The sequence below is a fragment of the Puma concolor genome, chromosome C1 (genome assembly GCF_028749965.1).
Source record: "Puma concolor isolate L17-30 chromosome C1, mPumCon1.1.hap2, whole genome shotgun sequence".
Taxonomy (NCBI): domain Eukaryota; kingdom Metazoa; phylum Chordata; class Mammalia; order Carnivora; family Felidae; genus Puma; species Puma concolor.
The window spans coordinates 211,028,008-211,172,186 of NC_141674.1; the positions used below are offsets into that span (position 1 = coordinate 211,028,008).

Sequence of the window (144,179 nt, forward strand, 5' to 3'; positions counted from 1 at the left end):
TTATCACCCTTTACATATAATTTCTGAAATTATTTACACATTGTTATTGCACAGTGAGTATATTTCCATATTCATAAAAATAAGCTACAAACATAATTAAGGTATCTCAAATGGTCTAAGGAAAATATTAAAACACATAATTTAAAATCCTGAAATACAGGGGCGCCTGGGTGGCGCAGTCGGTTAAGCGTCCGACTTCAGCCAGGTCACGATCTCGCGGTCCGTGAGTTTGAGCCCCACGTCAGGCTCTGGGCTGATGGCTCAGAGCCTGGAGCCTGTTTCCGATTCTGTGTCTCCCTCTCTCTCTGCCCCTCCCCCGTTCATGCTCTGTCTCTCTCTGTCCCAAAAATAAATAAACGTTGAAAAAATAAATAAATAAATAAAATAAAATCCTGAAATACAATATGAGGAAAAGCAAACAAACAAACAAAAAAAACAAAAATGAAAACATGAGATAAACTTAAACCCAAAATGATTCTCTTAAAAAAAATATGTTTGAGAGAGAGAGACCATGTGCGAGCAGGGTAGAGGGGGAGACAGAGAGACAGAGAGACAGAAAGAGAGACAGAGAGAGGGAATCTCAAGAAGGCTCTGTGCTCAGTGCAGAGCCTGACACAGGTCTTGATCCCACGACCCTGGGACCATGACCTGAGCCAAAATCAAGAGTCAGACACTCAACCGAATTGAGCCACCCAGGTGCCCCATCTAGAACAAAAACCTTTTCTAAGCTTAGTTTAAACCCTGTGTTTTCTTCATGCCCAGATCCTTTTTTTTTTTTTTAATTTCAGTTCATCTGAGGAAACTATATATTAATATGGACTTTCACGGCCATATGAAAACAATTGCTCTGCATCTGTGTTCTGAGGGTGCTACCATCCCACCCAGCCAACCAAAACTCTCCTTCTTTTTTTATTTTTTTTATTTTTTTTTATTTTTGGGACAGAGAGAGACAGAGCATGAACGGGGGAGGGGCAGAGAGAGAGGGAGACACAGAATCGGAAACAGGCTCCAGGCTCTGAGCCATCAGCCCAGAGCCCGACGCGGGGCTCAAACTCATGGACCGCGAGATCGTGACCTGGCTGAAGTCGGACGCTTAACCGACTGCGCCACCCAGGCGCCCCAAAACTCTCCTTCTAAAGTCACTTCTGTGTTTTGTTGTTGGCTGGTACTAAAAAATAAGCCTGAGAGTAAAGGCATGATTTTTAAATTATGAAAGTTAAAGTTTCATTTTATTTGCCATTTCTGGGCTGTCATCAGATGCTACTTACAAACTTCAGAGAACCATACCCTTCACCAGATAATACCATGCTCACAAAAAGGAGTGACCTTGCTGGGGTCGCTGAACCTACATAGGATATATGTAACCTCAGCAAAGGGCTGGACCCCATCATATTCTGGCCACTCCCTCAGCTTCTCTTGTCCTCTATTATAGTATTCCAGAAAATGAGTAAGAGTTGAGCATTTGTCAATCTGATTTAATGAATCAGATGTTTGGCCAAAAGATATATGTCTGTGCCTGTCCGGGTCAGTTACTAGTTGAGCAACTCTTGATCTCAGGGTTGTGAGTCCCAGCCCCACATTGACTACAGGGATTACTTAAGCATATATGATATATATGGCTTATATATATGGCTTACATATATATATATATGTAATATATACATAGGCTTATATATATATATATATATATATATATATATATATATATCATGTATGTTTAAGTAATCCCTGTATTCAAAGTGTGTGTGTGTGTGTGTGTGTGTGTGTGTGTGTACCTATTTATCTATCTACCTACTTAATTAGGAGAAAAAGAGAAAAGGGAAGAAAAGGACATAGTGGAAGAACAAACCAAGAAGGCAGGGACCGGGAAGTAAACCTAAAACTTCTGAGTTGCTGTCTCTAAAATGAGATGAATCTTGCGTCACAGGGCTGGAAAGCAGACTTTTTTAGATTAAATAGAAAATATCAAAATACTCCTTGCTTTTGTTAATTTTTCACTAGGAGACATTTTTGATATTCTTTGAACTTTGAGGACCCTACTTTAATGATTTTGGATGTCAAAAGAACTGATTCCCATTTGAGCACAGAGGTATGTGCGTATAGGGAGGGGTGCATGTAATTATTTGTGGGTTTTCTCCTCCATCGGTTACCTCACAGGAAAGCTTCTAAAAAGCCCCACAGTTTTTAGCAGGCCAAAGTATCTTCTTTGAGGACCAAAATTATTCATACCTGTGGGCTTGGAATAAGAAGTAAGTTTATTTTTTTCATGTCTCAATCAAGTTTACAGACCATTCTTGTTCTGAGGAACCACAATGAGGATGGCACTCCCTAGAGATGTGCAGGGCACAACCTGAACAGCCTTCCACAGAGCCCTTCTGCATACCCTCTTCCTTCATTAAAACATCCAAATTTGAATTTCGTGTTGTCAGACTTTACCACCGAGCTCCCCTCCCCATGGCAGCCATTCCCTTCATTTCTGTATGCTTCAGGTCCCGGAGCTACTGGGGTTTTTTTTTTTCCCTTGGAATTTTCCTATATCTCAATAGATGATTCTTCCAACATTCTGACTTCTGAGATTCTTGAGTCCGTGCATTCTAATGATAATGTTCTTCAACTTATCTCAGCCATTTACTTACCGTGCTCATATACCAGGGCAGCGATTCCCAAAGTTCAGCCTCACTATCATCAGAGAACTTGCTAGAAGTAAAATTTTCAGACCTCATATTGACCTAGTGAATCAGGAAACCTGGAGCAAGGCCCAGCAATTCCTGTTTAATAAGCTCTCCATACTTGCTCAAATTTGACCTCACTATTACCAAAAAATACAACACCTTGATAATCCAATTCCAAGAATCCCACACTGTTTTTTGTTTGTTTGTCAGAGAAGCAGTGTATGTGAGTGGGGGAGGTGCGGAGGGAGACAGATTCTTAAGCAGGCTCTACATTCAGCACCTGACATGGGGCTTGATCCCATGACCCTGGAATCATGGCTTGAGCCAAAATCAAGAGTTGGACACAATTGAATGAGCCACCCATGTACCCCCCAAGAATCTCAACACTTTGACCTCAATTTACCTATAGTGTCTTTGCTCTAACAGCTCTTTGACCCTCCTACAACTTCATCTCTTCCTTGAACGTGTCTTGAACACACTGTATATTTCACATCACCTATTGATATTGTTGTCATTTTACTCGTTTGGCAAAAAGAAAAAAAATGACCCTGGTTAAGACCAAACTTCAACCCATTTCTGGTCTGTATCATAAAATCCACTGGCATTTGGGTGGCTCAGTCAGTTAAGCATCTGACTTCAGGTCAGGTCATGATCTCACATGAGTTCAAGCCCCACAGCATCTCTCTGCTGTGAGCACAGAGCCTGCTTCGGATCTTCTGTCCCCTTCTCTCTCTGCCCCTCCCCAGCATATTCTCTCTCTCTATCTCTCTCTCTCTCTCTCTCTCTTTCTAAAAAATAAATAAACATTTTTTTTTAAAAAAGAAGATCGAATATATGGCTAAAGAAAACCTAGTATTTCTTTAAATTTGTTGCTACTGTTTTCAGGGAGACCTTCCTGCCAGAAGGCAATCTCTGTGGATTTCCCAGTTCTGTCCATCTTCCCACCTCTGGGTGACTGTAATGAAATTTCACACTTCTTCCTCAGTCTTCACTCTTCCCTGATGACTTTGCTTCGCTTCCTGTGTTACTGAGAACAGCAACAACCAGAACAGAACTTCCATCACCACTCACCTGCCAGCTTCAGCACCCTTACCCACTGTCTTCCCTCCAGTTTCCCCAGATTGTGTGCACTTCTAGGTAAAAATCAACACCTTCCACTTGTGTATCAGATTTCATCCGCCTGCCTCCTCACCGATGTTGCTGTAATAACTATCCACTCTTTTCTGCTTCACCGGCTTCCCTCTCTCTAGTCAGTCGTTCCAGGTACATAAAACATGGTGTTATTCCACCTGTACTAAACAACCACAACACTCAACCAAAGTGTTTCGGTAACGGTCATCACTGACGTTTGTCTTCCACTTGCTTAACCTGTCAGCCGTGCTTGACTGAACTTTTCTCCCCCACCAGCCCTTCCTTCCCCTGGCTCTCCCCATGTTCCTGCCCCCTGGCTAATCTCTCCTTCTCTGTCTCCAGTCTCACCTTCCTGCCTACTCTACATGGGTACTACTCACTTCCCAGTCCTGACTCCAATCGTCTTCTTCTTCACTCCGCTCTTTGATGATTCCAGCAGCCTCAAGGCTTTAAATACCTTCTCTCCTATAAACTCTTATTTTCTATCTGTGGCCCGGACCATTAGCAAAATCCATGTTGACATATTCAATGGCATACTCACCTACTCCACGCAGTAGGACCAAAATTGACCTTTACTCCCTTAAGTTTCACCAGAAGTGGTTTGAAAGGATATATGGCAAAACCAGACATCAGTCGAATGCAGTGGGAAAAAACAAACAAACAAAAAACCTTTGCTTGTTAAGGGCGGGATAAGAATTTTTAAAAGGATGAAACAAACTGGTAACAGGAGGAATAATAACTGTAATAAGTAACACTGATTCAGCACCTACTATGTGCCAGGCAATGTCCTAAGTATGTTGTCCATATTAACTCACTTAATCCTTCACCAACTCTAAGAGACAAATACAATTTTATGACCCAAATCGCCCATGAAAACAATTGAAGAAGAGATGTGTTAAGTGATTTGACCAATGTATCCAGCTGAGAGGTAAGGGAGCTGGGATTTGAACCCTCGGAATGTGATTCTATAGCTCATGCTTTTATCTGCTTAACTATATTGCTTCTCAATGATAATAGGCTATAAAGACTCTCTTTTTAATTTAGAAAATGTTAACCCACTAATAAGCAAAATAGAAAAAGCTAGTGGAGGAAGTCAAGAGAAAACAGTAAAGCAAAATCTCAGAAAAGGTGAGAAAGGAACTCATGTAATTTTAATCTTGGAAGAGAAAAAAACACATTTTTAGCTAAAATAAGGAAAGGCATGTTGGAACGAAGATCAGGGAAAGTGTAGCTGCTCACATTCAAGTTTAAGTGGAGAAATCGTTGGCGGACTAATAGACACAAGGGTTGGAAATTTAAGAGTGTGAAAAGCACTTGAAATGTCTCCTGTGAAAAATCCACCAAGGTCCCCAAAGGGCCAAATCAGAGGACCAGCTAAGAGCCCAGCTGGGGCCAGGTGGCATGGATTTATAATGGACCCAAACAATTATCCTATTCTCACTCCTGAAAACAAGCCAATTACAAATCAATTAACTATTCATTAAGAAAATTGCTCTAGTGACTCATTAATCAATTTCAGCTATTATAATTCAAAAGTTACAAACCATATCCCTTCATAAAAGATTCAGTAGGTCTGACCTATTGCTAATTCAGACTGGCCTTCTCCTCAGACTGCCCAAATCTTCAGTGGTTTTCTCTCCTTACTGTATTTCATCCATTCTAAGACACAGAATTGTTTCCGATATTATCATCTCAGAAATCATGTTATGTCTTACACTTGCTGATAATATTGGGAGCATTTTCCCCTGGTGGTGCATAAAATAATTACGCATCTTACAATCTATGACATATTAGGTTTAATGAACAACATTATTTACTTGGCCTTCAATTACCATGAACACTTCTAAGACAAGAAAAGGCTAGAAACAACCTCAACACTACTTAAGATTTCTATGGCTTTTTATCCTACCTAACACATTTCCACAATGCACTGTTTTATACCCATGCCAAACCTATGCGATACGCGCTTATTATCACTTGTTTTCACAGACCAGGAATCAGGAGTGTAGAGAAATCAACTCCCTTGCACAAAGGTCACTAGCTCAGGGAGTCAGGAGGCAAATGCACATCTTCAGACTCCGGCCCTGCTTCTTCTACAGCCCTACCATGATTACCTCTAGGATTATGCTCTGGATAAGAGTCCTACTGTCCTACACTGTAACCAGGGTCTAAACCGTTCAACTCTGGTTATAGCTAACAACCTCTCACTCATTAGAAAAGGCATATGCTCTGAGAAACTTACCCAGTATCACTCTGTACTTGTGAACAATAACAGGCAGAGAAACTGGCTATGAAATCACTTCCTATCCTTTGTTGAGTTCTTTTAATTTCACAGGCCACAGTCATCAAAATTCCAGGGTCTTCATGCTGATAGACAGAAGCCTACTTGGATGTAAGGAAAGAAATTAAAAAAAAAAAAAAAAAAAAAAAAAAAAAAAGAGCATGCAACAAAGTGCTTTGCAGAATCAGGGCAATGCTTTGAGCTGATGAAATAAATAAAGATAGCCAACGTCATTATGCAGCCAGTGGAAAAATAACTCTCAACTCCAGATTTATTTGAAGGCTACCAGAAAGCATGAAACAACACGAAACTGACACAAAAGTCTGTTACTGACAGAGAACTCAATTAAATATGTCAATTGGCCAATAAGACTATAATAGTCAACCCTTCTTTTCAGCATCACAAGATGCTGTTTACCTTACATTACCCACAAAATAGGCTGCTTGCACATGATGGTGAGCTACCCTCAGATTACCAGGCACCCAAGCCAATTTGGATGTTCATGCAAACACAACAGTCAAACTTCTAAATTACCAGTCTGGCTGAAGAACCAGATTTATTTTGAGAGTTTGGTGACTAAAATAAATAGACTTCAAGCCTGAGGGTGGGCAGGATCTAGTTGGGTTGAGGGCCAGATTGCAGGCAAAGGCAGGGAAAAGGCCAGAGGGGGATACTAGAGAGAGAATAGTAAATGAATCAACTCTGTCACACGGAGACTTAGCCAAGTGCTATTGTAGACTCATGCTATGAGACAGTAAAATGCACTGCCAAGGGGTAGTAAGTAAAACAGAGTGGCACTGAGGCAGGAATAGATTCAACGATGGACAGAATATGGGAATTTAGCCAAACAAGGTTGGGGGCAGGGAGGGTGGTCTAGTAAATAATTAATGTGGGAACAAAGGGCCAAGAGTTTGGAAAAAAAAGGTAAGACTGCATTATTACTTTTTTCTTTAAAACAAAACGAATTCCAGATGAATCAGAAATCAAAATGCAAAAACAATGAAACCATAAGAATACTAAAAAGCATGTTTTTATAATCTTGGAAAAAAAGACTTTCCTAACAATTGCAAAAATTGAAAACAAATAAACATCCATAAAGGAAAATATCAGTGCATTTGACTCCATGAAACTGTGATGGTCTAAGTTCTACATTGCAAAATATTTCCACAACCGGACTGAGGGATCAATGACAACCTGGAAAACAAAAAACAAAAAAACAAAAACCAAACAAAACAAAAATATTTTCAAGTCTACGCCCCTAAAATTTTAAATATCTACTTTTCTAAGTTCTTGCAAATCAATATTTTAAAAACATAGAAACCAATAGACTTTAAAAAGCCACTTACAAAAGAAAAACAAAAACAAATGACTCTGCATGAGGGATCTTATTTGGGTGATGAAATGTTCTAAAACTGATTTACAGTGATGGTTGCACAACTTGGTAAATTGACTAAAAGAGAAAAAAAAGAACATCACTGAATTGTAACTTGAGATGGGTGAATTATATGATATGTTAAATGTGCCTTATTAAAGTTATTAATAAAATGGCCAGTAAACATTAAAATAGATGTTCTTCCTTGTTAATATTCAGAGAATGCTAATAAAAATGTCAATTTTTCCTACAATTTTTCCTCCTACAATGATCTCCTCCCTAAACTTCCACAAGATCATATTGTCCTGATTTTCCTCCTTCTCTCTGTCTCTTTTGTTCACTCCTGTTGCTAGAGGTGGCCATTCCTTAGGGTTCTCTGCTGAACTTCTTGCCCATTTTACTACATTCCCTTCCTAAGAATTAACCCTTGTAACTGGCCCTTGTGCCAACAAAGCCATGTAACAACAATGTAAATTAACATGACACACCTCTTTTCTAAGCTTGGGAATCACGTATCTGACTTTCTGCTTGGTGTCTCCACTTGGTTGAATGATGAACATATCAAATCTGACTCATAGCTCTCTTCCTCAAGCACTCCCTTCTCCCATATGTGTTTTTCCACCCTCCCACTTGCTCATGCCAAAACTCGAAGATTCATCCGTAGTGCCTTTCTTGTCCTTACTTCTCTTTGCCAGTTCAACCCCTGTTCTATAGAATCGGTCTCAAAAATGTCTTTTGACTCCATTCACTTCTTAGCAACCCTACAGTTTCCCTAGAGTTCAAACTATCATCATCTCGCACTGAACAATACCAAGAACACCTAACTGGTTTCCTGCTCCTACACTTTTCTGTCTTTAATCTATTCTTCCCAAACTACCAGCATCATTTTTTTTTAAATGAAAATAAGCTTCTTGTGTTGGACACTGAGAAGCAACCCTCAGATTCTGTTTCAATGAGAGACTTGGTGTCCAGAAAGTGAGACTGATATCAATCTCTTTAGGGTGGCCAAGGCAGTAAAGAATTGCCTTGCCCCAGATCACACCCCACCCTGGGGAAGCCCATATCCAATAATGGTTCAGTGTGGAAATATAAATGCCCAAATATCTCAGCATCACTGAGACCACTCTGGACGACCACTGCTTGCTTTGAGCAAGGCAAACCCCAAGTCACCTTCTCCCTCTACCCAATTCTTGTTTTATCCCTTCTCCAACAGATGCTAATCCCAAGACCACTCCTTAATAAGCCTCCTTCCCTCTCAATTCTGTCTCAGGTTACAATCTTTGAATGCAATCTGCACCAGTCTTTTGCTTCCCTGCTAGAAACCCCACAATCGCATGTTGGGGGTTCTACTGATCCAAATTCCTCTCTTGCCACTCTCCTGCTCTAGTTTTGCTGAATCTCTGTCTTCAAATGCGCCAAATTTCTACAGGCATTTTTGCAGACCCCTCAGGATTTTTTCACTGGTGGATTCAAAATACAGTGTCATCATGTTAATGGCATCCAAACTACTCGAAACTAGGAGATACAGATCATTCATAGATATTACATTTCATCATTTTATGAGCTTCTTACAGGCATGGCTCTCTTAGAAAACCACATTATCTAGCACCTAGCACAGAGCTTTGCTCACAGAAGATGCCCAATAAATTAAATGTGTATGGAAGTGAATTATGTGTGTTGGCAACAAATTCTAAATTACAGGACCAAGCCACTATCAATGAAGGAATCTTGAAACATCTTTCTACTACAGCTAAAGCCAAATTCCAGTGGAGAAAAAGGATGGAGATACAGGAGACAATTGATATATAAAATGTATAACTGTCTTATAAAGTTGGGATGAGAAATTCTCTCAAGGCAAACTAAAGCACAGTCTCGGCAATGACTCATACCCAAGGTATTTATGGAAGTAGCAAGAAGTATATCGGGCTATCTTTTCTCAACTCCTGATTATCACATCACAAAAACTCCCTTTCAGGAAAAGTATCTTCTTGATTAACTCATGCTTGATTAATTCTATTCCATTAAGTCTTTGCTCTTCTCTCATTGAATCTTTGTACAAGTTGATCCAAAGCAAAGAATTACTTTATTCTCCCAGGGCGCCTGGGTGGCTCAGTTGGTTAAGTATGTGACTCTTGATTTCAACACAGGTCATGATCTAATGGTTCCTGGGATTGATCCCAGAGTCAGGTTCTGTGTTGGCAGTAAGGAGTCTGCTTGGGATTTTCTCTCTTCCTCTCTCTATGCCCCTCCCTCTTTAGGGCTTGCTCTCTCTCGCAAAAAAAAAAAAAAAAAAAAAAAAAAAAATATATATATATATATATATTTTTTTTTTAACCTGATTCATAACATAGTGCATCCCTTCTCTCCAATTCCAAGACCCTTTATTTAATGACATTTTTCTTTCCTTTCAGGATCCCTTTCAACAAACTCTTATTGACTTGGCTTATATTTAAGTGCTTATATTTAAATGGCTTATATTTAAATGAGATAAACCATACATTCTTGAAGGTAACAACTGTGGCCCCTTTGAAAAGAACTTTCTTCATAGAAGGCATTATAAAAGTAAGTACAGTTAACCCTTGAACAATGTGGGAGTTAGCAAGTTACTAGCACTAACTCCCTACACAATAAAAAAATCCACATATAACCTTGACTCCCCAAAACTTTCACTACTAATAGTCCATAGTTGACCACAAACTCTACTAAGAACATAAACAGTCAATTAGCACATACTTTGTATGCTATATGTATTATATATTGCATTCTTATAATAAAGTAAGTTTGAGAAAGAAAATGTTAAAACAATCATAAGAAAAAATACATTTAACAGTGCTGTACTGTATTTATCAGAAAAAAAACTGTGCATAAATGGACCCCACAGTTCAAACCTGTGTCATTCAAGGGTCAAATATACAATGATATAAATAACTGAAAAGGTCCAGAAAAATAATCTATTTGCATTCAAAAGATCTCCAGTAGAAGGCAACCAAGATTTAACTGGTGGGATAATGTCTCCTTAATCATGAATGACATGTTTGTTTGGGGTTTTAAAATTGATAGATAAACAGATTGCTTATAGTTTAAAAATCATTCTAAAATAGTTCTTAAAAGATGTGAGGAACCTGGACAGACCGCAGGTAATAGAAGTTGCTAGAAGAAAAGGAATAACAAATCGCCCCTAAACAAGCCAGAAACTTAATTATCACCTTTACTGAAATCCAAACACCCGGGTTCTTGTTTCAAGGAGACCTACTCGCAGAATATTTTCATGACTAACCTTATGTTTGCAACTAAAGATTAAAAACCAAATATTATTTGACAAGTTTTTATATGACGACATACAGAGTGGCTGGAGCCTGGCTGTTGACTCAGACGTTTCTGCCAACCTCCTTTGCCTGCCAAAATATAGCTTCAATAAGCACACATAAATTTTATTTTTAATAAATAACCACAAAACGGTTTCATAAACAGACTAAACTGTGGATAATTGTAGCTTACAATGACTATGTGTTACAGTTTCAGTAAATAGAAGTTACACAGTCTGAAGCTGGCACACCCTATCTCCATCTTATGGATTGATGGCAAAGTGGCTCATGTTGGAACAGCCCAGTGATTTTCTTGGTAAGAGGCCTACATCCTAACTACTTAGGCTCCTGCCGTCTTGCAGTAGCCGTCCTGTTTGTCTCTGCAGACATTAGGTTTTAGAGTCCTGGGAATTTAAAAGGATAGCTGAGTTCTCCACTTGGTGTCCCAAAAGGGTCTTTGTGGTAAGAAAAGTTCTTTATGCCCTGAACCAACATGTAGACACCTAGGATGGTTTAAAATGAATAAATAAAGGGCATCTGGGGGAAATAAATACTGATGTGATGAGAAGGAACCAGTGAGAAGAAACTGTTCTTTCTAACTAACTTTTCTTGGAATTTACGTGTTCCTTCTAGTCAAAGGATCTTTTTTGGAAGAGTGCATTGACTTTTTCTCTGCTGGCACCTTTTTTTTTTTTTTTTTCCTAAGTAAATCAACTTAGTCCTTAAGGAAAAAAAGTAGCTTATTGAAAGCTTAATTAATGCTATTTTTTTTCTCCTTAAGAAATCAGCTTTATTTTTAAGCTTCCTTGACCACACGTGTGCTTTGATGAACTTCCTGCCCCCTCATGGAAAAGAATTCCACATTGCTAACACTTGCAGCTCTGAGTCTCCAAATTCTTCACTTCATGTTGACCCCAGGACACACAGAGGGAGAAAAGTCAAAGTGGGAGGGGCAAAGAAGAGGGGGAGGGGTTTTGGGGTGTTTTTAACAGTTTGAGCTTCCTTTTGAAGATGAGGTAAGTTTTATCTCTAGTAGAAACAGGCCCTTGATAGAAAAAAGAAGTGATGATTGATCAAACAGTGTTCAGAATTCCAGGCATGCCAAGATATTGTTAGCTTAAATGGTCGAGATGACCCAAAGACCCTGCACCATTTGAAAATAAATAAGATAACTCTGGTAACACGTTCCACATTCCTATTGTACTCTATAATCTTACATGTTTTACATTCTACCTGTGGTGACCTTTTACTCATTTCTCGGCTCACAGTTGGACTTAGCCACAATTTACTGAGGACTTCCTTACTGGATGTATGACACTGGGTCCTAGGAAGGACGGGGCAGAAGCATCAGAGAGGAAATAGAGCAAGATGGTGGCATTGAGAACACAGAATACAGCAAAGCTATGGATTAAGTGCCATATGAGCTCAGGGAGAGAATGACTCATGCTGCCTGAGGTTGATCTCCATCAGGAGGAATGCCTTGTGGTGTTTTGTGACCTATGAAACATTGGCAGCCTGCATTGCCGCCTCACAATTCTGTGACGCTCTTCGACACTGCCAAGGTTAGATTTCTGGTCTGAACCTCAGCCCTCCTCCTGTCTGCATCCTTTAAAACCCTACACAACCCCCAGTGACATTTCTCTAAGCAAATGCTCACTCGATTCCAGTTAACCAGTTTTTCTATTCCTCACTCCAAATTAAATTGAAGTGTCTGTCTATATTTCTTGTTAAGCAGTCACGTGTGGAAAGCTATGGAGGATACTGAAATGCAGGGCCACCCTTTTCCTGCAAAAAGCTTAGAAGCCAGTGGGAGTTAGACATGTAAAAATTTAATTGGAAAAAATGTAGTAACAGAGGTGCAAATAAAAGGTGGTGAGTACTTAAAGCAGTGGCAAGTTTCAGTGTGATGGGATCACAAAAGTTTTCACAAAGGTTCTGGCATGTAAACTGAACTAAGAGGCAAGGACACCTTTCATGGAGCTCCAAGGAGCAGTGTGAGCAAAGGACTAACAACACATGGGTAGGTGGCTGAGAGTGTCACCGGAGCATAATCTACATAGAGGAATTGATTAAGGGCTGCTGATCTGGGCCAGGTTTGATCCAAATGAAGAAAAATAAAATGTTACTCTATGGGTAATGGGGAGCATTTGAAGTTTTCTTAGGAAAATAACAATGGCTTACACTGACATCTGATTTAGAATGGTGACTCTCAAAGGGAAGCAGTGAGAAAGACTTACTGAAGAGATTCAAGTCAAAAGCTAAAATGGATTCATGTGCATGACCCAGTTACAGTGGGGGTAGAAGACTGTAAGATAACAGGCCCTGTAGAAGGTGAAATCAATGGACAAGGCTTCTCTGTCACATCTCAACTTCCCTGCCACCCTTCCTTTTCAACAATCAAATAAGTGACCAAAGAAATCAGATTTTAATTGAATAAAATGGTCTCTATCAAGAATAGTGTTGTCCAATAGAAACATCTGCAATAATGGATATTGATCACTAGAAATGTGGCCACTGTGACTCTATGATTGGATCTTTAAATTTTACTTAATATTAATTAATTATAATTTACGTAGCCCTGTGTGGCAAATGCCGCCACATTGAACAGTGCAGCTCTAGAGAATAAAATTTTACTGACTGAGTCAAGACATTCAAAACATTTGTGAAAAATTTACATTATTTTTCTACCAATTATCAGACTACAGTGGCTTGGCTGGATTTTGAAGATGATAACTGTCTACTATCAAAAGCCCCATGTTGTGGGGATGGGCTAAATGGGTGATGGGCGTTAAGGGGGGCACTTGTTGGGATGAGCACTGGGTGTTATATGTAAGTGACTAATCACTAAACTACTCCTGAAATTAAAAAAAAAAAAAAAGAAGAAGAAGAAGAATGTAGTACATTCTCATGTGATTTAAATTTGTATTTAAATGAAATCATGCTGACATATCATTCTGCAATTATCTCTCTCATGAAATAGGTTTTTAGGAAATACTCATGGCAATTTAAATAGATTGATGGATATATAATCTAATCATTTTGTTTGCTATAACTGCATTCCGTTGTTTGAGTATTTCAAATTATATTTAACCTATCCCCATACTTAACATTAAAACCATGTCCCTTAAATTCCACGTATGAGTGAAATCATATGGTATTTGTCTTTAAGAAACAAAACAGATGAACATACAGGAAGGGCGGGGCGGGGGGAGGGGGAAGCAAACCATAAGAGACTCTTAATGATAGAGAACAAACCAAGGATTGACGGAGGGGCAGGAGGGTGGCCTAAATGGGTGTTGGGATGAGCACTGGTTATCATATGTAAGTGATAAATCACTAAATTCTACTCCTGAAACCAATATTACACTATACGCTAACTAGCTAGAATTTAAATAAAAACTAAAAAAAAAAAAAAAAAAACCCACACTAATAGATAAGATGCTGTGCTTCTATTTAGCTCAAGCATAATAAAATTTCCAAAACATTTTCACTTCCAAAAGGGATTCCTTTGAGTTATTCAGAAGTATTATCTAATCTCTAGGTCTGCTTTGATAGCCTGTCAATGGTGGATAACATCATGGAAGTCAGGAAGAGTTTGACTAATTCTTCCCGACTTCACAGAGAGAAGGATCTGTCTCCTGACTATACATTTTCCAACGAAAGTTGCCCGATGAGTCATTGCCCCATTGTTAGCTACAGCACAGCAGGACGACCATGGTGTGTAGTTAAGTGTTTTTGTAAGTTGATTTGTGGTCTTCACTTTCTGGATCATAGAAATGATTTTGTTCAGTATTTTTTCCTCTGTGGGTTTGGAGTCAAGAATTATGATCAGTTCCTGAGACTTTCACTTTGAGTTTTCCATGCAGTTATTTCAAGAACATCCTTTTGCAATTTTCTTGGAAACTGATTCCTTGTTACATGAATTCAGATACGCTATATGTCATGCCTACCAGTCAGCTATCAGGACACATGACCATTTTAATCACTCCTTAGAATCTCTTCTGAGACACTGTAGCAGACTAAATAAAACCAGAATTAGATGACTTTTCACTTGCCAATAATCTCTGTGACAAAATATAAAAGAGAATCATTACCAAAAATTAATAATAGGAAGATTTTGGAATATTTTATTTATACATTGGTATTTCCTTTGGACTAAATGTCTGGAAGATAGCTGTAATAATGTGAATCTCTGGTAACATTTACTAACAGGACAGATGGCCTTGAAATGATAATGAAAGAAATAGATGTGCCTAAAGCCACAAAGATGAGCGTTATTTACACTGGATCACAACCAAGGAGGTGAGGAAATCAATTTAGTCCATTAGAACCAAATTTAAAAATGAATAGAAGAGAAGAAGAGAAGAGAGAGAAGAAAGAGAAGAGAAGAGAAGACAGAGAAGAGAAGAGAAGAGAAGAGAAGAGAAGAGAAGAGAAGAGAAGAGAAGAGAAAGAAGAGAAGAGAAGTAGAATAGATCAGTGTATATCACACATAGTGGGGGAGGGAAATGCTATCTCATAAAACTCTGTCAACTGTGTGTATGTTCTGAGTTGTGATGAAAATAGGTATTTTTATAAAGCATTACTGTATGCAAAGCTTGAAAGCCAGGTGACAGGGTTGGTTTTCCTGGCTGAATATATTGTTCCATGTGACAAATATTTATCAAGCATTTATCCTCTGCTTGATATTGGATTCGGTTATGGGAACAGAAAGCTGAATACACGGTTACTTCCCTCAAATAATTTACCGTCTAATGTATACACACAAATCATTACAATAAAATAAATACTACAATAGATTTATGAAGAGGTACCTTGGGGACATTTCTGCATGTGACAGCAAGCAGACAGAAGGCATGGGGAAGTCTTCACAGCATGGCATTTTATTTGCCCTTGAAAAATAGGTGACTTGGAAAAACACAGAGAAGGGCATTCCAAGAAGACAGACTGTCTTACTTAAAGGTTGAAATGCAAAATCTATTGTATCTCCTGTCTGGACGGGGTACTCGAATTTCATTGCATCTCTTGGTCATTTACAGGCCTTCAAACGCAGAGAAGTAGTGCAAGCTGAGACATTCTATTTTAGTTACTTTTGACTTGCTAATAATAAAACTATCACTTAAGAGGGAAGTTTTTCACAAGGAAACGTTCTTCTCAAATGGATCAAAAACTATACTTCCCAGGCAAGAAAACAAAAGTGATTTGCTTAATAACCAGATTTAGAGAGTCATAGAGAGCTCAAACTTCTTTCTCTTGGTGGCTTGAACAAAACAAATATTTATTAAAAAAATAAAATAGTACTGGGGCACCTGGGTAGCTCTGTCGGTTACGCGTCCGACTTCAGCTCAGGTCATGGTCTCATGGTTCATGGGTTCGAGCCCCACATCGGGCTCTGTGCTAACAGCTCACAGTCTGGAGCCTGCTTTGGATTCTGTGTCTCCCTCTCTCTCTGCCCCTCCCCTGCTTGTGCTTTCTCTCTCTCTCTCTCTCTCTCTCTCTCAAAAATAAACATTAAAAATTTAAAAAAAGAAAAGAAAATAGTACGTAATCAAAAAATGAAGCAAATTAGGTCATGCTTTTGCATAGTTATAACTCTTATAGGATATACATCATTTAATTTAATTTCACACTTATAAAATTTACATTATTTTGGGTATTGGGTAGAAATTGAGGTCCAGAACCAGGCATGTGTGTCATGAACAATCACAAAAGGGTTTTGGAGCCAATTTAGACAGCATGTGTGTGCTTTATAAGCATGAAATTATAGAGAGCTGTGGGCACTAACTTCAAAATAAAACTTTTCATTAATTTTTTTCTTCATATCATTTACACTTGAGTGTGAATATATTTGCTATTTATTTCGAATTTATTTCCTCCTCCTTTCTTTTTTCCGTGATATCTTACAGAGAGCTTTTCAAATGGCATTCCAATTCACAGGCACCAAATGATGCAGCAGAGGCCAGGAAAACTTTACATGTTAATCAGGATAATTGCTAGAAAAGATTATCAATAAATTGTATCAGACGACGTAAATCATCTTAATCATTCTAAATGTCGTGTATGGGTGTATGTATTTTTCTTAGTATGAAAAAGAACCTTCCAAATAATCTCAAAAATGAAAATGAGTCTTGTGTTTTTAAATTTTTTAACATCACACAGTAATTATTTTATTATGTACATCATAATTAGAATCTACATTTATATTTAGTATGAGACACACATTTGGAATGAGTTTTTTCCAACTGATCAGTGTAGGCTATTTCGGTGGGTGGAAAGTCTTTAGCTCTTTAAAATCACTTTCTTCTCAAGCCACGATAACATTTTAATGAAAATCATTCTGCTTTAAAATGAATGGGAGAAATAAACCATTTTTCTGGATCAGAATCATGACGATGATAGGAATAGTTACCGTTTTGTCGGTGAAGCATAGTTGGCACACAGTTTTCCATTAGTCTCAGGTGTACAACCTAGTGACTGGACAACTTTGTACATTAAGCTCTGCTCACCACAGTGTTGCTCTCATCTGTCACCATACCATACTATCATAGTTTCATTGACTATGTGCCCCGTGCTGCACCTTTCATCCCTGTGACTTATTCCTGTTATAACTGGAAGTCTGTACCTTCCCTTCCATTCCCCTTCACGCATTTAGCGCATGCCCCCACCCTTCTGGCAACCATCCATATTCATGGGTCTGTTTCTGCTTTGTTCATTTGCTTCATTTTTTTAGATACCACACATGAGTGATACCAGATGATATTTGTCTTCTGATGTCTCGCTCATTTCACTTAGCATGATACCTTCTTGGTCCATCCATGTTACCTACCACACATGGCAAGATCTCATTCTTTTTTATGGCTTAGTGATATTCGTGTGTGTGTGTGTGTGTGTGTGTGTGTGTGCGTGTGTGTTTATACCACAGCTTCTTCATCCATTAATCTATCAGTGGACTCCTGGGTTGCTTCCATATCTTGGCTACTATAAATAATGCTGCAATAAACATATCTTTTTTTCAAATCAGTGTTTTCATTTTCTTCGGGTGAATACCCAATAGTGGAATTGCTGGATCATATGATATTCTTATTTTATTTTTACTTTTTTAGGAACCTCCATACTCTTTTCCACAGTAGCTGCATCCAATTACACTGCACAAGGGTTCCATTTTCTCCGCATCTTCACTAACACTTGTTATATCTTATCTTTTCGAGGAACGTTGTACAAGAGATTTGGTGACTTCTGTGGGAATGACCATTGTAAAGGCTTTAACATGGCCTTGAGGTTATAATTTAGTCTCCAAAAAATGGTTCTTGTATAATGACTGATTTGACATGAGAATATAAATAATAAGATTTCCAAGTTTTATCATAGCATAGTTTTAACATAGAAATTAAACCTTCCTGCTCAGGTACCTATTACATCTTTCAGGGCTTGGAAGGAAGCAGCACAGTAATTATAATTGCAGCCTCTACCTAAGACTTAAAAGTCGAACAAACCCGAAAGAATCATAACTTTTTAAAGCAGTTCTTAAGGGTTTTCCAGAATAGGAAAAGTGATTATGAGTTAGCTTGTGTTTGGGGTTGGTTTTCATCCTGCGGGAATGAATATCAGACTGAAAATGTATACCTATATCTTGGAGTGGAAGCTTCTGTTCCTTTCCCCAGCTGCCTGAATGCTGTCATGTCAGATTTTTCAAATTCTTCTCTACCTTGGAAGAATCAAATATTTCCAGGAGCACCAAGATGGGTGCCTTTCTTTTCAGCAAGACTTCAATTGTCTACCTGTTTACACAGAAGAGGCTCTGTAATTTAATCCCCACCACAAATGACAAGCATTATGATTAAATCAGGCACTGGTTTAACAAGGTACACCTAATAAGCACTTCTCTTCATCAGATCTTGCACAAACAACATTCTTTCATTGTGCAACATGTAAAATAACTCTACTTTTCCTGTTGCAGACTCTGACACCAGGCTCAACGTGCTATCCCACGACAGACTTCTCACTGGAAAGCAGAAGAGACACTGCTCCATCCAAGAGACCATGACCTCAGTTCGTGTAGCCTATACGAAAGCAGGAAAGGAGACATATTTTCCACTGCTTGTACTCATTGTGGGTTTTTGGTGTACCACATGCCTGAGGACATGTCTTTCAAAGCACATGGCAAAAAGAATGTGCCTCAGAGAACACAACTTTTTCCAAACTCAATTGGTTTCCCCAATTTTTTAATTTCCTCCCCCTCATACTCTTATTTAAACAGGCACATGCACACTTACACACACACACACACACACACACACACACACACACACACACAATTTAAAAAGAGCAAAGGTGGGGTGCCTGGGTGGCTCAATCGGTTGAGCATCCGACTTCAGCTTAGGTCATGATGTCATGATTCACGGGTTCGTGTCCCGTGTCAGGCTCTGTGCTGACAGCTCAGAGCCTGGAGCCTGCTTCCGATTCTGTCTCCCTGTCTCTCTGCCCCTCCCCCATTCACGCCCTGTCTCTCTCTGTCTCTCAAAAATGAATAAAAACATTAAAAAAAAAAAAGTTCAAGAAAGCAAAGGAAAACCAGAAAATTCTTGTGGAAACCAAAGAAAGGAAGACAAACCTTTAAAAAGAGAAAGAGAAATACATTTTAAAAGGGTACACAACCCAGAATAAGAAAGAAATCTAGAGGAGAGGAAAACAAAATATTTCAGCTCTGAAAAAAAGGGAAATATTTCAAAGGACCAAAAGAACACCCGGAAGAATTGCAGCTCATATGTGGATTTATGAACCAGCATTTCCTTTGGAGACCAGAGGTAGAGCATGTGGGTCAGCTTCTCCTACCTCCGGTCAGTGTCTTGGCTGTTTCTGTGTTTTTGTCACTATATCCCACATTTTCCTTCCTTTCTTCTCCTTCCTTCCCTCCCCTCCCCCTTCTTCTTCTTCTTCTTCTTCTTCTTCTTCTTCTTCTTCTTCTTCTTCCTCTTCTTCTTCTTCTTCTTCTTCTTCTTCTTCATCTTCTTCTTCTTCTTCCTCATCTTTCCTTCTCAGAATGTGAGTACAAGGTGGCCCTTCCATAAATCACTATGACACTTCTGGGTTAGGGAACTGTGGAAGAATAATGTCAAGAGTGCTAAGCCATCAAGCAGCATTCAACTTAGGCAGAGCTGTTGTTTAGGAGGGAAAGTAAGTGAGCCTAGACTCCAGAATCATGGAGCTAACGTCCTCAGAACTCCCTGAAGTGTGTATTTCCCATGTGGGGACAACTCACAGTTAAAGAACAAATTGATAGGGCGCCTGGGTGGCGCAGTCGGTTGAGCGTCCGACTTCAGCCAGGTCATGATCTCGCGGTCCGTGAGTTCGAGCCCCGCGTCGGGCTCTGGGCTGATGGCTCGGAGCCTGGAGCCTGTTTCCAATTCTGTGTCTCCCTCTCTCTCTGCCCCTCCCCCGTTCATGCTCTGTCTCTCTCTGTCCCAAAAATAAACGTTCAAAAAAAAAGAAAATTAAAAAAAAAAAAGAACAAACAACAAACTGATAGAGTCAGTGTCACAAAAACACGATAAGGGCTTCAAGTTTGTTGCTTACTTTAGAGAGCTTATTTTGATGTATTCCTTCCACCCATTTCAGGTTTGGAGACAGGACAAGCAGTCTTCTTCCAGGGTCCTTTCAAATCCTGCCTTCCACAGCAAATGTCACAACTGCACCCACCCCAGATTGTATTATGCATGCAAGCAACAGTTTGTGTATAACTACATTTCTCTCCAAGAGTTGTTTTGCTGTCATTTCTAGAAAAGAAAAGAGTTATGTATAAAGATATGATGAAGATCTCCAAAATGCATATGTATATTAGAAAACAGAAACCGGGGTGCCTGAATGGCTCAGTCAGTTAAGCATCTGGCTCTTGGTTTTGGCTCAGGTCGTGATCTCATGGTTCCTGTTGGAGCCCCAGGTTGGGCTTTGCACAGACAGCTTGGAGCTTGCTTGGGATTCTCTCTCTCCCACTCTCTCTGCCCTTCCCCTGATCATGCTCTCTCTCTCTCTCTCTCTCTCTCTCTCTCTCTCTCTCTCCCAAAATAAATAAACTTTAAAAAAGAGAAACCAGAAAAAGAAATATAGGTATAGATATATAGATCAATGGTATATAGATAGTAGATAGATTGATAGGTAGATGACAGAAGATAGATTTTTTTTTTTTTTTGAGGGAGAGAGAGAGATAGAGAGAGCAAGCAGAGGAGGGGCAGAGGGAGAGGGAGAGAGAGAATCACAAGAAGGCCCCATTCCTAACACAGAGCCTGATGCAGGGCTTGATCTCACAACCACGAGATCATGACCTGAGTGGAAATCAATTGCTTAACCGACTGAGCCATCCAGCATTCCTAGGTCTCATTCTTAACTTGTTTCCCCATCTCACCTGTGACTGTTTTTGTGTGCATGTATCTTTTCACATAAAGGCAATATTCATGGCTTTCCACCAAAAAGTTACACATAATAGTATGAGCCTGGGTGGCTTGGCGGCTGAAGCATCTGACTTTGGCTCAGGTCATAATCTCCCTTTGCGAGTTCGACCTCTGCAAGGAACTCTCTGCTGTAAGTGCAGAGCCTGCTTCAGATGCTCTGGCCCCCTCTCTCGCTTTCCCTCCCCCACTTGTGCATGCATTCTCTGTGTCTCTTGGGAAAAAAAAATAATAAACATTTATTCTTAACAGTGACATATAATAAATTACCTGAAGATTATCATGAGTTTTCAATCATTATATCTATGATCCATCTTTTGGCCCGGTCATCCAGAACCACACCTAGGTAGTCACTTATCCAAGGGAAGCAAATACATCCACAGGTTTAGACCTTAATCACAACTTCATTTGTGTGGGGTCCCGAACTCCCAGAGATTACGTGCACTGACATGAAATCTGTTATCCCTTCCTCAAATCCCAACAGTCCCTCCTCTGACCTAGTTATCAGAATAGCCACACTTCAAAGATGATGTGATGCTGATGTTAATGGAGGTGTTGGTGATGATGGTGGTGATAAGGATTGTAGACAACAACTATTGAGAGTTTCTATTTGCCAGGTATTTCTCAGTGTTTATCTTGTCTGATCTTTGTAACAACTCCTAAGGTGGGACCCATCCCCACTTAACAGGTGAGGAAACTGAAGCACGGAAGTATTAGGCAAATATCCTACTCAAGGTCACACACTAGTAAATGACAGAGCCTTAGCTTGAAGCCAGACAGTCCATCTCCAGAATTCGTGCCACTAACCCCTACTTTCTCCTGCCTCCCATGATGTCCATGCAGGTGCTAAACCACTGAGAGTCTGGGCCAGCCTACAAGATGCTCGAGCCAGGCACAGTGAGGGTGGGTGTGCAAGTGCCTAAGTGTGCATATGTGTTCAGCTGACTTCATTTGGGCAAATTTAGAGCCAATTGCTACACAATTGATTGGACTCTGAAATAATCCAAAAATATAAGGGGCCAAAACAAGCAAACTGTTTCACAGTCTGGCTATTCCCTCCTTACAGACAAAGTCAGAATCTCTGTGAGCAAGGCCAGTCTATGGCAATGTGGAGACCACAGGCACCTCCTGGCTATATTTTAACCACCCTCCCAACCAATAGATCCACAACACACACTATCACTGACATCCATTTGTGTTCTGATACTCCATCTAAGACCTTAAATAAAATGTAAATACAATATACAAACCCAAGATTACAGAAGGAACTAAAGTTAGGCAAAAATATTTTGATATTAAAGACTTCTAGGAAGATCCAAGGTTCACAGTACCCCAACTCCCTCCACTGCTGCCATAGACACATGCACATACACACACATATACATACACATACCCTCTAATGAGCCGCTCAAATGGCAGGCAAAAGCAGTCAGAGAGCAGTTGGCAAAATTAGAATGAAATGCTTCAAATGAGCATAAAAATAAGAGGGGAAAATCTTTGATTCTATTCTGTAACCATTCATTCAGTAAATATTTTTGAGTATCAAGTCTTATGGATACTAGCTGAGGAGATACCAGTCTAGTGCAAGAGATAGACATACACACAAATGACAGAGCAGAGAAAATTTACCATTGTTTAAAGTCGGCCATTTTGTGAATGGTCTTGCATACCTACGTGCATGTAAGTTTTTGAATAGTTTCGAAATGAAGTCTATCTCATACAGGGATTAGCTGTTGTTTGAGGGTTCCACATATGTCTCTTCCCCTTAGTGGGTGGCCAACTATTAAATATGGCTAGTCAAGTATCAATGAATCTTGGCTCTGCATTTATTTTTTTTTTTACCTAATGTTTTGGCTCACATCCTGAATTTCAGACATCCGTAACCTGACTTCACACATGCTTCCAGATAACTTCAATTAATGTATCCTGGCATGCTATGAAAGGATTGTGTTATAATATGTATAAGAACCGTCCTTTCGCAAAAGAATCTTAAATTGTTTGTGGTGATAAGAGAGGTATGCAAACAGCTTTATCACAAAATACTGCAAGTTAATCTGAATGCTAAAGAGGCAAACAGGTTACATTCAGTGGAAAATTTCAGAAAGATCAGTTTTCTTTCAATTTAATGTAAAATCTTTAAGACAACGGTGTGAAAAAGGGAGGGGGGATAAAAACCTAATTCATTACAGTTCATAAGTCATTAACAAGATAATACTCAATGTCCCTCATGTCTGAAGACTTCAATATATGTTTGTGTTTAATAACTTGAAGTAGCTGAGGGGCTTAACCAGAAACTTTCGTTGTTTATGGATTTGTCATCAGTAACACCCACATTCATGAGTCTCCTGGGGAAGAGCTTTAGCATCAGGTGTGATTTGATTCAGGGGCTCAAAAAAACATGAGAATCAAAATTTTTCCTATTGTGTTGGGGACTTCTGATAAAACTAGGTTCTTCTAGGGACTTCTGATAAAACTAGATTCATATTCTTCCATGTTTGATCTAGCAGAGAAGAGAAAATGTTTCTTTCCAGGAACTCCTAACATCCCTTGGATTCACTCCTTTCCATCTTGGAAACCATCACTGTGGCCAAGCATGGGTCACAGACTCCACCCCTGGCATCAGATACGCCAGCCTACCTGAGTCAGAGGGACAGAGACTGGAAAAAAGATAACCAGCAAAGAGAAGGGAGAGGCATCTGATGCTGGGTATTTCAAACAAATATCCTCATTCAGAGTATTCATTCTTCTGAATGAATGTTCATGAATTTCACATTCCAATCATATGTGAAACAGCACATATCATATATGAGGAATATAGGACAATAAAAATATAATTGTGGATTTTGATCTAAAGCTTCTATATAAGATTTGATTCTTAAATCTATGCTTGTCTCTCAATGAGTGGTTCTACAGTCTGTTGATTCCCTGTTCTTCTCTGATACAAACTCCAGATCTTTAACCCTTCCTCCTGAAGCCAAGTGTGCTGTCTGGTCTCGTTCGTAGGGCTCCCCTTCCATTGATGTGAGAGAGCTTTTGAAGAGAAAATAAGTGTTGACTCTTCAACCAAACATGTGTTGAAAATGGAGAGAAAAGGCATCCCTTGAACTTATCTACACACTGAAACTAAATCAGAAAAATACATGCAAAATCAGGAAAGAACCAGACTAGACCCCGGGTGGCTTGTCCATCAATGTTGCTCTGTTCCCAAGACTTTCTACTCAATGGCGGGAAATGCATAATAGCTTTGAGAACACTGTTTAGTACCAGGAGTGGGGAGAAGGAGGAAAGATCATAAATGAATATTAATTTTTCACCCCACAGCAGATCACATTTTCAGCTAGTGTGATGGTAGTAAGCCATAACCAGCACTCTGCAACCACAACTTTTAGACACAAACACCCTCTGAAACATGCACACCTCTCCTCATCATCTGTCTTTTCATATAATTATCATTATACATTTAGAACAAGTTTGTGTAAGCTTCTTAATTTGGTTTGCTTCAACTTCTCTTTGGAATTAAGTGGAGTTATATATGAAACATAGCTTATTGTTAGGAAAACACCAGGTCCTTAATAAATGTTTTATTGGTTGAATTCATAATAATGGCTAATGGGGTACATGTTGCCCCACTGGAGTGGGACACATCATAATTTTAACAAGGCCCTGTAGGAGCCCTGGAGACAATGTCATGACTCAAAGGAATGACTAATACTAGGAATTCCAGACATCAAGGTAGATGCCAAGGGGAGAATTGTCTTAGCTTGTGTTTGACTTGGGAACTTCCTGATTCCACTATTTTGCCAACAAGTAGAATGGGTTTCATCTACATTAAATCTACTGATACCAAAGTAACAACCCTGGAAATAAGTCTTGTCAAATCCACTAGCCTCATCCAAATTAGATCGGTTTCCTGGCAAAACTATTTCACTCACAAAAAATGATATGTAAGAACTCATGTGTGATTCAGAGGTTTTAAAAGAATCTTAATACATGCCTGAGGAAATTATGCATTTATACGATGAGAGGTCTGACATTCAAATATAAATGCCCAGCACTCCACCTTGTACAGCTCGGGGGGAGGGGGTTCCCATTCATGTTGTACTTCATGTGCACGGTAAGCCCTGAAGGTGTACAATGCAATGACCCAGTATATATGTCATTTGCTTAAAATGCATTGTGTGTATGTATATATGTACATATGCACATATCTATACCTACAAACACAGACACATGCACACACACACACACACACACACACATCAAATTAGATTTAGTCTTTCAGAAACTTTCAGAAACTCCTTCACCCAACAGATAGTATGTTAGTTTGGAATTTCCCAATGCATTTATAAGATGGACACTATCCCAAGCCATTCACATCCCCTTGCTATCTTTTGAATTTTGACAAGCTGTAAATTATGACAGAATTTTCCAGGCACGCATGCCTTGCCCATAATTCTAGGTAATCTGTTTGGTTTCTTTCTTCCTATAAAATACATAATACTAAGTTGTGTGCTCACATGTGTGTGAGACACAGAAAGACTCAAAACCATGGAAATCACCAAAGAAAGTTCTCCGTAAACCTAGAGAACAAGTGTCTAACCATACCAGGAACTGGTTACGTGAGCCCATACAGGTCACTTCCACTTCTGAGTCGTACTGTAATTTTTCAGTTGCATATTTAATTTAAAAAGGTTGAAAGTTATTAGTTTGTGATGGTAGTTTCAGAAATACACAGTTTCAGAAATACTCAGGGGATTCAACAGCAAAAACATGTTAAATACTGCTGTCAGGACATACAAAAGTCTCAAGCTTAAAAGAAAATCGGGAATTCTGACATCTGACAGATGGTGTAATATTTTCTCTTGGTTGAAGTTAAGGTGAATTAATTGTAATAAAACTACCCAATTCTAAAAACGAAAACCAAGCTGGACTATAACTGGAATAACACTTAGCTAATCTATCCAAGTTGGATTTCAACCAAGTTTCCAGGGTAGAAAAGACTTATGACTGGTCACTAGTTTCCAGTACAAGTTTCAGTTTTCAAAATATTTCCTTTGAAAGAAAAAATGAAAAGGGCAGAATACCAATTTTGAACTTTAAAGAATAAAACCTTTGCTGCATATATTCCTGGAATCCTGCTTAATGCTGTCTCTCTTTTTCGCCTTACCTTCACATTTCTATAAAAAGGGACATTGTCCAATTAACACGCACGGGTCCATCCTCATTTGCCATCCTGGAGAAATGAAGACTGAGGATCTGTAGCAACATAGCCTTTCACATACTTAGTCCTTACCACTGAAGAAATCCATTTATTCATCCTTTATTTCCTCCTCTAAAGATTTTTCTATAAAATGTATATTCACCCTCTCTGTTGATTTATATCTATGGGAAATCAATGTCTTTCTTAATGTTCCAGAGAGGTAAAGAAATAACCCATTCCCAGTGGCAACAAGATTATACCCATAGAGATAATTTGCCTGTGAAATATTACCCAGCCGTCTTTTAACTTGGTACCATTACTCTGCTCTGTGGTGCATTCTGTCTTTTCTGATTAGATAGTGTTTGCAAGTAAAATAGTTCCCCCGTAAACCAGATAAGGAAGTGGTCTGGCCACTGGGCAGGACGCAGACAGCTAGAGGTATCTCACATAGTTGTGTCAAATTCAACTCCTTCCTTTTCCTCTGAAACATTATTTTGGAGATGAGCCAGTTGATGTTTAACACCAATTAACCAGGATCCTCCTTACTGTTCTTAATACCTCAGAGGTCATTGCATGGGGGACGTGATGCCTAAAAGGATGCACCTCAGATAACCTTGATAGATGGGGAACAACACTGACACCCAACATGATAAGGGACATATCCAGACATATCCAACCATCAGACCAGTGTCAGACCAATAACTGGTCTTCTAAATTTCAGGCCAGTCCAAGTGGCGTAAGTCTGACTGAATTAAGTCTCAGTATTCTTGGTCTTCAAATTATCCAGTAACATAATGACATGTAAATAATTTTATAATGGTTTTGTCTCTCTTTTTGCTCTGTATACAGGATAAAATTCCATTTCAGAGGATGGTATTGTCAAACATCAATAGCTTGTCAGGAAAAAGGGAAGAGTTTTTCCCCTCTGCCCTGGGAATATCACCCCCTGCAAATATACACATAGGGCGGGGGTTCCCATTCCATGGAGCAAGTGGGATGAGTCCTTCATCTCTACAAAGTGCATTTTACTCCAGAAATTGTTCTCAGTAGAGACATTCTGGGGAGGAGGCAGTACATTCTGCATGGCTCTTCTGTGGGGAGGACAGGGGAAAACTTCAGAGGTGCTCACTCCAAGAATGAGCTCACCTAAAAGCTATTTTGTGGCCATGCCATTCCTGTGAACTAGATAGTCTTGGTGCACACGTTCCTGCCACGGCCCTTCTGCCCTTTTGCCATGCCCTTCACTGTCTCCCAAAAGGAAGATACCCAAGAGGAAGTTCCTGCTTCTCTCCCCACCACCCCTTCTGTCTTCCCAAGTAAAGAAGAAGATGGTGAGGGCCTCTCTTGGGGGTTCGGGTGCGGGGAGTTAATGAGCAATACTCCTTGCTCATGGATCTCTCCTCTCTGGAAACAACCTGCCCTTGAAGCAAACACTTCTTTTTTTTCCTTCTCTTTGTTCACCTGTCTTGCAGGAAGGCTTCCTCCCACAAATGTTCAACCTGTGGCAGGGTAGGTAGATACGGCATTGAGTCCTGGCCACATCCTCCTTATATCCATAAATAAAACTCATTTCTCTCTCCTGAACACCAGAGACAATTTCAGAATTGGCTCAGAGTCTGGTCAGGAGAAACATGGAGATGAGATCTACTGTCCCTTTAGAGGCTTCTCTGAGGCGAAGAGTGACAGATCCCATAGAAAATCTACATCAAGTAGGAACTTTAACAAAAGGCACTGACCCAAGGCCAAACTCTTGGTCTTACTTGCCTTGGGCCAAGACTAAGTGGACATTTCATCAAATTTCAGCAGGGAAGACACACAAGTGCTATTGGCCCGCCTCTAGTTAATCCATACATAGATCAGTGGAAGAAGTAAAAATGTTGACGGTTACTTGGAGAGAAGCCAGGAGGGAGTATGATAGAGTAGGGGAGGAAGCAGGCTCAGGGCCATGTAACGCGGTGGACAGGGCCCAGAGCTAGACATCTACACCTGGGTTCTAATCCCAGTGTTGCCTCCTACAAGCACCATGCCCTTATGACGTTCTCTCTGAGGTACTTTTCTGCAGGTGGAATAGTCATTTCTGGAGAGGTTGTTTTTAAGAAAATCTATGGAAACCCCTTAGAAAGAGTGAAGAACAATAAGAATTGAAAGGACTATATGTGAAACAAACTGGGAAACCATTAAAAGAGCTAGATAACTGAACATAGTAGTACATTGATGCTTAAACAACACGGGCTTGAATTGCATGGTGCCACTTATTCATGGATTTTTTTTCAGTAAATACAGTACAGTGGTGTGAATGTATTTTCTCTTATAATTTTCTTAAGAACTTTTTTCTTTTTTCTAACTTACTCTATCGTAATACGGTATATAATACACGTAACATTCGAATTACATGTCCATCGACTATTTATGTGATCACTAAGGCTTCTGGTCAATAGTAGGCTGTTACTAGTTATGTTTGGTGGGACCAATAGTTATATGTGGATTTCCAACTGCGCAGGAGGTCAGTGCCCCCACACCTGTGTTGTTCAAGGGTAACTGTTATTTTCAGGCTGGTGGGTCTGAGATGAAGAAACTGACCCTGATTCGATAGGTATGGGGAAGGAAGAGAATTCTTTTAGGGCAGGACCAAAACAGAGAGGGAAAGCAGCAAGAGACCTAATTTCAGCTTAGGGCCACCACTGGCCTTTAAATCTTTTGCTTGCAAACTATGAAATGATGCCCTTGCCCCAGGCAGACAAGCTTCATGCCATGCTGCACAGTGCAGTGACGTGCACAGGGTTTGTATTTCAGCCCGCATTTGTCCTCTTCACCAGGGATCCTATGCACTGCGCAGCTTCCCCACCCGCACGTGCCAGCTCCCGCTTCTGTGTGAACTTGGGCACCCAGGTTTCTCTGCTTTCTGGTTTCTGCCCTTGGAAAGCTGGAATTATAGTCATGCTTGCCACTCTTACCTGGTTTTAAAGATTATGTGATGTACATAGAAGCACTGAGGGAAGCATACACAATGACAGACATTATTACAGAGCAGCCTAACCCATGTCTCTCTAGCAGGCCAGTAGGGAGGAGAGAGACTGAAAGGCACAGTTGGTCATGATTAAGCCTGAGGACACACTGCGTTTGGTACAAAGAGGAACAGTGGGGGGTCAGGAGACACGTGCCTCACTAGCCATGAGGAATGCCATGGCTTTCCTCTGTTATGCTTCTGTCTGGGGAGAGATCACCATTTGTAGTCATGGGTTGTACAATTACCCAGAGGCTATGGTGATGTTTTTGCATCCTTAATCAATCTAATAATCAGAACCCGAGCCCATGTGCCTATCACCTACGTGTTAAATACCTTCCCTCACATCTATCCACTTACCCTCCCGCTCACGAGTCTTGAATGCCTTAATTTCTTTTCTCACACATTCCTGTAATTTATTCATCTCAAGATGCACTTCTGTCTCATTCAATCACTTAAACAGACCTTTGGTGCCTTTTTAATTGATTCTTCTTGGGTTTTAATTTGCATCTTTGACTTTGCTATCCTGATTTCTTTGACTATCCCTCTCTCTGCATGACATATGTTTATGCTTTAGCAGGTTTCCAATATTCTGGAAGACTTCAGAGGCCAAGGTTGAAAAAAAAAATGCTATTTTAAATAGAATCTTATTTGATTGGCCAGGCAACTGAGCAAAACCAAGGTTAAACACTCCACCTTTGGGAAGCAGACAGCCAGGGTCACCCTTTAATGGCCAGCTGCCCAAAGCCAACTTGGCAAGCTCCTAGGCTGACAGAAGATGGCCAGAAAGGGGAAAGAGGTTCACGGATCAGAAAAGGTTAAGGTTTCCTGTGAGGAGTTTCCATTTGATTTTGCCTCTATATGATTTAGGGACCTACTGTGTGCTTCCCCTGCATTTGGATTCCTTTTTGTTTAGGGTGGGGTGTTGGAACAGGGAAAACACACTAATGAATTAATAAACTGGTTTGTTTGGGAAAGCAGGGAATAGATGAGCAGTTCTGCAGCAATGTATTCTACATTACCCCTTGGGGACAAGATTTGTGTTTTTAATTCCGTATAGCTTAAGTGCAAGTAGAATTGCATAAGGGTTCCTATAAATTAATTCCATCCATGTAAGGTCCATATGATAGGAAGAAGGGGAGGGAGGCAAGGTGCTGTGATCCTGACTTCATGAGCCCATATGGCAGATAATCCAATAAGGTCATCCCAATTCCCCACCTGGGGCTCTAACCCTGGGCTTGGGTTACATGAGTGATTGGATTTTTATTGGGATCCTGCCACTGACCTGACACAATCCTACTATGTTTATTTTCTTATTGATATAATGGGATCCATAAGATGAAAATGATTCCCAAGTGGTATTATGCAAAGGAGTTAATATTTTTAAGCACCCAGAAACTCTACCATATGACAGAGAAGTACTGAAAATTATGATGCCACATGCATTTTTTTATGTTCTTCAAGGGAAAAAAATTATTACTTAAGTTTTAATCACAAGCATAGAATCATTAAACTTGCAATGAGGATGTATAATTTCTGCCAAAACACACACACGCACACACACACACACACACACAAGAAAATATTCTATTCTAAATCTTTCATTTGTTTTAATGAGCTTCAGAACCAAGTATTGGCACCCAATTTTTAAATATGCATCCATTTTCTTATTGCTATATTTAAACACTCCATCATAAAATGTGGTCAATTTACTTCAAATGTACAATGGTTTTTAATCAACCAAGACCTTATTATAATGAATATGCTGCCTTCATGTTTTCTCTTGGATCAATTAAAAGACCTACATTCTGAGCATACATATGTAGTATTATGAGGAATATCGATACTTCCTTTATGATTTTGTGAAATCTCAATCACTTGTGGGTATTGAAAGAGTGAATGTAAACTGTACCCCATCTTTCAGTAGATTTATATATTTTTATACTTTTGGCCTTAGATATAAAATTCTCATCCATGATTCTGGGAACTCCGATTGACTGACTGCCCCCCCCTCCCCCCCCCCCCCCCCCCCCCCCCCCCCCCCCCCCCCCGCCTCAACACGACTAAATGGCTATTTCAGTTGCTCTGTGATTGTTCCTGAATTCACCATTGTGTTTAAATTTGCGGTAGACTGGGCCAGAGCTAAGAAGCCTGGATCTGCATATTCAAGAGACAACACTTTATGGAGACTTAAAAAAAAAAAAAGGCAGCTAAGGGAAGTCAAAAGTCAGAGACCCAAGCACAGGGCCGTCCTTCGTTCATTGAGCAACTGAGTGGTACGACCTCTAGCCACTCACCATAGAGTGTGTCCGGGAGCATGACTGCATCCACCTAGAAGAGGAATCTTTCTTAAACACATGAAACCTTCTAAATCCACATTTAGAAGGAGGTAGCCAGGTTCCAGTCCTGAATCCTAGGGCCCATGAGGAGAACTTAAGTCTAGGGTGTTGGCTCCAGGAGGAGTATTTCAAAGGCACACCAAGAGTACTGCTCCAAAGGGTGCTGGTCACTGCTGGGCCCAGAGCCTGAATGACAAAATTAGAAAGAAAAGGAAAGATGGAGAGTGCTGAGAGCAGTACTTCTTGATGGTACAGAAATAGAAGCAATGATAAAAAATACAGGCATATTCTGGGAGCTTCTGAATGAAGCTCACACACAAAGGAGACACCAAAAGATACGTGAGAGAAGAATCTACATGCCAGAAAATCTTGGTAGTCCAGCCCCAGTGAACAAACACCTATTCTCCCAAAGTCCTCTCCTTCTGCTGACTGTCATCAAACACTCCAGATAATGTGAAAATGAAGGAGACTCGGAGATCAAAGACCAGGACTAAAAGGTCTCTTATACAAAGTAAAAGAGAGAGATATGTACTTGCAGGGCTGTGTAAGAGTCATGGTTCAGCATCATAATGGAATCAGTCTCTGAGCTGCTGGCCTGAAGCACTTTCAAATTCCCTTTCTTACAGGCAAGATTAACTCCATAATTAAGTAGCCAAACAGAGACTATAAGAGTGTGGAAGGGGCAGAGGCTGCTGACATAGAGGATGTGCTCTGTTCCAGTGGTTCAAGCATATAGAGTCAGGAAGCCAATTTCCCATTGTTGAGAAGAAAATATTGACAAGGAAGGGAAGATGGAAGGAGCTATTAACGAACTACAAATGAGAAAACCCTTAATTAAGAATAATAACAGGGCACCTAGGTGGCTCGGTCAGTTAAGCATTTGACTCTTGGCTTCCACTCAGGTCATGATCTCCCTGTTCATGAGATCCAGCCCCACAGCGGGCTCTGAGCTGGCAGCACAGACCCTGCTTGGGATTCTCTCTCTCCCTTTCTCTCTGCCCCTCCCTCCCTCACATGTATGCATGCATGCTCTCCCTCTCAAGGTAAATAAACAAACATTTAGAAAAAAGAAGAATAATGAGATTCAGAACATCTTTGGACAAAATCTAGCATACAAATAGCTGCAGGCAATTCTGTAGGGATAAAGAATTAAAGTAGAAACTATTACTCATTAGAAAATCAACATTCACCAGATATTTTTATACTCTGATGTTCAACTTTTGCATGCCCATAGATTTATATAATGGTGAAATATGACAGTATATATGACAAGATATAAGATATCATAAATCATAGTCAGACATCTAATTCCCTTATATTCCGACTTGAAATACTCCATCTTTCTCAACAACAGTGTGATCTGATATGGTTCTACACTCTATGTTGTAGGTGGAATTGTGTCTCCAAAAAAAAAAAAATTGTTGGAGTTCTAACCCTCAGAGCCTCTGATGACCCTATTTGAGGAGATGGATCTTTGCCAGTGATCAACTTAAGATGAGATCATTACAATAAGCTCTAATCCAATATGACTGGTGTCATTATAAGGAGAACTTTAGACACAAAGACACACACAAAGGAGAATGCCACATAATGATGAAAGCAGAGATGGAGTTCAGGGAGATGTATCTACAAGGAGTGTCAGAGATTTCCAGCAAACTATCAGCACTAGAAGAGAGACACAAGGCATATTCTTCTCACAGCCCTTGGAGGAAACAACCCCACCAACACCTTGATCTCAGACTTCAAGGCTCCTGAACTGTGAGACAATAAATTTCTATTGCTTAAGCTACCCAGTAGGTGGTTTTGGTTACAATAGCCTTAGGAAGCTAATACATTGTGGTTCCCTTTACTACCATATCCTCAGACTTCTAATTTTATAGTTATCCAAGATTTCTGGACTGGTACAAGAATGCTCATATATGTCCATATAGCCCAAATCAGTAACAGCAGTAATGTCCACCAACAGTAGAATAGACAAGTAGATGTTAATATATCCACGCTATGGGATGCTAAACAACAATAGGAATAAACAAACCACCGCTATTTGCAACAACAAGGAAGAATCTCACAAGTAGAACATTGAGCCAAAGAAACCAGATACCAAGATATACACAATGTATGATTCTGTTTGGATGCAATTCAGAAATAGGCAAAACTAATCTTTGGTGGTAAACGTCAGGAATTTTAACCTTTTGTGAAAGCTGGTCATTGAATGGACAGAGGCCAAAGGGCTGCTTCTTAGTCCCTAGAAGCGTTCTCTTTCTTGACCCAGGTAGTAATCACATGGAAATGTGCACTTTGAAAATTCATTGAGCCACTTACTTATGAAATACTTATTTTTCTGAATATATTATGTAGTTCAATTTTTTTATTTTATTCAGTTTTTAATTCCAATATAGTTAACATACAGTGTTATATTAGTTTCAGCTGTGCAATATAGTGACTCAACAACTCTATACATTACTCAGTGCTCATCATGGTAAATGTACTCTTAATCCCCATCACCAATCTATCCACCTCCCCTCTGGTCAGCCTCTGTTTTCTTCCTGTAGTTAAGAGTCTGTTTTTGGTTTGTCTCTTTTTTTCCATTTGTTCATTTGTTTTGTTTCTTAAATTCTACATATGAGTGAAATATATGACATTTGTCTTTCTCTGATTTATTTTGCTTAGCATCATGCTCTCTAGCTCTATCCATATAGTTGCTAATGGCAAGATTTCATTCTTTTTGTGGCTGAATAATATTTCATTGTATATGTATTATATATACCACATCTTCTTTATCCATTCATGTATCAATGGACACTTGGGCTGCTTCCATAATTTGGCTACTGTAAATAATGCTGCAATAAACATAAGGGCAAATATATTCTTTCAGATTAGTGTTTTCATATTTTTGGGTAAATACTCCGTAGTGTGATAACTGGATCATAGGATAGTTCTATTTTTAATTTTTCAAGGAAACTCCATACTGTTTTCCACAGTGGCTGCAACAGTTTGTATTCCTACCAACAGTGCAAGAGGGTTCCTTTTTTTCTTCACATTCTCACCGACACTTGTTGTTTGTTGTGTTTTTGATATTAGCTATTCTGACAGGTGTGAGATGATACCTCATTGTAGTTTTGCTTTGCATTTCCCTGATGAGTGATATTGAGCATCTTTTCACATGTCTGTTGGCCATGTGTATTTCTTGTTTGAAGAAACGTCTGTTCATGTTTTTCTGCCCATATTCTGATCAGTTTGTTTGGTTTTTTGGTATTGAACTGTTTATATATTTATATAGTTTGGATACCACCCCTTTATCAGATACATCATCTGCAAATACCTTCTCCCATTCAATAGGTTGTCTTTTAGTTTTGTTGATTGTTTCCTTTGCTGTGAAGAAGCTTTTTATTTTGAGATAGTCCCAGTAGTTTATTTTTGCTTTGATTTCCTTTGCTTTGCCTCAGGAGACATGTCTAGAAAAATGTTGCTACAGCCAATGTCAGAGAAATTACTGCCTGTGCTCTCTTCTAGGATTTTTATGGTTTTGGGTCTCACATTTAGGTCTTTAACCCATTTGGAGTTTATTTTGGTGTATGGTGTAAGACAGTGGTCCAGTTTTCTTTCGAAAAAATTATATAACCTCTCTAAACTTCAGTGGTTACACTTTGCTTAGAAGTTATTATTTAGCACTTGGAAACATTATCATATGTTTTACATTTAATGTGCTCATAAGCTTACCTTTTTTAGCATTTTATAATTTCCCCTGAGAGCAAATACCATATTATGCATTTTTGTATCTCTAGCACTGTATAATACCCAAAGAAGTACTCATAAGCATTCCTTGATAATAACATAATCAGAAATAGACAAGCATAGATTGACACGAGAGTACCATTAACACACCTACGCATAGAAGAATATACTTGTGGATATGTGACACATCCTAAACCATACACTGGACTGTCTTCTAAAGACTAAGAGAAAGAAAAGAATATTCATTGAGTATTTACTATGTTCCATTCAACAGCCTAAGATGTAACATACCTTACCTCAATGTATGCTCTCAACAACCCTTTGAATTTGACCCTGTCCTTACTGATGAGGAAATTGAAGTTCAAAACCTTTTAATTAACTTGCTCAATATAATATAACAACCAACACTCAAAATCAGAAGGGTGCTGTGCAATAACTGGAAGGTGGAAAAAGATAGTATAATTTTCCCCTTTTTCTAAATTCTCCACTAGATAGAGTTTCAGGGTTCTGATTCTGTCTTCTGATTCTCTCTTCTGTCAAGTTTCAGATTCTGTATTCCTAAAAATTGATCCTAGAGCAAAGGGCACAAACACTGGATTCATTCCAGGATTGACATTCTTCCTTTTTTACTACCTCAACTCCCAAGGTTAACCTCGTTCCTTCAGCATTCTCCTCGATTCTGTAAACAAGCCCATGGCTTTCCAGTAAATTCCTCCTCTGCTTATGTCAGCAAAACTTGGCCCTGCTGTTGCAGACCGAGTACCCTCGCCGAATCATCAAGAAACATCTCAGAGTGACAAGAACAAGACCCAGAGCAGACCTGTGACTTGCTAACATTCCTCCACACAGAATGGGCACAAGTATCAGGCCCCTCACTAGCGCTCATTTCTCCACTCCATCTTCTTGCCAAGTGAGAGCCTTTTGTTACTGAGTTGTTGAAACATAGCTGTGGTTGTGTAAAGAGTCCCCTTTACAACACCTCAGTTTTTTTCAGGCTTTTCTTCAGCTGCAGTGGACTTTGCCAAGTACCATGATCAATTGCCCAACAGGCTCCAAGTGCAACGTCTACAGCATTTTGGCAATCACTGGTGGCTTTGCATTGTTCTTTGTTTTGTGTGCCATTTCTCCCATGTGTTTGTTTGTCCCTTGTTCTTTATAGTCCTCATGCCTCTCAGCATAAGGTTAGCACTCTGAGATTGATCTGAAACCACAAATATAAGATAATTGCCTCCTGTTATACAATACTTTAATTTCAGTAGTGGCCCAGCTAAGGAGAAGGGACCCCTTGTTTATGATTAGTGTGAAGTTAACGTGTTCTCTAACCCTTTCTGCAATCCTTTCAAGAATCATCCATTCCATAAGGACATAAACAGAAGGAGTTCTACCTGGTTTTCATGAATGCCAGCTATTACGTATCTTGAGTAACTCCATTCAACATTCCAAAGCCACCCTAAAAGGTCCCTCTCCAAAACTACAGTAAACACGTTCAGCTCTCTAACCGAACTTTGTCCCTATTGTTAGCTCTAAGGCTTAATAATCTGGAGGTTAAAATGAGGCTAAAGTTTAGTTGCACCCAGTTAGAAAATCCATTTATAATTGTAGTTTTGAACTGTATACCAAAACTTATATCACTGAATAGTACCCAAGAAGCATTCTAACATTCTGTTTTATGTGCTTGGAATCTCTCAAACTCTATCAGAGACTCAAAAATGAGCATGCAGCCACCCAAGGGTTTGAATAACAAAGTTGGAAAAGGACAGCCAAAAACAATAAATTGGCCTCCATGGTCTGAGCCAGACTCAGCCATGTATAACTACTGAGCTGGAATAAATAAGACCTCTGTTGAAAATGGTAATGAGAATACCTAAAAAAAAAAAAAAAAAAAAAAAAAAAAAAACCCTCAAAGAATAAAGTCAAGAAAAATTATAAAACTTGGTTCTAAAATTTCTAAAATACATTATTTCTAAAACATCAAAGCATCAGTTTAATAAATGGTTTCTGGACCCACATGCAACAAATTAAATGCCGATGTAAATAAGAAAACCATCATTTTGATGCAGCCTGAGAGCTCTGGACATTGAGACAGAACATCTCCATAGAAAAGTGCTTTCTGAAAATTTCCCCAGACGCACCATAAAAGCAAATGAACTGGGAACATGAGCCCACTGGTAGGCAGGGGAACACGGCAAAAATAGCTCATCTCAAGCATTAAATGTCTTTAGGTTTTGTCTTTCTCTTAAAACATCATGGTAGTTTTGCATTAAATATTAATATAGATCTGTGTAAAAATTTTAATGACTTAATTTAATTATCTTTGGGAAATTTTTGAAATTTAATCTCTGTTAAGCTTTGCCTAAAGTCAATATATAGACCAGATAGGTCATGTTGATCCTGAGGGTTCTTGAATTCTGCACACCACCACTTAATCATAGGGACACAAAAAGCCCAGGTTAATAAGCATAGTTTTAGAAGAATTCATATATTTCCCCATTTTTTGGCAAGCAGCTACTAACTGATTACATGAATATAACATTAGGAAGCATACTAAGATATGCATATTCCTAAAGGATTAGTTAAGGAATTGATTTGGCTGCTGTAATGGAAAGACCCAAAATAATAATGACTTAAATAAGATATGTATTTCTTTCTCCTGTAAAGTCTTGGCTAATGTGTTGGCCCATGTTGGAAGCCAGGCTCCATCTGTCTTGCCATTCTGCAATCCTCAACATGGTTCAAAGTCCCTCTTCTAGTGTTTGCCCTCGTGTTCACACCCATCTCTGGAAATTGCACACATCATTTCCATTCACATTGCAAACGCCCAGGATTTAGTCACATGGCCACACCTAGTTGCAAGGGAGAATAGTATTTAACAAGATAGTCTTATACTCACTGAAAGCAGAAAGAAAGAGAGAGGAAGAGAGAGAAGAGAAAAGGACACAAAAGAGAGACGAAAAGGAAAAAAAACTACAACTAAATCAGGAGGAGGAAGTGGATATTAGAGAATAACCAACAAGTGCTGTCACACTCAACTAGTGGTATCAGTATGACAAGACCACTTGTTCTATTGAACAACAGAATAAAAGAATAACAGAAATCATCTAGATATAGTGACTAAATAGGCATAGGTGTTGACTAATATTCTATAGTTATCAAGCAATTAGAAATTTAATTTAGGGGCACCTGGGTGGCTCAGATGGTTAAAGGTCTGACTCTCGGTTTCGGCTCAGGTCATGATCTCATGGTTCATGAGTCTGAGCTTTAAGTCGAGCCCCGTGATGACAGTGCAGAGCCTGCTTGGAATCCTCTCCCCCTCCCTGCCCCTCCCCTGTGTGCTCTCTCTCTCTCTCTCTCTCTCTCTCTCTCTCTCCATTTCTAGAGATAGATCTCTATCTCTATCTCTTCCAAAAATAAATAAACTAAAAAAAAAAAAAAACTAAAAGAAATTTAATTTAATAAAACCAAGCTCAAATAAATTTTTAAAAATGAATATTCAATAATTGAGATCAATAAGCAAAAGATGACACATAAACATTCTAACCCAAGTGATATTATCAGTGGACCTTTGAAAACTTTAAACTATGGGCACTGGAAGGAAATATCTTCATGAAAAGAAAGAAAATGTACTAACAACTTGTTGATTTTTGGAAGAGTCACAAAAGACAATTGAACTTTATGGGAGTACTTTGCTAAGGTAAAAGTTAGTATTAAAAAATAAAACCTGGGTTGGCAAGACAGTGCAGGTCAGGGGTCATGGGAAGCCGACTGCCAGATGGAGTTCAGCATGAGAAGGCTGAAGGAGTGCCCTTGTAGAAAGGAAAGGAAAGAAGAGAAATTGAGCAGTGGGAAAAGTTGAGCAGTAATGCAGTCCCAGCTAAGGCCTCAGCCAATGTCATAGAAAGCTTTGATTGTGGGTTGGCCTATCAGAATTGTCCCAACTTGGATTCAGAATGACAAGCCCTTTATGCCACCCCATTGATTAGTCGTTGAATGTCAACTGTTTCTGGAAGAAGATATGACTTGGTAGAGAAAGTTTTCTTCAGCTGAAGTAAATCCTAAAGGAGACTAACATGTGATGGCTATCTTCTAGAAGCCTTTCCAGCCCCTGGGGAAATAAGTCTCTCAAATGTTGCAAGTTTGTTTTCTCAAGAAGACTTCAAAACATAGATTAGCATAAAGGATGTTTAGGGAGTGTTCTTGAACACTTGTTAAAAGGAGAGGGGAAAAAATGCAAGAGCTGTGATACACCCCAGCAAAGAACTCAGCAAACCTTGTCGGAAGCTCTCAAGCTTTTAATGGACCTTCAGATTGGCTGTCTGCTGAGGAGAAGGGATAGAGTCTTTATCTCCTATATTGATCAGTCACTGGTTGTGGGCCGTCCAGAAGGGGATATGACCTTGGGTGAGGCATATTTCTTCGGCCAAGGCAATTTCCAAAGTGGAATGACAGCTAAAGAGTATTGTCTGGCAGTATTCCCAGCAGCTGGGGAAATAGATCCTTCAACCCAGAAAGGATCTGGGTGCATATCACAGTGTCTACCATGCAAGACACACTTAATATTTTCATTTCACAGCCAAAGAAAAACTTAAAAATAAATCATTTTTTATATGAAGAACAGATTCAATGATTTTGTCCATATGAAACTGAAGGCACTTGTTACCTTGCTTTTTTCTCCAAAGAATATTTGGCAATATTCACATAAATTAAATGTGGGACTGATATATGACTCTACTGTATAAATATTTCTATTTCTTTCACTCCTCCATTCTATTCTTGCCAGCACATGCCTGCCCTTATTTTCCTGCAAACAACAAATCTATCAGCCCTTAGTTCCCTCACTACCCTCCCTTAGACCCTCTTCCCCACGTCTTAGAAAATAAAAAGTGACCACTTTAAAGGTAAAGAAGTCTCTGCCTGTCTCCTGTCTTCTTGTACCTCACACATTCTTTCCTTTCCCAGGAAAGCTCCTTTCCCCTGATGAAATCTCTCTATTTTGCATATTTCACACATTTACCCATTCTGAAAATGTCTTTCTTGACTCTTCTGTTTTCCCTAACTACAGCCATACTTCTCTCCTTTTCCCTACCAAATTTCTTAAACTAGCAACATACAATCATGGGCTTGTTTCTAAAACACCAGTCTACTCCCCAGGCCCTGAAATCCTATTTTACTTCTCTGCACATTTTTCTACCTACATGTACTCCATCCCCACAAAAGCCTAAATCACTCTTTTCTGGGTGAATTAAAGATTGTTTTTTCCACAATCCTCACACTTGACCTTCAAGTTACACCCATTTTTTTTTCAGACTGTGCGTGACACTGACACTGTTGTTGTTGTTTTTCCTGAGTCTCACTTCTCATTTCTAGTTTTTTTCCCCCAGTCACTAACCAGGGAAATGATCCAAAGCTGCTTCTGACCCTTTATCTAAAGCACCGTTATATATCATTTCTTGGTATTTTAATCATTGCTTCTGTGCTGGTGATGCAGATCTGCATCTCCATTCTGTTTCCTTGAGCAATTCTAGTCTGGATCTCCATCTATCTCATGGAATTTGTATTTGCACAATCAAGCTTTGCCCCCAAATCAACATAATCAAAACCAAATTCATCATCCATTAAAAAAGAGTCTTCTACCTTAGCCTCTTTGGCACTTACATTCTCCTGGTTGGTCCAGGCAAAAAAAAAAAAAAAAAAAAAAAAAAAAAAAAAAAAAAATTTGAAGACATCTAAGAACACAAGGTATGAAGGAGAAGAAAGCCACAACCATAACCCTAATATTGTCACTTCCTGAATAGCAGATATAGTCTTTCGGCCTCTACTCCCTCCCTGTTCCAATTCATCCTATATGTTGTGTCTGCATTTAAATAAATGTCAACATTTTGTCTCCCTTTTCAAAACTTTCATCCTAATTGTCTAAAATACAGGATCAAACTCATGAGTCTGGTCCTCACGACCATCCTGAAATTAGTCCCACCTTTCATGGTCAATCTCATCACACTCAAGCTTTCTGCCCTGTACCCACTCCCCACTTAAAATCTTTCCTTGGGGTGCATGGGTGGCTCAGTCAGTGAAGCATCTGACTCTTGATTTTGGCTCAAGTCATGATCTCAGGGTTGTGGGATTGAGCCCTGTGTTGGGCTCTGCCCTGACAGCAGGGAGCCTGCTTGGGATTCTCTTTCTCCTTCGCTCTCTGCCCCTCCCCTCCATTCTCTCTATCTCTCTCAAAAATAAATAGACATTTTTTTAACTAAAAAAAATCTTTCCTCATACTGTTTTCCTGAGAGGAAATGACCTCCACCATTCATTGATTTTATTTAAACCTACTCTTCTCAGGATTCATATTAGGATTAAACTATAAGGCATACTCAATCTCTTCCAGCCCACTGCAATATTGTTCTTTCTTTATTTTTATACCAAATCTCCACCATCCACTACAATAGCTTGTCACGCTCTGATCTGTGGAACATATAATTATACCATGTGCATATATCTTGTCATTTATGTTGTAAGGTCCTTTTAATGCTTCAGCAACAGTATTATAGATCCAAGACAAATTCAATGCATACTTTCTGAATTAAGATTAATGGTCATTCTATGTGCTAATATTACAAGAACAATGTCATGGAATTCAGAATTTCCTATCCAGATTTCAAAAAAGACAAAAGTAGAAATAATCCACACCTGTGTATTATTAAACGGTAAAATGTAAACGGTAAATTAAACGGTAAAGAGTAAATTAAACGGTAAAGAGTAAAAATGATTAGGTCTTATAAATACAATTATTTACAAAAATTATAATTATTTTCTTATTATTGTGCTATTTTCTTTTCTTTTTTTTCAAAATGAGGCAAAATTGTAATTAAGTAGCTGAAACACTGATGATTAGAAGTGCTCTCTTGTTTTTTCTCAATTAAAACTCACCTACCTTTCAATTATTCTCAATGCCAAATAAACTGCTTATGTAGATATATATCATTTCTCTGAACAGATTCTAGTTTTTTCAAACATGAAGTTTGTTAAAGAAGACCACACAAATGGGTAGGAAAGAAAACATTTTGTCAGCCTTATGCTCGGACACTTACACTAAAATATTTTTGCCAAGAAGAAATAGACTAAACATACATCAAGCCAAATGGAGATGCTTACTTTAGTGACTAGAGGTACTTCTTATGATTTAAGACATTAGAACATAATTTGAGAATGTTTGGAAAGAGCGTGCAATTGCTTTATGTTTCTGACAATCACTCTCCAAAAACCTGAGCACATCCAAAAGGTGTACAAACACATATGTGTGGTTAATACTATTATTTTAAGTTATATTTTAGTTTTTTAAACTAATGACAAAATTTCTAAGGACAGTTATTTTTTAGTGCTTTTTTTTGAATTAACTCGTTTTATTTTTTATTTTTTTTAATTGACATCCAAATTAGTTAGCATCTAGTGCAACAATGATTTCAGGAGTGGATTCCTTAGTGCCCCTTACCTATTTAGCCCATCCCCCCTTCCCACAGCCCCTCCTGTAACCTTCAGTTTGTTCTCCATATTTATGAGTCTTCTGTTTTGTCCCCCTCCCTGTTTTTACATTATTTTTGTTTCCCTTCCCTTACGTTCATCTGTTTGGTCTCTTAAAGTCCTCATAGGAGTGAAGTCATATGGTTTCTGTCTTTCTTTGACTGACTAACTTCACTTAGCATAATACCCTCCAGTTCCATCCACGTAGTTGTAAACGGCAAGATTTCATTCTTTTTGATTGCTGAGTAATACTCTATTGTATATATATACCACATCTTCTTGATCCATTCGTCCATCCATGAACATTTGGGCTCTTTCCAGACTTTGGCCATTGTTGATAGTGTTGCTATAAACATGGGGGTGCATGTGTCCCTTCGAAACAGGACACCTGTATCCCTTGGATAAATGCCTAGTAGTGCAATTGCTGGGTCATAGGGTAGTTCTATTTTTAATTTTTTGAGGAACCTCCATACTGTTTTCTAGAGTGGCTGCACCAGCTTGCATTCCCACCAACAATGCAAAAGAGATCCTCTTTCTTTGCATCCTCACCAGCATCTGTTGTTGCCAGAGTTGTTAATGTTAGCCATTCTGACAGGTGTGAAGTGGTATCTCATTGTGGTTTTGATCTGTATTTCCCTGATGACGAGTGATGTTGAGTGCTGTTCTGTTTGGTGTTTTACTTTTTTAATAAAATACAAAGTTAATTGTGAGTGTTTTCCTTGGTCATCTCTGCTTAGCATTTCCCAATATCAAAGTTCAGGTACAAAAAAGTGGGTTTTTTTGTCCACACAGTATTGCCAATTTTCCTTTACCTATATTAGAATTTTTCAACAGAACTAGTTTCTACTAAACACTATCATTTCTTTTGAGACAAGAATGCTTTTTTGGAGAAGACATAGGCGTGGGTGAGGACACTAGTAACCCTTATTCATTTATTTGATACAGATTTTTGAGCACTTTCTATGTGCAAGTTTCTACGCTAGTTACTGGAAATACTGCAGTGAAAGAGACACAGTCCTCATCCTCATCAAATTTGCAATAAGAGGAGTAGGGGGACATTAAATACATGATAATTTAATCATAATTGTGGTAAGTTTTACAAAGAAGAAAAATAACTAGGTAACTGGGAGACCCTGTAGAGTTAGCCCCTCCTTCTCCAACCATGGTTGTCCTATTCTTTCTACCTATGTTTTATTTCTGTCAGAGATTTTATTTAAACTACTTGTAATTAACCAAATCCAGAAGGTCTCTTGTGAATGACTCAGCATGACTCTGCAAACTTTTCAAAGAGATCAGAGTACAAGATTTTGAAACACAACCAACATGTTTTGACCAAGCGTAACCTATGAGATGTCACCGGGGTAAGTTAAATATAAACAGGTATCTTTAGGAGTAACCATACAACAGACAGGTTCAAAATGATGAGTGGCAAGCAGTCCCCATCATAACCTCCCCCAGCCACTCATTAAATACAAACAAACACTCACCAAAAAAGGCACACATTGACAACTCTCAGAAAAACTGTGATTAATCATCATCCTAAAAGCAGAATCCAGACGGAATTGGCAGTGATTATAGAAGAGTTGGATCTGGACTGTGAAACATATATGGAGGCTCAAACACATGGTATGGGAAGTGAATAAAGTCTATTTGACAGAGAGGCTCTGCACCTCTTACAGCACCGCTGCCCAGATGGAGATATGCACAGTCCCAACCCAGCAGAGAACAGGCAGATGGCAGTAAGATCCCTGGGTCCCACTCTAAGAGGCCAACATTGACTTCCAGGCACGCTCAGTGCTGGCAGCAGGCAGAACTAACACTATGCATGCGCAAGGAGGAATCAGATCTTGAAGCAGTACTGAGAATAGTATGTTTCATTTTATATTTAACATTATTATCAAAAACAGTGGGGTAGAGAAGACACTAACACAGTCAAGTTGCACCAAAACTCTAAATGAAAGGCTTCTAGGGGACGCCTGGGTAGCTCACTTGGTTAAGCATCCCACTCTTGGTTTCTGCTGAGGTCATGATCTCATGGTTTGTGAGTTCAAGCCCCACCTGGGGCTCTGTGCTGGCAGTGTGGTGCCTGTTTAAGATTCTCTTTCTCCATCCCTCTCTCTGCTCCCCCTGCTCTCTCTCTCTCTCTCTCTCTCTCTCTCTCGCTCAAAATAAATAAACTTTTTAAAAAAGGCTTCTAAAAATGAGGTTTTGTACAAAACAGCATGCACCTCATCTGAAAATCTGAGAAAGATATTAGACCTCTACAATGAGGACAAGTAACTTGTCCTTTCTACTGAAAAGCATCCTGCATGGTAAAAGTATGAGATAAAAGACCAATGGAAAAGAAAAGTATGGAACTGCTATAACAGAATAGCATCTGAAACTCATGACTATAGGAGTTTATGAGAGTTTAACTTATAAACTTATATAAGGGTTTAACTCTTATTATAAGAGTTATAAGGATCTATCTAATACTGAAACATTAGACATATTTCTACCCTTATGAGATGATTTATGGAAGGGCCAGCTAACGCAATTAGCCGTGTAATGAAATAAGGCGTAGAAGATTTGAAAGGAAGAAACAAAATTCTCATTTTATGCAATAGAAACAACACAAATAACAAATAAAACAAAAGTGATTACTGAATATATTAGTAATCACCATTTAAAAAATATAATAGACAAAATATCTTCTAAATACAAAGATTTGAATATGTTAAATAAATGGAAACACAGTATTAAAGGTCCATATTTAACAAAAAAATACTTTAGATCTTAACCCACGGACTCACAATATCTTTATACTCCTATCAAAAATGGGTTTTCCTGCATGGAAAGTTTCAATATTCTAAGGATGTCAATTCTCTTCCAATTAGACTATAAAGATACTCCAAATAAAACTCGGGAATTTTTAGTTGTAGGTGTAGGGGTGGAGAACGGGGAACTTAACAACATGATCTCAAACTCACCTGGAAGAATGAGAGCACAGGTATATAGACAAAATTAGAAAACCAAGAGTAATGAACAAGCTCTTCTCAGTTAATCGAATATATTACAAAATTACATTAATTAGATTCTTTCCAGTAAAAAGGATGGAAAGCACACAGACGATTTTTTTTGGTGGATAATGAGTACAGGCATACTAAACATTGAAAGAGCACAAAACCCAAGCTGCATCTCCTCTGATCCCAAGACTGCCTAGAATGGGAAGAGCAGAGGATGTGCAGGAACAGAGCACAGCCCGGGCTCATGTAATCTACCTTCTCAAACAGCGCACAACATTATCTGTTCCCAAATGGATGAGTCCCAGGATCAATCTGGCCCCATCCTAGGTGAATTTTCCCTTTGGGCAGAGTTTCATGCTCAACTATGCCAGTGGTCTTTGGCCTCCTACATCCCCATCCCATGGTTACCTTTGACTGGGCTGGATAAGCCGAAGTTCAAGAAGCGATGGCTACCTTAGCAAAGTTCGTTTCACCTGATGTATATATCAAGTTTATGAAGAAAGAAGCACTGTTGTCATATAATAAATAGTACATGATGTAGTAAGTTGTATTCTCTCCCAGAATACCTTATGCCACAATAAATTCTAGACAATGGCGGATTTAAATGTCACAGGTGAAACTATCAACTTTTTAAAAGTATAATTGTAACCATTCTTAAAATATCTCCAAAATCAGAAATACTAACAAAAAGGACTGGGAAATTTGAGTAAATAAACATTCTTAGCTGGGAGGGAGGGATGAACAGGCACAGCACAGAGGGTCTTTAAGGCAGTGTAACTACTCTGTATGAAATTACATTGATGAATATATGGCATTATATGTTTGTCAAAATGCACAGAATATAAAACAGCACGAGTGAACCTTAATGTAAACTATGGGCTTTGGGTGATAATGATGCTATGATGTACCACTGTTGCATGGAACGTCAATAGTGGGGGTAGTTTGTGTGTGAGAAGGGTGGGGTAAGTATATGGGCAATTTTTGTACTTTCTGCTCTATTTTGCTATGAATCTAAAACTACTCTAAAGAATCAAGTCTATTAATTTAAAACAAAACAGCCAAAAATTTTCTCTATGGAGAAATACAAACATAAACAACATTTTTTTAAATAAACAATTAAGGTGGGGCGCCTGGGTGGCACAGTCGGTTAAGCGTCCGACTTCAGCCAGGTCACGATCTCGCGGTCCGTGAGTTCGAGCCCCGCGTCGGGCTCTGGGCTGATGGCTCAGAGCCTGGAGCCTGTTTCCGATTCTGTGTCTCCCTCTCTCTCTGCCCCTCCCCCGTTCATGCTCTGTCTCTCTCTGTCCCAAAAATAAATAAACGTGGAAAAAAAAATTTTTTTTAAATAAATAAACAATTAAGGGGAAAATACTTGCCATATGCATAATAAGAAAATGGTTAATCGTCTTAATATACAAATTGTGCTCAATGAAAGAAAATCTGAAAATACACTATATTAATTTCCTAGAGCTTCTATAAGGAATTATTATAAATTAGTGGCTTAAAACAACAGACATTCATTGCCTCACAGTGCTGGAGGCCAGAAGTCCAAAATCAAGGTGTCACAGTATACACGAAAGGCTGTAGGGAAAAATCCTTCATTTCCACCCTCAGCTTCCTTCTGGTGGCCGAGGAGTCTCTTGGTTTGTGGCTACAACACTCCAAACTTTGCCTCCATCTCCAGCTGGTCCTCTCCAGGTCTGTGTCATCTCATATCCCTTGTAAGGATATTTGTCATTAGATTTAGGTCCCACCCAGATAACCCAGGATGCTCTCATCTTAAGATCCTTAGTTATAGCTGCAAAAACCCTTGCAGTGTAAATGCCTGACATTATAAGCTTTTGATTGCCAAGGCAATCATTTTTGAGAAATCCATTCTATGGAAATATTAAATCTGTTTATTAACAGATTGGCAGCTGTATGACACAGCTACCAGCAAAAAAAAAAAAAAAAAACCAAAAAACAAACATACAAAAAAAAAAAAAAAAGCCAGATAAGGAACCAAGCTCCCTAGACGGATGAAGTTACCCTTTCAAAAAACCCAGGACAATCTAGTTAATTGGTAGTTTGGGTGACCCTGCCACCACTCTCCCACACCCTAATTCCTGCTCTTAGTGTTCAAATTAGCCAATGATGAGTGACCTCTTAAAACCTCAGACCCCCACCCTTGGATCCTAATAAAGGCAGAGCCCCAGGTTCTCCCTCTCTTTCTTTGTCTCTCTCCCCCTCATTTCTGTGCCTTCATGTCATGTACCCTTCAAGACTTATGAGTCTTCAAGACTTATGAGTAATAAATCTTGTTCCTCAATGTTTCCTGATGGCTTTTTGCTGGAATGCATCCTGTGATCATAAGAAGAATTACAAGGGCTGGTCTACTCACAAATTGACCCTGGTGGGGAAGTGTCCGTGGTGCTTGCTACTTGTACCACTGCCTAGGCAGGAGCCTCAAAGCATTCTAGTCAAGAGCATCACCGTCCGTGGGCTGGAATGGGCAAAACAACTCTTTCTCTAAATAATTTCACATTCATAGTTCCAGGGGTTAAAACGTGGACATGTATTTTGGGAGCCACCATTCATTCTTCTACATACACTAATAAAAAAAATAGGCAAAACATATGAAAAGGAAATTCCCACATTAAGAAATATAAACCCTTTTAAAAGTCATCAAGCTCAGTAAAAAAAAAATAAATTTAAATATAAATGATACTGAAATATGTTGTGCTCTCAGATGTATGATGAAATAAAAGAACAAACTCTATGTGGCTAAATTCCAAAGTTTATCTTGGAATACCTGGAAAATTGATCCTCTAAGAAGTTATTTCCTCCCCACAAGCCTCAAGTAGTGAGTGCCAGAATAATAATACACATAGTTTGAATTTCCAATCTTGATTTAGTAACAACTAAGTAATATGATTGTACACCCTATGTCTCACTTTCAGGATTTTTTCCTAAAAAACCAACAAAAGGAAAATTGCTCTACATATTGCTTTTCCCATTAAATTTCTATCTCAGAAGTTAGATGGAAACTTGGATACATCTTTAAATATATGAAATAAGCTTACCCTTAACTGTTCTCTTATAAAACAAAGGGTCGTTTTGAAACCACATAACAATTCCCTAATTTAATGGTTTTGCCAGATCATAAATTTTGCCTGAATATGCCTCATGTTGGGAGTTAAGAATATACGCTGGTACAACCACCTCAGATAATAATATACACTAACCCTGGACATACACATATTCTATTACCTTAATCTCCACTAAGCATATATTAAACAAAATTGTGTTTGTATCAGCATTATGTATGATAGCCAGACAGTGGAAACAATACCCATCAAACAGTAGTATAAGCAAATAAATGGGGGCCCATTCATACAATAGAATATTCTACAGCAATGAAAATAAACAAACTACTAGTTCACAGAACAACATGGATGAATCTCACAAAATAAAGTTGGGTGGATTGGGGCGCCTTGGTGGCTCAGTCGGTTGAGCGTCCAACTTCAGCTCAGGTCACGATCTCGCGGTCGGTGAGTTCGAACCCCGCGTCAGGCTCTGGGCTGATGGCTCAGAGCCTGGAGCCTGCTTCCGATTCTGTGTCTCCCTCTCTCTCTGCCCCTCCCCCGTTCATGCTCTGTCTCTCTCTGTCTCAAAAATAAATAAATGTTAAAAAAAAGAATTTTTTTAAAAAAAATAAAGTTGGGTGGAAAAAATCTAGAAACAAAAGGTATATACTATATGTTTCCATTTATATAAAGTTCACAATCAATTAAAACTAACATGAGAGAAGTCAAGATAGCAGCTGCTGTCATGGTGACTAATGCCCTGGAAAAGGTACATGGACACCTGACAGTTTGCTGGAAATGCTATTTCTTTGTTGGGGCAGTAGTTACATGGAAGTGTTTACTTTGTGAAAATTTATTGAGCTATATGCTTATGATTTATGTATTTTTCTGTACGTAATATATTTGTTACAATTCTGAACCACTATTTCTTCTTAGCCTCTTTTCCTTGCACAGCCAACAATTTGACGAATGTCCTAAGGGAAAAATCAGCAGAGAATATGTTTCCTTTTTCTCTGAGATCTTGACCCATCAAATCTCAGTGTGAGGATGAATCTGATACAGCAGTTAAAGGCAGTGGCAGAAATCATGTAGGTCTGTTTGCTTGCTAGTTTAGGATTCAATGAGATAACACCCATCAAATACTTAGCACAGAGCCAGGGATACAAATAGTGCTAAATTAGGTTGACTGTATAATTTATCATCCAAAACAGGACAATTCTGAGAGTCAGAGACTGCTATTAATAAATACACTGGACTACAAACATGCATTAAGATTTCTCAGAGACAAACTGAAAATTACAGTCAATGTAAAGCTAAATAAATTATGACATGTACAATTAGTGTACTTGAGCTGTCCTTGCTATTAGCAAATACATTAATAGGCTATGGTTTTTAAATTGTAAAAGTGAGGAAGTAATGCATTTGAGTGAAGCAACTATAGGTCAGCTACAAAACATTTATCTCTGTAAACAATGTACAACTGCTCTTGTACTCAAAAAAGGAAGGCTCTGAAGAAGGAACACCATCAAACTTCACCCCACTTTGGGAGGAAACTCTGATGCTGACATTTTTCCTAGCTCTGTAGACTGTGCCGGAGAACTGAATTCAGATGACCAGAAATCAAAGCACCCTCATCTTTTCGGGAGAACATAATCTTTATCACTTACTGTATTTCTTCATATTCAGTATCTTCATGTTTAATTTTATTTTTTTTATTTATAAGTTGGAAGCCCAGTAATCCCAGTAGCATGGTTTATACAAGCGTATTGTTATAAATTCCATTGCATATTACAGAGAAATGTCTGGAATCTCATTAGCTGTGATTTAGCACATTTAACACAAATTTTCATGTTTACGCCTAACTGCAATGGCATCTTTTATTGCTGACACCAAGATCCCCTGGGTGGGCCTCAAAAGTCGATGACACTGGGTGGCCACGTATGGCAAAACAGCAAAAGACTGGGAAGTACGACAGAGACAAGTTTGGGTCCCACATGTTGTGTTCGTTTCCTGCATAAATATTGGCTATACTTGGGCTTCCCTTCCCTGATGTGTATAAACATGGTTTTTCCCTAGCATTTGAAGATGACATCATAACCCAACAACAGAAAAAAATCTTTTTTTCCCCCAAATTAAGAAAGAGGTTTCCGATGTTCCATACCACTCTTTCCTCAGTTTACTGTTCATGTATAAAGTAGCTCTTTCTATAAGAAATTATTTTATGAAATCAGATGTAGAGATAATTGGACCAGGTCATTGTTGTTCAGTGTTCTTTCTCGAGCCCTTCTGATATCTGGTTGCCAAAGACATTCTATTATAGAGTCAACCCAAATACATAATTTCATTTTTCAAATTTCACCAAGCTCTATATTCCCACATTCAACTTCTGAAACAAGTTTTGTGTGAAAAATACCTTGTTTACTTCTCAGACTGGAAGCTCCTTGAGGGGAAAATGTGTAACAACTCTTCTTTCCTAGTCGTGAGCACGCGACTTACTCCTGTCAGCACACATTTATTGAATGAAGGAATGAATGGACAAGGAATCAGCAGCCCAGACCAATGGCCAGCCCGGGTCACAGGTTAGCTCTCTCTGCACACAGCAATCACGGCAGTGAGTCTCATCCTGGGTCCTCTTTGACAGATCAACTTTCCAAAGTTGGACAAAAGGCCAGCTAGGAGGAGATGGTGGCCTAAAATTATGTAACTGGTTCCTCCTCCTCCACACCTGTTTCTGGAGTAAACCACTAAAGCATAGCACATTCTCGCAGAGTCCAGGCATGAAGTGTGGGCATGTAGAGGTTGTGGTATTAGGGTACAGTCTAGGGGCCAGCAGGTAGGGAGAAGGGCCATCTCATCTGGGAGCCCACTAGAAATAGCATACGTGCGTGAGCCTGTTTTCACATAAGAGAACCCCTTTATGCTAGAGGACTGGACTTAACTTACACTGTAGTCAAATGTGCAACAAAAAGACATGGTACTTAATTTCCCTAAAACTGAGAAATATCATGTGACCTATCATCCCATCATCATTCATGGCACCCTATCTGCTGGGTAGTAAGGGAGGAAACTATACCTCAGTTCCGAAGATTCACTTAGTTTGAAACAATAGTTTAAACAGCTCCTTGAGGGACACCTGGGTGGCTCTCAGCCGGTTAAGCATCCGACTTCAGCTCAGATCATGATCTCCCCGGTTCATGGCTTGGAGCCCTGCATGGGGCTCTGTGTTGATGGCTCGGAGCCTGGAGCCTGTTTAGGATTCTATATATCTCTCTCTCTCTGCCCCTCCCCGTTCACACTCTGTCTCTGTCTCTCAAAAATAAATAAATTCTAAAAAAAATTTTTTTAATAAAAATAAGTAAATAAATAAATAAATAGTCTCTTGAGTTCAATGCTCAGTTTTCTGGGTCCTCTTCCCTAAGTTGGCTTCTGGCTTCATGAAGTCGAGGCATGGCCATCAGATGGAGTCCTTAAATCCACATGGTACCCTTGTGTCCCCTGGACCTTGTAGCTGAATGGCTGGTCCCAGCGGCTCCCACCCAACACCTGCTGCTCTGAACCGGCCTCACCCTTGGGCATCTGTCTGTCGCGAGAACCTGTGATGGGAGCACTCAGAGCCTGATCCCTCCAGGTCCATCATAGCTCAGTCATGAACTCTGGCTAATTGGACTTCACCACCCCGTCCGTCATGCCAACACTTCTGTAATTCTCTATGTCTTCTGCCAGCCTTGACCCTTCAGTCTCATCACAGAGAGCCTCCCGGTCCCACCTTTATAAACGGGTCTGGACCAACCGCCTTTTTATCGATCAACCAAGGTCTTCGTGTTTCTAAATAAGAAGATCCTTCGCCTGCCCCGCTGAAGTCAGCATGACTTGTGTTACTTTCTCTGTCCTATAGTTCATGTTTTGACATAAAGACGAAAACATGTTACATCCACCAGCTGCATTCCTCCCAGCTTTCTGTTTTTTTTTTTTTTTTTTTTTCCTGTTCTAACATCAGTGCTCCAGGAACAAGCTTTTTAAATTCCATTCTAACCTTTGAGTTTCTAATAATAATCGCAGGGTATTTTTTTCAACCCAAGATTAGTTATCTGGTGTGTGATAAGGACTTCCACTCTTCTTGATGCTTTCATGAATTCACGAGATTAACCCTTGTACGGCTCCTTCTTCATCCTTCAAAGTACTTCAAAATAAGATGAGAAGGCATAGATGTAGGGCAGTGCAACTCGTGCTGCCTACTCATGATCATACTAAATAAAATATCATACACAAGTGTCGTGAGGCCCAGTGGAAACGTTACCCGCCTTTGCAGTTCAAAGTGTTGGCTGAAAAAAAATATACAGATAAAGGGAAACAAAGCATTTCTTCCACCAGTGCAGAAAAAAAATCTGTATGATGTATTCTCCATTTTAAGGTAGAAACTAACTGGAATTTAAAACCTCCCTCTGTCTCTCAAAATAATAAATAAGCTTTAAAAGGGGGGGGGGGTGCGCCTGGGTGGCTCAGTCAGTTAAGCGTCTGACTCTTAGTTTCAGGTCAGGTCATGATCTCACAGTTTGTGAGACTGAACCCAGTGTCGGGCTCTGTGCTAGCAATGCAGAGCCTGCTTGGGATTCTCTCTCTTTCTCTGCTCTCTGTCCCTCCCCCACTCCGTCTCTCAAAATAAATAAGCTTTAAAAAAATAAAATCTCCCTTTCTAATAATCAAAGATCTATGATACCAGATGTGACCACAACATGCCTTCTTGGATGAATATCAGACACAAGGGCCCTGAAGACATACTCACTGTAAATCTAAGATAAATCATCTGCATCTCCACTCAGATACCAGCCACCACACTCAAAGCAAGGAGCCAGGCCTCTCTAGGTGGTATTTTGGTCACCAAAATGCCAGTGTCCTGTGTTATTTTTGAGACTTCCAGGTCCATCTTCCTGTGGAGATTTTGGAGGAAATGAGGTAGGAGATCAAAATATCATCTTGGGGTTTTTTTTAATGTTTTCATTTATTTTTGAGAGAATGAGAGAGAGAGAGAGAGAGAGAGAGAGAGAGAGAGAATGAACAGGGGAGGGGCAGAGAGAAAGGAAGACACAGAATCCAAAGCAGGCTCCAGGCTCCGAGCCATCAGCACAGAACCCTAGGTGGGGCTCCAACTCGTAAACCACGAGATCATGATCTGAACTGAAATCAGACACTTACCCAGGGGCTCCTACAATGTCATCTTTTTATTTTTAATTTTTTTACTTATTTTTGAGACAGAGAGAGACAGAGCATGAGCAGGGGAGGGGCAGAGACAGAGGAAGACACAGGATCTGAAGCAGTCTCCAGGCTCTGAGCTGTCAGCGCAGAGCCTGATGTGGGGCTTGAACTCACGGAGTATGAGATCATGACCTGAGCCAAAGTTGGATGCTTAACCAACTGAGCCACCCAGGCGCCCCCTACAATATCATCTTTAATGATAGCTCAGCTAAGGATAAGACAGCAATCTGACTCAGAGCCTAAACAACTTCCTCCTCCTTACTTCTTGTAATAAATAACCCAGTGGCCACAGGCAAATCAGCCATCAGAGGACAAGAGCTTTGCACTGACAAGAGCCCCACTTGAAGGAGAAAGGAGCGGGGAGAATTTCTGGACTGTGTAGTTCCAAAGTAGCTGACAGACATCCATACCTGTGCAAGGGTCCTGGGGTTGCAATAACAAAGTACTACCAATTGGGTGGTTTAAAACATTCTCTCACAATTCTGGAGGCTAGAAGTCTGAAATCGAGGTGTGGGCAGGGCCATGCTCCCTCCTAAGCCTCTTAAGGAGGACCGTTCCTTCTCTCTTCCACCTGCGGGTAGCCCAGCTGTTCCTTGGTTTATAGCGGCATAACTACAAACTCTGCCTCCCCCTTCACCTTCACATTTTCCCTGTCTCTCTGTGTCATTCACTTATAAGGCTGGCAGTCGTATTGGATTAGGGCCCACACTAACAACCTCATCTTAACTCGATTACGTCTGCACAGACCATATTTCCAAATAAGGTGGTACTCACAGGTACTGGGGGATTTGGACTTTATTTTTTGGAAGATATATTTCAACCCGTAACAATGCCCATAAGCTGCAGCACATTTATTCCACCTCATGGAGAAGTCTGGATAAAGGAATCTCAAAATTTTGCCTTCCAATAAGTCAGAGAAAGTGTGTTTTCCATGGGGAGGGTCCAGTGAGGGCCAAATGAAGAGCAAAAGCTTTCAAAAAAGACACTTTCTTATTTTATGGACAAGAGTCAAAGGGAGTGAGATTAGAAAAGAAACACAGTTTGGGGCACCTGGGTGTCTCTGTGGGCTAAGCATCCGACTCTTAATTTTGGCTCAGGTCATGATCTCACAGTTCATAAATCCAAGTCTCCTGTCGGGCTCTTCACTGGCAGTGCAGAGCCTGCTTGGGATTCTCTCTCTCCCTCTCTCTCTGCCCCCTCTCTCTTTCAAAAGTAAATAAATAGGGGCGCCTGGGTGGCGCAGTCGGTTAAGCGTCCGGCTTCAGCCAGGTCACGATCTCACGGTCCGTGAGTTGGAGCCCCGCGTCAGGCTCTGGGCTGATGGCTCGGAGCCTGGAGCCTATTTCCGATTCTGTGTCTCCCTCTCTCTCTGTCCCTCCCCCGTTCATGCTCTGTCTCTCTCTGTCCCAAAAATAAATAAAAAAACGTTGAAAAAAAAAGTAAATAAATAGACATTAAAAAGAAAAGAAAAGAAATAGTTTCGTAAACAAAGAGGGACTAGCAGGGACTGCTTTAGCAGCACCTATATGCTAATCTAACACTTTATGTGTTAATCTAACTAGGGATATAAGTTATTTAATATGCTAAGCTAAATTTGCATGTTTCCATCATTTATAAAATTAGGTTGATCTGAAGGAAATAGCTGACTTACGGTTAAATATTAAGCACGTGAAAAGCAGAAAATACTATCAAAGGCAGGAAAAATCAAAACATGTAAATTCAAACAAGTGGCTGTTGTTTTCGTCTAACAATAATTGGCAAAAAAAAAAAAAAAAAAAAAGAAAGAAAAAAAAGGAGAAACCTCCCAGTGTTCATGATTAGCAAGGATATAGATAAAAAGGCCTTCCTGTACACCACTGGTGAGAATGGAAATTACAACCCTATGGACCGTAATTTGGTAGTAAATATCATGTACTTTCCATAGGACTTTCCAAAGACTTTCCATAGGACTCAGATATTCTTTTTTCTAGGCAATTATCTTAAGGAGAGTCTAGCGCATGTGTACCAACTTTCAGTTATAAGAATTTTCATCACATTACTGTTTCTCAACAGTCATGAACTAAATAAATGCTTACAAGAAAATAATCATACAGCCACATGACAAACTCCTATCGGTGTCATTTTTAAAAATGATTCTGTAGAACAAGGATCAGAAGGCTATAGCCCATGGCTAAATCTGGCCCACTGTTGTTTGTTTTGTAAGGAAAATACTATCAGAGCACAATCGCGCACACTCACTGATGCGTTCTGGATCGCTGATTTCTCCGGGGTAAGTAGTTGGGACAGGCTTGCCCACAAATCATAAAATATTTACCCTCTGGCCCTTTGTAGGAAAAGTTCACTCGCTGATCCCTGCCCTAGAAAATGGCCGATGATAGGGAAGAAATTGTCAATTATATTTATAAAAAGGAATATTACAAAATAATGTGCTTGCTAAGAGTCTATGGTTTTAAATGTACTTATTTAAAGATTTATGTATATATGTGTATGTAAGTCAGTACACCAAAAAATTAATAGTCATTATCTCAGGGAAATAACATTTTGAGTGTATTTTTTCTTTCTTTCTTTCTTTCTTTCTTTCTTTCTTTCTTTCTTTCTTTCTTTAACTTTCTATCTTTGGGGCACCTGGGTGGCTCAGTTGGTTAAGCATCCGACTTCGGTTCAGATCATGATCTCACGGTTGGTGGGTTGGAACCCCACATCGGGCTCTGTGTTGACAACTCAGACCTTGGAACCTGCTTTGGATTCTGCCTCTCTCTCTCTCTCTCAAAAATAAATATTAAAAACATTTTTGTAATACATTTTCTATCTTTTCCAAAATGTCTGCAGTGAAAAAGTGTGTATGTATATAAACATATGCCTAAAGTAAATACTGCTAATTCAGAACTGAATTAACTTTGAGTCAGTTGTTTAACTTCCCTGAGCTTCAGTATTGGCCACTGTTACTAATGGTGTGTTCTATAGTCTTGTGAGCAGTAGCTAAGAGATAATATATGTAAACTGCATGTGAGTGCCTGGAACTTTTTATCCACCAACAGAGTATCAGTGGAAACTACTGTCAAAGCCGGGTTATGCACTGGAAACATCTGTAAACTCAACTCCAGAAAAAGTATAAAGAAATAGCCACGTCTAGTAGAGTAACATTAAAGTTCACAGTAGTTTTTTACGTTTTTACTTTTAGCAACTGGTCTGACTAAAGGCACACTGGGGTGGGGTTGGGGGGCACTTTCTGCAGGAAAAGAGCTGTGCCTAATTTTGGTGAAAACTGTTAGGTATTGTATTTAGACATGTGTCCTATAACGCTTACAACACAGATATCAAATAGCCAGTTTGGCTCAATGATTATAAGAATCCTAAACTCATAATTCACCTGCTTTTCAAGATTAACTACAACCACATCAAGACATCTTTGAAACCAAGGGACAGAATCACCTTCGTGAGAAAGCAGCCGTTTTTGACTTGTGTGCAAGTCAGGCCCCATGTCAACACCATAAAAAAGTGAGGTCTGAGATGTTATTTCAAACTTCTTCAGTTGCTTTCTCTCCCATATTTAGAGTGATAAACTTTGTTTTGTCTGTTTTGAGACTTCATTTATCTCCTGGAAAATATAATATTTCATTAAACCAGTATGTGTCCAGAGTTTCTTTTCACTTCTTTTTAAATGTCCTCCCAGTATCAACTTGCCCAGAAGCCTCTCCAGATAAGGAAGCAGAGGATATCTGAAAATAATACAAAACCAGACCAAATTCTTATAGACCAGAAAAACTAGGAATGCGTAAATTGGATAAATTGTGTGTCCTTGTCACACACAGTTAAAAGGACTGCAGTGCCAGCTGTCTTTACATCAAAGAAGATATTTTGATCTCTGCAGGGAGCTAGCTGTATAATTATTTAACATTTCCTCAACTCTTTCAACCACCATTCGTTGTAGGTAACATCCCGTGTTCCTTCCAGAAAAAAAAAAAAATCAATCAAGTCAATTTTGTTTTCTGATTTATTTGTTAAAACTTACGTTAACGCTCTGTTGTGGGAGGGGGGATGGGCCAAATGGGTAAGGGGCACTAAGGAATCTACTCCTGAAATCATTGTTGCACTAGATGCTAACTAATTTGGATGTAAATTTTAAAAAATAAAAAAATAAAACAAGCTAGAAAAAAAAGAATAATTACTTTTATTGACATCCAAGTTCTGCTGTGGCCAGTTACAGTGTAATGTTGATCTTCTCAGAAATAATTTTGCAATATAATAAAAAAAAATAGAGCTTAAAAAAAACTTACATTAATGCTCAAATATACAATATTCAAAACCATTTTCAATCCATCATTCAATCAATAGCAATTAACACGAAAATGAAAAACATCCCAACCGAGTAGGAATACAAACAGGACAGTGGTGTCTATTATTTAGACCAAAGCTGATTCTGCAGGAAGTCAAAACATCAAGTTGATTTAATTAAAGAAAAGAGAAACTCAGTCAATCCAGATGTCTGGCATCATAAAAACCAAACACAGGGATGATTGATTGAGTCTTTGACGTGATTCACCAGATGTTTTAGCCTCTTGGAGACAGACTAAAAGGAAAGGATTCGGATGAGTTTCAAATTCCTTCCTTTCTCCCTGGGTACTCAGTGTGAATCTTCCTTCCTTCCACTCTGGTTACCTAATCCCTGTGCCCTATGGTAACATTATCTCATATTTGCTTTTGGACCAAATCTTGGGATATCTTGATCAAGTAACAAATTGAGAGCTAAGTGGTAACGTATAAACAATTTCATTTCCGCTCCCCCTAAACATATGACTTCATGCAGCCTTTTTTTTTTTTTTTTTGGCTGGAAAGACTCTAGCACATGCAGGATCCCAGAAGCAGAGTGGTTAGAAGCACTTTAGATGCCCATACACATAAAATCTGACAAGAACAGCCAAAATGATAGATCCAGGGGAAATATTCTTGCACGGTATTATTAGCTTGATTGCTCTGCGTGAACATTCCGTGTTCAGATTGCTTATAATCAGCTTTCCCCATATTAAGGTACTAATGAGTTGATGGTGAGGTAAGCTTTTTCTCAAAGGACAGAAATTAGAGACTGACAAATACCAACACAAAGAGAGGAAAAAAGAAGCGGGTTCCTTCACAGCATCACGGGGATCTGCAGGTTTGCTGAATTCTGAGTTAGGACAATGCTACTCACTTTTTAAAGCGAACTGATTGGTAAAAATCATCCTAGGGGTAGGCAAAAGAGAATCTATCCTATGTGTTACGACTTAAAAGAAACTAAATAGGTGATTTTGTTATATCTTCATCTTTGGCCTGAATGTCCCAGCCTTGAGAATAAGGTCACAATACCTTTCATTTTTTTACATCTGGGTACAGCTTCACGTGTATTAGCTCAGTTGGTTGGCTCAACAGTTTTAGAGATGCATCATTATACCCATCTTTACTCAAAAGGCTAAAGGGTTTTCCTGAGGACATAGTGTGCAGTGATAGAGGACCCACATATTCTAACCCCTAGCCTTAGTACCACAGTTGCCTCTGAGAATGAGTTGAAAAGAAATATTGAGACCGCTGGGTCCAAAACGACATCAGGTAAACTACACTCCAGAGAACTTTATTCATTGGCTTAGTCTGTCGATACCTTGGGCTTCAGTGAAGGAAGGAAACAGGACAAACCTACTTGGGGGCCCAAAAACTGTCATGTAATTTCATGTATTTGAAGACGGTCTTCACAAAGCCAAGTGTACCATTCACTAACTCAAATATTCTGGAAAACAAAGTTTTAAAGACTTCTCTCCCAAAGAGCAATATAACTAAGGGAAAAGTCAAAGGTGTCTCTTCTCTTTCTGAATTTCTAAAAGTCGTATTATCTAGCTATGTCTCCATGTTCCAGTATAACTTCTATTCTTAGAGGCCATGCCATCTGAAGATATCTTTTGGTGCCCAAAATCGTATTACAAAGAGTGGCAACAATGTAGGAGGCATCAGTATGCGGGCTGCAGGCTCCGGGTTGCCTGAGAATGTTCCAGATCCAACCATTGACTTCATCCGCTTCCTCTGTCAACACCTTTCTTAACCTCTGTATCCTCAGCTGACACCAAACGTCTCAGCTTCTTCAGCCACAACCAACCAATCTCAATAGTCACCACCATCACTGAAGCTTGGAGGGAAAAAAAATTCTCCTTCTAATGAACACCTTTATTTACTCAGCATCATTCTTTTTTTACCAGTGGTTGCTCTTTCACTTGCTGGGCTGTTAGTGATCTGCTTCAGTTCACTTCCCTGGCATAAGGCTGAGCACACGGAAGGCTGAGCACATAGTAGGGCTGGGCAAGCAGAAGACGATGTCTCTCAAGTAAAGCAACTGGTTATCACAATAGTTTTGATCCAAAGTGGGCCAATGAGGATCGGTCCAAGGGCTTTGGCTGGCATTATCAGAGAGGACAATTTCCCTTTGCTCTGGTATTAAGACCTATAAGGATAACACAGCACCACATGGAAAACCTGCCTGAAGAAAAATCAACACAGAAGGAAGCAGAGCAGAAGGTAGAACAAGAGACATCGTCTGATCTCCCAGCCCAGCTATCCCTGGGAGACACTGATACCAGCTTTGACTCTTCACTCTTCAGTTACATGAGACCACAAACTCCTTTTTTCCTTTTTTTCTTTTTTTTCTGTTTTCTGTTTGTTTTTTTGTGAAAGTTACTATGCCTTGGGTTTCAGATGCTTATAACCAAGAGTTCTGTTCAACACACTCCTCAACCCAAACTTTAAATATTCCATGCACTAGATTTTTCTGAATTCTTTATAGTGTGGTCACTATTTTGGAATCACAGGACTCTTAATTGACTCTCAGATCTCTCACTATAAAGTACTGGCCAATGTTCCAGATGTTATGTTCTTTTTGGTTTTTTTATATATTTATTTATTTTTGATAGAGAGAGATGGAGAACGCGTGGGGGAGCGGCAGAGAGAGAAGGAGACACAGAATCGGAAGCGGGCTCTAGGCTCCGAGCCGTCAGAACAGAGCCCAATGCGGGGCTCAAACTCACAAACCCCGAGATCATAACCTGAGCCACAGTCAGACGCTCAATCGACTGAGCCACCCAGGCATCCCCAGATGTTATGTTCTGAATCCGCCATCACTTCTGATCCAAGGCCATGCTTCCCACAGGCTGCTTCCAGCCAGTGATTGAGTGCAGCAGGAATAGTGAGCAAGCCATGAGATGTGGGGCAGCTCTGAAGAGGGTCATTGGCTGGAAGACTCCTCATAAGTCTTTTCAAAATGTTCTTATAACTGCACACCATCCAAGATTCCTTCACCCAACCTTTTTTTTTTTTTATTTTGCTCTCTCTAATACAAGCGCGTGTATCACGGTCTAAGAGCTGTCTCAGGATATGTCAGTTTCCTTCCCGTTTTCCTTCATAGGTGTTTTGCCAAGAATTCTGAAGGGTCTGAGATTTGCTTACCTTGCTTGCAAGCTAGCAAGTTGGCCTGCCACCATTTCATGGATGCTGGCAGAAGACAAGAGACTCTTGGATGAAAAATAAAGGAGAGTGCCTTGCTCACAGCAGCATTTGCTCCAGTTATTCAAACCCCAAATCCCACAGGATGACATTAAGAAGGCCAAGGTGGCATCCCTCATATGGAGGATTGTGTTGGGGTTTTGTTTTTGAGAAGTTTGTTTTTTTAATATAAGAGGTTGCCCAATCTTAGAAAATTTGAATTTCTTATAATGACTCTTAAGTCTTCCTGAACTGTACCTTGAAGGGAGACAGTATTTTTAATACACTAGACAGTAAACATTCTGTTCTGTGCTCTGTACTATCTCTGATTCCAAGGCTGTTTACTCTACAAATACCCTTGAAAAGATAGTCTACAACAAGGGCAGTCACGAGCTGTACAGAAAAGCAAGCGATCCATGAGTCTCTCATTTCATCCAAAAAGTTTCTTCTACATCTAATCTTACCTTGGCCTCAACTTCTAAGAAACTCAGGCTAGCAGAAATGGTGTTACTACTATTTAGATTGCATAAACTTTAAGAGTAAAAATAATGCTTTGCCTCTGTTTTTGGCCTCCATAGCACTTAACAGGGCGCTTGGAAGATATATGCTGATAAACTGAACCATGGAATTAAGGTTAATATTCTAACTAATGAACAGAAGACTTGCACTTTAAAAAATGGCAAGGCATTCCTAAAGCAGGATATAAATTCTCTCTTTCTTTGTCCGTATGGGTTGAACTATTGCTGTATACTGATATGTTTAGCCATTTCTTTGTTTCTGCCTGATCTAACTTCCCAAGGTGATGACTGTCACGTATAAGCTTGGCTCATTCAGTCCCAAGCCAAGAAAAATCTTTACAAATACCCTAACTACTGGAAAATAGTTTAAGCTAAGAGCTCTTATCTCATGACCACTCACTATATAATCAAGGCTGTGTGTCTCAAAATGTACCCATAAGATTTTAATATATAGAGGTGACTGAGTGAGACGCCAATGGCATTGAGAGAATTTTACTGTTGACATTTCCCAAGAAGGAACATGCTACATCATGCAAGGGAACATAAGGAAGCAGAAGTAAAGAGAGGAAAATTCAGATCAGAGACTTTAGTGGCTTTCACGGGAAAGACAAGGCAGGACAGACTAAACAGCTTAGGATTGGCTGGTTTGAATAATTCCAGGGAACCTTGGGGCATAGAAGCTATCCAGTTGCCAGGTACACGGCCCTGAGTTCATGTAGAGAAGGAGAATATTGGTTTGGTGTGAGACAGTTTGATAAAGGAGATAGAGGGTGTGGGCTCCAGATTGGTTAGTTTACATATGAAAAATGTGTGTTCCAGAAGAGCTTTTTTTTATCTCTAAAACATAAGTATGTCTCAGTCCGGTTTTCCTAACACCAATTGTTGGAGACACTACCTTTTTTCCATTGGATATTCTTTCTTGATTTGTCAAAGATGAGTTGACCGTATAGTTGTGGGTCCATTTCTGGGTTTTCCATTCTATTCCATTGACCTTTGTGTTTGTTTTCATGCCAGGACTATACTGTCTCAGTGACTACAGCTTTGCTATGTAGCTTGAAATCCAGAATTGTGATGCTTCCAAATTTGTTTTTCTTTTTTAGGATTGTTTGGCTATTTCGGGTCTTTTGTGGTTCCATAAAAATTTTAGGAGTGTTTGCTCTAGCTCTGGCAAGAATGCTGATGGTACTTTAAGAGTGATTCCATTAAATGTGTAGATTGCTTTGGGTAGTATAGACATTTTAACAATGTTTGTTCTTCCAGTCCATAAGCATGGAATGTTTTTCCATTCCTTTGTGTCCTCTTCAATATTTTTCATAAGTCTTCTATTTCAGAGTACAGATCTTTTCCCTCTTTAGTGAGGTTCATTCCTAGGTATCCTATTGTGTTTGGTGCAGTTGTAAATGAGATTGATTCCTTGATTTCTTTTTCTGCTGCTTCCATGGTGACATACAAAGGAATAAAACTGCACCATTTTCTTACACCATACACAAAAGTAAATTCAAAATGGATGAAAGACTTAAATGTGAGACAGGAAACAATCAAAATCCTAGAAAGAACACAAACAGCAACCTCTTTGACCTTGGCCAGAGCAACTTCTACTAGACACATCACTGAAGGCAAGGGAAACAAAAGGAAACGTGAACTATTGGCACTTCATCAAGATGACAAGTTTCTGCACACTGAAGGAAACAATCAACAAAACTAAAAGGCAGCCTAAGGAATGGGAAAAGACATTTGAAAATGACATATCTGATAAAGGGTTAGTGTCCAAAATCTATACAGAACTTATCAAACTCAACAGCCTAAAAAACAAATAACCCAGTTAAGAAATGGGCAGAAGACATGAATAGACACTTTTCCAAAGAATGCATCCATATGGCTAGCAAACACATGAAAAGATGTTCAACATCACTCATCATCAGGGAAATACAAATCAAAACCATGATGAGATACCATCTCACGCCTGTCAGAATGGCTAAAATTCACAACACAAGAAACAACACATGTTGGTGAGGATGCAGAGAAGGGGGAACACTTTTGCACCATTGGTGGGAATAAAAATGCTGCAGCTACTCTGGAAACCAGTATGGAGTTTCTTCAAGAAAAATAGAACTACCCTATGATCCAGCAATTTCACTATTAGGTATTTACCCAGGGGATGCAAAAATGCAGATTCAAAGGGGTACATGCACGCTGATGTTTCTAGCAGCATTATCAACAATAGCCAAACTATGGAGAGAGCTCAAATGTCCATTTGCTGATGAATGGATAAAGAAGATGTGGTATCTATATACACCTGAATATTACTCAGCCACCAAAAAAAAAAAAAAGAAATCCTACCATTCTCAATGACATGGATGGAGCTAGAATGTATTATGAATTGGAATAAGTCAAACAGAAAAAGACAAATATCATACGATTTCACTGATATGTGGAATTTAAAAAACAAAACAGATGAACATATGAGAATGGAGAAAGGAAAGAGAAGAAAGGGAAACAAACCATCAGAGACTCATAATGATACAGAACACACTGAGGGTTGATGGAGGGAGGTGGGTGGGAGATGGGCTAGATTGGTGATGGGTATTAAGGAGAAAACTTGTGATGAGCACTGGATGCTGTATATGAGTGATGAATCACTGAATTCTAATCCTGAAACCAGTACTGCACTGTATATTACCTAATTAAAATATAAATAAAATAAAATAATAAAAATAAAACAATGAAACCTAGGTAACCTTGGGAGGGGCTGACTCTCCACTCAGTGAGACCACAAATGCCAGACCTTCAAGGGTACAAAGAACAAAAAAATATAGTTAATACAACTGGTGTTGTGACAAATGGATGCCAAAATGACCAACTCAGAGTGTAAGAAAAGAGAACGTGGTGTCTCCCTATCTGTCTGAAGCACAGACAGCTCCTGGTTCTCACCGCTAGCTAACAAGCCCACCCTGAAGCAGTCTAGTCATTGAGTGATGAAAAGGGGGCTGTTTGTTTGTTAAGTTATTCCAACTTGTCTTTATCCAGAGGTAAAATTGGTTTCTGGTCTCCTTCCAGTCACCTTGACTTTACCCTCACCTTCCTGGTTGTCTGCTCAGCAGGCATCAGTGCCCATGGAGAAGGCCTATGTGAATTCAGTTGGACTTTTGGGCAGAAGCTGGGGGAAAAAGCCATGTATTCCATCACAGCTGGTTTTTCTAGTCTTCCTCCATATCTGCCTTACCTTGATTTTGTTCCCTACTCATCAGCAGGCAAAACCAACATGTTGTATCCTCTTAATTTAAAACAGACACAGCTTGATCATTCTATTTATGACCAAAATAAAGGTTGTCATTTGAAATGATAAAGAATAGCTCGGGGGGGGGGGGGCACCCAGGTGGCCCAGTTGGGTAAGCATCCAACTTGGGCTCAAGTCATGATCTCACAGACCGTGAGTTCGAGCCCCGCATCAGGCCCTGTGCCAACAGCTCAAAGCCTGGAGCCTGCTTCGGATCCTGTGTCTCCTTCTCTCTCTGCCCCACCCCTGCTCGCACTGTGTCTCCTTCTGTCTCAGAAATAAAATTAAAATACTAAAAAAAAAAAATTTTAATGAAAAAAAGAATAGCTAGGCATGGCTTTTTACAAATAAGTATATTTAGTCGATATATAATGAGCCCATGCATTTATTGTAATGGATAAGCCATCTATTATGAATTAGTAGTGAATTTCCACCGAGTTAAAAATAAAACTCAACTTCACAGGGGCTTTTTGTGGAGTTTTTGATGCCATTGGATGGGAGACTCCATACCGAACATTTATTTCTCTGTAATCTGCTTGAAAACTGCAAAAAATGAAACCTATCAATGCCTTCAAAACTTCTAAGACTCTAGCCACGGACTAATACAAAGTAATAATAACTCATTAAAAATTCAAGCTTTCAAAATGAAATCTAAATTGGCATTGCAAAAGCACAGGAGAATTAAAATCAATGCTTGAATTCTGTGGGCTTCTGTTAGCTTTATGCCATTCCGGGTGTCGATCTTTAAACACACCCCAAAAATGTAGCAACATGGTAAGGTAGTACGTAGTAAAATTGACTGGACAAGGAATGGATTTCTACAAAGGAAAGAAACTATGGGACAAACTGTTTTGTTCCTAAATTCTCTGTGAGCTCCATTGCCCTACGGATAAAGCTTCTCCATAATTACTTTTTCTAGGCCAAAGTACTACTGTTTGCCAATGCCTAATGAGCTCCCACTTTCGCTTATGGGAGTCAATGATCCACAGGGTGCACAGAGAAATCTTTTATCAATTAGGTATAAAAGATCATCTTCCCATCTTGACTTGTATCCGCCCTAGATGGAAACCACTTTTGCCAAGCCCCGTAGTTCATCAAGACATACTATTTATATGTTTCACAACCACACTCAATTCTAACTCAATTTCCTAAGACAAAGTACTGTTGTAAGTGGAATTCAGGAAAACAAGGTAGTTGCAGCCTGCAGTAGATTCTACAGGGGAAAATAAATCCTGTGATCTGTTGCCGTGTTAATGTTAAAGAACATCAAGTCTAGGGGAAAATATACACTGCGTCTAGCTGGCATCCATAGCTGCCTCACATGATAAAATAGGAGCCGAAGTAAATATCCTTTATTTCATTTGTGTGGATGGAATTTTGGCTTAACTACATAGAGCCTTTTAACTTCTGGCCAATTATCAACAGAAGCACGTAGATATAAGTACAGTAAAAATTAGCATCACACACTTTCACATAAATGGAAATATTGCCAAACTTGCCAGAATATGACAGTTATGCAGTATTTCAAAATTGCATTGTATGTGCCCCTGTTTGCTGAGCTTGATTTCCGAAGTGACAAAGTGCTTTCAAACTAGCAATTCTTTTTTCCCCTCACTAATTGGCGTCTACAATAACAGACTCCCCTTCCTTTATGGAGATGATGCCACAGATTTGCCATCTTCTGGGCCGGAGTAGGTAGATGGTGAAGTAGCCTGTCACTCTCAGGAGTACATTTGCACTTGTCCCTGCCTAATTTCTGCTTGTCCTCTAACATGTGAACATCAGCACACATCTTTAGACAGTTGGCTGGGAACGGGGTGTAGGCGGTGGCCACGGCTCTCTTCTCAGGATCACCCTCAATCTTGACCTTGAAAAAGCCGACTGGAGAAAAGTTATCCACAAGTTATCATGCTGCGGAACTAGAGTGGTCAGCCGTTTGCTGGGACACTGCCGTCTCACACGGGCAATTCAGAACACAACATTTCCATATATCTCCTGCTTTCCATCATGTTCATTAAAAAAAAAAAAAGGTTATGTACACTGAGGACCAAAGTTGCCCTGACTTGTAAGAGGTTTTAAGTCTTCTTGGACTTGGGAGAACTTCAATTACCCATTTAGACACCTTATATTATATTCAAGAATATTGGAGCAGCTATGAAAAGATAGCAGGGAAGAGAAAACACCATGTGATCCTGAAATAATCAATTCATATGTGACTGCCAAAGGTGTGTTATGAAGATATATATAAATATATCTGTGTCCCCAGATATTGAACTTTAGAAAATAAATGCGAAAATAACTACCTTTGCATCCTTCCTGAAATAGAGTCATGCAAAGGGCTTCTAAAACTATCATGACTGCAGGGCAATACATCTATTACATCTAAAATCGGTACCCTTAGATATTGAGTATAAAAATATCCTTTTATACTCAGGATTTTGTGTGTATTAGTTTCCAGAAATGCTTTTAATTGTAGAAAGTACATTACAAGAGGGAGAAACACTCTGGCTATTTTTGCGAAGAAACGCTCAGCGGCTACATTTACTTCTATGTACGTATACCTTCAAATCATAAACATCACTATGTAAATGTTGTTTTATGATTGCAGTGTAACCATGGAGTTTGTTCTTTTGTGTAGTGGGAGCCACTAGTAGTAGAAAAATAAAAGCTAATAGACTAAACATAAAAAGAGACATTGATCGTTAAGAAAAACGTAAGTACTGTAAAATATAAGATTTCACAGCAATGAAATGCTGACTCCTTGGACAGGGATAAAGGACGCTTCTCCAGGGAAACATCAAATACGAAAACATTTTTGAAAATGTCCTGGAAAAAGCTATTTTCAATGAAAATTCTAAAATCTGCCTTAGGGCAGATATAGATTTTGCGGAGCCTTTAAAAAAAAGAATGCAGGGGCGCCTGGGTGGCGCAGTCGGTTAAGCGTCCGACTTCAGCCAGGTCACGATCTCGCGGTCCGTGAGTTCGAGCCCCGCGTCGGGCTCTGGGTGGATGGCTCGGAGCCTGGAGCCTGTTTCCGATTCTGTGTCTCCCTCTCTTTCTGCCCCTCCCCCGTTCATGCTCTGTCTCTCTCTGTCCCAAAAATAAATAAACGTTGAAAAAAAAATTTTTTTTAATAAAAAAAAGAATGCAAAATACAAAAGTAAATATGAAAGTGAATATTTATTTACAATGGGAGAATAAATACAAGAAATCACAAAGTCTTCACAGTTGACAGCACAAAATCTGGAAAAATAACATTTCTTTTAATTAAACACCTTTTAATAATTAAACATATTTATAAGTCTTTTTCCTATATTTTTGCCTGCATATTAGTTGATGACTCCTTCATATGAAAACTACGTTGTCATATTTCCCATAGAGAGGAGGAAAACAAATGCACTTTGCTCTGGCATGGTTGGCTGAAATCTATTTCTTATTATTGGCAGTTTATAAAACTTCTTTTCAGATTTATGGCTTATTTTCTGTAATATCATGTAAATATCAGACTTGTCACATTTGGGAAACCTCTCTCAAACTTGTCCTGTATATGCTACTTGTCACACTAATAACTATATACCCTCCCTTGTCAAATTGTTGCAGACAGGAGGGAGGGAGCCATAAAATATAACAATATTTCCCCATTCCACTTTGCCTCACACCAAAACCATTCTGTTTATCTCAATAAACACCAAAAAATTGCCAAGAGAAAAATGGCATTTGTTTCAGGTTAATATTCTTTCAAGGATTCTGATACACCGTGCCAGTGATCAAGCTAATAACAAATAAATACATTTCTAAAAAACTCGGGGCGCCTGGGTGGCGCAGTCGGTTGAGTGTCCGACTTCAACCAGGTCACGATCTCGCGGTCCGTGAGTTCGAGCCCCGCGTCGGGCTCTGGGTGGATGGCTCAGAGCCTGGAGCCTGTTTCCGATTCTGTGTCTCCCTCTCTCTCTGCCCCTCCCCCGTTCATGCTCTGTCTCTCTCTGTCCCAAAAATAAATAAACGTTGAAAAAAAAAAATGAAAAAAAAAATTGATAATGGTATCTTTTTCTTTCTATTCTTCATATTTCATTCTCTTGAATGACCTATTGAATACATTGTCTTATGTCAATTTTTAAATCAATAAAATGATCTACCTGTGTAATAAAGGCATCAAGAAGTTACCAATGTTTGGAAGCTGAAAAATCTTAACATTGGAAAGTAAAAAATGATCATGCATTTTAATGGGAATGCGTGGCAAATCTTTGAATAAAATGGCATGCGGGCTGACAAATTTAAACGAGGAGCAGCTGAAAAGTAAGGAGGAGGTTAACAAATTTCTAACATTAAAATTAACCCAGTTAACATCTCATAACATTGTAAGAATATGTCCCATTTTATTTTCTGGTGAGGCAATCATAACCGATCTGAAAGCAAATATAATGTATTAAATATGATTATAATGATAAAAGTTATTACAGTACTTACATTGTTTCATAAATGACCGGACCACCTCCTATTATCTTGTAATGTTTGCAAAAGATGTCATTATTTTGTTGCACTTAGTAGTTTAAAATCTGAAGATTTCTTTTTGCCGGCTAATTCAGGTCAAATCACACAGCCATGCATTCTCATCCAAAATTCAGAGATCTTTAACCTCCTGTGGGTAAGAGTCATGGCAGATAAATATTTATAGAAGTCCACAGCAAAGCTTCTGTTTGTTAGAAAAATCTCCAAGAATGACATGACCTCAGAATTTTCTGGAATCATGTTCCTGTTGTGATCTATAGGGTTCAGAGGCCCTTGCCTTGTTTAAATATAAAGCCCTAGGGAAGACCATTAAAAATTGTGTCCATTTTTCATGTTTGACATTCACTTTGTTTTGGAACCACTATTTTTTTACATTTTTTATCATATTTCTTAATCTTATAAGCTAAAAGGTTAAGTAGGAGGATAGTATGTTACGGGATATAAATATCAAAATGATCAAGACTGACAATTTTCGTGACATCTAAAAAGTTGAATTTCTATCTTAGAACCCCTCGGTTCCTCTCAGCCTCTACTTCCTTCTTTCCACACATCCATACACACTCTTACCTCTCTCCATTTCGCTTTGAAGAAAAACCACGTTCTCCTTGTTTAAAGCTCACTCAAGACTTATCAATGGACCCCCACTCTCCTGACCTTAATGGACATAGCTCCATAATTCAGCCTTTCTCTGCTTCATTTTCAACTCCTCCTTCTCTACTAGCTTCTTTTCATTCATTACTCAAAGTGTTCCAATGCCTCCCATTTCAAGCACTTGCCCTTTATCCTGTGTCTATTTCCTTTCCTCTCTCATTCCTTCAAGGACCAAGCATCAGGAAGATGTCATCTTTGGTTGTCTTCCCTTGTAACTTGTCCTTCATTCTCAGCACACTCCTATGAGGCTTCACCCATGCCACTAGCAGCTCTTGTAAGCATCACAAAGTCTTCCACGTCACAAGACCCAGGGACAACTCTGAGGCTTTATCTTATTTAAGTTCTCCATAGCATGTCCTGGCCACTTCATTCTTCTTCTTGAAGTTCCTCCCTTGATGCCTTGATTCTCCCTCCATGATTTGCTGACCATTCCTTCATGGGCTCCTCTGCTCTTCTTCTCATAGTGGGATGCCCACATTTCTGTCTGCAACCCTCTCCTTCTCTCATTTGCCATCCTCTCCTGGCCACCTCATTCATCTTTATGATGTCAGCTCTTGACTATATACTGATGGCTTTCAGAGGTCTCCATCCTAGACTTCTCCTGGATAGATAGCTATGCTTCCTCTTTCACAACAGATGCCATACTTGTAGCTATTGTGTCAAGCCTCCTTTTCTCACTAACAGTGACAAGGACCTGTTGTTCATTGCTGAATCCCCAGCACCCAGCCGAGGGTGGACATCACCATGAGAAGTGTAACATCCACTCATTTTCTTAAGCTCAACACTTGAGAGCAAATATCTGATTCTTCCCTCTCTTACCTTCCACAAGGGAGGACTCAACGAGTTCAGCTGATCCCAATTTCTTCAATATCTCTTGAATCTGAATCTGCCCTTTCCTTTATTGTCATAGAATCTTAACCTCATCCAGTTAACTTGACTGGATATTTCCATCCATCCTCTGTTCCCTTCTATCTCCCCATAAATATCCTACAGCTCTTTATAAAATGTAAATCAGGCCACATTATTTTCCTGCTAAAAGTTTTTCAGTGATTTCCCAACAGGTTAAAAGGCTTAGTCTTTAGAATATGTCTGTATATTTGTGAATATGCATGTGTATGTATGTGTTTGTGTATGTGCATGTGTGTGTATGTATATATGAATGGGTGTGTGAGCATGGCAGCCTTCCTGACTTGGCCCCTGCCTCCTTGTCCATCCTCATTCTTACTGCTCTCCCCACCCTTCCAGTTTTCCTCCAGCAAGACCAGATGACTTAAAGTTCCCCAACTAAGGTCAATACACTGGAGTGTCAATATGATGGAATGTATCTATCTAACAGGTTTGTCATAATCCAGTTCAGATGTCCCACTTTTTGAAGGTCTTCCCTGACCCTTCCCTCCTACATGGGGCCCCACTTCTTAATATTTACTTTCCCCATTGCCTTGATGACTCTGGACTCTATGGGGTATTTCAGCATCAGTCCCAGCCATTAGACCATTGTGTCTTCCAAGAAATCTCAGTAACTATTTCTTAATAAACTTCATTTGTTAAAGCAGTTTTAGGTTCATGGCAAAATTGAGCAGAAAATAGAGTTCCCATATATCCACTAACTCCCACTCTCGCATCCAAACCCATAGCTTCCTGTATCATCAACATCCTCACCACAAAAGTACCTTTGTTACAATCAGTGAACCTACACGGACACATCATTATCACCCAAAGACCACAGTTTACATTAGAGTTCACTCTTGGTGTTGTACATTTTATGGATTTAAGCAAATATATAATGATGTCATATACCATTACAGTGTCGTACAGGGTAATTTCTCTGCCCTAAAAATCCTCTCTGTTTTTCTATTCATCCCTCCCCGTTAACTCTTAGCAGCTATCACTAATCATTTTACCATCTCCAGAGTTTTGCCTTTTGCAGAATGTCTTACACGTGGAATCCTACAACATGCACCTTTTTCATATCAGCTTCTTTCTTTTAGTAGTACACACTTAAGTTTCCTTCGCGGAATCAGTGGCTTTTTAATCTTTGATTTTCCGGGACCTAAGACAGTTCTGCTCACAGAACAGATACCAAAGAAGTCTTAGTTGCATTAAATCTATTAATTTGTTTTGATTGAATAATTATTTGCATCCTCCCTTGAAGATACATTCTTCTATCATTTTCGGACTTCTATCTCTTGTTCTAAAAGAAGAGAAAATCACAAAAAAATAACTTAAAAAATCCACCTGATTTTGTCTGTTTTAAGCTTTTATGCATAATTTAAAAAGACAATGAGTAGTATTTTCTATGTGCAATACTAAGATTTACCAATGCACATTTATACTTTTCTTTGAATTAGAACAATATGTGTTCATTAACAACTGAATTTGGGGGCTCCTGGGTGGCTGAGTTGGTTGAGCATCTGACTCTTGATTTTGGCTCGGGTCATGATTTCATGACTCATGGAATAGAGTCCTGCACCGGGCTCTGCACTAAAAGTGTGGAAACTGCTTGGGATTCTCTCTCTCCCTCTCTCTCTCTGCCCCTTGTATGCTTATGTTCTCTCTCTCCTCTCTCTCTCTCTCTCACACACACACACGCACAATAAATAAGCTTTTTTAAAAAAGCAATTAAATTTTTTGTTTCCTTCAAACTATACCTCCAACTGCATTTACCTCCCTCTCTCTGACCATTTTTCCTTGGTCATCTTTTCCATTCAGAAACAAAGATACTCTTAAGGCTGTATTGGCATTGTCATTTCCAACTAAGTTTTTATCTACGGCAATTATCTTGCAATTCTTGAGTGAATTTTCTGAATTCATTTCAATGGCAACACACAAATTACCATCCCACTTTGTGTCAAAAGTGAGAGTATACACAGGGATTCTTGGCTAATACCGGTTATGGACACTGGTGATTTGTATGGCCATAATTCATTGTCATGTGAATCATCTCAGTTGTCTAAAAACATACTCACGGATGCATCATTTCTCAAATGTTGGTGTATATCAGAATCACTGAAGGTGTTCGTTAAGGTTAACATTCCCCAGGCACACTCCGTAGACGTCCCTGAAAACCAACAACATGCATATTTAATGAGCGTCCCAGGTGATTCTGATGCAGATGCTACGGGAATCTGCTTTCAAAAAAGGAAGTGTGGAACACCATATAAAAATGCTTGCAAGCAGGTGGCTACTAGCTACAAGAAACCTCTCAGTGAAAGTAATAAGACTGATCATCTGTTAAATTTAATGCTCTATTCTAAATGAAAATTACAGGAGCAAACCTAATTGATTTCTATGTGTTAATTAACGGGGGAGGAATAACCAAAATGTCTCTAGTACCACAATCTGGGGGATGGTTTGTACTTAAAGAGAAAATGGCTGTTTTATTAGTATGGTTCTATTCTTGGGTGAGGAAAATTTTTCAAGTCTGGGACTTGAGAAAATTGCTTCCTGTAAAAGGAGGTTGGAAATCTTAAGAAATTTGTTCAAATCTGCAAAGTTCTCGTATGTCATTTTTCCCATCAGACTAGAAATATATTGCTAGTAAACATATTGCTTATTTTGCTAGAAAACCAGCAATGCATTTAAATCTCTCCATAGGTACCTGACAATTTTATGTGGCTGGGACTAATGAGCTGGAAGTCAAATAACAAAGCCATTTTTGCTACCTTCTTTGCCAACTTCGTTCCCTTTTCTTGTCACAAACTTGGGCTCATATAAATGACTTATCCTTTCTATCTCATGCTCTTTTACAAATTATTTGAGCTAGTGAGATCATCTTAATGGGCTTAATCTCTACTCTTATTAAACAGATAGATAATAACAAAATCATGTCCTGGATTAAGAGAAAATAATTGGCAATTTTTTAGCTCATGATGGAAATACTTAAAGCATATTGTGACTTCTTAATGGCAGCACATCATTAACAAGGTTCTTAGTAATAAGGACCAGAGACAAATGCTCTTAAGGCTTTCTGAAAGTATGGTTATGTTTACCTCTTTTCTTGAGTATAAACATGCTAGTAGACTGTTTGAAAATGTGTAATAGTGAGAAGCCAAGAAATAAAAAAGGTGCCAAGACAGAGTAAAGAAGCAGGGACTAACTTTAGAGTTGGACAAATATGTAAGAAGGTGAATGTATTGAACATTGATCTGGTAAGTAGAGAAATTTCATTTCAAAGGCAGCTAGAAATTTAAAATAAGCTTCTGACTACAAGGAACATCGGGAATATTTCTAGCAGATGGCCTTCAGACACCTGTGCAGTGATTGGAAACACTGCTATTTTTTTAAGCAGGTGCCAACCATTAATACTGCAGGGTCAATATCAATACCCTTCCTGCAGAAAGCACCTTTGCAGGTCCTCTCTCTAAACTTCTGAATGTAACAAAAGAAAAAAAATACATGGAGATGGGAATACAATGCATCATTTGTTTTCCAAGTCCATGGTCACTAAGGAAAGTATTTCGGAAGGAGGTGCAAGACAAGGAAAAAATAGCAATTCTAGAAGAATTTATGAGAAAATTTTTACCTTTTAGTGATGTCTAATTCATTGCCAGCTACCTCTCCACCTCTGCCTACACTGGGCCTCAAGTTGAACAAGTCCCCACAGGGGACCACAACTCTTATCAAATCGGTCTCCACAGAAACATCTGGTCACCTCTGGTCTTCATATAGTTGAGCAGCCAATTGTTAATGGTCATCTAACCTGTGTAAGAAACTGTGCCAGCCCTGTTCAGATTTCAAAAGCGTTCAAGAATAATTCGTACCCCTGTGAAACTTAGATGTTCTGGTGGAGATCGAAGAAAAGTGTGCAAAGTCCCACCTCATAAAAATCAAGCTCTAGGTTGGTTATTAGTAGGGAGGCCTCACATTTGTTTAAGAGAAGCTAAGAGAAAGTTGCTCTGAGAAGGAGGGATTAATGTTAGTTACAGGGAACAGGAAAGATTCAGACGGACAGAAGAGAATGATCTGAAAGGAGACACCTGTTTGAGTAAAGCAGGAAACAGAAAAATGTAGTAAAGTAGTGAGTAGATTTCCAGCCAGTAGGGTAGGGGGCTGGGGAAGAGAATGCAAAAAGAAAGAGAGAAAGAAAAGACTGCTATCTTAAAAAGTATTTAAATACATTGAGAATCCATCTTCAAAATCAGGTTTAGGAATTTGGACGTAAGGAAAGAATGTGGAAAGAACAATTGTGGAGCATTTGTGATGTCCCAGGGATTGAGCCAGAGGCTGTGTGAAAAAAAAAACAAAAAAACAAAAACAAAAACAAAACAAGCAAACAAATAAATAAATTTAAAAATTAAAAATTAAAATAAATTGTAAGGTTAAGCATCAACACAGAATGACAATATAAGAATTATTCCTGAAAAATTTTAGGTTGACATGTCATTTGGGGGAAGTTTGGAGAACGAAGAAAGTGATTGCAGGGACACTGAACCCAAAAGTCATTTCAGAAATAAAAGATCTTTCACCTCTTTGGTTAGATTTATTCCTAAGTATTTTATGTTTTTTTCTGCAACTGGATGGACTAAATGGGTAAGGGGCACTAAGGAATCTACTCCTGAAATCATTGTTGCACTATATGCTAACTAATTTGAATGTAAATTTTAAAAAATAAAAAATAAAATTAAAATTCAAAAAAAGAGAAAAGAAAAATGAACCTCTAAAAGCACAAAAAAAAAAAAAAAAAAAAAGAAGAAGAAAAAGAAGATCTTGCTCCAAATGGTGGCAGTGAGCAGAGGAAAACAGAGAGGAACATTTGCTCATGTTGTTATGACTCCGCCACTTTCATCCAGTAGATATTTTCACATTGTGTTTACCTGGAGGATATTCTGAGTATACATATAATCAGAATATAGAGCAACTGAAGGATTTTTGAAGGGAAAGCATTCTCCAGAGTATAATTCCTTAAACCACCTTAATTCCTTCATCAATTGTGTAAACAGAGAAGAGAAACTACTCCTAATTGTTCCATTTTGATTCTTATTTCACTGAAATTATCGTAATCAAAATAAATTATTTTTCTCCAGACAAAGTTTCAAAGCAATAATTGATTTATCAGTCACTTATTTTTTTTTTGGTATATTTGTTTGGATTTTTTTGTTTTGTTTTCAATAACAAATTTTACCCTTTCAGATCCATTATTGTGAGTTTTCTTTTTTGGCCAGTAATCCTATCCAGTCTAACTTACCCAGGTCACATTTCTAAGGATCAAAAAATTGTGTCAAAAATATTTGATTTTTCCACCAATTTGTTAGACCTATCAAGTTTTGGATTTGCCTTTTTAGCAATGGCTTGTTTTACTTTCCATTAATTACCCCATTGAGAATATTCATTATGAAATCTAAGAATAGACTGATAGCTTATATTATTTGTCAGGTAATAAATACAAAATTTTTGATGAAAAAATTTCTTAGCTATTCCAGCATTGCCAAATTGTGAAAATCCCTTAAAATCTCAAAAATCTTATTTCAAAAATGTCCATGAGTACTTTTTCTCTCAAATGGCATGCTCTTGGTTCAGTGTTCTTGATCTTTTACAGATTAGGCAAAAACAATTGAATCTAAATGGTATGTTTAAAATAGAAGGATCAAAACATTACTTTCCAATGCGAAAAACACTGAAACTCAGGGCTAAGTTGGGGTAACTATCTGGTGGGATTGGGAATGGGAAAAATGAATAAAAAATGAGCTCATGAGGGCACCTGGGTGGCTCAGTAGGTTAAGCTCTGACTTCGGTTCAGGTCATGATCTCACAGTTCATGGGTTGGAGCCCTGCGTTGGGCTCTGCGCTGACAGCTCAGAGCCTGGATCCTGCTTCAGATTCTGTGTCTCCCTCTCTCTCTCTCTCTCTGCCCCCTCCCCTGCTCACACTCTGTCTCTTTCTCAAAAATAATAAAAATAAACATTAAAAACAAATGAGCTCATGACTTTGAGATCGGGTGACATGTAGACTATTAATGGCACTAAAGAAATTGGGAATTCTTTATGATAAAATCTTGAATGGCTTGAACAATACAACCATGGTATTTGTTTCAACATTATATTCTTCATGTTGGAAGGACACCTTAGAAGTACTGAGCTGGAATACAGGTGAGCACTCAAGGTTCAAAATAACATGAGAGTTACAGAGCCAGAGTTGACACACAGAGAATTATTAGTGTATGACCCAAGAAAGGGGGTGTAGTGAGAGAATGTAACAAAGGATGAGCAGAGAGAACTTGAGAGTCTAAGGAGAGAAATGAAAGTTAGAAGGACAAAGAAGGAAGCATTGTCAAGAAACATGGCAGGAGAGCTGGGAAACGTGTCATGATGGAACGCAAGGAAGAAGAAAATCTCAAACGGAGAAGACTGAGCAACAATAAAGAATATGGACACCATCCTTTTATTCATTAACAGCAGTGAACCATAGCTATGACCTGGGCATTTTGAAAGGTGCTGAGGAAAGACAGTTTCTGCCCTCAAAGAATCCAGAGCACAGACAATTCAATACAGGATATCGTTGTACAGGAACACAGAGAAAAGTTAAGGATTATCTAATAATTTATGTAAAAATCCACGAACTATAAAATGTTATACATGTTAGGTATTTTAATTATTACTAACAATAAAAGTTGAGAAGAACCTTCTGGATTTCGAGTCAAGGAGTCCATCACTGGCATTCAAATAATAACATTTCAGTTGAGTGGTATTTCCTTCTATGCCTGTTCAGCTTTTAGTAACTCACAGAAAATCTGTAATTTTATAAGTATAAATTAAATTTTGGACTGAAGCCAGTGCTTCCTGAATTGCAATATGCCAAAAGAACAAAAGAACTGTTCTCTTAATGTTTGTCTATATTGATGATCTTCATCCTAAAGACTAAGAACCATGTTATACAGTCATGAGACCAACTAAGTGTTTGATCCCAGAATCATTGATTTTCACATAGCTTCCAAATTTAGAAGTTCTGCCCCTGGTGACATTGTAGCCCTTTAATATTCTTTCTCAGGGAAATGCTACAGAACGCTAATGATCACTAATTGGAAGAAACAGTAAGAGCTCTAGTGAACCGTTTCTCAAAGGAAAGTATCTAATGAGTACATTTATAAAAATAGACTTGAGTGTTTATGTAAAGTAGCTGTTTTGCATTTTTGTAAAACGAACTTTACATTAATATGTTGGCATGCTATGCTAGATAATTTTTGATAAATTCGATTTTGAGCTTTGGTGAAAAATATGCAGGATTCAGTTTGAGACAGTCGTTCTTGGCCAATTAGGACGGGAAGAGGAAGAGGTGGGAGAGTGAGCAGAGCAGTGCGTGGAGAGCTAGCAAAATAGAAGGCTTAATAAGAAGGATCATAGCTGAAGAAAGGAGTATAGTGCAGATCAGTAGCACACTAGGTCACACAAGCTAGGCTAATGGTTCTGAGAAAGCAGGAGAGACTCAAGCAGGAACATCCTGGTACCAAGGAGAGTTCCAAGTCACGTTTTTTCTCCCTATGATTGGAAGCTTTCATCTTGGGCACCCGGTGCTTTCTTTTCTAGCATCATTCTAAATGAGAATTTCTCAGCCAAAAATAAAGTACTTACCAATTCAGTCTCAAACTCCTAGAACTATTCCACCTCTTCTATAAAGAGCTCTTCATTGAGTCCTTTCCACTAAAATGCCCATTTGAAGTTCCTCCCAATGTCCACAGAGTTGCAAGGATGGACCTTGAACTCCCCATGGGCAGCAATCTCATTCACAGTGATTGAACACCCTTGGAGACCAGGATGGGGTCTCCTGTAATATGGTATGCTATTTTCAAACTTGATCATTTTTTCATCGATATTGGTCTATTTATGAATCATCTTAAACATCATGAAATCTATTGTATTTTTTCATTTGTTTTATGGCTTTTGTGCTATCTTTGCATCTGGGTCTTCTTAATATAATCCAAGAAAGTGCCTTAAACATGCCTTTGCCTTTCCTTTTGTGTGTGGTCCAGGGCTTTGCACATAGTAGATATTTTACCAATATCTATAGATTTCATTTTAAATCACTAAATACCTAACAGAAGTCTATGACCCAACGATAAGGCATGTGGGCAGTCTAGCCTCCAGAAGCTGGAAAGGGGCAATGAAAGTCATTCTCCCTCAGAACATTCAGAGGGAGCAACCTTGGTTTTAGATCAGTGAAAACCATTTCAACCTTCTGAAATCCAAAACTGGAAGATAATAGATTTGTGTGGTTTCGAGCCACAAATATTTGTGGTAGTTTGTTATAGCAACAATAGGAAACTAATACACTTTCCTTCGCTTCCTGAAAAATTGTGTCCTTGAGCTACTTTTCTCAAGAAGAAAGTAGAAATGAAGGCAGTTTTAACGTACTGTGTCAATCTATTAGTATGCCCCTAACAGTTGTTGTTGAACAAAGGAACAAATGAATGAGAAGCTTCCTGCTTATGAGGTAGCCTGTTCCATTCTTCTGATTGATAGAAATTTCACCCTTTCATTAAGTCGAAGTCAGGTTGTAATTCCTGGCTGACTGACTGACTAGAGGGGTAAATTCCAAAGTATCTTCACTGTAATTAAAAGCTGTGTATTCGTTTCATTAATATCTACCAGGGTTACAAGTAAAAGAAAACCACAGGGTTTGTTGAGGACCATCTCACAATAAGTGAGCTAGGTTGGGAATCAGAGAACACAGAGACTTCTGTTGGGGAGGTTAGTGATTTAAAATAAAATTTATAAGTATTGGTAGAATGTCTACTATGTGCAAAGCCCTGGACCACACACAAAAGAAAAAGCAAATGCACTTTTTTTTTGTTCTACGAAGGCAAATTTGGATAGCCGGGGGTAGGAAAGGTATGGATGAAATGAATCAAGGCAAAGCAAGCACAATGATACACTCAGGGGTTCTGAATGGATCAATCACTTCTCAACACACAATGACTGGACACATGCCAATTGCTGACCAAAAAGGAAGGAAAGGAAGCTAAAATGGAAAATAAGGCTGTAAAGGACTAGACTTGTAGGCAAAAGAGTAAACAGAGAGGTAACACATTGAAAATAATGTTTCAGTGTTTTGGAGACAGCATGTTATATCTGGAAAAGAAGAGAGGAGCTGAGGAGTTCTTAACAGCCTGAAATAACATGGTGCTGAGGGCCTGAACAAGAGTGAAATAATAGATAGGCAAGACACTTTGGGCAGGTGAATGAGACAGAGTAGAAGGAGACATTGGATATGGAGCTCAGTGAAAGAAGAAGGTTTTCTTAACATTAAATTCAGGCATTTGGGGGACTCCTGGGTGGCTCAGTCGGTTGGGCGGGCGACTTCGGCTCACGTCATGATCTCACAGTCCGTGAGTTCGAGCCCCACGTTGGGCTCTGTGCTGACAGCTCAGAGCCTGGAGCCAGCTTCGGATTCTGTGTCTCCCTCTATCTCTGCCCCTCCCCTGCTCATGCTTTGCCTCTCTCTGTCTCAAAAATAAATAAAAACATTAAAAAAAATTTTTTTAATTCAGGCATTTGGACTGACCTGTGGTAACACATGAGAACAGGTGTGATTTAAAGTGTCAGAATAGGGGGCGCCTGGGTGGCTCAGTCGGTTAAGCGCCCAACTCTTGGTTTCACCTCAGGTCATGATCACCTCAGGTCATGATCTCATGGTTTGTGAGTTCGAGCCCTGCATTGAGCTCTCAAAAATAAATAAATAAATAAATAAATAAATAAGCATTAAAAAAAATAAAGGTAAAAAAAGGGTCAGAATGGCATCAAATGGAAAGGTATTGGCTGCAAACGAAGACGTGAGACTAGAACCAAGTCAAAGCAGCGGGGGTGGCGGGTGCCTAGTGGGTATGTCAATAATTTAGGAATCAAAACTCCAAATACGTTCAGGGCTCAGGTTGGCCAATTACAGGAGAGATGGGAGCTGAAGGCACTAGCGGGTGGAGGCGACCACCAGACTCTTCGAGGAGGGCTGTCACGTGGAAATCAAGCCCAGTGTTCACAGGTCTTCCAGCTTTTGAGGAAAGGCCAGAAAGTGAGGTACTTATGTGAACTATCAGCATCTGCTTTTTCATCTTAGCCACCAATTAAACTTTTCGAACACAGGGTGAGTCCAACGAAACCTGGCCATAGGCCAGACGTGGCTTAAGAGCAGGCCGGTTCCAACCTTGAGGAAGAAAAGGTGTCAGCGGAGACAGAGGAAAGAGCCAAGCTGCCAGTGGAGTGCCGGCATGGGACGTGGGAGCTGCTGGGTCCCTCACGGTGGCACCTCACCCACCCGCTGGGAGTGAGGCCAGGCTGCGTGGCTTTGGAGACTGGGGAGTTTTACCAGCTATTGTGCGCTCCCGAAATTCACATGTTGAATCTCAGACCCCAGAACCTTGGAATGTGACTATATTTGGAGATAGCACCTTTAAAGAGGTAAGTTCAATAACCTCATTAGGGTGGGCCCTGATCCAATCTGACTGGTGTTCTTAAAAGAAGAAGAGATTTGATTACAGAAGAAAGACCGCATGAGGACACAGCAAGAAGGCAGCCATCTACAAGCCAAAGAGAGAGGCCACGGTAGAAACCAAAGCAAACCTGCCGGCACCTTGATCTTGGACTTCCAGCCTCCAGAACCGTGAGAAAATAAATTTCCGTTGTTTAATGTTTAATACCCAGACTGTGGTATTCTGTTAGGGCAGCCTTAGCTCACTAACATAGGGATTAGCAACCAACCTCCTCCTGGCTTTTAATGAACTGAGGATTTCCTCTGCACAGGTAGATAAGGAGGGAGTAGATATTATAAAGGGGATATGAAAGGTATAGCCAATTCATTCACGAATCTTGATGATCAAAGGAAAAACAGAAACAGCATGTCAACAAGTACCTCTGTTCACTAACCCACTCACATACATATCTCATTTCTATAGCCCATGAAAACAAACCCAAGCTTGCCTATCTGCTGAAGCAGCCTCTCAGGGAGAGATCCGGCCCTCCCTGCTTCCTGAATACTGCTTTGTTGGCCTTGAGCTTGTTCCAACTGCCTCGTTCTCTTCCTTCTCTGTTTTCAGTACCTCCTGGATTCGGCGCTCCTACGAACTCTTCTCCTGGCATTTGGCCCTCAGTTGTCCTACCCTGATTTCCCAGGACTGCCAACTCCCCTTATCTTGGGTGAGGACATCTTGGCAAGTCTCTGGATCCAGCCCCAAAGCCAGTTCTTGGTTAAACCAGTCCAGGTAACCTTCCCCCAAATAAAGTGGGAAGGTTCAGAAACCTGGGGGGGAGCCTTCAAAGGAAGAGGGTGAGTGTGTGTGCGTGTGTGTGTGTTGGAGGTGCATATGTAGCATCACTAGGAACTCCAGGTATGTTTGAAGACTCATCTTTAGAGGACAAGCTGAATCTGAGCAGGGAATAGGCCAGGGGAGACCAAGGTCAACACTCTTGACCTTAATGAACCCCCTTGTTGAAAGAAAACAAGATGGAAGGCTTAGCTCTGCCTCTTCAGGGCTCAAGCTTCCCAATGGAGTCCAATGTGATTTACTATGAGTAAGCTGATATTCAGAGGGTCGGGACCTAACTGGAGTCTCACAGGAGAACTGGACAGAGGGTCTGCATGCTCTACAGGGATGTGTCCAAGTCTAGACTGGGCAAGGAATTCAGCACAGCCAGAGGGAGGCAGGGAAGATCTCTACTAAGCAGGGTCAAAGGTCAGGTTATCCAAAAGTCTATGACAACTGGCAATTAACAACTGTGCTTTAGCGTCTGTGATGAAAGGCCAAAAATGTTTCCATTCCTGCCCTGGCCCCTTCTCCCTACACCCCCTGGGTCATGCTTTATCAAAGCTTCAAATCCTATTGCCTTTATTACGTTAGAAAACAATCACAAGTGCATTTACTAAGCACCCCCAAGTAAGCACACGACTAAAAAAGAATTGCAAAAGAAGATCTTTATTAGGATATGAATACTTTCCCTTTAAACTTCGAAGTTATCCTAAATATAGCTTTCCTTACTGCCTGCATTTCAAATTCCAAATTATACGTCTTCGGTCCACTTAAAAAGAGAAGTATTCTACTCTGAATCAGAGCAAGTAAACAGCAGAGCAAAGCAGCTTGGAGACTCCTAAGTCCAGCTTCAGGAGAAGTTTTAAAACTTTCCTATTTTAATACAACACAGCTGGAACTGGGGATCTCAAAAGTCAATTTTCAGCTTTATTGCTCAGCAAGTTACAATTATATAGATAACCACGTATTACGTAGCCATTTGGTAAATATCGTGATCTCTGCTATGTTTTACTTCTGCCCTATCTTCTACAAGGGCACCGAGCTCTAATAAACCCAGAACACGGACTTACTATTGTTAAATAATTAAATTAGAAAATGCCATTTGCCTTTTTAAGGCACTCTTTTTTCAAGATGTTTTTAAAATAATACATGTGTCAAAACTATTGAAACTGCAAGAAACCTCACGGCACACAGCTTTTGAGGAACTATGTCTACTATAGAAAATAAGGTAATGCACTTAAAAGATTAAAGTAGTAAGATCACCATGACAGCTTACACTTGTCCGGGCTCTCCACTTTCCTTCCTTAAATCCGATCATCTGCCTTTGTAAAAAGAACCATAAAATAACATCCGTGTCTGAGTATCAGTGAGAAGATTTATCCATTCCTTGGGCATAATCCCCACTCTTCCAATTGAGTTAGCATCTGGCAAACGGGCTGGAGGGATTTGGTGCAAGGACACATCCCCAGGCAAGGTTTCTTGATTCTCAATTGCTATGACCCCCAAATGACTCAGGGTCACCGCTCCATCCCTCACAGCGAGGGTCCCAGGGTCAGGCGCGCGCGTGGTCCCATCTCCAAAGCAAACGCGAGTATTTTTTTTTTTTTTTGTATTTATTCCTGCATTTCATTTATCCCCACCAAGCAAATAGCAAGTCTATTGCCCAAAGGCTCTTTGTTCTATTCAGGGTAAGAAAAACTTTTCTGAAATTTTAAAGACATTTTTCCGTGCCCTCTAAGAAATGGGCCATTGCAGAGAAGGATGCCTGTTTGTACCTCTGTCTGTCTGTTTCGATCTCAATGTGTTTAATCAGTACAACATGTTAGAACTTCTGTTAGACCTAGTTCTAATCTAAACATAGCTATTTAGAAAACTTGCACATGGGCAGCAAAGCAAGAACAGGTTTGTCAAAGTACAGGGTGTGGAAAGGATTTCTGCTCCCGGTGGGGCTTTGGGCCCAACAACATCAGCACATTTCTTGCCCAGCAAACCTCCCCTCACCCTTTATTGAGAGCAAAGATTTGGATGAGTTAGGTCGGTTCCCACAGGTACAGTCACTTGTCTTGTCTAGAACCTCAAAAGCAAAACTATCTGTGATGTAAACATTTTTCAGACAAGGCAGGTCTGCATTTTTTTTTTTTAACTCAGGAGTCATGCTTTTTTTTTTTTTTTTTTAACTCAGAAGCCTTAACTCAGTAAGGCTTCTCACTGTGTTTGATGCTTTATGACATGCACCCTCAAGAGCAAAACCTCTTTTCTTTTGAAAAGGCTGATGATGATATTCACAAGAGGTGTGGTTTCTGAACGTGCGCCTTTTGCAGTTGAAATGTTTTTCCTTTTCTTTTCCATCACAACACGTCCAGGGCCCAAACTGAAACAAAAGAAAGACTCCTGCAAATCTTCCTTGCAAAAGCTCACGGGGGCCCAAAAGCTCCCAGTGTTTTAAATACTTCCATATAGTTAAAAATCCATTTAATTTTGTTTTGGTCTACTTGTTAATAGATTACTAACACTAGTCAGAAACTAGTTTCCTGGAACCTCCTAATATTTGATGATTCTAGGAATTTTTTTTTCTGATTTTTATCACTCTTCTTGGAAGCTGTAAAGAAAAAACATCCTTGTGGTGTTCAAGACGCATTGGTCTCTTAGGTACAGAATTTGTCCGCTGAAACCAAGCAGAAATACACAGGAGTTGTTTATTTGGAGGCAATTTCATCTAGAAATTACGAGAATGGGCTTAGGAAATCATCAGACCTAAGGCCTTTGTCATTTTTGCATAAACTTGGATCTAAACCACAGTTGTCCCATTTGGAAAATAGTAATCAAAACTAGTGCCTGATTCTTATTGTCATTGGGAGGGTTTGTTAAGATAATCCACAGAAATAAAGCACTTAGCTCAGTGCCTGTCACACAGTACACTTTGTCGATAATTTTAGCTCATCGTTATTAGCAACCAAAACTCCAGACAGTTACCATGTGGGTTGTTTTTATAATTATCCCATATCTGGGAGGTTTACTTTCATAAAACTGATATAAAAAGGATGCTAATAACAATGGCACGTTACTCAGACACCAAATTAAAATCCTCAAGCAGGGAGACTTAAGGCATGCACGAAAACAACAAAAACAAACAAAAAAAAACATTGTAGAATAATTGTAAACAGCTGGAGAGATTGATTTCAAAGTAAGCAGTATGTTAATGGTGACACTGGACAAAAAACTATTATTCAGAAGAAATGAGATAATGTGCAAAAAAAAAAAAAAGCTTGGTAAAAAAACACATCTCAAAATATGCTTTATGAGTTACTTACAAACCATGGTTACATGCCTGGTTTTCTCCAAAAGTGAAATGTTCAATTACTGACATGCAGTACATGGTCAAGGACCTGGCCACTAAAACCATAGAGGTTTTGTAAGAATGAGATGTGGCATTATAGCACAGACGTAAGAATGGTCTTTTTAAACGCGCTCTAGCACATTCTATATCCTGGAAGAAAGCACAAAAGAACAAAGGGCAGGCCGAGGGGCCAAAATTAAAACTTAGGAAATCCAAACCGGTACAATAGCATTCCCCCATCGCTTCAAAACTGTGGTCATCTGTTAAATACCTCAATCCGCCTAATTTTCCCGCTAGGATGAAGCAGAGCCGGCTGTTTGATTCCACAGTCATGTTCAACGTGGACGTATGAGACCATGGAGAATTGCTTCCATACCATGAACACCACAGAGGCGGTTGGAACAAATTTATTCCTTCACTGCTGTAGCTGGGGACAGATTGACAGAGCAAACAGGAATGTCAGAAATGGAACAGATCTGAATAACGATTTCGTCCCAGACCTCCTTGGCTCTTCTCTCTTCCCCTCACTTTTTTAAAAATTGTTTTTAATGTTTATTTATTTTTGAGGGGGGTGGGGAGGGAGGGGCAGAGAGAGAAGAAGACAGAGAAGCCCAAGCAATCAGGGCGCTGTCAGCACAAAGCCCAGCATGGGCTCAAACCCACGAACCGCAAGATCATGACCTGAGCTGAAGTCAGACACTCAACTGAATGAGCCACCCAGACACCCCTCTTCCTACTCACTCTTTCGGGACAAAACCTTTTATACAGGAAAGCATAGCCTTGGAATCATCGGTGTGACCAAAGTGAGGGTAAAAACAATGTCTACTTTCAGGAACCCCTAAAAGGAAACATTGTCACCACCCTCCTAGATCCTAAGAAAAATTGAAGTCCAGGTAATAGAAAAGTGACAGGATTAGAACTACCTTGGGGAGCCTGAGTGGCTCAGTTGGTTAAGGATACAGCTTTTGATATCTGCTCAGGTCATGATCTCTCACAGTTCATGAGATTGAGCCACATGTCGGGCTCTGTGCTGACCACAGGAACCCTGCTTGGGATTCTCTCTCTCTCTCTCTGTCTCTGCCCCTCCTCCCCTGCTCGCTCGCTCTCTCTCAAAATAAATAAACGAAACTTAAAATAAAAAAAAGAGCTATCTTTAATTGCACAGCCCATTATTGCTATAATAAGTGCGGAATTATCTAACTATAATTTGTTTTTATTTTTAAACGGCCGCTTTTCTTTAAAGTTACACTTTGTTCAACGAGGAATGCAAGTTCATTAAGCAAAATCTTGTAAACCAGAGAAATATAGAAAGAAATCACCACTATATAAATACAATGTAATATTAGTCAGCCGTAAAAAAGAATGAATGAAGTCTTAACATTTGCGACCACATGGATGGACCTCCAGGGTATTCTGCTAAGTGAAATCAGTCAGACAGAGAAAAGCAAATACTATGTGCTCTTATTTATATATGAAATCTAAAAACGTAATGCAATAAAACAAAACAAAAACAAAAAACAAGCTCATAGATTCAGAGAACATTTTGGTTGTCAGAAGTCAGGGAGTAGGGGAGAGAAATGGATGAAAAGGGTCAAAGGCATAAACTTCCAGTTATAAAATAAATAAGTCATGAAGATGTAATCTCCAGTATGATGAGTACAGTAAATAATACTGTATTGAAGATTTAGAAGTTGCTAAGAAAGGAAATCTTAAAGTGCTCATCACACTAAAAAAAAAAAAATGTTACACAACACACAGAAAATTTTTGTACTGTGTAGGGTGATGAAAGTTAACTAGATTTATTGTGGTGATCACTTTGCAATGATTACAAATATCCAATCACCACACTGTATACCTGAAATTTATTTAATGCTGTGTGTCAATTATACTTCAAAGGAAGATAAAATTTTAATTAAAATTTTAAAAAAGAGAGAAGATATTTACAAATAACATATCAGATAAAGGGTTAGTGTCCAAAACCAGTAAAGAATTTACCAAACTCAACACCCAAAAAACAAATAATCCAGTGAAGAAATGGGCAAAAGACATGAATAGACACTTCTCCAAAGAAGACATCCAGGGGGCCAACCGACACATGAAAAAATGCTCAACTTCACTCATCATCAGGGAAATACAAATCAAAACCACAACAAGATGTCACCTCACACCTGTCAGAATGGCTAACATTAACAACTCCGGCAACAACAGATGTTGGCGAGGATGCAGAGAAAGAGGATCTCTTTTGCACTGTTGGTGGCAATGCAAGCTGGTGCAGCCACTCTGGAAAACAGTATGGAGTTTCCTCAAAAAACTAAAAATAGAACTACCCTCCGACCCAGCAGTTGCACTACTAGGTATTTATCCAGGGGATACAATTTGTGCTATTTCGATGGGACACATGCACCCCCCTGTTGATAGCAGCACTATCAACAATAGCCAAAGTATGGAAAGAGCCCAAATGTCCATTGATGGATGAATGGATCAAGAAGATGTGGTATATACATACAATGGAGTATTACTTGGCAATCAAAAAGAATGAAATCTTGCTATTTGCAACTACGTGGATGGAACTGGAGGGTATTATGCTAAGTGAAACTAGTCAGTCAGAGAAAGACAAAAATCATATGACTTCACTCCTATGAGGACTTTAAGAGACCAAACAGATGAACATAAGGGAAGGGAAACAAAAATAATATAAAAACAGGGAGGGGGACAAAACAGAAGAGACTCATAAATATGGAGAACAAACTGAGGGTTACGGGAGGGGTTGTGGGAGGGGGGGATGGGCTAAATGGGGGAGAGGCACTAAGGAATCCACTCCTGAAATCATTGTTACACTATATGCTAACTAATTTGGATGTAATTTATAAAAAAAAAAAAAAATTTTAATAAAAAATAAATAAATAGATAAAAAGAAACCAGTGCAAAGAAAACACAAATATATTTGTATGTATTCCCTGTTTCACTATCACTGTACATATATATTTCTGAGATCGGTGGTAAATTTCATCTAAAAAATAAAATGAGCTTTCTCAGATGAACTTGTGGCTAGTTCTATTCCCATAACAATGAGCCACAATTTATAGTGAAAGAATTTGCTTGTAGCCTACCCCCCAGATAACATTGCAGACAGAGGCAACAATTCCTTCAAATTCTTGTAGCTTTATTAATGTGGCCAGTTTAAACACATTTGCTGGAATGACAGTTTGCCCCAGGACTTGAGAAGTAAATTGTATTTGTGCCCAACTCTTGTGCCACTGGGTCCTGGAGCAGTCACCTTATAACTTGGCTTAACTCTTCTCAACTTTCATACATTAAAGGATCATTTTCTTTTTCAGAAAAAAAAAAATCAGATGGATGGCATATTTTCAGTGTATGTGTAAATGTCTTTTTTTTTTATATATTAACAGATATGTTAAAACTTGGCTAAATGGTCATGTAACAACTTTTTCCTTCAAATTCTGAAGACATAGCTCTATTATATCCAAGGAAAAGTCTGGTTAAGACCAGTATAGCTTTGTTCTTTTGTTTTTCACCTATTTTTTTCTGCACGAATGCTTATAGTCTCTTTTTTTTTCTGTCCCTGTAATTCAAATGTTACAAAGCTCTCCCTTCATTTAATTTACTTTGAACACAGTGAGCCCTTTTGATCTGTGCTTGTTCACTCCTTTTCAACTCAGGAAACTTTTATTTAATTATATCTTTGAATAATTGCTTCTGTTCTACTTGTTATTTACTTTTCTCCTAGAACACCTATAATTCTCAGGTTGGCTCTCCATTCTGTATCCTTTATGCATATCGTTTTCTGTCATTGTTCCCAACCCTTGTCTTTTCCTCTATATCCTGGTACAATTTCTCTCTCTTCTTTGTTCTGATTGTTTAGAACACCTCTTCTATTCTTTGCTGCTTTAATTCTGTTAGTGAATCTTTATTTTTTCTGCAATATATTTCTAATTTACCCAACAATTTCATCTAATATGGATTCCTGTTCCTATTTTGTGGTGCCCATGTCTTTTTGTTTTTTAATCTCATAGATGATGCCAGTTTTCTACATTTTTTTTCTTATTCCTATAGTAAATCTTTTTCAGGGGTGTGCTCTTCCTTTGTGTCTTCCGAATGATGTTCCATTTCTCTTGCTCTAATATGTGTGTGTGTGTGTGTGTGTGTGTGTGTGTGTATCTTGTGTTATATATACATTATATATATCTTGTGTTATAAATATATATATATCTTGTGTTATATATATTATATATATGTCTTGTGTTATAAATATATATATATCTTGTGTTATATATATTATATATATATCTTGTGTTATAAATATATTATATATATATCTTGTGTTCTATATATCTTATACATATCTTGTGTTATAAATATATATATAACACAAGATATATGTGTGTACATATATAGTTTTTATATACAGTTTATATATAGTATATATTTTATATATAGCTTTTATATAAATATATATTTATATATAAATATGTAGAAACTATATATAGATATATAGAGATAGATATATAAAATTAGGCTTATATAAACATAAGTGTGTGTGTGTGTGTGTGTGTGTGTGTGTGTGTGTGTGTTTCTGTTTAAATAAGAGATCTGTCCAGACCCAGCATCCAAAAGGCAGGATGTATGCATTACCTTTGGATCTGCTCTTTGCCCAGTTGGGTTCTGGTCAAATTTCTCTCTCCTTTCTCAGATCTCCATGTGGATGGCAGATGGATGCATACAGAGCTCCTAGGAGAATTTCCCTTCACTAGCACGCATAACTCTAATGAATGAGAAGGGATCTCCTCAAGCCCATTGTTTGGCTCTCTGGCTTTGAACAAAGGTAAGTAAGAAAATGCAATACACCCCGGATGCCCTCTGTGTCTGCTTGCATCTACCATTATCCCCTCCACCCCTCCCCTGCCTCATCCCCCTTCTCCCTTTCAGTGAGTCGCTTTCTGGGAGTGTCAGTCTGGAAGTAGAAAGAGAAGAAGGACTGGGGTGCCCTGTGACACCCGGGAAGCTGTCGTATTTTCCGGTCGATAAAGACTTTAGTTCTACGTTACTGGCAGAGGGTGGAAAATGGTTAAAAGGTGTCATGTCCACTTTCAGGACCACTGAATGTATTGTTCAGATTCATTCCACCAGTCAACAAAGCTTAGTTGTGACTGTTCGAGCTGCTGGCCGTAGGCAAATGGTTTGGTTTGACGTTTGGGTCCCAGTATAAATTATTACCTTTTTCTGTAAAACAGTTTGTGTGGGAGGGGGTGGCACTAACCAGATGTTATTCTTAAGTTGGAAGTTCTGAAGTGGATACTAAGGAAGGGGTTTTCCTCTACCCTCATTACGTTATTATTGGTGACAAAGTAGACGTGGCAATATATTAGCCAGAGCCATGAGATACTTGCGTTCCTTTTCTGACAGTGTTATGCAGAAGGATGAAAGTTCAGACACCTGAGCTCTTCTAGCAGCACATGGAGCTGCAGTGAATAAGATGAGGCTTCAGGGCACCTGCGTGGCTCAGTCGGTCGGGCATCGGACTTCGGCTCAGGTCATGATCTCACAGTCCGTGAGTTCGAGCCCCGCGTCAGGCTCTGTGCTGACAGATCAAAGCCTGGAACCTGCCTCAGATTCTGTGTCTCCTTCTCTCCCTTCTCTCTCCCTTGCTCATGCTCTGTCTCTCAAAAATAAATAAACATTAAAAAAAAATTTTTTTTTTTAAAAAAGGATGTGGCTTCTACAACAGTCTGAAGCAACTCAGTATGACTATGTTGGAAGGAGCAGAGGGATCTCAGGGACAGTTCTCACACAAGCCCAGGGTGATACAGATTCTTTTCAGAAGAAAATTAAAAAAAAAAAAAAAGCAACTCTTTTTTTAAATTTCTAAGATGAATCTTTAAAAACCAGTCTCTAAGATTAAAAAAAAAAAAACAGAAATTAAGATAAAAAAATTCAACCTAATACTACAAAATAAAACATTGACTTGGGAAGCAAGATCATGTAACTTGGAAATTACATTAAATAAGGACCAACTGACATTGAATGTCTAGTTTATGACTGGCTATGACAGTTAACAATTCCCTTTAGGAAAGACTCTAGGATTCTTCAGTTCTGTGTGTATATTAAAGTAAATAGGTCAGTTAGGAAGAATGGTTGCTAGAGTTTATGCCTTATGATTTAGCAAGTTTATACAACTGCTAAGTACGAGCCGTAATATGATTTTCGATAGTCCAAGAAGGTATCTCTAGATGAAAGAAAGGCCCCAACCATTTCAAATAGGCACTGAAACATTGGGAAAGGAGCTAGTTTCTGTGGAAATTGAAACTGGAGGTGAACACACACTCACGGACATGCCCACACACACGGAGGTCCCTCTCCAAGTGACGCTTTGGTCCTAGAGACCCTCCCACCTAGGCAGCTTTGGATTTGGCTTCCTTGCCTCATTTAATTTTTATTTCCAGTATAAGCAAAGCTAAGCATAAGCTGTAATTAAGAGAATATTCAGGAACTGAGGAGACAAGATAAAAATTGAAAATTAATTAAGATTAAGTGAAATTAGTTTCACTTAATAGACATACACACTAGCCTAGCGACAGTGAGCTTATTAGTTCTATTGACGTGAATTCATAAGAGCTTAAAAGGTCTATATTAAGATTCTGTCTTTGAAAATGTTTTTCATTATCAATCCGACTGCTTGATGAAACATCATATGGGAAACTCATGCTCTTATTGACTTAAGAGTCTTCCAACACCCTTGTCATCTCCCCACAGGCAAAATGGAGTGGTCCCACAGCAAGGTGAACCACCACACATGCGTAAAATGCCACAATAAACACTGAGTCATCCACCTGTTCATTCCCAAGGACATGGGACAATTTCTAAATGGTTAAAGTATAAGGTCCTTGTGAAACTTTTAAACTTTAATGACTCAGGCTTCAAATGTAATAAGAACAAGCTGTAATCTTCCTCATACTGAACGATCGATTCTTTTCTCAAGGCTGAAATGCATGCATATTCTGTAGGGCATTCGAGTACAGTGTCCATTTTCATCTAAAATAAGCACTTTTGTTCTTTACAAGATGTGGAATAAAAAATCTGTGTGTGCACCAGAGTGCTGTAATCATCCCATAGTCTAATAAATTGGTTTTTAAGTGTCTGTTCACTATTCATGTTCAAAAATGTGTGGAAATTCTATGAAGACTTCACATTCATTGACACACACAAAAGCAAGAATATCTTCCAGAAATAAAGAAACAAATTTTAAAAACAACAACAAAGAAGCAGCCTCCTTTCTTTATAAATCAGTTCCTTCAAAAGGAGAAGCAGGTTTGTCAGCTTATATTTCAACTGTAAGTCATTTTTTACAGTGATTTCAACTATCAATCACTTTTCTTTATGTCTAGTCCATAGCAGGTGTCTAAAAAGCAATCTTTTGATGAGCGATATTGTGTTTTGAGCACCCACTTGATTTTGAAACATTTGGAATTAACATTAGACAAGAGTTTCTCAACAGCAGCGTATTCACATTTTGAGCTGGATAGTTCTTGGGTGTCCGGAGTTGACCTTTGAATTGTAGGATATTTAGCAGCAAGCCTGGTCTCTGCTCATGGATGCCTGTAGAATTCTCCTTACACCCATTTCTGATCACCAAAAATACCTACAGTCGTGGTCAAATGTCCCTTGTGATGTCAGGTAGGGAGGGGTGGGGAAAATAGCCCCTGGTTGAGAACGACTGTTCTATGGCCCTTGCTAAACTTTGCTTGCTCTGGAATTGAGCAGAACTCTTTCTTCTTGGTCAGAGGAAATGAACATATTTGAATGTCTGAGGGTGTGGTTCTCCCTTGCACAAAGGTGTTGCTGGGATTCACTGCATTCTTGTCTTTGCAATTTGTCAATCTCAACTAATATGTGGCTCTCATGGCTGGAAGTACCATCCTATTCATGTTGGGGAAGAGGGCAATCACTGTTTTCAGCTAATGAGTTTTGTTTAACTATACACGAGACTCGCCCCTCCCTCCCTGGGAGGAAAAACAAGTTCAACATCACTAGAACCAAAAGTATATCTTCTAACTTGCATTCTTACATTGGTTTCTATCTTTATTTCCTTGCCCTATTGACTGTTCTTATTGGGAAATAATATGTTAACTTTTTTTTTTCGCTTTGGCGATTGCCGGAAGGAAGCTTTGGGCTATTAGTCCTACCTTGGGGTCTCTTCCCAGTGCTCAACACCCAGTCCCTCTCCAGCTATGTCTCCTATTTAGGTCATTAATTCCCCTGTAGCTCTCTCTGACACTGCACACCCCAGCCTTGCCTCCAACAACAAAACATACTCATTCAGGTAGCACCTGGCAAATCGTATACCCTGTTCTCTACCTTCCTGTCTACAACAGCTCTGTAGCAGAAGGCAGAAAAGAAGCCGGCCATTTCAAGAAGATCGATAGATGGCAAAAGAGTAAGAAAATTTGCTTATTATACACCGGGTGGGTTGTGCTTTTACAGTGCCCAAAGGAGAAATTGGAGTTTCCATCCCTAGGAGGAAATATTTGCAGACCTTCAAGAGTTTACAAAGCCAAAAAAGAGCTAAAGAGCTATTTGCAAAGCATCGGGTGTGGAGGGTAGTTTTTATAAGAGGACACACAAAGAATAAAATCATATCTGTTCTCATTATGAATGTGGCCTGGAACAGAATCTGGAATGGAATCACGTGGGTAAATGATACTTGTTTGCGTGCACTTAAGAGAACGCCCTCTGGGCTGAAGGTAGGGGAAGATCTAGTCACCTGGAGACCATTCTGGTTCTAGCTGACACCAAGAAGATGAATGCACACTGGGGAAGGGCAAGCCCTCGGCTGTTCTCCAGCTAGTGCCTCTGTCCCTGATCCAGTTCTTCCAAGATCCAGCATGTTCTAAGAAAGCCAGCATGGCTCCAAGGTCAGTCTGTTGCTGCATTTACCCCGGTTAGTAGTAAGAATCTCATTTGCCGAGAGTCACTCGAAACCACGCCCGAACCTTCAATCTATGCACATCTCCAGGTTGAGGATTAGGCTGTGAGTAGGCTCTTCAGGGAATTTGAAACAAGACCAAAAATAAAGAATTAGAAGCAAACGTTCCCCCACAAAGCCCTAGTAGAGCAATCAATCTTTAGAGCATAAGTTCTCAGTATTTCAAAGTCAGTCAGTTACAGAAGTGGGTATTCGAGGCCCAAGAAAGGGACCTGCTGGACAATCTCTTTCCTTTCTACACAGGCCTCCCAAATACAAAATGCTTCCACTCTTCCTGGTGGCAACTGGTTTCCACAAGCAACAAGTTAAGATCGACTGCTGCTGTACGGTTGTAGTAGCCATGACCTTCAAGCCCAAACTCATATCTACAAGAAAGAAACCTTTTTCATTTTTACAATAAACTCATGTTTTCTTTTTTTTAATATAATTTATTGTCAAGTTACCTGATATACAGTGTATACAGTGTGCTCTTGGTTTTAGGGGTAGATTCCCGTGATTCATTGCTTACATAGAGCACCCAGTGCTCATCCCAACAAGTGCCCTCCTCAGTGCCCATCACCCTTTTGCTCCTCTCCCCCAACCCCCTGTCAACCCCCAGTTTGTTCTCTGTATTTAAGAGGCTCTTATGGTTTTCCTCCTTCTCTGTTTGAAACTATTTTTTCCCCTTCCCTTCCCCATGGTCTTCAGTTAAGTTTCTCAAGTTCCACATATGAGTGAAAACATGAGATCTGTTTTTCTCTGACTGATTCATTTCACTTAACGCAATACCCTCCAGTTCCGTCCACATTGTTGCAAATGGCAGGATTTCATTCTTTCTCATTGCCAAGTAGTATTCCATTGTGTATACAAACCACAATTTCTTTATCCATTCGTCAGTTGATGGACATTTGGGCTCTTTCCATAATTTGGCTATTTGTTGAAAGCGCTGCTATAAACATTGGCATACATGTGCCCCTATGAATCAGCACTCCTGTATCCTTTGGATAAATTCCTAGTAGTGCTTTTGCTGGGTCATAGGGTAGTTCTATTTTTAATTTTTTGAGGAAACTCCACACTGTTTTCCAGAGCAGCTGCACCAGTTTGCATTTGCATTCTCACCAACAATGCAAGAGGGTTCCCGTTTCTTCACATCCTCGCCATCATCTGTTGTTTCCTGAGTTGTTCATTTTAGCCACTCTGACCAGTGTGAGGTGATATCTCAATGTGGTTTTGATTTGTATTTCCCTGATGAAGAGTTACAGGCAACAACCTCTTTGACTTCAGCTGCAGCAACTTCTTACTTGACACATCTCCAAAGACAAAGGAAATAAAAGCAAAAATGAACTAACTGGGACTTCATCAAGATAAAAAGCTTCTGCACTGCCAAGGAAACAATCAAAAAATAAACTCACATTTTCATTTGGAATGTCCATTTCCTTGGGCAAAGATAAGGAAGAGAGAAACACAATCTCACAAAATTCAGAGTTGTCCCCAGAGATAGCCCTTTGGTCCCACAGGCATGCAAAGATCAAGACTTAGAAGCACGTACACACCAACTGTCCGTGTCCATGAGATGTTTTCAGGGTCTCAGCTCTTCAATGGTGGATCTGCAGAGCTCCTGTGGTCTCTCTTCCTCTTGGCCTAAGACATCCCCAGTTCCATACCCAAGTGCCTCATGAACACACAGGAAATCTATGACTAGGAGTGAAGAAACTCTGCATAGTGATTTCTGACCCATGTGTCCAAACACTTCTGCTCAGAGTACCCCTGCCATGAAGAGTGTCTTATAAACTGAGCAAATTGTCATATCTAACAGCTGTGCCCAGGAAGCAAAGAGTAGGTCTCCTCAACTCTCAAGTGAGCTCATACACCTGAGGTTTCAGTTGTGTGTTCTCTCCTCTTTGCCCAAGCTAGATCTGGGCCAAGAACCTACCAGAATCAGAAGTTTCTTTTTCAAATTTCATTTTCACCTCATGCCAAGCCCATGGAATCTTTATCTTCGAAGGGAAAGATACGTAGAGAAAGAGGTTGCTGTCTCTTACTTCATCAGTGTTGTATGGGCACACCTTCATTTTTAAAGCTTACAAAACAAGCCAAGAATTTGGTTCCTTTGTTCTACTATAACAATTCTTATGAGGCATCTCTTGATATTTGTTGGTTAAGCTAATATCCCAAACTGTCTTCCTACTGCATAATCAAATGGCAAGAGTGCCTACCTTTAAGGTTGGGTTAGTTCGAGCAAAGAGTGTGGCCATCTATCCTGTTTTCACTTGCGTTACAGACTTTCCCATTTAAGGCTGCTGAGTCTTCCTACAATTCAGATGAATATCACACATGTACTTTTTTTCAGCCTCTTTATAAGCCCACATGCTGACGGTCTTGTATTCATAAGTGCTCCTGATAATTAAGTTGACTATTCTTAATTACCTGGATCTTCCAATAGTGGCTAGGTTACCATGCTCTCAGAAAAGATTCTAGGTTTCTGCCATCTCCTTGATTACAGGGCAATAAAGCCATTAAGGCTCAAGATATATTATTTTCAATAAATAAAAGGACAATTTGCTAACAATACTCAACCATATGTGCAAGTGGTAGAAACAAATACAATAGGCTCATTTTTTGAATGCACAATTTCTTTAGAATCGCCGATGAATAGTATATGATTCTCCTGGAGACATCATAAAATACCATAGACTGGGGGGCCTGAACAACAGATATTTATCTCCCACAGTTCCATGGGGCTAAAAATGCAAGATCAGCGTGTCAGTAGGGCTGTTTTCTTCTGGGGCCTTTCTCCTTGACATGCAGACAGCCACCTTGTCACTGTCTTCACATGGCCTTTTCTCTGTGCATGTACATCCCTGGGTCTCTTCTTTTTATAAGGACACCAGTTCTATTAGATTAGGGCCTCATCCTTATGAGCTCATTTAACCCTAATTACCTGTTGAAAGGCCCTATATCCAAATACAGTTACATCAGGGGTCAGGGCTCCAATATATGAATTTGGGAGGAGGACACAATTCAGTCCATAGCAAATAGCATAAATCAATGACTCTATATAATAAGTAAAACTTAAAATCTAAATAATAAAATGTTCCTTCTCTTAATATACAGCATAAGAATAAAAATCTTTAATTTTGTTTTTCCAGTCAAAAACTAATAATTGATCACTCCCCTTCTCCCAATATAGAATGGTGATCCACACTTGGAAAGCATGGGTCAGAGAGGAGTCAGCTAGGGGTGTGGGTGTGCCTGAAGATGATTCTCAATGTGAGTGATATGATGATATGTGTCCAAATCACCACCACATACCTCCTCCCACTTACTGGTGGGTTCTTCCCTCTGACAAAGAGAAGCCCTGGTTCCTTTTCCCTGAGCACCATTGCATTCATACATTAAAAGCTCACATTTGCTCCAACACCCTTATTTGTCGTGAATCCTATTTCTCGACCATGTTTGACAATTAGGAATCCCCTCAATTGTATTTTACCCATTATAAACAACAAAGTGTATAAGCAATCAGTGCAGATAGAAGTGATAGACTCCCTCTGGGAAAAACATTCTCTTGGAAAATAACATTGTTGAATTTAAAACAATAGGATTCCTTGTCTGGCAGAATTGAACAAGTAGATCTAAAAAAAATCGTTAGATCTCTAAGGAGGTTAAATAAATCTAAGTTGAAAAGCTATGTATTTTTTTATAAGAGCTGGCTTTCCTTTTTTTCTAGAGTCCTGGCACACTGTAGCCACAAAAAAATTAAAATAAATGTCTCTGTGAAGCAATGGACTATTGTTTTAATGTTAATGCAACTACCTACCTGAGAAGGAATATTTATTCAATAAAGTCATTAACACGACACCTATAATTCTCTGTGTGTTTACCTTTTTTGAAATATGTGAACTGCTGTCCTTTTCTGTGGTTTCATTAGAACCAAAGACACCACACACATACACACACACACACACACACACACACACACACACGTATTGGAGAAGATACTAAAGGCAAAAATTGTTTTGGTCTATATTTATATAAAGAGCATGTTAATTTACAACTTAAGTGTACAGTCAATTGCTTGGCCTTCTAGAAAATTTAATATCTACCATGTATTTTAACCCTAAGGCTAGCCAACCTCACCTTTCAAAATTAGGTACTTGGAATTTATTTCCTCTGTGGGTAAAGAACAAAGAAAAATGCAGTCAAAGGAATTTTTTGTTGTTGTTATTCAGTTGTATGTATTTTTAATAATATCTGTGGTAATATAATTATGATATTCAACCTTTCAGTTTAATTAATTGAAAGGAATTACTTCTTGGCTATAAAAGGTGATGAAATGCAGCAGAAAATGTTGCATAGAAAGAGAAACATATACACACAAAACAGACCTGGAATGAATGTAAGTATCATTCTATGATATCGTTTTTAAAACGTGGAAAGAAAAAAGACTGACCCCTAGACATCAGTCTAATTACTTTTTGTGCTCAAGTACAAGAGAAAAACTTCTCTCCCTTGTCCACACACACACACACACACACACACACACACATACACAAAGTGACAATCCAGCCACAGTCAGCTCTGTGTAGAACTAGTCTATGTCCCAGCTTACTGTTTGTATACAGAAAGAGACAACTTACAAACCCCCAACTTACTGATGGCAGGTTCTCAAAGATACTTTGTTCGGAACCCGTCCCCAACCCCCAGATTAGAGCACACAAGGGGATATGCACTGCTCCCGTGAAGAGAGAAACTGAAGACACTTAAAGATTTTAAAGAGACCTAGGATTTAGAACTTAAAGAGATGAAAAAGTGAGGCGATCAAGAACAGATCAATGCTTTCCAGGGACCTCAGACTCCCAGATGGGACTTGATTCCCTTTATTCATTCCTGATGTTTACAAAAAAAAAAAAAAAGTGAAGGGGAAAAAAATAGCGAAATCCTGTATTAGGAATGAAAAAACTCTCTTCCTCCTGCTCATACTCTTAAGGCCCTCTGATCACATTAAAAATATGGCTCATATAAATATGAAGAAAAATGTGTGGTTTGTTCTGAAAATTCTACCCTAGGGAAACGCATTTTAAATTTAAAAGCCAAAAGCAAACAAACTGACTTAGAATTGATTGCAAGGTTTCTACCTGGCAAACACTTGTGAAGCCCTTTCCAGGCATTCCCTTGCGTATTACCCTTCACAACAGTATCTGGTGATGGGATTTTGTTACCATTTCCATACTGCCACAGGGAAACTGAGGCTGAGAGAGTCTGAGAATCTGGAGGAGTGGCGGGGGGCGGGGGGGGGGGGGAGCAGGATATGACCAAACATGGACTCCAGGGCCTGGATTCTCGTTTTTCTATCTTATTACCTGTCACCACATCCATCACCACCAACAACCACCCCATGATACATGGCTAGCGATGATCCCTTTCCTTTCTACTGAAATGCCTTCTTTTGATCTCTCATTTTCTTGAGGTTAGAAGGATGCGGGCCTCTAGTCTAAGTCTAGACCATCAATACCTTAAAGCCAATGCATATCATTTGAATGCATTTGAATCATTTCTTTGTATCCCAAACCACGCCCATCTAAGAAGCTTTCAGGGGGCAGGATTCCATTTGACTTGATACAACATGCTACACAATGTGGCTTGAGGGTATGAGAGGACTTCAAACTTTCCGTTTATAGTCTGGCAAGACAACGGTGGGCTTGCAAACAAAGTTAATAGCTGATGTCCAAACCAGAAATCGCACCCTTCGCCAGCCCAGAATGCCATATGCTTTACTACCCAGAAGTGCTGACAAGCGTAGATAACACTAAAAAGAGTGCAATTTCAAGTCATAAAATAAAGTATGTGATGCATGGATTCAGGCGTCTATAGCAACATGTTTTCAGGGTTTGGGATGGAGTTCCCGAGTTAAGTGTGTTTCGAAATCCCCCAGGAATCCTTGAAAAACAGCCATGACATTTAAAATGTCCATATAGCTGTACAGCAGGAGCCCTGGCCTCCTGTGAGTGCGATGAAGTGTTCTTCAGATGGGACATGAACTAAAGTGGCTGAGGATGGGCCCGGGATACACAGAGCAGTAGTGTATCCCTGCTCAGTACTGAGCAGGTGCTCAGGAGAGGAAGTCGTCCCTTGGTGATGGGTAATACAGGTGAGGGCCTGGGAGGACATCCATGTGGATACACCTTAGCCATCTATTGCCTAATGGGAGATTCTTTTTTCCCCGCATGTCAGTTTTAGCTCCTCCCTTCTCCAGAAGCTTCCTCCTCTTGCCTCTTAGCTGTCACTATTAGTCACAGTGATTCATGTCAACTGCTTATGAGTTAAGGATCATTTCTGTCATATGTGTATATCTTGAATTGGTACATTTCACAAAGAATATCCTGTAGAGTCATAGTGTTGGCAAAGATACAAGGTAGATTACTTGGGTGCTCTCTCTCTCTCTCTCACCAGTAAGTGTGCGAGGGTGCATTGTGTGCACATGTGTACAAACACATACGGTGCATCATTGGGGGTACTAGTCTGCTCAGGCTATCATAACAAAATACAACAGACTGGAGGACTTAACCAATGGACGTCTATTTTTCACAGTTCTGGAGGCAAGAAGTTTAAGATCAAGGTGTTAGTAAGCTGAGTTTCTGCTGAGATCTTTCTTCCTGGCTGGTATGTAGGAGAACAGATACTTGAGTTGAGACCCACTCGATTCCAAAAATATTACACTCTTTTTGTTTTGTTTTGTTTACTGTTTTCTTTATTTTTTTTTAATTTTGAGAAATAGAGACAGAGAGAGACAGCTAGCACACCAGTGGAGGAGGGGCAGAGAGAGAGAGGGAGAGAGAGAATCCCAAGCAGGCTCCACGCTGTCAGCACAGACCTCGACTTGGGGCTCAATCCCATGAACTGTGAGACCATGACTTGAGCTGAAACCAAGAGTCAGATACTCAACTGACTGAGCCACCCAGGCACCCCATAAAAATATTAGAGTCTTGACACTCTGATCTACAATATACGGAAAACAAAGACTGGAAGAAGAGACACAGACATCAACAGAGCCTTTCTTTGGATAATTATATCATGGGAATTACTTTCCTTTTTTTTCTATTTATCTGTATTTTTCAGCTTTTTCACAATGTATCTAAAGAAAGAAAGAAGAATGACTTCCAAATACCACCAAATAGGAATCCCAGTACTATTCACCAATACCACAGTTAAGGGTAATTGTCTGATCAAACCCTCCTGAGACCCCTGAGATATGATGACTTCTACCTACACAAATACAATCAAAACCTGTCCTAGGAAAACAGGAAATGAAATGCAAGGGTATTACATAAACCAGTGGCTTCCTTCCTCTGTCCCCCACCCCATCCTCTAGCCCATTACACTTCCTAGATCTCTATCCAAGTTCCGTCCTTTTAAATTCTTTTTTGAACAACTCACAAAAAAGAAGGGAAGGGTCGCATCCCAATAACAATGGTACCCCTTCACTAGATGAATTCAACTCTATATCCTGCCAGATGACAGTGTTTCAATGAACTGTTTGGTTTTTCCAACATTCCATTTTTCTCACCTTCCATATACACAATTCCTCAGGATGCTGTATTTCTACTTTGCGGTAAACAACAATTAACAAATGCTGGCTCTGTGTTCCTCACTGCTCCACAGCAGAGATGTCTGAGAAGGAACTTCAAGGTCAGTATTTGAGAATTATGCTTCTTAAAATCTAAAAAGAAATTTGGAGCCGTAGATTCAGACCACCGACCCCAACCAAATCCTGCCAAACCTGCAAGAAAAGTTTTCTCCACTCTCTTGAGGGAGGTGGGGAAATACGGCTTCACAGAAACATCCCTAACAGAGACATGTGGCTGCCTCTGCAGAAAAGAATTTTCACGGATCAAGGGGCTCTCTCTTGAAGAAACCTGCCTGGCTTCCATCTTCTAGGAGTCTACCTGGACACTTTGGACCATGCATTCTCACAGGGCACACACTTTTCTCACATTTGTCCAGCCTTCGAGCGGTCCGTGATGGTTGCTTCTCAAAGTCAGCAATTTCATTAATAAACCATTGACTTTAATAGTAGTCAAAATGCATTGAATATAAACAGCAAAATCTGGGCACATCAAAATGGACTACTGAAGAATTCCTTGGAAACACACCCAACTGGGGCACCTGGGTGGCTCAGTGGGTTAAGCATCCGACTACAGCTCAGGTTGTGATCTTGCGGTTTGTGAGTTCTGGCCCCGCCTCAGGCTCTGTACTAACAGCTCAGAGCCTGGAGCCTCCTTCAGATTCTGTGTCTCGTCCTCTCTCTCCCTTCCCATGCTCATGCGCTCTCTCTGTGTCTCAGTAATAAATAAATGTTTTAGAAAAGTTTAAAAAAAAACACCCAACTTTCTGTTGTTTTTGTCATTTTCTTTTTGTTTTTCTTCTCTCTTTTTCTTCTCACCAACTAAATTCCTCATATTTTCACACTGTTCTGCTGGATTATCATATTACTTTGGAGGAGGGTAAATAATTGATTTGATCCATTACCTCTAATTCCTATTGTTCCATTAGATATGGTGTGATAAGACTATACATCAACACTGGAGAGATTACATTTTATACCCAGATTCCCAAGTAATCTAACCATAGCATTCTTGGAAAGAATTCAAATGATCAATTTAGGGTTACAGTGAAAAATGATTTAAGAGACAATAGATGAACTTACTATAACAAGGTCCTTGATGGTGTACAAGTGAACACTGGAGTATTTCTAATGTTTTCCACAAAATAGCATCTACTTCTAACAACTAAACAACCTGTCCCTTCTTGGTAGATTCTCAAAATCAAGTATTTTCATTCTCACTCACTTTTATTATGGAAGTAGCTATTATTAATAGATTAAAAGGGTGGCTTAGCTCTGTGCTGACAGCATGGAGCCTGCTTGGGATTCTCTCTCCCTCTCTCTCTCTCTCTCTGCCCCTCCCCTGCTTGCTATCTCTCAAAATAAATACATAAACTTAAAAAAAAAAAAGTGGCTATTTTGGTAATGGAGGAGTATCCAGAAAAAAAAAAAAAAAAAAAAAAGTGCTCCTGTGGGCAACATTGACAGCACCAGTGTTAACCTGATTTACAAACCCGGGTCAAAACCTCGTCAACCCACTTGCTTGATGAGTTGTTATCCAAGATGCACTTGGTGGGTGGAGTTTGGATCTGCAAGTCCAGACTGCACACCAGCTTCTTGAAGTTCATTGTCTCCTCTTCTTGCGGTTACTGCTTGGTTGCATCTGGGCATGAGAGGATGGTTTCAGCAGCAAACTTAAGTAATTGCTTTAGTCAAAGCAATGGAGGTTCAAGGACTGCAATTCTGACATAGGTGTAGAAGTCTGGTATAAATACAAGCAAAGATTAAGGTTACCAGTCTGAAATGCAAACAAAGAAAATAAAAAGTTAATAACCTAAATGTCCAACAACGGGGGATAATTAGTAAATGATGACGTCACTATCTGATGGAATAACATGTTCATTTGAAATTGCGTTTTGTAATCCCTGGTAACACTGAAAATATTAAGGCATAATATCAAGGGAAAGAGACAGGATTCAAAATAATATATAATTACGATCAAAATTTTAGAGAAAGAAAATGTGTGTGTATGGATGTGCATGAAAGTGGAAGGAGACATATCAAAATATCAGAAGATACCTCTTTTGGGTATTTTTACCAAAGAGGGTAAAGCTATCTTTTCCAAATTTTCTAAAATGAGCATGTTATTACTTTTTATAGTAAGAAAATAACAAACTATCTTTAGGGAAAATAAATCAGTGCAGAATAGATTTTTTCTGGGTTGTGCCACTGTCTGTCTTCTCTCCAGAGATTTCTCAGGCAATCTTTTTCTTTTTTTTTTTAATTTTTATTTATTTTAGAGTGAGAGAGAGAGAGCGTAAATGGGGGAGGGGCAGAGAGAGAGGGAGACACAGAATCCAAAGCAGGCTCCAGGCTGTGAGCTGTCAGCACAGACCCTGATACAGGGCTCGAACCCACTACCAGAAAGATCATGACCTGAGCTGAAGTAGGAGGCTCAACTTACTGAGCCACCCAGGTGTCCCTCTGTGCCTGTCTTTGCTCTGAGACTATGACCACACCAGGTCAGAGACTAAGCTGCTTGGGTCTTCACTGCCCCTGCTCCTGGTCTATAACTGGTCCTTGGCAAAGCTTATCAAATTGAAGAAAGAGAAGTCAAACAGCAGCAAATACTGGATTCTGACTCAAGAAGCCAAAAAAAAACCAAGGCAGTTTAAATCGTGGGCTGCGATTTGATCACATTAAATGATTGTGTTAATTTTATTAAGTGTGATAATAGTATTGCGATTCTGGTTTTTCAAGTCTTTATCCATTCTCTGGAGGATTTATGGGTAAAAAGTCTCTAGACTTTCTGATTTTCTTTAAGGTATTTTAGCAAAGAAAAATCAAAAATAAAACAAGAGGCTGGAGGTGGATGGGACAAAATTGGCAAACTGTTGATCACTCTGCAAGGTGGATGGGTCTGCCTGGGACTTCATTATACTGCCCTCTCTGCTTTTGTGAATGCTTGAAAACTTTCATAGTTAGAGTTCACCAATACTAACAACAAAATAACCAGAAGTTTCCTTAACAGCAGTAAATGATCTCAAAATGCTGCTATTTTCACGAACTATCACCTATGTAAAAATTCATTCGGTAGGCACAGGAGTACCCATCCCAAGTGAGGGAGGCCCTCCTCTCCCGCCTAGATGAGTTACAAAAGATGACCTGACTTGGAATTAGCAGCACAATCATCAGAAACTGGTTTCAGGGGCACCTGGATGGCTCAGTGGGTTAAGTGTGCGACTTTGGCTCAAGCCATTATCTCACAGTTCGTGGGTTCAAGCCCCGCATGGGGCTCTATGCTCACAGCTCAGAGCCTAGAGCCTGCTTCTGATTCTGTGTCTCCCTCTCTCTCTCTGCTCCTGCCCCGCTCATGCTCTCTTTCTTTCTCTCAAAAATAATAAATAAACGTTCAAAAAAAATTTTTTGTAAAAAGAAACCAGTTTCAGCTGTGAAAAGGAGACCACAGAATCCACCTTTCAAAGTAACTAAAACTGATAAATAATTAATGACAACGAGGACTCTGCTAATATAACTGCAAATGCCCATGTGTCTGCTTGATTTACATGCAAATGGTCTTTTTAAAAAAAAATCTATCAGTAGTGGAAAATCAATACTCTTGGAGAAGGGAAACTGATTTCCAAAGCTTTTTTTTTACTGTTAAAAAAGTTAAAGTTCGGTGTTAATGATTGCCCACATCATCCCATGACCACCACCACACCCCCACCACTGCCAAGGCCTGAGCCAAGGCTTAGGAATCACAATCTCCACATAGATGTGGATTCACTTTGTAACCTCAGGCAGCACACATGTGTCCTTGTGTCCCTAGAAAATAAGAGAAGCTCGTCCAACAGGCTCCGAAAGAAAGGATCCCACAATCTCCCTTTAAGCCTTCACTACCATCTCATATTCCAAAGTTCTTATACTCCCCTCCACCCCCATTCTCTAGGCCTATTTTCTTTGTTCCGGGGAAACAGACAATGGCCAAGAGCCATCCACCAATCAGGCCCTTTGTGTGGATTCCTCAGTTTATGATGTTTTATATAAACAAAAGGGGTCAGGTCAGGATACATTCTGGCTGGTGGCCATTATGACTATGAAGCATTAAGTTCATGGCGTGTGATAGGCAATGCCTTTATTGCATGATGAGTACAAAGTGACTGTTATAGTTTTACTTGTGTGAAGCATTGCAAAGTGCTAGGCACCCCATAACACGAGCAAAAGGCAGAGCCCATCAGAGCTCCAATACTAAGAACTTCTCACGACGAGCGGGCAGAAAGTGGCTTCATTGTTGGTAAGAAATAATACTGACTTCTAATTTAAGAGAAAACACATATACAGATACATTAACTGACTCATAATTAAACTCTCAACTTCATTATTGGAAGTGAAGACAATTTTCTATAGAAACAGTTATTGAGTACAAAAAGGTCAATTCAAATCATACAATGAAGTTTAATGTAAAGTTTCGGTGTGGAACATGCCATGTGAAACTGATTTGAGTTTACCAAAGGTGGACAATACGCTCGCAGCTGACAGTTTAAAACTCAGCAAGGCGTGGGACACGCGGGTGGTGCAGTTGGTTAAGCGTCCAACTCTTGATCTCGGCTCAGGTCATTGAGTTCGAGCCCCGCATCGGGCTCTGCACTGATGGTGCAGAGCCTGCTTGGGATTCTGTCTCTCCTTCTCTCTGGGTCTCCCCTGCTTGTGCTCACTCTCTCTCTCTCTCTCTCTCTCTCTCTAAAAATAAATAAACTTAATTTTTTTGTTTGTTTGTTTTAAAAATCATCAAGGCAGTCAGTCATGTGCCATAGCTCCTGAAGATTCGCTTTGGGTTCCAAGTTGGAAGGGATATTCTAGCTGGTCTGCCTTAGAATAGAGCCTGTATGGCACTCAACAAAAATCCACTGTGAGAGGCCCAACCAAGGATTTACTTCCAAGAGATGTAGGTGGATCCTTCAGAGAAGCTGAAATGTGACCCAGGGAGGGAGAGCAGATGCTCCAGACTACACGTTCGAGAGGCTTGTCAAATGGGCAATTTCTAGACCAGCTGGGAATTGCAGCAGGGGGCAAGGGTAAGGTGGGGTCCTGTAACAAAGGTCCAAATTTTAAGTGGGCTTTTGTTCTCTGGGCCAAGGCAGATGCCTCCTTAAATTCTCTTCCCGGACACCTCTGTTGCCTCACCGAGTCCTTCAACTGGTGGTGTTTCCTCAGTGGCGATGATTCTCCAAAATGCTTCCTGGAAGGCCAGCTGAGTGTTCGCAAGCATAATATATTCAATGGACTTACCCCCCCCCCCCAGGGCTCTGTGGGACAGGCATGCTTCCCAGGGCTTAGGATGGCAAGCTCTCCTTCAGACATCAGCAGCATGGCAGAGCCCCCCCCCCCCCCAACTAAAGACACGGCCTCATACTCCTGAAATAGGACTCTAGGGTAGGAGACTGTTGAAAGACCCTAGAACACCCCACTGTGGCCCACCTTGCCCTCTCCAGATGGGGGTCACTGGGAGAGCCAGAGATGTGCAGTGTTTTAGCTCCTCCCAAGACAGGTCATTTACATAAAGCCCTGACCCAGTCTCCTCCCTGAACGAGGAGCGAATCATTGACATCTCAACCCACATCCGCCACTCCTGACAGCAGCCTGAAGCACTGCCCCACCTTCACGACGTCCCTTAGCATCCCCATTCGAGGTCATTCTATTTCTCAACCTCAGCTGCACGTCAGAATCACCTAGGCCACCTCGCCACCGGTTAAATCTGATGATCAGGGCGAAGAGCCAAGGCAACAGTCATTTCAAAGCTCCCCAAGTGATTCCAGAGTGCAGCCAAAGTGGAGAACGACTGGTCAGCGTGATTTAGGTTACACCAATCGCTACGGATCCCTAGTGGGCCAGCCGCTGCCCAGAACACCCAGTGGTTTCAGTGAAGCCTGAGGGCCTCACACTTATTGTTAGACTTCATTGGATTAGATTACTCACCACTCCCACGTGAGCACACGCGCACCGGCAGCTTGGGGTGATGAATAGACAAAGTAGACACATTGTCATGGCTAAGAAAATGGATGTGTTATGATCGGTCAGACTTGGACCTAGGCCCCCTCTCTGTTCCTCCATATCTAGGGTAACCAACAGTCCCAGTTTTCCCGGGACTGGCTCAGCTTTAGCACTGGAAGGTCCCTGAGCCCCAAAACCCCCTGACACCCAGGGCTGGTCATCCTGTGATCCACTCTCCGCCTACTTCTGCCTTCTGCCTGAGAGCCTGACCTGCACGGAAAGCATCAAGGGCTCCCTTCTCTCTGGTTTCCAGTTGGGGTTGGCCAATGGGAGGAGCTGAGTTGAGATTAAAGCATGGGAGAAGTGTAGAGTTATGGTGTTCGCTGCCTCGATCACAGCTCATCTAAACACCTCAGCTACTCTCAGACAGCCATCCTCATTAGCTGCCCTCTCCAGGGCCCAGTACCCACATCTTCCTTTCGCCTTTTAGGCTTAGAGTTAGCGAGCATGTCTCCCTTTTCTTGGCTCCAAAACACTGCATTATCTCTTGTTCGTTTCTCTAAATCCTGCCCCCAACTATATAAACACTGTCATTGTTCAACTGTCCTCGCATTACCCACTTTGAGGGTGCCATCTGTCTCCTTTCGGGACTGGGACGGATCCTCCCTGTATTCAGGAGGGGCAGAGCACTCTGCTTTGGAACCCCTCCCGAGCACAGGGGATGGAGGAGGGGCAGTTCCCAAAGGGAAAGGAGATGCTGTTTCGAGGGCAAAGGTGAAGGGATGCTGAAGAACAGACATCCACTATAGACAGCACAGGGCGAAGGGGAAACTCTAGGCCAGCGACATCATTGGCGAAGAACTGGGGCTGGTGAGCAGACTGGTGTCACTAGTCAACGATGAGGTAAGAGGAAAAAATGAGAGGAAGTATCTAGAAACTCTTATAGCAATTTCACACTGCTGCACCATGTAATTGTTTTACAAAATAATCAGGCTGGTCAGGCAGATTGGAAACTGAAAGCTGTAGGGGCACCTGGGTGGCTCAGTCGGTTAGTCATCCGACTCAATTTCAGCTCAGGTCAGGATCCCACGGTTTGTAGGTTCAAGCCCCACATCGGCCTCTGCAATGACAGCCAGGAGCCTCCTTAGGATTCCGTGTCTGCCTCTTTCTCTGCCCCTCCCCTGCTCGCTCTCGATCTCTCTCAAAATAAATAAATAAACCTTAAAAAAAGAAAGAAGGAAAGAAACTGAAAGCCCTAAAAACTGCTCCTTCACAACAGGCACGTTGAGAAGCTCCGATTCACCAGGATGTTATCTATGGTGTGCTATAGGTAAATTTCCACAGCCTCTTCCTGCAAAACCTGACTTCTAAGCACAGGTTTTTAGATAATATAAATAAAAATCCGTGTACATTGTGTGCCAGCGGATGTTTGAAACTCTTTACATGGGTTCCCTCATTTAATCTTTGCAATTTGCCTGTGAGCATGTGCAGTATTCTCATCCCCATCTTGAGGATGAGGAAACCAAATCTTAGTTTGTGTTTTCCGCAATACCCACCCGGCCAAAATAGGTATCTTCTCTGGTCTTAATTTTGAGCTGGATTAGAAGGGATGTTTCAATGTGTCTTTTACTTTTAGCTGCATCTGCTGTTGTTTTTCTTCAGACCCTTCCAGAACAGCCAGTGATACAACTCGACGCACTCTGGCACCATCTATCCAGAGGGGAATATGTCTTGTTCCAATAAAAATTACTCAGAGCTGAATGGTACAACCCCTGGAGCATTCACTCAGCTTCCCATATATTCAGCGGGAATTTCAATGCAGTGTCAGAACTAAGTGTCTCTTTATGCCGCCTGTAGTTATATGCTATAAATTGGACATTTACCAATGAGCTATAAATGTCCATTTTATTCAGGGATATGATGGAAAACGAGAGCAAAGTTGCCTCAGAAATAAAGACGAGACCTGAATGTCGACCAGAGTTTCTGCTTCCGTTGACATATGTGTTCAGGCCACTTCTGTCTTTACCTTCTAAGTGAGAGGGAAGCTTCTCTGCCATTGTTCAAGAGCAGTCAGAGGAACACCGAAGAATGAACTGTGACTTTTCAGACGGAGGTACAGACAACTGCCACTGCAATGCGTTCCGATGGTAACTCAGATAAGACCATCTGCCTTCACCATCTGCCTCGATACACCGTATGCGAGTTACGTATTACACGAAGAGGACTTGCCCAAGGTCTCATGATGCATAGCTGCAGCTCCAACCGATTCTTCACTACTCCTGTGCTTCCCACACACAAAGAAATATTCTGGCTTCATTAGTCCGCAGCGTATTTTAGTTGCCAGACATCACTGTTAAGCTGGTTACGAGACGCAGACTTGGAGTGGGTCCCCTTCACCACTGTCACATTTTCACCTTCTTAGGCTCTCTAAGAGCTCTCTTGCACGTTTGTCCAAGGACGTGGAGAGAGGGGTGGGGAGCCGTGCTAAGGCACAGCCTCCGAACCAATCTCCCCAGGCTGAATCAGAGCTTTATAATCCCAGCTCCAAAATCGGCGGCTTGTTCTTTAGCTCTCTGTCCCCCAGCAGCCTTGCCTATAAAATGAAAATGAAAACATAAGACCCACCTCACAGGTTGTGGTGAGAACTGATTATTATACATAAAAGTCTTAGAAGAGGGCCTGGCACATAGCAAGTACTAGATAAATGTCAGCTAAGATTCCTTCCAGCAGCGAATCTCTACTTTTCTGAAGCTGAAGCACCAAGTTAGTCTCTTCGAAAGACAATGATCTAAAACTCTTTTGGTCTGTTGTATTTCCTGAGAGTGGGAATATGGAATAAGCAAGTTGGGTGACCATATTCCATATTGAAGAAACCAGTTACCCTTTGACAATGGAGGTGACACCATTAATGATGTTAATGAAACAGTAGGTGTTCTGAGCTGTCAGCACAGAGTCTGACACGGGGCTCGCACTCACAGACGGTGAGATCATGACCTGAGCCCAAGTCAGACGCTCAACCGACTGAGCCACCCAAGAGCCCCTACATACCGCTTTAAAGGTAGGGAATCATATTTAGAACACAAGTGGAATCATTAAGGCAGAAAGTGTGTAACTTCTAAAGAAATATCTGGATTTTATTTCTAATTTAGAGGATGACTATGATATTGGGAGTCTCAAGTGCTGGGAAATTGAAACTCTACTGAGGAAAGAGCACATATGTGAGATATTTGTAAGGGGGGGTGGCGGTGTCCTGGAATGCCTCATACAGAGAGCAAACCACACATGCTGCTTGATCTCAGACATATTGCTTATTCAGAACCTGAAGACTGCTTCAGATTCTGTGTCTCCCTCTCTCTCCACCCCTTCCCTGTTTGTGCTCTGTCTTTCTCTCTCAAAAATCAAATAACAACATTTAAAAAAAGTTATGTGAATCTTGACCGAAGCCTCACACCTTATACAAACATAAACTCAACGTGGATCACAGACTGAAAACACAACATAAAACTACAAAACTTTTAGGAAAAAAAAAAAAATAGAAGAAAGTCTTCCAGACATGGAATTGGGTGAAGAGTTCTTAGACTCAACACCACAAACATTATGCATAAAAAAGAAAAATGAAACATTGGATGTCATCAAAATTAAGAGCTTTTGGTCTGTGAAAGTTCCTGGTAAGAGACTGAAGTACAAATTACAGACTGGGAGAAGTATTTGCAAATCATGTAGCCAATGAAAGGATTGTACCTAGAATATATAAAGAACTGTAGAACTCAGCATCATCCATCTATGGATAAATGAATAAACACAATGCAGTTCATGCACACAATGAAATATTAGTCCATATTTTTAAAAAGGGAAATTCTGACACATGCTAAAACATGGATGAACCTTGAGGATATTTAGGCTAAGTGAATTAAGCCAGTCACGAAAAGATAAGTACCGTACGATTCTACTTACATAAGGTCCCCAGAGTAGTCAAATTCCTGGAGACAGAAAGTGCTAACCACGTTCAACAGGGGCTGGGCTGGGGCAGGGGGGCCTGTGGAATTGCTGTTTAATGGGTACAGAATTTCAGTTCTGCAAGATGAAAACACTTCTGGAGCCTGGTTGTACGTCAATGCAAATGTACTTCACGCTACTGAGCATGCTTAAAAGTGGTGAAGATGGTGAATATCATGCTGTAGGTATTTCCAACCATTTCTTGAAACCTGGACATTAAAACATAAACAATCCAGTTTAAGGATGGATGAAGGAAAGGACATGAACATTCATTTCACTGACGGGGACACACAGATGACACAAAGGCACACAAAAAGCCGTGCAGCATCACTAGCCATTAGGGAAATGCAAAGTGAACCACCAAGAGATAAGAGTGGTGAGCAGGGGTGAAGTGGGTGGCTACTTCTCTAATGTGACCTGGGAGGGGACCGATACACTGCGTTAAGGAAACTAGTACCGTATGAAGGTGGAAAGAACAGTATTAATAATTGCAGTGAAACAACAAGCTAGATCCGAGACTATCTGAGACAAGCCTGTTAGAATGAATAAAATAACAAAAAAAAAAAAAAAAAAAATAGGGCTAACAACAAACAACAAATGCTGAGGAGGATGTGGAGATACTGGCTCTGTCCTCCGTTGCCAGTGGGAATGTAAAACGGTACAGCTACTCCGGAAAATTGCTTGGCAGTTTCTTTTAAAACCAAAAATAGATTTATCATAAGTCCCAGCAATTGCACTCTTGGGCATTCGTCCTAGAGAAAGGAAAACTTGTTTTCATGAAGAGAATTGTTAAAGATGATGCCACCGACACAGTGGAATATTAATGGGTCATTTAAAAGGACCCTTAACAGCAGTGGTTATAGAAAGAGACTTAAAGTGATTTCTGAAATAATGTCATGTTAAAAAAAAAAAAAAGCAGAAATCAAAACTCCAGACCAGAATAAAGACTTGCAGGGAATAAGTAGAAAGAAAATAACTTGCGTCTTGAGGCAGTGGGGTGGGTGACAGTACTCATTTCCATTCTTTTTTTTTTTTACAGTGTTTTTCGCTGTTATTTTTATTTTTTTTTATTTTTTTATTTATTTTTTATTTTTAGATCTTACATTTTAAAAACATGAAACCCAAACTGGAAAATCATTAACAGAATACTACCATTCATAGGGAGACTCTTCCTGGGAGTGGGAGGTTGGGGGGCGCGGGGGTTGCCTGGAGCCATGCTGTGGCCCTGGTCTCTCCCACTGAAAGCACTCACCAGAATGATCTTTATCAGATTAGCCGTAGTTGGTGCCAAGAGCCTGAGGATTAGGACACAGAAAAGTATCAGGGGAAGCAGAGGAAAGCCAGAAACAACACAACTGCCCAAGTTGCATGATTAATTGAGTAGATACAGAAAGGGACCTTTAAGGAAAGGGTGGGGGGATATGAACAGGAAGGGAAGGGCAGAGTGCAAGCAGGAAGGGCGAAGTAAATCAGGGTTGTGGGCGGGCCCTATCCAGGCAGCAGGGTGGGGAAGGAATGGAAGGCCTAAGCACAGGTAGGAGAACCACAGGATTGCAGCCCCAGGAGGAAGACACGAAAAGGGAGGAAGGGAACCCCGTAGGACAGGAGGAATGTAATAATTTTTATTTTCAGCAATACAGCATAATCATGGCAAATCTTACATTCTGGTTTGCAACAACATAAATAATTAGAAGAGATAATAATATCCTTTGTTAACACACTTCATTATTCTTTTAGTTATTTTGATTTCTATGTGCAGCCTGCAAGCCTGCAGGGGACCTTTTAAACACCAAACTGTTAATTACTCCTCCCACAGGAGAGAAGGTATGAAAGCACAAATTCGGAAACAAAGAGCATCACTTCAATGAGATGATCTGTCCTAACACACCATGAGCCACGATTTCAGCTATGCCCCCATGAAAGCACCATGCCACGTTTACTTGCCCGATGGTGGGGAAACTTTTGTATTCAAATGATCTAAGGAAGAATTGAATCTCTGTTGCTCATTGCAAAGTTACTTAATCTCTCTGAACTTCGGTTTCCTCACGTGGAAGTTTGAGGATGCGATGGGCTGGAGTACACACACACAAAAGCACCCCACGGTGTTCTGTGTATATTAGGCCCTCCATAAAAGCTAATCCCTTCCTCCTTTCCCTTGTCAATCTCCACCTTGCCCTGCTCACCCTTAGTTGTAACAGACCCAGCCCACTGTTCTCTGAACTTACCGCCCATCTGGACAAGCACTCCTACCACAAGCACTTGTGACTCTATCTCAGGTTTGGTTTTGTTTGTTTTATTGTTGGCTTTGTTGGTTGGTTGGTTGGTTGGTTTGGGGGGCTTGGTCTTTGATGTGTTTCCTGCAGACATGAGGCAGGTCACATGTGCTAGGGGTTGACACCCTGAGAACGACTTTCAGTCAATACAAACAAGAGTTGGAGAATAAATACTCAAGCTTCCTTCCCTCCCCAAAGGGCAAGTCCGAGGTGTGTTTCATATTGTCTCCAGAAAAAATGGGCTCCAGATGCCATAGCAGTAATTGAGCATAACACCTGTATTGGCTTTTGTCCCTTTCCACCTCAACTCTTCATTTCCTTATTGATTCCTACTAATATCATCTCCTGAATAGACTACTTATACACAAATCCTCATCTGAGTCAGCTTTCGGTTAAACCCAACCCAAGAGTCTAAGTCACCCAACCAAGCACTTTGGACCCTCTAACTCCTAAATGGATAAGACACGCTCAAGATCCCACTTGAGATCTATTGAGTAGTATCCATTCACTCACTCCAACATCGCAGCACAAATCATTCTGTAGACCCTTGCAACATGGTTTTGGCTCCCACTCCTCTTCAGAAACTGTTTTCTCAAAGTTTCCAACACTCTCTGAAATGCAAAATTGCAACCCTTTGATCCTTGTCAACTTCTGAGAACTCAACAAGAATGTCAACCTTTTTTTGAAACCCTCTTCTCTTTATTTGTGGAGAATTCATTCTCTGGTTTTTCTGTCTCTGTCATTTCTTCTCAGTACTTTCTTGGGATCCCCATTAAATGCCTGTTCTTTAAGTGTAGGCTTTCACACGTTTCTGTATCCTGAATTTGCTTCAGATTTCACACTCTCTTCCTAGACAATCTCATTCACTTTGATATCTCAAAATATCTCCTTTCTGCAGATGGCTTCCAAGCCTACATCTTCAACTTGGCCTTCTCATGGCTAAACTTCAAATGCAAAGTCCTGCTAAACATCTCAACATAGAAATTCTCCCATCACCTCAAACACAAAATGTTTCAAACTGAACGCCCTATCTCCTCTGATAAGCTTTCTCCTCTCCCTGTGATCCCTGCCTCAGTTAAACCACCTCCACCTGAGTGGTGCTTCATCTTGAACTTCTGTCTCTCATTTGACCCATCCAAGCCATTTCTCTCATATATCTCTCCTTCCCATTATCATTAGTTCAGACTTTCACAATCTCTCATCAAGAATAGTGTAGTTGCTTTCTAACCCCTGTGATATAGCAACTCACTCCTCACTATACAATTCCTGTATGTAATCCCATAGCAAAAATCCTCACCTTACAGGAGAAGATATGGAGGCTCAAACAGGTTAAGGAACCTGTGCAGTGTCACCCCAGACAATATATACCCAGTGCAACCCAAACAGAAAATCAGCTAGAAAAAATCTTGAAGCTTTTCCACCATGTTAGATGACCCTTGGGGTGGATTTTAAAGTCCTTCATCCATTTTATGCACTGGAGGAGGATAAGCTTTGTCTTGCTACATTACATATAGTCCCAAAGAGGGAGAACATCACTTGGAGCATGGACTCCGGGCATGGGATCTGGACACACTCTGGCCTGAGTTTAGATCCCAGCTTTGCCATTTACAAGCTCCATGACTTCAGGCAAATTAGTAATCTCTCTTAGCCTCCATTTCCCCCTCTATAAAATGAGAACAGTAAAATCTACTTCAGAGAACGCTAATGAGGATTAACTGAAATAGTGGAAGAAAAGTATCTCATGTGTATGGCATATTGCAGGTGCTCTTAAATGGTAGTTATCATGATAATTATTCTGTAATGCTCCTCTAAACCAAATGAGAAAACAGAAGTAAATATAGCAAGATGAAGTAAGGACATGAAAAATCAATGGACTTTTTTAAACACAATTTTAGGACAACAAAACACACAAGCAAGATCTCAAACCTGGACCCTGGCTCAGCAATCCCAAAAGAGGGAGTTATTGTCATAAGGGCAAAATGTACCAAAGCAATATTTTATTTGGCTGAACATCTATTTACAAATCAGCACCATTGTCTCTGAAAATTAAGAAATATAGTCTTTACTATACTTCCCTTCCACTTACAGAAAGCCATCTCAGGTCACTCAAAAAGACAATAGATCACTAAAGCTTCGAGGCTGCTCTCAGAGCTCACTGGCACTAGTAGGAAGGGGCAAGACTCCATGGTACAGTCAGTGGGAGGGCCACGCTCACATGACAGTAAATGGAGTGGAATTTATGGCTGCATCTGTTTGTATCGGCCAAAGCCCATCAATGACCAATCCACTTTCTGGGCAGCATGTTTGTAATAGAAGGGGCAACACACTGGAAAAATGTTGACACAGTAATAATAACGTTCTCTATGTGGTTTAAGGAAGAAGTCAGCAGAGATATTGTGAACATGGGAGATTCTATTATGATAGAAAATTGAGGCGGGGGCCTCAGGGGAGCGTGAGGAGGCCAGGGCTCTGGTCAGCTGCGGTGAAAGTGGGGGTAGGGGAGCAAATGTTAGTGACAATGACTAACTTGGACATTGTCTCGTGGTGGAAAGGACATTTTGGGTTATCTGATGGTTTGGAATATAAATCCATTACACGCATTCAATGCCCCCTACCTCAAAAAACATATACCTAAAAGTTAGGGAGGTTGACCTAAAATTTGATTCTTATGTTTTGGAAAATCCAGGAATAAGAAGAATGCAGGGGCACCTGGGTGGCTCAGTTGGTTAAGTGTCCGACTTTGGCTCAGGTCATGATCTCACGGTTCATGGGTTCAAGCCCCACATAGGGCTCTGTGCTGACAGCTCAGAGCCTGAAACCTGCTTCGAATTCTGTGTCTCCCTCTCTCTCTGCCCCTTCCCCTGCTTATGCTGTGTGTCTCTCTCTCCAAACATAAATAAACATTAAAAATAATAATAAAAAAAAAAGAATGCATCCATCAGGTGTATTTTATGCTCTACTACAAAACCTAGGTGTCCTTCCTTTGAAACTCCAGGAATCTATCCCTACAAGTCCAAACAGTGTCTCTGCCCTGAGGGAGAGGTGCTGCTGTGCTGAGTGGGGAGAAACCTCCATATAGTAAAATCCACAGACAGGGAAAGCCAAGAGAAGATGATGGTACTAACAGAGCACTTTCATCTTCAAAGCTCTTTATAAGTGTTAATTAATTAACCCTTCCTACACCCATATAAGGCAGTGAGAAGAGAACAAAGAGGCTGGAGACAGACCTTGGCAGAATGAGCTGAGAGGCATACAGTCCACATATTGTAAGATAAGACATGGGTTTTCTCAGCGCATAGCCAGAGCTCTTCTCCACAAATACCCCGTCTCCCCTGAAAATTCACGTTGAACAGAGAGGTAACATAGTATTAGGAAGGAAACATTAATTGACCCCATGCCTAAAAAAATTATTAGAGAAAAAGATAAATAAGCTCTGATCTAAATAATCCTCATTCCTGAGCTCATTAATAGCACATCTCTTAGTACAGAAAAAGAATCCACTACATTAGAAATCACCAGAAGATCAAGGAGTTTTCAATAAGAAAACAAAATCTGGATTGGGGGGCCCAAACATACATATGATACTGAAATGGGTTAGTTCATTGCTGCCATGATTTTGCCTCTTTATTTGTTTAAAAATATGTAAAAGTCAATCAGGAACCCAACAGAACCATTCAAATCATTCTTAAAAACATTTAAAAAATATTCTAAAATTTCAGAACTAGATACTAAGGATGGAAAAATTTCACATAACAACCATATTTACAAAGACCCTCTCTAAGAAATTAACTTTTACCCTATATGTGAGTTGGAAAAGCACAGTCAATTCTCAGTAAGATGAGCTTCTACTATGGTTCAGAAAAGTGTGACCAAAAAATCAGTTAATGTTGTCCAAGAATAACCATCTTCCCCTTTTTGATAATACCTTCCACCTTTCTAAGTCTTGGTCCTCTGCAGGAATGCTAAGGAGCAGTTTAAGGCAAAGGGGAAAGAAAAGAAATATATTTTGGAAGAACTTTCCTTGCAAAAGGTGCTAGAGTAGTCAGCTCATATACATCACAGAAAATCCACGCAACTTTTCAGGGCAGGTCATGTTTTTGGAAATTGTGGGATGCATGGTCACCTCTCCAATTTCCCACAAGTCTTTCAAAGGACTGGATGAGTCTTAAGATACCAGCCCTATAAATGGTCCTTTCTACTCTGAACTTTGAGCCTGGAGCTCACTTCCTACCCCCACCTCCCCCATACCTGCAAGTGTTTTGCCTACTGAGCCTATCCTCCTCCTGTTTCTGGAAAGAGCAGAATTTCCTTTGGAAAACACTTTTTGTCTAAAGTAGTTCTATAGAGTAAGCCACCTCCTATATCTCTCCATGCCCAGGGATAAGCATATTTCCCAACTCTGACCCATCACTACATCTCATTCCCTTGGCCCTAATGGTGTTTGAGGAATGGGCATGTTCCCTAAGTTAGTTCAATAAACATCAGTCCTGGGGCTTGAGAATAAAACACTCCTTTCTAAGAATATTTGCTGTGTTTTCCCTGAGCAAGGAGATGTATAAGACACAAGCAAACACGACATACATCTTAATTTTAAATAACTGCCAGAAGTCTCTCTAAAGCCACATTTGTATGTTAGATACATGCTCCATATTGCAGCAATGAATTTACTGAGAAACTGGGTAATGTGTAAACTAAATATACATGATCAAATCAACACAAATGTTAAAATGTCCAATGAAGGAAAAATAGTAAATATGGTCACTGGTTAATAATCTACATCTATACTTGATACTAATGTATTGGTAGCAGGATATTGACTGTCCTTCCCAGTTGAGAATCAATGACTTTTCTCTTTAGTTTGAATAAACTGAAAATTGCAAAAAAAATGGCTTCCTCCACATTACTTGTGGCTAGGTACAGCACACCAAGTCAACAGAAAAAGTGATGATGAGGATTTTATTTTTTTCCTAACTGAAGTCCCCTTTAAGTATCTCAATTTTGTGGCTTAGAACATATGACAAATGGAAGGGCAGTAGGCAATTTGGGTTTGGCACTATCGTTTCCAAGTGCTTATTGTTATATTTTTGTGTTGAATAAAAACTTTAACGGTAATCGACCCCAAATCTTCTTTCTTTGGATATTTAAACATGCATGGATGGTAAGTAACATGCAACGAGTGTTTTCTTACACGATATTTTCATCAAAAAGAGATGTTTACAACAGACATTGACAATAACCATATAATCAGAATCGATTCTATTTTGAACCAGGAGTAAATTTTTGCCAAAAATAGGCCAAAATAGAAGGTCAAGACCACAGATAAGCGTTTGAGTTAAGATAGGGCTAGCTGTTGGGAAAGCACACGTGAGAGCCTTTCTAGGGGCCAGAACAGTTGCCCACCTTGGGTGGTGGTTACACAGCTTTATTTATGTAAACATTCATCAAGACTTACGTGCCCTGGGGCGCCTGGGTGGCGCAGTCGGTTAGGCGTCCGACTTGAGCCAGGTCACGATCTCACGGTCCGTGAGTTCGAGCCCCGCGTCAGGCTCTGGGCTGATGGCTCAGAGCCTGGAGCCTGTTTCCGATTCTGTGTCTTCCTCTTTCTCTGCCCCTCCCCCGTTCATGCTCTGTCTCTCTCTGTCCCAAAAATAAATAAACGTTGAAAAAAAAAATTTTTTTTTAATTAAAAAAAAAAAAAGACTTACGTGCCCTAATTTCACCTAAAAAGTCAACAATGAGACCATTCTAGCCATCGCTACATAGCAGTGCTAACGCAAAGCCCCCCAAAAAGGTAAAAATTCATAGAAACATTGACAATTAAAAATAACACAATTTTTTTTTCTAGAATCAGGGAAACATTTCTGGGGAAGACATGAGAGAATTGAGAAACATGATCTGTTGCCTACATACACTCCCCTTGCAAAATGCAGTAACACAGCCAGCCAGGACGTAGATAGGAGGACCTTATGGCCATTCCTTCTCCTCCCTCTGTCCTAACTTGGTGATGGGATTTATAGTGCCAGAAAGCTGAGCAGCCAGCCCTGGATTTTGCCAGAATGGCTTTCTGAAATGGAGAGTCATGATCAGCTCCAGCCCCCAATCTATCTCTAGCCTTAAGAAAGAGTGTAAGCCTATGTCATTCAGCCAAATGCTTGCGTGTTGATAAACTGAACATCAACATCTGTGATTCAGGCTTCGATCCTCATACTGCATTTCACCAAAACAGCATTCGAAACAAAGGGTGGGGACGGCATACTTTATAAAGTGTTTCTTCTTGAAAGAGAGAGAGAGAGAAAAAAGAAAAATGAACAGAGTGGAGATTTGGGTGTTTCTCCTTTTCTTGAGTGTCCCCGCGTGTTTTCCTCCAACTGGGGACTCAGGGGGACGTGATGGAAACAGCTCCAGCTTGGATCCTGCAGAGGATGGCTTGTTCTGGGACAACTCCTCGGGAGCTAAAAGATTTCAGGCAAATTGCTCTAACTTCTCTGAGCATCCGTTTCTTCACCGGGGGAAGGAGGACTTGTGTGGGTTTGTGTGTGAAAGCACTTTACAAACAGCAAAGTGGTACAAAAGTGTAAGTTCTGAAATCGTGTTAGATCATGTCACATACATCTGCTCAAAACCCTCCAACGTTTTCCTGTCTCGCTCAGAGCAAAGGCCAAAGGCCTGATTCTATTTGAAAGCTCGTTCCTCAAAGCGCCTGCCCTCGCTGTCACCCTCCCCAAACCTCTCACCCTCCTCTGCTCCAGCCACAGCGGACCCTGTGCTCTCTGTCTCAGGCATGTTCCCACCTGGAGCCCTTGCACTTGCTGTCTTTGTGAGAATGCTCTTGCCCCAGGAGCCACACTGCTCCCTCCCTTACTCCCTTCCTTTCTCCCATCAGAATTTTGGTTCTCAGTGAGAACATCCTGGCCCCTTATCTAAAAGTCCCACCCTCCCTCCAGACTTCTTATCCCTTCCCCTGCTTTATTTCTTCTCCTTAGCATTTAGCATTGGTTCTCTCTTCCAGAGCCTCCCCACTAGGTTTCCCGAGGAACACACACAGAGAACACTACCGGCTGGAATGTGCTAGAACAACACCCGGTGTATGGTATGCAATACATATATATATATATTATTTGTTAAATGAATTAGTTTTTTATCACCCACATCTTCCCCTCCTCCTGTTAACTCTACCCTTCATTTATTGTCTTTTTGTTTCGAAGCCTAAGTCTTATTCATGCCTTAAGCCTCCTGCTTTCACCTTCATAGGGATGTCGCCTCCATTTTCCTCGTTTAGATTTTATTCACATTGTTTTAGAATTTGTGTGTGTGTGTGTGTGTGTGTGTGTGTGTGTGCTCATTTGCCCCCACCTCATATACTGTGTTCAGGGCAGACTGTCCAAATGACCATTTTAACTATTGCATTTTCTAATATACACCAATCTCTCCATAGAAAATTGTTCAATGTACCTATATGTATCTTACACATTTTAAATGCCATTTCCACTGGAAATTTTTTTAAATGCAGTTTTCAGGCAATGCCTTCAGTCCTGTTTTTGAGAAGATTCTAGCAGCATGCCTACTCCTTTCTGACTCTCTCCAACTTTAACTCAGAACATCTAGGTTGAAAATTACCACCACTCTCCATGATGATTAGTAATGTCCCTAAACATTCTCCATTTTGTTTTATTCTTATATTTTCCTTCCTACGAACCCCATTGCACTCAGGTACAGAAAATTTGGGATTTTTATAACCTCCATAGCATGTGGAAATATGTAAAATAAAACATGTGTAAGGAAAGCTATAGAAAAATGTACTGCCAGAAAATATGTAGGAAAATAAAGACCCTCTTCAAAATGGACGTCTTTATTTGAACTTGGTTCAGAGAATTCAAGGCTCTCAAACATTGCTCTTTTTTCAATGACATCAAGTATCCAATTGAGGTCTCCTCTCTACCCATATACATGATGACTGCTACCAACAAGAAAAACCAATGACTCTTTTTATAGCATCTTCATACAAAATCTTCAAACCATTTGTTCACATGACTGATCTCGGCAAAGTGGGTGAAGGGCATTAATAGACATTTGGAAATCCCTGTAAATCCATCATCCTGAAAGACAGCGCAGTGCCCACAATGACACTGAAGGGAGTGAAATGAAATATGCCAGTGACTCTCCAGAGGTTAATCGATCATATTTCTGGTGCTACTTGGTTTGACATAACCAAATTTGCACTGAAAATCAAGTAATCTATCTTTGTTCTGGTCAACTTAAAATTTTAATCCTATTTGACCTTTCCTAAGGTGCAGCCAAAGGAAAACAGATTCTTTTTAGAACTGGGCAACCCCCTTCTATCTATATTACAGACACCTGAGCTGGTCCAGCTCTGTTCTAATCTAAGAATGCCGAATGGTCCGTGACAAATCTATTCACTTGCTTTTTGGTCCCCAAAGACAGAAAGACTGTGGGGGGGGGGGGGACTTTATTTGCTTTGCTTTGGGATGATAAAGGAAAATTTTTAAGGAAGACTAAAAAGAGAGAGGGCAAGAGAGGAAAAGTGATGATATGCCCCGATTCACCACATATCGGCAGCAGAAATAAATCTACACAAATCATTAGGTTCCCACAGTCAACCAATTTTCTCACAGAAATGGTTGCCAGAGTCCAGCTCTCACAATGGCTTCCAGAAAGCAGACTTGGCCCTTGCTTCGATTTGTTTTTATTAACTTAATTTAGAACTTACTGGATGGATGCTACTTTTTGTACATGGAGGCTTTCTTCCCAGAAACACAGAGTATTTGAAGTTGTATTTCAATGGTGGTTCACAAAGGGATTTTTCTTTCTCCCCTGTCACTCTCTCACTCTCTCTTTCACTCTGCCTCTCCTTTTCATGAACACACTCTTGCTTTCATTCTTTCTCTCTCTCTCTCACCAAATATTGCTCTGAATATCCTTTGTTGGATGTTTAAAAACCTCCAATTTTCATCATTGTCCTGGAGTATCTGTCCCTTTTCATAGAAGAAATCCTTCCCAGGGAAGAAAACCAGCCAGCTTCTCTGAGGATAATGGGTAAATCTGATATGTTTAAACTGGGGCTAAATTTCTACAGCAACATTTCAAGAGGAAGGCAAGTCAAACTGGCTTCAAAGAGCACGTGGATCCATTCACTTTGGTGAGTGAAATGCTAACCCACCAAAGAAAAGGAGCAGCTGAAACCAAAAAGATTAGCCTATGAAAAACAGGCCATTTGAATGTGATACTATCATCTATATCTCATACATGGTCTTTGGGGAACTCAGGCTCATCACACACATGATGTATGAGAGGATGGCAGCCAAAAACATTTTTTTTTAATGTTTGGCTCTCACATTTGTTTCTTCCTCTGTGTGTGTGCAGAGGCTAAATCAAGCTCTATCTCTATTAGCAGAGATGGAAAACAGTGATTATAGAGGGGTCAGAATTTTCTTTTCTTTGCCAACTGTACTTTTCAGCATTCTTAAATAATAAAAAATATTTATTTGTGTCATTATTAGTAGGCACTTTCCTGTTTTTACTGAGAAATAATTCAAAAATGTCAGTTTAGTGCTTGGAACAATGACTACAGCTTTAAGAAGAGGGGCGCCTAGGTGGCTCAGTTTGTTAAGCATCCAACTTCGGCTCAGGTCACAATCTGGACATTTGTGAGTTCGAGCCCCACGTCAGGCTCTGTGCTGACAGCTCAGAGCCTGGAGCCTGCTTCAGATTCTGTGTCTCCCTCTCTCCACCCCCCCCCCCCCCCCCGCTCACACTCTGTCTTTCTCTCAAAAATAAACTTTTAAAAAGAAGAAGACTTTAGATTCGAGTCAAGTCTCTTCTCTAAAGTGTGGACCTGGTGGATGGTGCTGTGGCTCGTATCAGCCCTGCTTCACCATATAATTGCTGTCTCTGGAGATACATTTGTGATTGGCTTGATCTAGAAGGATACAGAAGATCCTGAAGCACTTCCTGTAAGCACAATTTCCCTCCGTGTGCCTCAGAGTAGTGAGAAAGAAACTGAAGAGGATGAAGAAGTTGGAGAGGGATTATCCACTCTCCGTCCGCATTCGTATTTCGGTGGTGACAACACGAACTCAAGTTCTTACAGCACATTGTGATGAACTGTAGCAAACCAGAGTAAAAAGGACTTAATATGTGCTAAATATGTGACCATAAGACAACATCTCTAGGGTAGATGACTTTCTGAAATGGCAGAAAACTGTCTCCCCAGTGTTTCCTTCCTCCTGGTATTCATGCCCTTGTGTGCCCCCTTCCTTTGACTGTGCTGGACTTTGGGATTTGCTTGTGGCAGCTATGAAGATAGAATGTAGCAAAAGTGATGGGGTGTCAATCCTGAGAATAGGTCATAAAGTAGTGTAACTTGTGGCTTGCCCTCTTAACTTTCTGGCTTTCACGAAGCAAGCTGTCATATTGAAGAAGCCCGTGTGACAAGGAACTGAGGGTTGTCTCCCGCTCACAGCCAGTGAGGAATTTAGGCCTGCAGCTTAACACCCCACAAAGTACTGAATCTTGCCAACAACCATGTGAGTAAGTTTAGAAGGGGATCATTCTCAGGGCACCTGGGTGGCTCGGTCGGTTGAGCGTCCAACTTCAGCTCAGGTCATGATCTCACGGTTTGTGAGTTCAAGCCCCACATCGGGCTTACTGCTGTCACCGTGGAGCCTGCTTTGGATTTTCCGATCCTGTCTCTCTCTGCCCCTCTCCCCTCACGCTCTCTCTGTCTCAAAAATAAATAAATATTTAATAAATTTTTTGAAAAAAGTGGATCATTCTCCAGTTGAGCCTTTGAATGACCCCGCAGTCCTACACAACACCTGGATTGTGAGAGACCCTGAAGCAGAGAACCCAGGTAAGATATTCCTGGGATCTTAACCCACATAAATTGTGAGATAATAAGTGTGTTTTGTTTTTAGCTGCTAAGTTTTAGGGTAATCTGTTATGCAGTGATAGATAACCTAAAACATCCTACTCCCATAACACGTTCTTCCAGAGAAGCACTTGGAGTCATTTTTAATTTGACATGACTCACATCTACAGGGAATGAAGAACAGTGATCTCAGAAATCTTAAAAGACGAAGGCAGCCATCTTGTGTGGCTCCCCTCACTGTTACTGGTCTATAGGCAGTGGACCAAGGGTCGGAGTACCTGGCTCTGTCATGAGTTCTGTGTCAATTAATCCCTCCAGGCCTTGTGTTGCTCTTTGATAAAAGGAGGTGAGGGTGCTTGCCAGCAATTACATCTGAAATTCCTCCCAGCATGAAAGGTAAATGAGAGGTTCCACCACGGCACTGGGGACTGTGAAAGGTGGTACTGCTCACTGACAAACAATTGTATTGGTCAAAAAACCATCTCAGTTCAGAAGCGTTGCTGCTTAACCAGTGTAAAAGATTTGCCTTTCCCCCTTAAAGCAGATAAAAACACAAAATAGGGCCCAGAGATCCATATCATTAAGAGAACACCTTACGAGGATCATACTTACTTACTTCAGGCGAACCGAATCCGGCCACCTCCAACCCTATGTGATGACCACACCTTCATCGGGGAGTTCTTTCAACCCCCTGAGACATGACGGTGTGCACATAAGATGTGTCCGGTTCATAAGTCAGACGCTGTGCTACAAATCCTATTCCCATGCTACATCAAGACTGCTGAAAAAGGAGCCAGCTCGCTAGAAAGCCAGGTATGTGCTGGAAATTAAAGATCTAAACAGGCATAAGTGTTTCAACAGTTTTATGCCTACAGACAGGTATGCAAGTTTTGTGGTGAATCGTTGGCATCTTAATGGCTTTGAGAACTCTACCTATAAAATTCTGAGTAACAGGAAAACATCACATGAACTAGGAGCCTAGTGGGGAATGATTGGAGAGATAGTTGCAGAGATCTGTGAACGATTTCTAATCTACCCAGTGGAAAATCTAACAAAAAGCTAGAATTAGTTCATCCTGTGATCTTCACACATTCACAATTGAATAGACAGCCAATAATTCACCATGAGGGAGCGGTGATTTGCCAGCATTGCTATATATGAACATATGCCCTTTCAATCAAGAAACAGGCTGTTATATGATTTTGAGACTCAATAACTATTAAGTATTTCAATTGTGTTATTTTGGCAAGAGTTGGTTCAATTGTCTTATTAAATCTGATTAGTTTTACAGTGGAAATAAAAGCAGCACGCACACAAATCATGTCTTCGTTGTTTCTTAAGTGAACATTGTTCCTTTCATCTTTCAAGTGGTTAGCAATTATATAATGAATCCAATCAATATAGACAGCCAACATAAATAAGTCAGACATAACTGATTTTGTATGAATTAATAAGTATATAATGAGCCTTTACTGCTTGTTAGCATGAATTCTGCAGATAATTGACTCCATTCTCCATTTCCCTCTTGTGTCTGGAAGCAGCTTAAAACAGTAGCCAAAAGAAAAACGTATGGCAATACGTTCTGGTTGGTGAACTTTATTCTGAGGTCCATCAGAGAAACAATTTGGTCTGGGGTATTTTCCACACTCTATTCAATGACTCTATGCTGCGTGTCACTGTGAACATACACATCTCTGATATTTAAAACCTTGGAATCAGTTGTTCCTGATTCTGGAATCTCTGAGTCCTCATTTGTCAGTCTTTCCTTTCCCAATGCGTCAATGTCTCTTATATGTAATCACTCTTTCAGACATGAGCAAGGGGCTGCTGTATTAGGATAAACTCAGGAGATCAAAACTGCCGGGAAGGATGCTGAAGTGTCTGATCTTGTTCCAGAAACTAATGCTTTGTTGAAATTCAATACCACGTATTTTACCCGGATATGTTTAATGTACATCAATGGAAAAGCTTTGAAACAGCACATTTTAATGCTAATTCATAAGGTGCTGTTTCCAGACACTGCTTACGGGATCCTTTTAAACAGTCATAGATTCCCACTATTCATGAACCCTACTGACAAAAATAGTAACACTCTTTACAACACTTTTGAATTGACAAAGCACTTTTTTATGAAATATTTTAAAAAAGCCCTGTGAGACAGGGAGTAAAACAGCATTATTTCCATTTAGCAGATGAGAGAATTGAGACCAGGAAGGGTACATAACAGGCTTACAGTTAGCAAGAGACAGAAATGGAATTAGAATCCAAGCCCTGGAACAAGCAAACCCAGAATGCCTTTAGAGCACAAGAGGACCAGATTTCACTTAAAATATAAAAGCAAAATAGCAATGATAATAATGTTGACATTTTTCTCATAACTGGGCAAGACTAAAATAGAACATGGGTAACATTTGGAAGTAGCAATTAGAAGAGATGAAGTTCATTCGGAAATATGAGTAGAGATTTTCTATCTAAAAAAAGCACTGGGCCTCATCTATGGACCTCTCGGTCCTCTCAGTTTCCATTAGCTGCAAATGAGCCAGCTACCTGCAGAGTCACCAATAAGCATCTCTGAGCCGGACAGATGAGATCGATGCCTTCATTTTAGATGGTCTTCAGCTTTTGTGATCATAGTTCCTGAAATGTGTACAGCTCTTTAAAATGGTCAACCACTGCCTCATACACTGTTGTGTTCAGTTCCCACCTCAACCTATGGGCAGGCCGGAGCAGATGCCGTCTTCTGCATCTACCCCAGAGGACTCTAGCTTTCAAAAATGTCATGTCACTCGTCAGTGCATTCTGAGTTAGTGAGTCACAGATGGTGGGGTTGGAATTGGGGATTATCTGTGTAAAGTTAATCTCACTATACCAAGCCTTATTTTATATACTGAGTCTTAGGAAGCACTGTATCAGTCAGGGTCCTATCGGGAGACGGTTAGCAGAAGATTATTTGAGCAGGTTAACGTAAAAATGGAGTAGGTAAATAATGGCATTGACCAAAAAGAGACATCAGCCTTATTTATCCAGCTAGGAGATGCTTTTATGGGTAACATTTCAGGTAGCTGGCTCCTTTGCTACCAAGGGGAAACTGAGAGGATCAGAAGATCTATATTTGAAACTCAGTCCTTTTTTCCATAGGAAATCTCTACTTGTGTTTCCAGATGAGACTTCTCTCCTATATACTCATCTACCTGGATCACTATAAAGCCAGAAACAGAACCTTAAAGTATAATCTGCAGGAATCAGCTACCACGTACCCCTCCTTGCTCTTGCTGTGAGTAGCAACCCACTTTGCCTTAGTAATCATGTCAATCCCCCTAGCCAGTAGAGTAACGCATTCTTGGCCCGGCCGGTTCAGTGGCACAAGGAGCCCAAAATGGTCAGGCGGTAGTCTTACCTTCCAATTCAATGAAACCACTGTTGTGGGCACTCATGAAACCTTTTAGCTCTCTGGAAGCAAGACCTCCAAAACAAATGAAAAACAAAATAATCACAGTTGGGTTATTAGTAAGAAGATCTACTCCCAGGTCCAGTCCCCAGACCCATGTGTTCTGGCCGTGGGAGAGACAGTCCCAATGGGTCTCTGATTGCAAACTCATAGAGTCTAAGCCACTGAGGATATTGTCTCCCAGCTGACACCATAGGCTTAATTTTAGAGCACAGTAATAAAATTCTCTCTAAATGGCACCATGGAATAAAATATGTACATGAAGGGCATCACTTCCCCTATTTTGTTAAACTGATCCCAGGAACCTCTCCTCACCTAAATCCACTAGATGTTGCTCAAAAATAAAGACAGTCCCACTAGAGGCAAAAGAACACAACAGATCATAGTGTGCTTTAAACAGGACATTAATCTGATTAAAGGAAAATCAAGAAATCTGCACAGAGAAAAATCTGAATGCATTATTCAGGGTTTTTTTCATTGTAGATTATACAATTAGATTTAAAAATATTTATTTCTATTAATAAACTTTTTAGAGCACTTTTATGTTTACAGAAAAATTGGAAGTGCAGAATTTTAATATACACCCGCCCCCCATAATTTTCCCTATTCTGAACATCTTACGTTCGTAGGTGTATTATTCATTTTAAAGAAAGAGTAGAAAAGTGAGATCAGAGAGTAGAGGAGGAGAGAGAAAATGAAACAATTTGACAGAAATAAACGCAAAGTGTTAACATTCCAAATTGCCCTGGAGATTTTTTTGGGTGCATGCATCATCCTGCTATTCTCCCCCTTCAGCCCCCGGCTCCTGTGCTCCTTACCTCCATACTCTCCCTAGTGTAGCGGGAGTACCCACACTCGTCAACACCATCCTGATTCTTTGTCCACATTCCCAGGTTAGTGCTTTTGAAGAGGAAAACTTCCCAAAGGCTGCTAGAAGCAGATATCATTTGCATCCGTGGCTCACGTATTTTGAGGTTAACTTTTATATTTAGAAATGTATCCTCTACAACTTGCAGAGAAGCATTGAATCTAATTCTCTGGCCCCCTGTTCAAATCCCAGGCCCCTATAAGTCTGCAGAGAAAGACTGTCCTGGTAACAAAACATTCAGAGAAAATCAGCAGGGTCTTATTAGGGAAGAGGCTTGAGTGAGATGAAAAGGTACATAGAAGCTTCTGCTCCCTCTGGACTTCAGGAAAGAAGCTCTGGATTCAAAGTCTCCACTCCCATCCGGGGACCAAAGACCCCTCCCAGAGCTCCATCATTTCCCGTGCCCCTTCTTTTTACAACCAGCCAGCAGCTATATGTAGACAGCCAACTTGGACAATGGTGGAAGGGCCATGCCCTGCTTTTGAGAAAAATACCACAGAGAAGATACAGAAGGATGATCCCATCCCCTACTTTAAAACCCTACAGCCATCTTTCTAGCTCACTCCATATCTCACACTCTTTTACATGGGTTATTGTAGTCTGGCAAAGAGTAGATACTGATGCAACTTCTGTTGAATAAATGGATAAATAAACAGATAAATCCTCATGCGTGTCCTTGTCTGCAGTCTCTTTCTTTTCTGACCTCACCCTTCACAATACCAGAGAAGCTATCTTGAATGTGTATTATATCATGGGACCCAGCAACACATTCTGCCCCACAAATGAACAAGAGAGCTTCAATGCCTCCCCTTAGATCTGGAATTAAAGCATGATCCCTATACCACTTCCCACCCCATGCCTCCACTTACCTTAAGCTCCGGCACACCAGTCATTCACTAGGTTATTAATTCATGAAGTAATTTAACTTTCTAATGATTCCTATGTAAGGCTAAAAATACCAACCACACATTGCCCTCCTCCTGCCCTGACCACTATTCCACTCTGGTGACTTACGCCTTTTAGAAATAAACATTTTCTTTTTTTTTGGTGGGGGGGGCAGGAGGCAGTGGTCCCATATAGTACTTTGTATATGTCTTTATCTATTATTCTGCCTTGCTTTATTGTCATGCATTATCAATTGTTACCTCATTTACTAGGCTATGAGCTCCTTGAAGTCAGGGACTATTTTTAACGATCGCATTCTGCAGAGCACCTAGCTTTGTGCTTGACCCTAGCCTATTTCTTTTGATAACTTTGTGAATGGATCAACTATAAGAGACAAAGGCAGTCTCTTAAAAGGATGTGATTACAGAAAAACTGAGAAGGCAGCATGTTCTGTCTCCTTACCCCAACTCCAAATTCTTTCACACTAAATTGCTTACTTAAAAAAAAAAAAAAAAGCCTACCATCACAGAATCATCCCTTTAGCTTAAATCCTCATCTTCTAACAACTACAATGGACATCCCTCTGGGGGAGAGGCAATACCCCTCTTGTTGGGGTCATGCTTCTAAGTAAGAACACATGCATCTGAGCCTTTCTGGGAAGCAGATTTTCATAGGAAGATGAGATCCTGGTGCTACCGAGACACCGAATTGAAGACACAGAGATGGGAGGCCGGGAACACCAAGATAAACTCCAACCACGTCATCATCTTGCCCAGACCAATCCTGACTGGTGGTCCCCGAGAGCCTCCTAGGTGGTCCATTGACGGGTTTCTTGAGGAATTCATGTTTATAATATGGCTGTGTCTTTGTTTTTGTTTCTGGAATGAATTAATCATTTAGCTAGACTAGTAAATGAGGATCAGACACTGCCTTTCAACAAAAGCAGTTCCTTTTGTCTCATTAATACTTGAGAAAATGTTCGGCCCTGTAAAATGTGAGTAGGTGAAATGCCTCAACTCTAGGGTCTTTTCCCCTGATAGAAGGATACGAAAGAAAGAGAAGTGTGAGATTACTGTTATTATTCCTCCTCCTAATTTTGCAGAGGTGTTGTCTAGACCATCAGATTAAACCCTTGTCAATATCAAGTTATCAGGTCCCTTGAAGATGTCCCATTCTTCCAAGCCTCCAATTCTTCTTTGGGGCTGTTCATTCCATCAAAAATGGATGGGATTATTTCCCTCTTCCTTGTCCAGAAACTCTGATTCATTCCTCAAAATTCAAGTCAAGTATCATTCCTCCAAGGAAGACTTTTCTGACTTTCCCAGATAATTGTTGATACCCAATTATGTTCTACAACTTATTTCTTTATAACCGATAGTACTATGAAATGAAATTGTACATTCGTTCCTCTGTTTCAGTTATTTACTCGCGCATACCATGCCATCCCAAAACTTACTAGCCTAAAGCAACATTTTAGAAAAAAAATTTTTCATGATTTTCTGGGCCAACTGGGTTCAGCTGGGCAGTTCTACTCCATAGGTGTAGTAACAGCTGACTGAGGTCACTCACGCAGCAGTGTCCCTCTGGGAGCACACCTGGAACCTGGACATCAGGGATGGCCTCTCATTGGCCAAGTCCTCTCTCCACTTGCTGGTTTGTCACTCAGCAGCCTCTCCAGAGCCTCCCTGCAACATGGCAGCCTCCCTCCAAGTTGCTTGACTTGTTAAAGGGCCAGATCAAGAATCTGTTCAGTATCACTTCCTTCACTTATCGTTGATCAAAGCAGGTCACAAGACCATCCCAAATTCTAGAGGAGCAGAAACAGACTCCACTTCCTAATGGGAGGAGCAGCAAAGAATCTATGGCTCTTTAAACTACCACACATCCCCACCAAACGGTGAGCTTTCTCCAGGCAAGAAGTTACAGATCTGCTCTGAGGATAGCAGTCTTTAGAAATTAGGAAGACTATGTAAAACTGTGCCAGAAGGAATTTAAAACAAAAGGTAGGGTGCACCGGGGTGGAGCAGTGTGACTCTTGATTTCAGCTCAGGTCATGATTTCATGGTTCATGGGTTCAAGCCCTGCATCGGGTTCTGTGCTGACAGTGCGGATCCTGCTTTGGATTGTCTCTCTCTGTGTCTCTCTCTCTCTTTCTCTCTCTCTCTCTCTCTCTCTCTCTCTTTCTCTCTGCCCTCCCCCCCCCCACCCCGGTCACATTTTCTGTCTCTTTCTCTCAAAATAAATAAATAAAAGAACAAAAGTAAGAAAAGAGATGCCATAACCCACTTTCTGAAGTTTCAAGAAATTCTGACTTTAACATGGCTCAAGAACAATGAGGGGTTGGGGAGTACCACTGGTTTCATCTGTTTGCTCTCTAGATGCCTAAGGAAATAAAGCTTCTTGTAGCCAGAACTGCTATGAAAACATGCATTCATAAAGGCCCCAAAGTTCTCCATGTTCCACTACAACCCAGAAGTGCAATCAACATGAGGTTAACCCGACTTCAGGATTCCAGCCACTTGATACATTTAACATATTTAAATACATTTTTGAAAATAGTTTTATCTAAGACACCATTACACATGGTCTAGTAGGACCTAACCACCAGAATTTCAAGTAATTGTTCTGAATATGAAATACTCTTATTTCATTTGCCAGAAAAAGGGTACATGCAAACAAAGGGAAGCAGAAGGTTTAATAGTCAATCCAATTGCTTTCACTTATCAGGAGAGTTTATATAGTCAGGTTCATAGTATAATAAGGAATTGATCACAATTGTTTATTGCAAATTTGGGCATAAAAGTGTTCTGGAGTGAAATTTGATAATATATATAACAAAAGCATTGAAAGTTTTGCATATCTTTTGAGCCATAAATTCTTCTAAGTATTTGTTCCAGAAGAAATGGACACAAAGGTATCTTTACAAGATGTTTGTTGAAACGAACACTGAAAATATTGGGGACAACCTATATTCAAGTAATATGAGATTAATTATATAAATTACAGTACATCTATGAGATGGGACTGTGGATAGCCACTAAGGTTATACTATAGAAAGATAATTTGTGACATAATGTATAAAAAAAAAAAACATGAAACAGTGTAGGGTAGTTATGTACATGTCTGAAAACCGGAAAGCAATACTTTGGATAATTAGCAGTGAGTATCTCTAGATAGTAGGATTATAGGTGATTTTATTATTTTTGGCTATTTATATTTTCCATAAGAAACATGTATCTCTAATAAGAAACATTAACTTATTTTCCTATTGTTGTTTTCTTAACTTGTGCATCACCAATCGATGGACTGTTTGGAAGGTGTTACAGTGTAGCAGCTTGGTTGGATAAAGCCCTGGAAACCACTGAAGATCTTTACCATGCTACTTTCTTGGATCATACAGTTGTTTGTTCGTAAAAAGTCGTCAAAATATGCAACAATTCAGACCAACCATGCAACACAACAAATAATGTTTTCTCACGTATGTGACATGAATGCACTGAATCTGAAATGTCTATGAGATTCGATGAACCTGAGTTCTAGACTGTAAGTTCCATGAAAGTAGGGATTTCATCTGTTCTATTAAGTAAATAAGTTTTGGATGGACAGAAGTAAATAAGTTTTGGACGGACAGATGAATGGATGAATGGATGGATGGCTGGATGGATGGATGAGTGCAATGGGATCACATGAATCATTGAACTCCAGTAAGGTAGTCTTTCAAGATAGCTTCCCAATCTCCTGGGGTTACATAGTTATGTCCCATGCTGTTGAGCCCAAAAATATCCCAGGGACATTTGAGAGCAATTCTTAACATGCAGTAGATAGATAGATGATAGACAAATGATAGATAATTGAGATGAAGAGCTGAGGAAAGTTCCAGTATGTAGCTGGAAGGTGAAACCATCCAGGAAGAGTGAAGAGAGAATGGCCAAGAACAGAAATTTGAGGAGCACAGATCTTTAATGAGGTTCTATGTCCTATTTACCTGCGTGGCCCGCCGATCTCCAGATCTGGGATTTCACAGCTGTCCACTGCAGACTGAACTTCACTCTAGGCTTAAAGGAGTGCAGAACCAAGACTCCACCACAGGAGGTTCCTGCCGGCCCAATATCATCACATTCTGGTGCTTGAGGTCTAGAAATCTTGTTTATCCAGTTCTACATTTGACATTGGTTCTTAATGCCTTACCCCCTATTCCAACCCTTTTAAGGAAAAAAGTATTTTGCCTTGTATCAGCCAAGGTCCCACTTCTGGACTCCTGTATTCTACCTTCCTGGGACTACCTACTTCCCTGCACCTCTCCCAATTACTCACACCCATCCACCCACCCACTCACCCACATTTCCTCTTATTATCCATTGTTAGATTTAGTTAGGCTGTCTGCCTTGGCACATCTCTCTACTCTCTCCATAGGAACTGTCCTTTATCTGTCAGTCTTCTGTTGACCAAGCCTGGGATCTGATGGTAGATGGCACATTTTCCACAGCAACCCCCACTTTAGGCTTCCCTCCTTTGAAGTTAGAGCCTTTTAACTCATATCATATGTAGGGAATCAGAGGACTTTAGGTGTGCTATTTACTAGCTCAGTGTTGAGTCAGTCTTGATATTTTGACTTCTGATGTACTAGATTTCATTTTTTTTTTTTCCTCTCTCACTAAGGTGTTTGATCCAAATGGCAAAGAATCACTGGTCTTCCTGGGCCCAGGTCTCCAACACTTGCCAGGTACTTAGCCAGCCCTCTGAAACCTTAACCTTTCCCTTTGGTCACACACGCATCTTACATGAAGTAATTTTGGAATTTGCTGAAGGTACTTGTGGTATATTCTGTGGTGTTTGCCAAGATCTTCCCTCAGAACTGAAGCATGGAGCTGAGGACATACTTTGGATGTATATCCTTAATGTCTGTTCTTACAATGTCTCTTAGCATTTCTCTTTTTTATGAGTTTTTTGAGATTACCAAGGCCTAATCTTTCAAATAATTTCTGTTGTTCCCCAAAAAGTCCCCGTTAATAAACACCTAAAACTTCAGTATGTGCTCAGTGGGTGCTCAATAGTAGGACCGATGATTAATTCTCGACTTTCTTCTCAGTGTATTAAGATTCTTCCTGCAAGTCTGTTCTTTTGCCTCTCCATAACTCTCTAGACAGACCATTCCACCTCTTTCCCCTTCATCTTCACATTAAAGTCTTGAATAGAAACAAATCACTGAACCACAGGTTGAAATATAGCTCTAGTCAGATTACTACACCCCCTACTCACCAATGTACCCAGCAGGACAGCCATCTTGTCTCTCATGACAATACATCAATCAGCCATTCTTCCTAAAGGGAATACTCTTTAAGTAACTATGTTCGGGGCTTCTTGCTTTTGTAAAGTACATCCGTTGGCCATTCCATAGTTACTTGATTACATAGGAAAATAATAACAAAAAAAGTAAAATATCATGTGAACTCAAACTAATCCACCTCATCAATAATTTGCTTTCAGGCCATTGATATTCAATTTATACAGCAGAAAGTTTACCCAACTAGTTTAAAGCTGCCAACTTGAGAACAACAGAAATGCTATTTGGTTTCAAAAACCCTAAATCATAGATTTCACTTGCCATTTTAGGCAGTAGTAAATATACTATATTGTTTCTCCTGTCTTGGGTTTTCTAAATGTATTGGATCCCAAGAGACAGGATGATTAAGTGGCTGAGTGACACCCCTACCAGCACATATACACACGTGATTTTTCAGTTGCAGTTGTAGAAATGTTGTGCCCAGATTAACGACAGCATTACTCCACAGCACTTTATGCTTCTCTGGCTTATTGAAATTATCAGTTAAAATTCAGCTTGCGGCTCTTTATTTTGAGAAAAATCTTCATTGGTGCATTTAAGTAAAAACTCCACGTTTGTGCCGAATTTGACATGACAGGATTTGGGACCCGAGTTATGCCATCAGGATTCCCTTTCTCTGGACTCAGCCTTTCATTCATTCTGAGAAACTCAGTGTGGAGGTAGAATGGCAATAGCTATGCCAGCCCCCTCACCCTCTCAAGCTTATGACTCAAGTGGAAAAGCTCAAACAAAAGTCCGAGAATTCGATCACATTAATCCTGGTAGGTATGACTTCAGTTGTGTACCCATGACACCAAGCTTTCTAGCCAGCTGGATGGAATATGCGGATTGGTTTGAGCTGTGCCTGCCTATGTTTCAAGACTGGAGTCCAAGATAGATTCAACTTCCTTGAAAATACATGGCGGAAGAAGGCTGAGGGTTCTCTAGAGGAAAATCACCGTAAGTACAGATGCACGAAAGACTTCTGAAAAACTGAAAGACAAGCCCCTGTCCTTATAGGGGTCACATTCGAGAAAGAGAGAGAGAGAGAGAAACTGAGGGAACCACTTAAAGAAGATAGTGCCAAACACTGTTAAGTACTCTAGAGAAAATAAATAGGATGAAGTGAGAATTACTAGTGTAATAAATCAGACAAGATGGTCAGGAAAAGCTTATCCCAGGAGATAAATTCTCCAGATAGGATTATATTCCGGCATGTGTGGCTTTGATTTAGGTAATTCTTTAGTAAATATGAATAATTTCTTTCCAGGTTATTTAGCCCAAGTGTTTCTTAAGCATTGTTCAGTTTATTGGAGACATTTCGTACAGATTTTCAACAGATGCTGGCAAATCTAAATATTTGTTCAGTTCTTAAGGTTGTTTGCTGAGGGCAGTATTTTGTATTTTTAGATAATTGCGTTTGTTTGCATGTGACCTTGGTTTGTTGCAACCAATTGTCTGATGATCTCAAATTTGTCTGAGATCAGTACAGTGAGAACTCTTTTGTTGTCTTTCCATTTTAATTCTTTCCTTCATCTGATAATTACCATTGTCTAAAGAATTACAAAAGGGGCCACAGTCAAAAAAGACACACATGGGGATATTTCCTAAAAACTAATTTGGGCAGCTAATCTAATTATCCCATCAAATAAGTGCTCCCCCTGAGCTGGAGGCAGTGTCTTTCCAAACCACATCTGTGAGCACAGGGGCACAGCCATGTCTTGGGAGGAGACAGCCATTTGAACGTTAGGAGGAAGTTGAGTTTCCACAGGTCACCCAAGGACTATATGGAAAACAGCTCGCAAGTGTTTACACCTCAGTTCCAGAGAAAAACCCTGTGTGATTATGACTGTCTGACAGCTGCAGACTGAGGCTCACACCAGCAAGCAATTTGCTTTAGGGACAATTGGCAAACAGGATTGAAAAAGAAATGGCCTCTGCCAATATCTGGACTTGGGTGAGCCCATTGCGCCGATAGCAATCTATGCAGCTCGGAGCTTCGTTCCCAGGACCTGGCTGGGTTCTTGGGACAAACTAGATGTTTGTATTAGCTTTCTACTGCCATAGTAACACATTCCCACAACGTTAGCAGTTTCAAACCGCATTCATTATGTCACAGTTGTGCAGGTCCGAGGTCCGGGAACACCATGGCTCAGCTGGAGCCCTCGGCGTAGTCTCACAGGCAGAAATCAAGGTGTCTGCAGCACTGCCTTCCTTTCAGAAGGCTGTGGGGATGAAGCCACTTTCAAGTTCACTCAGGTTGTTGGCCAAACCCAGTGTCTTGTGATGATAAGACTGAGGCCCTGCTTGTTTGCCAGCTGTGAGCGCCGGGCCATCCCCAGCCTCTAGAAGCCATCTGCATTCCCTGGTTCATGACCCCCTTCATCTTCAAAGCCAGTAATGATGGTTACAGTCTCTTCTTCCACTGCATTTCTCCCTGACTCTTCTGCCTTCCTCTTCCACCTTTAAGGGTCCAAGTGATTACATTGGGCCAAGCAGAATAACCCAGGACAATCTCCCGACTTAAAGATTAGCAACCTTTCTTCCATCTGCAGTGTCTCCTTTGCCATATAATGCTAATAAATTCACAGGTTCTGAGGGTTACATCATGGATATCTATGGGGAGCCATTGTTGTAGAAGTCACAACGCTCAATATTTTTCAATAAATTACAAATTCCACTTAGTTATTATTATTAGCAGACACTGATATTACCTCCGTCATGCTGCAATATACCTGAAGACTGAGCCTGCTAGATAGGGACTTGGGTGGATATAGGAGGGAAGAGGAAAACACCATTGAACGTTCATTCTGCCCCAGACCTATAGTTAGGTGTCTTCCCATGAAAGTCTTCCTTAACACAAAGCTTTGTGAAGCAGGTGCATTATCTCTGTGTTCTACTGAGGACACTGAGACTCACATTAGCTCAGTGTCTTGTCCAGCAGCAGAGCCCTCTCAATCCAAATCCACATGGTTTTCCTATTTGCAGAGCGTCCTCTTGTTTTGACCGGTATGTTACACTCCTGTCTTGTCCTGGTTAAGTACACAAACTATGATCCAGGTCTGGGACTTATCAATTGTGTGACTAAATGCTTAACATCTCTGTGCCTCAGTTTCTTCATCTGTTAAAAATGGAGACAATAACGGGGTACCTGGGTGGCTCAGTCAGTTAAGTGACCAACTTCGGCTCAGGTCTGGGATCTCACAGTTCGTGGGTTAGAGCCCTGCATCAGGCTCTGCGCTGGCAGCTGAGAGCCCGGAGTCTGCTTTGGATTCTGTGTCTCCCTCTCTCTATCTGCCCCTCCCCCACTTTCTCTCTCTCTCTCTCTCTCTCTCTCTCTCTCTCTCTAAACATTAAAAAAAATTTTTTTAAGTTTAAAACAAAAAAAACACCTAAAAAAATTGAGACAGTAAATTGCACCAAAATGACAGAGTTATTGTGAGGATTAAGTAAGTGAGTTAATACAAGCAAAGCCCTCAAACAGTACTGGGCATTGCTCTATGGGTGTTCACGTTTATTATCATTATGTGTTTCAACAATTGGATTTCAATCATATTTGTGACCTTTTCATTTATATTTTTTAAAGTATCTTGCCTCTGAATAGGCTTATCATCTCAGGACATGTCTGTATTGGCACTGACACTTTCAGTCTTAATCTTCCCCTATAAGCCCTACGGGATGATGGAGGAAAAGTGATACTGGTGAGGGAATACTTTCAAAATGATGGCTGTGTCTAAGTAATAAATCAGGGAGAACACGTTTGTTTTTGCCAAGGGGACAACGGGGGAAGAGCAAAACTTTTACCAGACACCAGAAAGCTTCTCTGGGTTTGGCAGCATAAGACACAAAGTACAGAAAGGTCACTGGACCCCAGACAAGGTGACTGGACAAGGAGAGACCACAGGCTTAGAAGTGGTGTCACTCTTTAGACACAGACCAGCCTCCATTCCCCAGTATGCCTTTCATGTACACACAGGCTGGCTGGGGTCCACTGGAACACCAGAATGGGCATGGCCTGGGCTCAGGAGCAATGGTTTGTGTCCAGCAACGATTTCCTTTCAATAGCAGAAGACAATGCCCATGGGTGGTGAAGTAGGAACATGCCCATCCATTGCATCGTCCTTAGACCCTCATTATGCAATTTCTTACCTCTCTCTCCCTTTCTTTCTATCCCTGTGACCCCCTCCTTCTTGTTGGTACTAAGACAACAAGAGCAGGGAATACTACTGATTGGACCCAGGATGAGCCTTCTGTCACCACCTCAGCTGACCACTGTTCTCAATCGTTTCACAAGTGGCACCAGACACGAATTCCCTCTTGTCTTTGGACATCAGAGAGGAAGAAATCATTACCAATCTGATCTGAATGCCAAGTAATCACCTTCAACATGAAGCAGAAACATGAGTCCCAGGGCAAATACATTCCTGATTGCTGTAACCTAATGAACACCAGAATTGAATCCACATGGAGACGTTTATTCTTTCACTCACACTGACTGAAATCTTGCTATATTGAAGGAGCACTAAGAACAGCACTTAAAGAAACAGATATGCAAGGAAAAGGAAATATTTCCATGCTGTCAGTAGTGCGTGAACATTCATTTGATGATTCCATTCTGTGATCTGTTCATAGCAACTGTTGGATCAGATAGCTGTCCAGCCAACAGGCCTCCTCCATGAATTTCCCTCTCAGGCCATTTGCCAAGAATAACAGATTGAACTTTAACTCCAAGTCTGAAAAGTTTCCCTTTACTGACTAGAGTTCGACCCCAGTCTATTACCCTAAACTAACTGATAAAACGATCCTTTGATGCTATCCTTTGAACAAGTTGTGCAAGCTAAAACTTAGCAATGAGGAAAAAGGAAGCATAAGAAGCTTTTGAGCTAGCAGTTCTCCTAAACTTTAATTTCAGACACAGTGCACGCAATTCACACCTTAAGGTTGCAATAACAAGACCTACAAAGCTTCGAAAGTACAGGTGGATATTTCTGGGTTGGCTTCTTCATCTCACACCAAAACCTAAACAGCCATATGTTACCTTACTTTTTTGTAAGAACTGTGATTTACATTCATACATTCCATTTTGCCTTGAATCTGGAAATAATTTCCCCTGAATATGAATGCGAAGGCAAAAAAGAAGGGAGGGGTAGGGAGTGCTGTGTTCACACAGAACTGTGTTTACTTCCCTGTTCGTTACTCTGGATACACTTCTATTGTAGGGTGTATCTCTTTATGTAGCAATTATTTATTCAAATCTGTGCACCTGTCCATTGCTCCCATTAACTATGAGCAGTGCAGGATTACCAACCAGGAAATCTGCGTGTGACCTCAGCGAAAGAGTCAACAGCAACAACAAAAATGAAAAAAAAGGAGGAAATATTTTGATGATCGATATTTACTTTAACCAACGTGTTGAAACCATCATCACAGGAGAAAATCAGTACTTTGTTGGACTTCCTTACACTTATTTTAGCGTTTAGAGCTTTTTGGATTTGAATCGTATCGTGGGTGAAAAAGGGCCACCAAGGAGTGTATCTGTCATTCCCTACAAGTTCCTAGAAGAGAGGGAACCGCAGAAATGTATCTTGGCCAAAGATGTTCAAAGATGGGTTCATAGTAGGCGTTCATTTCTGCCTGTTAAACAAGTGAATGGATGGAAACTGGTGCCTGTAGTTCCTAGCACACATTCAGCCCTTTAGTAAGAGTTTAATCAGAGTTTGTTGACCTACGACAGTGTGGCAAAGCTTAAATTTTCTCCTAAGAGAATGAATGGACTTAACAACTGAAAAGCAGAAGTATTCATAGATAGATGTGTCAGGTTACTTGTGTTCTCTCTCTCTCCCTCTCTCCCTCTCTCTCTCTCTCTCTCCCTCCAAAATACCTTATCACATGTGACTTTCTGGAGCCATGTGACTGTCCACTGCCTGCTACTTTTCCTCATACCAGTAGGAGGTTTTATGTTCTCCTCTCTGTGTTTTGTTTGACTATGTCAGTTGTCTAACGACTTGGCCAGATTGAAGAATGATAGCTGTGGCTGGAGAGTTGAAGATGCCTGTCAGCTGAACTGGCTATGTTCCCCGAGGCGGCACATCGCCGAGGTGCGGTTAGGCCTTGCGGTGGCTTATGGTTAAGTAGCATGTGGTTAAACCAAACAGTGATGGGCAGCAAATAGGAACACTGGCAAAGAGCTATCGCAGGGCAGGTCCCAAAAGGAAGGATGGACTGACCTGATAGGCCAGAGGGCTCAGAAACAGAGACCTGGGAGCAGCTAATATTTTTCAGGAAAATGGCCATAGCTTCATCACAAGCATGGGCTCAAGGGAGCATGAAAAGGATGGACTGTCGGCAGGACAGGGACCTGGTAAGACCTCGATGGGCTCCTGTCCTCGAGAGCCTGGAAGTGTGGCTAGGTTAACGAGGCAAGAATTTAGGTACAGCAGGATTAACAGCCACTTACCAAAATGTGAGTGGGAGATGAAAACTCTGTGCCATGAATAGAAGTCCAAATCAGAAGCTGATGCTGACATCTACCTTCAATTCAATGTCCCCCACTCTCAAATGACAGCCTGGAATGAGCAGTGGAGACCTAGGCCTCTCAGCACACCTTCATTCGTTCTCTCATTCATTTAAAAGACACAAAAAAAATTAAACACAAAAACAAAGGGCGCCTGGGTGGCTCAGTCAGTTAAGCATTTGACTTTGGTAAGGTCATGATCTCGTGGTCCGTGAGTTCGAGCCCCGCATCGGGCTCAGTGCTGGCAGCTCAGAGCCTGGAGCCTGCTTCGGATTCTGTATCTCCCTCTCTCTCTCTGCCCCTCTCTCGCTCACTCTCTCTCTCTCTCTCTCTCTTTCAGGAAATGAATAAACATAAAATATTTTTTAAAAGACACTCTGTGACCACCAGCTCAGTGCCAGCCGTTTGCTAGGCACCGAAAACTAGTGGAGGCTACAAGGACAAAGCCCAGCAGGAAGGGAGAAAAGAGAACATTGTGCTCTCTCTAGGCATGGCCCAGGGAAACACAATGGGAAGGAGGCATCCAAAAGGAGCAGCTGAGAGGTGTGGAAAGAAGCAAAGCTGGCAGGTTCTAAATCACATTTCAGAGTCACATTAGGTCTTCTCCATGGTTTAGGCTTCTCTTTGCACGTGACCTTCAGTAATTTGGCCTTTATGACGGTGAACTTACTTCTTGTCCTTTCACTAAATACACTGTTGATTCAGATCAAACTCTAAAGACCATCGCTTGGGTCTTAGCACAGCCCAAACAACATCTGTGGTTTTGATTGCCAAGACCTGTGCTGGGCCCACCTCCCAGCTCGGCATCAGCACCCAATGCCAAATGTTTGAATAAACTGAAAACCAAGGGGTGATCCTTGATTTCGCTCTTTGCCTCATCCCTTCTGCTCTCAACAGCCAACGCGTCAGCACATTCTTTTTGTTTGTTTGTTTTAATTTTTTAAAGGTTTATTTATTCATTTTTGAAAGAGAGGGAGCATGAGTGAGCAGGGGAGGGGCAGAGAGAGGGGGAGAGAGAATCCCAAGCAGGCGCCACACTGCCAGCACAGAGCCCGACGTGGGACTCGGACCCATAAACTGTG

The 144,179-nt window shown here is 40.2% G+C and overlaps 1 long non-coding RNA gene across 1 annotated transcript; it reads right to left on the reverse strand.

Moving 5' to 3' along the window:
• Window positions 1–66,944: 66,944 nt before the first annotated feature.
• On the reverse strand, window positions 66,945–71,148 carry LOC147578710 (uncharacterized). Its single transcript, XR_015255589.1, has 3 exons — window positions 70,682–71,148; window positions 70,073–70,244; window positions 66,945–67,600 (listed from the first exon to the last, which is right to left on the reverse strand). It is a non-coding gene; the product is annotated as an uncharacterized LOC147578710 (long non-coding RNA).
• Window positions 71,149–144,179: the final 73,031 nt, after the last annotated feature.